Below are 121,896 nucleotides of genomic sequence, written 5' to 3' on the forward strand. Positions count from 1 at the left end.
ATTACATTGTACCCCTGTCTTTCCTAGAAAATTACTGTAATTTAAAATGCTGACATTTTTGTCCCTCTTATAACTCTTCCCACAGAATGAATGAAGAAAACAGATAACAATACGGATACTTATAAATAAGGAATATTTAACCCTTCTTACGAAGTGAAGATGGGAAGCATAGAAAAAAGATACAATGCTCTTGAGCAAAGGATACGTGACCAGAGGTCAGAAATCAACACAGAGGCATTGTTGGTAAGTAGCTGTAGTTTGTTTTAGTTTTTGGAGAATGATCAGTGTTGCCGGTTCCTTAGAGCCGATCAGATCTGTAGCTTCGGAATTGGCCCAATTCTGACCCTGATGGGAATCAGTAAAAATCGCTCCAATTGCCAGTTTGGTGGACCGATTAGATTTTTTGAAGAAATTAGTAAGTCTGTATTTACACAGCAAAAGAGTTGATGATTTTATCAGTTGACCTTTTCCGTAAATCCCTTTGCAGTTAGACCTGAGATGTCGTCAAATGATGTCATGCTGATGTGCACATTGTTTAGCAAAGTTTAGCAGTGAAGAGCGCAGTAATGATGTGCGCACTGCGCATAGGAATGAAGACATCTCGGGCAGGGTTCGATTTAGAAAATAAAATTTACATGCACAACTCTGATTTTTTCCTCAAAATGGGCTGAATAACACAAAATTTTACATGCACAGGCAAAATTCTACATGCACAGAGCTAAAGTTACATGCATTTGTGCATGTAAAACCCCTCTAAATCGAACACTGATCTCGGGTCTAGCCGCAAAGATTTACCGGATTTACTGAAAAGGTCAATTAATTACGCAGCATGAAAGCTTGGAAATTCATGGTACATTTGTCATTAGTTTTATTACCTCCAAATAATGTCATTTAATCAAAATCTATCTAAAACACTAAGCAGGTGAACATTTAAAGTGTTGCCTGGTCTGTTTTTTTTGTCGCTCACAAGTGACGTTAGGCAAATCCATGCCCGTCACCAGTTAAATTTCAACTTTGGTAATCGGATCATCACCTAATTGCCAGTGCCACCATTTAGATACATGTGTGCAGTGGCAGTGTGAAAATGTAAGTGATTGATTACAAGTATACGCTGGCGAGTTACGTAATTAATCGGATTAATTACCATAGCAATAGGTGAAAACAATTTTGAACATACCGCGCTGCACTACAAGCAGGTTACACTCATCACCTGTCTATGTCTGCAGTCATAGATTGAATACAATACTGGTCTTTTCAAAGATACTAATCTTACAGGTGCAAGTGATCAACATGATATGGTTCAATGCAGAGGTACCGCGTGAACGTATCAGTGCAGCGTGGTATATTCAAAAATTGTTTTCACCTATTGCTATGGTAGTTAATCCGATTATTACGTAACTTCGCCAGCGTATTTGATAGGGGTATTCTATTGGGATGCAATTCATCTGAAGGGGTGCTTAGTAATCGTATTTTTAAAAGTCAACCTGAAAATTGTTAATGAATACCAGGCCTAGAAATCCGTGGCAGTGCGGGCGAATCCATTTGGATTCTCGCAAGAGAATTTTGCGAGAATCCCTGATTCGCGCAAATCTACATCCCGCTCCCGCTGCACAATGATTAAAAAATATACTGCCCTCATACAGTTAGGACAGTCTCATTTAGTCATCCAAGATGGCGGTTCTGGCAAAACAAAACAGCGCGCAACCGATGGCCGTTTTTGCTGTTAAAATGCCCTCTCAAATCAGTATTATTATTATACCATAATTCGTCATTTGGGGGGTTCAGTTGCTTATAAAATGAAGTATAAATAGTCAAACCGGGACTCAAACGGGGTACATATGGCCACGCGTTTTGAACTCGCCACCCAAAAATGGTGGTTTTGTTACGCTTTTCCAAATCGAGACTCGTTCAAATTGTTATATCTCTGCTTAAACAAAAGGTATTGTAGTGTGTTTGGTGTCATTTTGTAGCTAAATGAGTGCCCTAACAGACCTCCAAAGGAGAATTGTTTATCAGCTAAGATAGTGGAGGTACAGTTGTTTGAGTTCAGAATGGCCGAGGTGGTTGTTGAGGCGGTGGCGGTTGAGGCGGTGGCGGTATGTGCAAAGTCTATGGGAAATAAAGATTTTGTGTGTGCGCGTTGGCTACAGACATGGTTAAGAGCTCTTTTGAAAGATTATTAATTCTGCTAATTGTTTTTAATAATTTTGAACACTTTATGATTGGCTTAGTCTATAAAATACAACCTTTTACGTACAAAACTACCCGTTTTCATATTAAACACTGTAGTAAGTGAGGCGGATGTCGTCAAAATCTAAAAGTTGCTGTAAATTTTTAATTACTTACCCTATCATAGTCAAAATATACATTTTCTGAGAGGAAATTTGATGAGGAATCTGAGTATGGACTTACTTATTCTGTATGTGTTAGGGGTAAAATGTTTCAGTTCAAAATATGTTGAATTGTAAAAAAAAAAATTACATATTTTGGGACACCCTGTATTCCAAGATTACCAAACAGCTGTGACTTTTTTTCTTCCAAAGTCAGTAGGCTCCCCCTAACCTCTAACCAAATCAATGTTGTTTACTTTCAGTTTATAATTGCAAGTTAGTAATAAGCAATGCATTAAGTGACCCATTTTTTATTTGGAATTTTTTTATTCCACCCTGTATAACTTCAAGGTCACCCTGTACAATGAGTTGAAATGTGTATATTTAAATTGCTTTTGCCTTCAGCTTTCCAAAAATGTATAGGCCTACTTTTGCTAGTTTAGGGTTGATAGTTGTGGAGATATTCTAATTGAAACTTGATTGGTGTCAAAATTCATAATATTTGTGATGTAACGCTAAAGGGTGGCGAGTTCAAAACACACGGCCATATTTTTTCCTTTCTGTACACTGCCAATGCACTATGCGAATCTATATGGATTCGCCCGGTTGATGTTTTACGAAAATCTTTGTGTGAATCGATTCGCGGATTCGCGTTTGATTTCTGAGCCTGAATACAAGCTATACTTAACGTATTAAAGTACATATTGTGGGATAGGCTTTTACGACGGGAATTCATAACAATTAGTATTAAAAGTACATTGTAATGTCAAAGAAGAACAAAATATCAAAGCTACAAATGTGGCGAGATGATTTGGCTGTAATCCAACTTACTTGTACGATTTCCCTGTTATTGGACAAGACAGGCGTAATCAACATTTATGCTGGTGGTCTGGATGTGTGATTGTGCCTTGGGGTAGGGAAAATGAAAGAAAATCATGTTTTTTAATAATGTTACTTAGTTATTTTATATTATTTGACGAAATAAATATCACAAAATGTTATGTTCTTAGCATGAATACTCAACACGGTTCATAGTATGAACAGGGTTCGTTCATAATTTTTCATGACTAAACGATTGTTAACAATGTTTAGTCATGAAAAAATATGAATGAATGAACCCCTAAATCATTTTGTTTCGTTATTTTCAATGTCAGAAAGGGGACCTTTAAAACCATTTTTTTAAAACAGACCTGCAAGTTTGAATTTTAGTTACCTGGGGCCACACAAATTAGGGGAGGATACCAATTTTAATGTCAAATTTATTCTCTTGGAACATTTTGATTCAATACAGAAAGGACACAAAAAGATGTGTCATCTGTAGAGAGATTACTGCATTTATAAATGAACAGGTAGTTGAGGATAGTTGACTACATTCAACATTGTACACTTGGGCACGTAATACGCAGATTTAGGGTTTCTCTACCGGAAGTCAATTTGTGCCGAAATTCCTTCCCACAATGCAATAAGTGTTTTGCATAACAATAGATACAGTTCGGAGGTTAATCAATATTCTTTGTTAAGCAATACGCATATTGCATTGTGGGAAGGAATTTCGGCACAAATTGACTTCTGGTAGAGAAACCCTAAATCCGCATATATTAGAGAACATCGACATGTACAATAAATGAATGTTCTATACTAAAATGCAGAAAACCTTTTACGAGCGCGACTGCCGTGATGTTGCAAATTCGGCGCTAACAACGCGACGGCGCACAGTTCATTCATAAATTTCCACTCGGCAACAACAGATCGCCTCAGCAGCCAATCAGAGACAAGTGCGTGCAACGCAGTAAATACACGATGTATCCTTACAATACGCGCTCGTCTAAGGTTTTCTGCATTTTAGTATACACTATACTATTTTGCAGTAAACCTTTGACGAGCGCGACTACCGTGATGTTACAAATTCGGAGCTAACAATGTGTACGGTGCACAGTTCATTCATAAATTTCCACTCGGTAACAGCAGATTGCCTCAGCCGGGTGCCTCAGCAGCCAATCAAAGACAAGTGCGTCCAACACAGTAAATACACGATGTATGCTTAAAATATGTGCTCGTCAAAGTGCATATGATTATACAGTTGCCCCATTTTAGTTTTGTTTGTTTTGTTGTTGTTGTTTTTTTGGCTTCGCTTCAGGCATACTGTGTACAATGTACATACATACTGCACATGTACAAAATTGCTCACAATGTAAACATATTGATATTAAAAAAGACGGACTGGGTGAAAAGATACATGTGTGTTGCAATTTACAAAATGTATGCAGTCATGATGTGCTGTCCATAATATTCCTTCATTGAAGCATGTCAACAACACAACCAAGCATGTCAACATGGCAATGAGCTGTAGACTGGGCTCATTGTATTGTACAACAGTCACACTCTGATTGCTTTGTCATTGCCTGCTGGGTCATTCACACTAGAAATGATACCATTGATAAGATGTTTCCTGATGATGATCATCATGATGACATCATCAGATGAGATGAAAACAAACTGGACACACAGAGCTAGAATTGTATTACGCAATGTGGGGATCTTGAATCTTAGTGCTTCCAAGGGAATTTGGTGGGAATCATATCTTCTGTTTAGATTTTGAAAATTTACAATTTCATTCTTTTTGATTACATTTTCACAAGAATCTTAGTGATGTTTGATTTGGGAAAAACATTTAAAAGTGTACAGTACATTGTACATTGCAGAATTAATTAACAACACATACTACTCCATATTCCAGAAAAATACAGGCTCACTAATTTTTTGGGATTAAAAAAATATTATCCTGTTTTGCCAAATGAAACATAGCTAAATCCTAATCCTGTAGTTAGTCCTAACTGGCTTTGGATTATATTGTGATTATGCAGGCCTGGAAAAGGGGGAATTTGGGAACTGCATTCCCAGGAAATTTGGTGTTTGGACTTTTGAGGGAAAGTTAAGGTTTGAAACAAATGAAAAAGAATTTTTTAAAGGGAAATTTTGAGTTTATATTCCTGTGAAATTAAATTTTTTCAGCTAGCTGGTGCAGTGGTGAATGATGTGACATCTGACACTTGTTTGACCCATCTGTGTTGCATAATTTATTATTTTTATTATTATTAAATATCATTATTTTTCCTTGTAGTAGAACGCATACCGAAGCGTTACATTGTATCTATATTATGTCAATATGATTACAAAGGGTAATTGACTTTTTGTCTCCTTGCAGTGAAGAAAACCCTGTTCCATAGTTATTGAAGTAATTGTGTGCCTACAAATGCATGCGATCCATTGACATTATTGATTGGTTAACGGACACTAAAAATAATAGAGGCCATGTTTAAATGTGTGTGCACTACTACTGCACTTTTTGTCAAGCAGATTTTGGTGTGTGGTTTTTGCGGAGGTGGGGGGGGGGCATGCAACGGGAATTTTGGTAGGGATGTGCGATGTCAAACTTATGGGAACTGGGTAGGAACTGATTTGGGGGGAGGGAGTGCTAGTTCTTCACAATGTGAATTCTGAATTGCATCAAGGAAAATTTAGTCAGCAATTTTAGGTCTTACCAGGAAATTCCTCCCTTTAATATATACCCAAGTTGCAATCATTCATCTCACATACAAAATAATATCAACAGCAAATTCAAGAGTGAGCACAGCTAGCTCTATGCATCTACAAAACAAAACAAAATATGTATTATTAATATTGTTGTGCCCAGAAAATGGTCACCTGCAGCTAAGTGATGGTTTAAAACTACTCAAGCGACCATCACCTCTGCCATGTAACCTGCTGGTGTTGGGCATCTTGCTCCTACGGACGGACGCAACAGGCAAACTTCATGCATTCCACGTATCATTCTTCCCATTCCAAGTAACTGTTTGAAGCCAATCAGAAAAGAAAATTATCTCTGATAGTTCTTGGGCATCCTATCGGCACATAGATATGGAAAACCATAATTAATTTGAATTCTTTCTTTCTTCATTTTTATGCCATATGACATATGTTGAGATTGCATTTTACAATTTCATTGATTGCAATTCTGACCTCTTTTTACCCTCTCAGCAACTTGTCTAGCTAAAATATTTCATTCATTTGTCACATACTTAGTACTATATTAATTATTACATTATCTTATTTTGTTGAATACCTTGGCGCACATGTGGTCATTGCAGAATGCAGAAACACTTGGAAGTTTGACCCAGTTAGCGCCCTCGCCTAAAGCTCCCCATGGACTTTCAAACTAAATCTGACTAAGCGCCCCCTTTTAGTGCACACATTATTAAAATGAGGTCAAACATCTAAAAAAACTAAAAGAAAACTGTCAGGTACTTCAGGTAGGCCTATAGTGTCCAAAGTTTTGATCCATGTTAGAACTAGCCCCGTTCTCAAACCGCGACACCTCTCGAACAGCGAGCGAAGCGAGCAGCAATCGCAGCGAGCTAAAATCATCATGTACAGGTATCAGAGTACAGCTCAGAAGCCAGTGCTATCCATGTTTCAGAGAGTTTCATAGTTACATTTTTTTTTACAGGGCAAATGCAATGACTTATGTAATTTTATGTAGTGTCCATTTAAAAGTGTCATAATAGTGCCATAGGTGCTAATTAGGTTGAATGTTAAATGTACAGTGTGAAGGTTAAGAACAACATAATGTGTCATTACTGAACATGTTCATGAGGACTGTGAACGTTGTCTTTTTTATGCTGGCAGTGAAGCTGATATGTAAATTAAATTGTAAATTAATGTTGGATAATGGAGGTGATAGAGATCCCGGGATACATACGTACAGACAGTGTTCGTTTTAAGTGGTAATCCGGGCGTCCTGACGGCCAAAATTGCCGTCGGATTACCAGAAATTCACTGCGGTTATCCGGCGGACGTCCCACATATTTTTCACCATTACAGTGTCTGAAACGATGTCCTACGATTCCTCATCAAAATTAATTTAAAACGTAATTATATCTCAGTTTTCCCAATCAGTTTTCCATGATTTTAAAGCTAAAATCGCCAACTAATTGAAAAAGTAATTGTTCGATAAAGTCAATTTAAAATCATTAAGCTTACGCACGGTCGTGTATGGAACATGATAACATCCATCCCGGAAGTCTTCGTATTTCGCTTTCACACCGCCGCATCCCCACATACCTAGTTTGGGCTCGATTATAATTAGTGTGCACTGTGCAGATTTCTTTTGCTCCGTACTCGTACTGTGTCTTTGTGATTGTGTTATTATTTCGTTGACCTTTGGCCTGTTAGAAGGAATCTGTAAATGATACACTACACTGAACATCGCTTCCACTCAATTATGCTTGTTTGGAACTGTGCCTTTGAGGTCGTGACAGTTTGACAGCAAAAACGTTGTTTCAACGTCGCCTCGCACGTGCGTTGAGAAAAAAATGGCGAAGCAAGTTTCAATTCGGAATTTCTTCGTGGGCGGGACCCGTGGCGAAGAAACTAATGCTTCTACTTCTAAATCTAAGAAGAGGGATCTGGATAGAGATTATGATCAGAATAAACGGATGAGAACATTTAAACCTTCGTGGAAGGGATAATATACGGATGACCAAAAATTTTGGCGGATGACCAGATTTCATGGCATGGTCATCCGGCGGATGACCAGATTTTTTTCCTTAAAACGGACACTGCGTACAGATCAGGAAGCAAGACAACATCATGAACAGAGACAAGGGGCAATACAATCTCAGACATGTTTTTGATGATCTTGTAATTGTTGAGAAAAGAATTGGAAACCAACTTCAGCCCTAAACAGATGATTGTCACAACAACAATATAGTGTTGAAAAAAAGAGTCTATTTGTTTTTTACTAAAAATAATCATCGTTATTATTAAAATGATATTTAACAAAAACATACATTTTGCTCAAGTTGGTATTGGTTCCCCCCCCCAAAAAAAAATGTGGCTACTAGATTTTATGTCATAGTAAATATATATAGGGCCTAATCATTTCTAAAATTAATGACTTCAAGTTCATTGTGTATTGTATGCCAGAATAAGCTCACTTAAACTTGACTTTCATAATTTTGATGACCCACACCTTTGGATGTAAAATCTAGAGCATTCCCATTTTGCACTATTGCTGTGAAACCAATATCTGTGTTGAGATCTATTTCAGCACCAATGTAGTCTGCTTGCCCGTCTGCTTGGTTTGATTTTCTAGTTTGCATGTTGTGTCAGAAATCATGCCAAATTGCATAGGAGAGCTAAATTTAGAGTGAATATGGTTTAGGCCTTTCTAGAACACAAGCACTTTATTTTAGTTGCCTGTTAAAATATAAGTTGTTTCGGTTCAAGAACTTCAGTGTACATGTAGTTGGTATATCATGCTACGTCATTTCATGCCTGGTGCTCTCTTCCAATGTACCTGTCATAGATTGTGTGTTGTCCTTCCTCACTGTGACGTGATGACCTCCAGACAATGGGGTCATACCAGGCATGCCACATATGTGTGTCATGAAACCAAAAGGACTATCCCAATGTGTAGGCTAGCAATACATGTACATGTATGATGTGACAATAATGACAATCCAGTTTCATGTTTTGATTTATATACATATAGGCCCTAACTATATGCTTAAAAAATAAAAGAAATAACATTTTTAAATGTAGTGAAACATTGGATTGGAACAATGGTGGTGTTGAATTTATTTTAGGAAAATTGACATCGTTTTGGTGTATTTTTCGCATTCAGCTTGCTAACTTTTGACAACATAGAGTATAAACTCAGTAACTCTTCCAAAATTAAATGAATGATCAAAATAGCCTATTTGTTTCATAAAATAAGTATTTTAAAATTCACTTCCTCACAAAAGAAGTAATTTTTTGGATATATATTAAAGTAAGGACAAATATATAAGACACACACATTTTTCTTTCAGGAACGTGAATTAAAATAGTTCATTCCTCTGACATACAATGTATTTATCAAGAGCTTTACAATCATCTGACAATTATCAATAGGAGGGACCTATTCAAAACCTTTAACAACAATCAAAGTGGGGACAAGATAAACAAAATGTCTTCCTGGAAAGTGAGTAATTTTGATAAACACTTTTTTCTGATAACAAAATTATCAAAATGTTAATTTAATTTTTCAACAAAGTGAAATATAGTAGTAATTCCTGTAGTTAATTCCTCTGTCAAATTAATATCAAGCTAAAGCAACTGACAATTTAGGGATCTGTCCAAAACTTTTTTTATACAATCAAATTAGGGATAAGATGGACAAACTATCTTCCAGGAAAGTGAATAATTCTGATACACCTGTGCCTCAGCATCTAGAAAGTCTTGTAATGTAACATCGTCGTCCGTGGAGAACGATGGGAGCCGTGACCTACATGATTGCATCAATTATTGGTGAATCATAACAGCATGAGGGGACTGGCAGAGTCAGATGACATGATACAAGTCGGATATGATGGATCCACAGCGAATTCCTCAGGAGTTGATTTGCATGTGCAATTTATCTTCATTATAAATCATCATCATGCGGGATGGAGTTGGAAGAAGTTCTGGTTATATTATTTCATCAATTGTACTACCATCATCATTTTATAAAACAAAGTTGCAAAGAAAAAAGCACACAAGAATTTTTGAAAGCATACATGATTCTACAAGGTACATTTAACCCTATTCTATTACCCACAGCTTAATATGCATGTAAAAAAAATATTTACACAAATATTAAGGTCTTATCTTTTGAACAGTTTTGATAATTTATCACTTCTCTATCAACAAAATAACTTTTTTCTTAATATAGTTCTACCATTTACACATCATAAAATGGTTTGAAATGTTGGAAACTTGCATATTTTAACCATTTTTAGCCCAAATTTTGCCCTAAAAATAGCTCAAAAATGTCCATGAACTTTTAAATATAGTCCAAATTAACTCGTATTTCTTTGTGTAGAAACACGGCAGTGTATTTAAGATTGCATGAAAATGCCACATTGATGTACTGAATACACTTCAAAAATATAAATCCAAATATTTTTTTCATAATATTTGGCTATGAGCTCACTAATTATTCATGAGCTAATTTGCATAAAATTAGGGGGGTCACATCATTCTTTTATCTACAATATAAATGTTTGGCATTAAGTTTTTCAGAAGCATCTTGCAAAATGATGAAGATAGCAATTTAAATGGTTCAAATTGGATAAAGCGTTTTTGAGTTACGCCAATTTAAAAGTTCGAAAAATGGCTGTTTTTCAGCATGATTTTGATAAAACGCATGTTTTCGACAATATGGCATGTTTGAAGACTAAAAAATCAAAATTATATGCTTCCTATGTCCGATTTTCACTTAAAGTTGCTGTATAACTGAGTCTTTCAACATAGATATGTCAAGAGGTACATCATTTGCTTCAGTTTTTGAAAAAGATTACTCCAAATATGGACTAAAACACCAAAATCAAGGATCGTCGCACTCTCATTTTAACCCCTTGCAGAATAAAATTGCAGATTTACGACAATCTCAGATTAAAAATATGAATTGTGAATGGCTGCATTTACACTAAGCCAACTCTAACCCTTGGGTTGAAACACAAAAACAACAACAAAAGCTTCATGTGCATCAAAATATTGTGAGAAATTGCCTCCAAAGTGGGAAAAATCAAGGAAATTGCCGCTCAATGTAAAAAAGTGCTACAGAATGAAACAGCAAGACTCAGTACACCGGTCGATCTTACCGTTTCCGATGTTGATTAAGATACTTCTTGCATCGATCCCGAGATGCGGAAAAAACCAATAGTCATTTTGTCCCACATAAATGAATAAATAACAAAAAAACCCCGATCCCCCGAGTGGACTCACCCATCCGGTGACGTCACACACGATAATCATCCCTTATCCTCCTTGGTTTCTAGATGAGATAGACGTGTGGATTTTTCTTTGCCAACGCTAAGTATCATTACGAACCAAAGGACGAGATATACAGTTTGTTTGTTACGCCTGAGGTAAAAACCAACCAGTATAGTACGCTAGGGAGATAGTTTTGACGACATTTTTCGGCTAGAAAAGTGACAAAAACGATCCAAAAACTTAGCTTGTATGAGTGTTTCCGTTCGTATACGGGACACACATTTTTCAAAATGGCCGCCCTTAGGACGCCATTTTATTTTTGTTCTCACGTAAAACAACTATAGCAGACTAGTAAGCTACAATAGATGTTTGTACAGTACTGTGTATACATGTATGGTGAGTGATTATCGCTATGTTTATGGTGTGCTCTATCGTTATATCTTTCAGTACGCGTCTGATGACGAGTTACTGCTAAGAGTTCGTGGGTTTCGAAGGACCAGCCTGACAAATCTATAGCAAAAGGTTTTCAGTTTTTCATCCCTTTGTACATATATTTTTATATCATACCACTACATCTCACGACAGCCACTGTGCGTGTGGGTCTGCTTATTGGGCTTGAGCTTGTGTTCGGGGTAGTGCTATACGCTCCCGATTACTACAATGTCCAGGCCTTGTCAATCATGCCCTTCCCTTGTGGCAGAGTGGGACCAGCATCCACTCTGCTACACCCACAGGGATTGCTCTAAATTTAATAAGTGTGCTTCTTTTTGCATAGGCTTATCGGACATACACTTCGAAGATTTAGAAAGTAGCGCTCGTTTGGGTCTTCGACACAGACAGAAAACGAAGACCAAGAAACAGAAGGCTACAGGTAAGATTGATATGGTAGGTACTAGCGCGGCCGGCAAGGGCCACGCTAAGGTAACCTCTGGGGCTCCGGTCCCGGGCAAGCAGGCGGACCCTCCGGGGACTGCTAGCGAGCCCGAAGGCCTGGCAGCCAGCGAAAGCACTGACAAACCGTCTAAGCTAGTAGCAGGCAGCAGGGCGGTACTTGCCCTAACAGGCGAGTACCAGTCTACCAGTGAGATCTCTAGCGAGTTTCTTGCAGGTGGACACCCGTCTATTGCTGGCGAACGAGCGGGTCTAGCACCCGCGGAAGTAGCCGGCGACGGACAGTATGCCAAGGGTACCCCGGGCTTGCCTGGGCTGAATCCTAGCATACAGCGTGCGAACGGACCTCCGGGCTTGCCTCGGCCGGTCTGTAGCACGCAGCGTGCCAGTGGAACCCCGGGCTTGCCTGGGTTGATCCACGGCACGCAGCACGCCTTTTCGTTCCCCGCAAGGGTCGAACGAAAACGTGCATGGGTTTAGCAGAGACGATACCGGGGCTAACGCCGGGTGTAGTCTTAGCAGAACCAACTGGGGTTGTCACACGGCAGCGTTCCATGGCGGGACCGCCGAGCGATACCTTGGGCCTTGGAATGGCTGCCGGCTGTCCTCCGGGACTGGCTAGCGGCTATACCGGGGTTGGGCTCGCAGTCTCTCACGGGACAGCGACCCAAGTGCAAACGGTGGCAGCTACCGAGACGAGCTACGGCTCGACTTCAGTGGTAGCCACTATGCACGCGCCCATAGCTGCCGTGAGTGGTCCGCCACACACAGCGACCTTGGGCGAGGCTCAAGAGGTTAGGGTAGGTAGTTTGAACAGCCTGGCTGATCAACAACCCACTTATGTCCTCGAGAGCCAGGATGGGAGCCGTGACCTACATGATTGCATCAATTATTGGTGAATCATAACAGCATGAGGGGACTGGCAGAGTCAGATGACATGATACAAGTCGGATATGATGGATCCACAGCGAATTCCTCAGGAGTTGATTTGCATGTGCAATTTATCTTCATTATAAATCATCATCATGCGGGATGGAGTTGGAAGAAGTTCTGGTTATATTATTTCATCAATTGTACTACCATCATCATTTTATAAAACAAAGTTGCAAAGAAAAAGCACACAAGAATTTTTGAAAGCATACATGATTCTACAAGGTACATTTAACCCTATTCTATTACCCACAGCTTAATATGCATGTAAAAAAATATTTACACAAATATTAAGGTCTTATCTTTGAACAGTTTTGATAATTTATCACTTCTCTATCAACAAAATAACTTTTTCTTAATATAGTTCTACCATTTACACATCATAAAATGGTTTGAAATGTTGAAACTTGCATATTTTAACCATTTTTAGCCCAAATTTTGCCCTAAAAATAGCTCAAAAATGTCCATGAACTTTTTAAATATAGTCCAAATTAACTCGTATTTCTTTGTGTAGAAACACGGCAGTGTATTTAAGATTGCATGAAAATGCCACATTGATGTACTGAATACACTTCAAAAATATAAATCCAGATATTTTTTTCATAATATTTGGCTATGAGCTCACTAATTATTCATGAGCTAATTTGCATAAAATTAGGGGGGTCACATCATTCTTTTATCTACAATATAAATGTTTGGCATTAAGTTTATCAGAAGCATCTTGCAAAATGATGAAGATAGCAATTTAAATGGTTCAAATTGGATAAAGCGTTTTTCGAAGTTACGCCAATTTAAAAGTTCGAAAAATGGCTGTTTTTCAGCATGATTTTGATAAAACGCATGTTTTCGACAATATGGCATGTTTGAAGACTAAAAAATCAAAATTATATGCTTCCTATGTCCGATTTTCACTTAAAGTTGCTGTATAACTGAGTCTTTCAACATAGATATGTCAAGAGGTACATCATTTGCTTCAGTTTTTGAAAAAGATTACTCCAAATATGGACTAAAACACCAAAATCAAGGAACGTCGCACTCTCATTTTAACCCCTTGCAGAATAAAATTGCAGATTTACGACAATCTCAGATTAAAAATATGAATTGTGAATGGCTGCATTTACACTAAGCCAACTCTAACCCTTGGGTTGAAACACAAAAACAACAACAAAAGCTTCATGTGCATCAAAATATTGTGAGAAATTGCCTCCAAAGTGGGAAAAATCAAGGAAATTGCCGCTCAATGTAAAAAAAGTGCTACAGAATGAAACAGCAAGACTCAGTACACCGGTCGATCTTACCGTTTCGATGTTGATTAAGATACTTCTTGCATCGATCCCGAGATGCGGAAAAAACCAATAGTCATTTTGTCCCACATAAATGAATAAATAACAAAAAAAACCCGATCCCCCGAGTGGACTCACCCATCCGGTGACGTCACACACGATAATCATCCCTTATCCTCCTTGGTTTCTAGATGAGATAGACGTGTGGATTTTTCTTTGCCAACGCTAAGTATCATTACGAACCAAAGGATTTAGAGATATACAGTTTGTTTGTTACGCCTGAGGTAAAAACCAACCAGTATAATGCACGCTAGGGAGATAGTTTTGACGACATTTTTCGGCTAGAAAAGTGACAAAAACGATCCAAAAACTTAGCTTGTATGAGTGTTTCCGTTCAGTATCACGGGACACACATTTTTTCAAAATGGCCGCCCTTAGGGCGCCATTTTATTTTTGTTCTCACGTAAAACAACTATAGCAGACTAGTAAGCTACAATAGATGTTTGTACAGTACTGTGTATACATGTATGGTGAGTGATTATCGCTATGTTTATGGTGTGCTCTATCGTTATATCTTTCAGTGCACGCGTCTGATGACGAGTTACTGCTAAGAGTTCGTGGGTTTCGAAGGACCAGCCTGACAAATCTATAGCAAAAGGTTTTCAGTTTTTCATCCCTTTGTACATATATTTTTATATCATACCACTACATCTCATGACAGCCACTGTGCGTGTGGGTCTGCTTATTGGGCTTGAGCTTGTGTTCGGGGGTAGTGCTATCGCTCCCGATTACTACAATGTCCAGGCCTTGTCAATCATGCCCTTCCCTTGTGGCAGAGTGGGACCCGCATCCACTCTGCTACACCCACAGGGATTGCTCTAAATTTAATAAGTGTGCTTCTTTTTGCATAGGCTTATCGGACATACACTTGAAGATTTAGAAAGTAGCGCTGTTTGGGTCTTCGACACAGACAGAAAACGAAGACCAAGAAACAGAAGGCTACAGGTAAGATTGATATGGTAGGTACTAGCGCGGCCGGCAAGGGCCACGCTAAGGTAACCTCTGGGGCTCCGGTCCCGGGCAAGCAGGCGGACCCTCCGGGACTGCTAGCGAGCCCGAAGGCCTAGCAGCCAGCGAAAGCACTGACAAACCGTCTAAGCTAGTAGCAGGCAGCAGGGCGGTACTTGCCCTAACAGGCGAGTACCAGTCTACCAGTGAGATCTCTAGCGAGTTTCTTGCAGGTGGACACCCGTCTATTGCTGGCGAACGAGCGGGTCTAGCACCCGCGGAAGTAGCCGGCGACGGACAGTATGCCAAGGGTACCCCGGGCTTGCCTGGGCTGAATCCTAGCATACAGCGTGCGAACGGACCTCCGGGCTTGCCTCGGCCGGTCTGTAGCACGCAGCGTGCCAGTGGAACCCGGGCTTGCCTGGGTTGATCCACGACACGCAGCACGCCTTCGTTCCCGCAAGGGTCGAATGAAAACGCGTGCATGGGTTTAGCAGAGACGATACCGGGGCTAACGCTTGGGTGTAGTCTTAGCAGAACCAACTGGGGTTGTCACACGGCAGCGTTCCATGGCGGGACCGCCGAGTGATGCCCTGGGCCTTGGAATGGCTGCCGGCTGTCCTCCGGGACTGGCTAGCGGCTATACCGGGGTTGGGCTCGCAGTCTCTCACGGGACAGCGACCCAAGGGCAAACGGTGGCAGCTACCGAGGCGAGCTACGGCTCGACTTCAGTGGTAGCCACTATGCACGCGCCCATAGCTGCCGTGAGTGGTCCGCCACACACAGCGACCTTGGGCGAGGCTCAAGAGGTTAGGGTAGGTAGTTTGAACAGCCTGGCTGATCAACAACCCACTTATGTCCTCGAGAGCCAGCAGAGCGTGGGTGATCCATTACAGTCAATGGGTCAATTCGTCGGCTGTATTCCATAGTGGCGTATAGTGATTTTTGGTCATTTTTTTGAAAATTGGCACATATGTCTTTAATGATGTTCTCTTTCATTTTTTTTTTTCTCATTCTGTCATAATTAGCTAATTAATTTGTAATTAATTAATTAAATGTGACGTATAGTTACAAAGTGACATTTTTTTTATTTTTTTGTGGCGTATCGACCATACGCCACTTTTTATACACATTTTATAATTATGAAATATCGGCAAAAATGAAAAACATCGTATGTCATAGTGGCGTGCGCGTATCGGACCTATACGCCACTATGGAATACGATGTTTTTCATTTTGCCGATATTTCATAATTATAAAATGTATAAAAAGTGGCGATGGTCGATACGCCACTATGGAATACTAAAAAGGTTAGGGTTTTGCGTTTTGTTCGTTTTCCATAGTGACGTATAGTTTTATTGTCAGTTTGCCAGCAAAAGTATGTATTTATTTCTTTTGAAAAATATATAACAATAAAATCTATTTAGTTTACTACAGAAATTTCACATCATTTACAAAATATAATGAATGTCTGATTTACACAACTCGATTTTAAATTGGCATTTCTTCAAACCCGATTTTCTCGAAAAGTTGTTTATTCGCGCGCCCACTATACGCCACTATGGAATACGGACGACGAATTACCCTCTTATGATCGATCACTATCTATTCAGCGGAGCATGGCTCCATTGATTGATACTGCCTATTCAGGTAGCGAGGTGACTGATCGGGGGTATACACGCTCAGCTACCCGTGATACTAGGCAAGCTCCTTCTAGCCAAGGGACAGCCAGTATAGCGGGGTACCCATACACACGGCTTGATCCTCTAGCGGGGGCGCTGTGAGGCATGGGTACAGTGGTGCGCAGCCGGGGAGCCCTACCGGGCACCTACGCTACAACCACGCAGGTACCGCAGTACTGTCCTGGTTGCCACAGTCTCTGTGGCAACAGGGGGAGGCGGTGCTGGTACTGCCGTTCCATGGGGTTTCCCTGGTGGCGGATCCTTTCAGGGTCAGCTACCGACAGGGTATGCCCGTGGTACCCGCCGCAGGGTGGTTTCTTCCACGGTCTAGCACCGTGGCAAGCGCCGCCTAGCGATGGGCAAGCAGTACCCAGCTGTTACCCAGGCTGGGCGGCGAGTGGCTAACCCTGATGCAGCTCAGGGTAGGCCGCACACTGCTATGGCTAGGGCGACAGCAGCGAGAGCGTCGCGGATCCCGGGTGCTATGGCTAGCATCTCGGGGTCTGGCGGGAGTACTCCCTCTTCTGCTGGTGTTCAGTTGGCTAGCCACACGGTGGCGACACCTCCTTGTCCACCTTCAGATGCCCGTCGTCAGATCTCTTCCTCATCAGAGAGTGAGTCAGAGTCTGAAGGCGAGGGAAAGGAGTCGGAAGATGAAACCAGTAGCGACTCACAGTCTGATGAGGCTGTGCAGGTAGCTTCAGGTACCCTTCCCCCGCTTCCCCGTGAGGAACTCGCTCGCAATGGTCTGCCTGCGGACACCGCTGAGGTGATGAGCCGTGTGGCCCAAGGTTTGGGCCTGGCTTTCTCTCAGGAGGAGTCCATTCAGGAGGACCAGGGCATCTTCTCAGTAGGATGCCCAGCTAGCGCGTCCTCACAAGGGTCGCCCGCACTTGCATTCCCGGCGGACCTCAAGGGTAGGTTTCGTAGGGCTGTCAGGCTCGCTGGAGCTTCGACGCCGCGTGCTTGCACGCTTCCACTGCGTGTTTCGCAGGAGGACTACTGAAACCTACCTCAGGGTCCCTGACATGGATCCAGAGCGTTGCCAAGCGCCTGCCGCTGGCGGCTAAGGCGCACGGGTCGTTCTCCCCCCAGTGGGAGGAGGAGCTAAAGCTCATCGATAAGCGAGCACGCTCGCTTATCAGAGTCTCTAGCGTCGCTACCACGCTTGCCGAGCACCTCGGTAGGAAGGTAGCGAGCGACCACGGGCAACGTCGAACTCTTCCGCGAGGTTAATCTGTTAGCGGTGCTAACAGCTAACCTCAACGAGAGTTCTATGGGCCTAGCCCATAGGATGTCATCTCGCCGCGGGAGAAGGGGGTTACAGGCTGGAATTTACCAGCCACCCCTCGTGCGCCTGCACGATTCAGAGGTCCACGGTAGTGCCGCCAGACGGCCCCCAGCGTCGGGCACTACTGTCAGAGGTCACTCAGCTTCTCACGAAGCAAGCGATTGTCCCGGTCTACCCCCTTTCACCAAGGGGTTTTGGAGCACATTTTTCTGGCTCCAAAGAAGACCGGCGACTGAGGCCCATTCTGAACCTCAAGCCGTTGAGCGAGTTCATCAGGCCCAAGAGGTTCAGAATGGAGACTCTCGCTTCGGTGCTAGCCTGCCCCATCAAGGGTATGTGGGCGGCATCGCTAGATCTCTCGGACGCATATCTGCATGTTCCGATTGCACCTCAAGATCAGAGGTTTCTACGCTTCAAGGTACAGGGTCAAACTTACCAGTTTCGATGCCTGCCATTCGGCTTGTCCACCTCCCCCAGAGTGTTCACACTCCTGGTCAGGGCGGTGGCAGCGTACCTGAAGCGCAGGGGAGTCAACATGTGTTGCTACCTGGACGATTGGTTCATTTACGGACGCACCCCGCTGGAGACACAGTGTCTCGTGGAGTTAGTAGTCCGTGCGGTGCGGACCTGGGATTTCTGATCAACATCAAGAAATCCAATTTGGTCCCGACGCAGACACGACTATTCTTAGGGGCCCAGATCAACCTCAAGGAGGGATCGCGGCGCCCTCACCCGAGAGGGTGACGAACATGGCGAGGTGTGCCCGACTCTTGGCCGAGTCAGAGGGGCACCCGCTGTGGCATGGATGAAGGTTTTGGGCCTTATGGCCAGTATGGTAGACCTCGTACCGTACTGCCGTTTTCACATGAGGCCTATACAACTACACCTTCTAGCCTTTTACAGGCCCAGTCGTCACCCAATATCCCTCGCGGTTCCGATGTCGGAGATCGCGCGAGAGGAACTCTGGTGGTGGACCCATCAGCCCAATTTGACTCAAGGTGTCAGGTTTCCTGCACGGTGGTGCGTCCACGTAGTGACGACCGGCGCGTCAAAGCTGGGCTGGGGGCCACATCCACGGGACTCGGTCTCGGGCCTATGGTCGGCCACGGAGACGGAGTTCCATATCAACCTTCTCGAACTTTGGGCAGTGGAGAGAACTCTCCAGCATTTCGAGAAGGTGATCGTGAGATCTCATATCGTTGTCCAAACAGACAACACAACCGTGGTGGCCTACCTCAACAGACAAGGGGGCACCAGGTCACCACGGTTGTGCCTGCACGCACTACGCCTGATAGGGTGGTGCAAGGCCAGGCAGATTACGTTGAGAGCGATGCACATAGCGGAGTCACCAACATCCTCGCGGACGATCTGTCACGAGGAAAGGTGTCGGGACCTACAGAATGGTCCCTTGCTCCGCAGGTCGCCCAGACGATCGTCGAGGTGATATACCACCCCTCGATAGATTTGTTCGCATCTCATCGAAATCATCAGCTGCCGGTGTACTGCTCGAGGGTCGCAGACCCACAGGCATTCGCCGTGGGCGCTCTGTCCGTGAGACTGGGGAGGAATGACTGCTTACGCTTTCCCCGATCTCACTGCTCGCAAGGGTAGTGACCAAGATCGGGAGGGAGGATTGCAACGTCATTCTGATAGCACCGTTCTGGCCGAAACACCTGTGGTTTCGACCAATGGTGGATCTACTAGCGGCACCGCCGCGAGTACTCCCCGAGTTATCAAATCTACTCCGGATGCCCGGAGGAGAGGTACCAAGCCTACCACTAGAGCACCTGCAGTTAGCTGCATGGCCCTTATCAGGAGCGTGCGGCGGAGGGAGGCTTTTCATCAGAAGCTGCTTCTCTCATCGCCGGGGTAGACGAGAGTCTACCTTCGTCGTCGATAGTCAGCGTTTGGCTCCCTACTACGCATGGTGCGATGAGAGAAATACATCTCCCACTAGAGCCCCTGTGCCTCTAGTGGCAGATTTTCTGACAGAAAAGTTCAGGTCAGGACTTCAGCAGGCAACGATAGCCAACTACAAGTCAGCCATTCTCTCGATTCATCGGGGATTTGAAGACGGGTCGACTATCAATTCAGATGGGTCTCTAAGTCTTCTTCTCGACGGTATGTTCAACGAGCGCCCGCCGGAAAGGAAGGTGGTCCCTCCATGGGACCTCAACACAGTCTTGGAGTATATTAAGGGTCCCCTTTTGAGCCCCTGTCAAAAGCGACCCCAAATACGTCACTCTTAAGGCGGCCTTTCTTCTGGCGTTGGCTTCGGGACGGCGCTGCTCGGAGTTGCACGCAGTCTCGAAGTCAGCCTCCGTGTTTACTAACAACGGAGCGACGCTGTTTCTTCGCCCGGATTTCCTTGCAAAAAATGAGCGAAGTACATTCCGACACTCGCCCCTCTTCCTACCCAGTATTGGGCAGGGTTCGTCAATAGCCGAAGACAGGTTGTGGTGCCCGGTGAGGGCGCTACAGCACTACCTTGGCCGAACACAAACCTTAAGAGGGGCTCATGACCGCTTATTTATCACCCACGCGGAACCGCACGGTCCAGCCGCTAAGCAGACTCTGGCACGGTGGCTGGTCCAGGTGTTAGTGGACTCGGGGGCGGCAAAAGACGCTCGCCCCAAGGCCCACTCAACCAGATCTATCTCATCATCGTGGCCTACCATAGGGGGGTCCCCATTGAGGAGATTTGTCAGGCTGTGTCCTGGAAGAACCCGTCGTCCTTTTCCACGGTTTACTACAAAAACGTAAGCCAACGACCAGGCGATAAGTTCACCAGGGCAGTTCTTGGGAGATAACATAGTGGTTGGGTATCAGGTGTTTTTCCAGACAGTCAGAATTCCAACATGGTAAGAACCAGTGTTTCTATTCTTAACCACTGCACTTTCAGTTCAGGGGTTTTTGTCTGTTCACGTAGTCTTTCTCTTTCCCGGCCGTGAGGGGGGGAAATAGTTTGACCTCGCGATTACCATGCTACCCACTCCCGATCCTTATCAGATGCTGGCCAATCTTGTACCTCCATCCGTCGGTTACTTGCTAGATCGATCTTTCAGATGTTGATGCAAGAAGTATCTTAATCAACATCGGAAGCGGTAAGATCGACGGTGTACTGAGTCTAGTCCCAAACAAAAATGTTTGGTAGACTCATAACCGTCGCGATCTTACCTTTCGATGTTGATTATCCCGACCCGGCCGCCCCTACAAGTTTGGCGGTAGGGGCTGCCCAAGTCGGATAAGGGATGATTATCGTGTGTGGCGTCACCGATAGGTGAGTCCACTCGGGATCGGGGTTTTTGTTATTTATTCATTTATGTGGGACAAAATGACTATTGGTTTTTCCGCATCTCGGGATCGATGCAAGAAGTATCTTAATCAACATCGGAAAGGTAAGATCGCACCGGTTATGAGTCTACCAAACATTTTTGTTTGGGACTAATTACGGACACCCTCGGAATAAAAATATCAACTTTGTACATCCATATTCAAGGTAAAACAACTCTAGGACTTCAAGTTGGACCACTGCAGTAGATAAAAACAACAAGTTGGTCATAATATGTTGATAACTACACTCCAGAAATGGAAAAATATGAAAACTTCACAAGTAAGGTCAACAATTTCTATGGGAAAATACACAGGAAAATGGCCAAAAAACAAATGTTTCAATATATTGCCATTTTTTAACCCAACATCCTAGAAATTTCTTGTTTACGTCAAAAGAAAGATATTTTTGTGGAGATTCAGGAAAAAGGGTCTCAATTTGATTGCACATGTGGCACACAGTAGGGTAACTCATCATCTACAGTCATCATATCAAAATTTCACCCTTGGACAGCGCTTTCCTATGGGAAAATACACACGTTTCGGGCAAAAAAACATCAAATTTTCAAATTTATCGTAGAAAAAAAACAAGTTGTGCCAAAATAAAGATACATTTCTCATGGTTCAGAAAAAGTAACTTTAAAATTCACTACATCGTTGGCACCGGTTAAAAACTCACTTTCTAAAGGCAATTTCTTAATTTCTTCTGCGGATCCAGACACTGGTCTTTGCTGATAAATAATCTGGTGCTTTCACAGAGCCGCCGTGTAAAATTCAAAAGGTCAATAGACCTAAAAATATTTTTTATAACTACACATATACTAAATAAATATTTGAAAATGTTTAGGTCTCTATGAAGAAAACAATTTGATATTTTTTTTTGCTCAAAACATGCCATTGTTCATTTATGGGTCGTATGCAGACACCTAATGAGCTAATGTGTGACCCCCCTAATAAAATTTACATAATTAATTATTAAAATTGTATTTAAAAGCTTAAAAGTCCAAGCTTGCCAATGGCTCAATTATACCACTTTTGTGGGGCTAATAGAATAAGGTTTTAAAATGTCAACACCTACATGACTACACGTACACGACTACACGTACACGTATGTATGGAGTTTCATAAAAAGTATGTACATGTACATTTTAAACCAGTCTCGACAAGTGCTCAATTTCAAATTAATTAATGAATCTGTAGATAGCTTATGTACAATGAAAGTTGAAATTGAAAATGAGAATTGAATTTATTAAGATTTAAGATACAAGAAAAAAACCTCACAAAATGAATGACCTATTTTTCACTTTTTTGAAAAAGCTAGTTGTCAAGGATGCCACACAGTAACAGAAAGCATTACATTAAATTGAGCAATTCTTTAATTTCTGTAATTAATGCCAGCTGATGTTCTTTCACTCATTATACCATTAATACAGTCAGCTGACAATGTTGTCAACATTCAATTAAATCAATTAGAAAGGAAAAGATGCAGTTGTTGAAAGAGGATGAACTCCTCTTTTAAAACATGTTCTTTAATTCCCCCAAGGTGGAACAACAACCAAACATCACTTGTCCTCAATGTAGAAAAAATCAATTGTCAATGACACCACACTGAGAGCATTTGACGATGCATCGCATCATCGTCATGTTGTACTATAAGTAATGCGAGCAAAGCTGTGTGCTATTATTTCCGAGTAATGTTCGTTCACTCGTATTACAGTGTTGTCATCATTCAATTAGAATGGAACAGATGAAGCTGTTGACAGTGTGGATGAACTTCTAAACATATCCTGACAATAAACCATAAACAAAGTGGAATAAAACAATGTAAATAAACAAACAAGCAAATTATTATATCTTTTCTCTTTGTTGATAAATGTTGATGGCTCCATGCAGAGTGCATCTTATTCATTGAGGGAGTAATTGTTCATTTACACTCTTCCAATGTTGTCTTCATTCAATTTTATCTAAACTCAACCCAGAAAGTATCGAAACGATTATAGATGGTCAGATATATCGGGAACTGAAATATATATATGTGTTGTTAAATCTCCATGACCCCCACTTGTCGCCAAAAACAAACAAGTAAACAAACAACAAAGGTTCAGATTTGTGCTCAACTACAAATATTCTTTACATCTTCACCCATTAAGGTTAAACAAAGTGTTGAAGGGCTTTACCTCCAGAAAAAATATATTATTACCTTATACGTAAGAAAATATGTCTACTTATCATGTGAAATAAAAAAATCCGGAAAAAAATGTGTGAAAATGTGTTTTTAGCCTATTTTTTTAGCTCTATCTTGTCAAGCACTATTATTCGATTTGTTTACAAGCGCCAAGCAACTGTCGTCAAGGAGAGTGATTGACATCTTTATTATTAGAGAAGAATGGAATCTGTATAGTTCATGAATATTCATGTAGTATTTATACAACCTGTATCCCAGCCATTTTTGCTTTATAGCTAGTATCATAATCGTTCATATAAGACGCCCATATGATCCATGGTGTTAAACTGATATTCAGCAACTTTATATCTCTCGATCTTTGCAATCCGAAATATTGAATTTCAACTTTTAGGCACATCTCTAGCAAGATAATTAAATACCTGTCACAAATAGAGGTCTTGAAATGTTACTTGCAACGTTAAAAATGTGAATAGAGAACAAATCGGGTTCAAACATGCTTCAAAAATATAGGTAATTGTCAACGCCTACTACCAGAATAGCCGGAAGAGGGCAGACTTCATAAGGGAGTGTTCATAATATATTTTAGTGGGGTACAAAGAATTTGGAACTTATTTCGGGAAATGTCCTGGGTTTTTGGTTTTGTTTTTTTATTTTATCTTCCTGTTCTGGTGTTTCGGTTGGCACATTTTCATGCACTTCACAGGAGTTTTTTTGTGGCTTCTCTGTAGCTGTCGTGTCTTTTTCCCCACGTACAGGGTATAAATAATAAATGAATAATAATATATGAAAAAAAGAATCTGGAACTTCAACGTCAAAAAACAAAACAAAAACAAGACAAACTGTACCCTGCTAAAAATATCAACCCCTATCCTCTCTGAGAATAAAAATAATAAGACTCCAACCTCACCTGCAAAAAAATATTTTTTCGTTTTCTGTATAATTTGGGATAAGTTCGGGCCTATTTTATTGCGACAATTTTCAAAATCTATAAGGTGAAATTATGTGTCGTGGGGATGTGCGGCAGATTTGGGGTGCATTTTCAGCCATTTAGTTTAGACTCTGTTGTATTTTTAGCCATGATTTTATTGACCCTCAGTGTCATGAAAATTTGGTTTAAGAAGGGTATTTTTCAATAATTTTCTCGAAAAAGTAAAAATTTGCGACTTTTTTCAGTCCAAAAGTTGATACAATTTTGGGTCTGTTTTATTCAAATTTGGTTTAAAATCGTACCGTAGTTTTTCGGAGTCACAGCCTCACATCCTTACCCAACTTGAGAAGGTTCCCCCGGGGTGTATGCAAATTTGCAATTTATAGGCCTACACTCATCATTAGTAAGCCTAAAATCAAAGTGTTAATACCATTAACACTACCATGGCCCGTTTTGTCGTGATGACTGGCTTCCAAAATGTAGGCCTAGGCCTATTTTAAATTATAAATCTGGTCCCGCTTAGAGGTGTGTTTTTACCAGCGGAGGTCTCTCCCTCGGGTTCGTGGATGTGCCACAGTTTTGGGGTAGGCCTACCTTTTCAACGACTATGATGGGTGGGTTTACAGCGAAGACCAACTTTTGGGCGCATTTCGGCAAAAGTGCCCTTAAAAAAGCGTCAAATTAGGCCAAATGTGGGTGACTTTGATCCCCGCGGTACAAATGTTTTGAAGAGACCACGCCGAGGTGTTTTATAAAAAAAAAAAATGGTCGGGCCTGCTAAAAACCTCCCGAATCAAGCATGGGTAGGCATACCAAAATGCCTTGAGACCCCCCCAACCCAGCGCCGGGACCTCCATGACATGATATTCTCCGCGAGTCCACCAGAAAATATACAAATATAACATTTTGATAGGCCTACTAGGCCTATATTTGTCTGTAAACCTTTCTTGTAGTTGTAGGCTACCGCGTATGTCTACCGTGATGACAGTAGCGTAGCTGCCGGGGGGCAATTGCAAAATTGCCTATTTGGGCCCCCCGCCCCTAGTGCAAGGAAAAAAAGAGGGAAAGAGGGTAGGGGGAAGAGGAAAAAAGCATTAAAAAAGAGAGGGTGAGAGGAGGGGCAGAGAGATGGGGAATCCAAACGATATGCAATACAGCTCAATAGGCCTACCATATATTATTTATCAATAAGCCTGGCAAAAATTGTCTATTGGGCCCCCGCCCCCAGTGGGAAAATTTGGTGGATTTGGGCCCCGCCCCATAGGGCCTACAGTCTTGCCCCTCCTGGAAAAAATCCCAGCTACGCCGCTGCGTGATGATGTTGCAAAGTTGCGGAAGTTCATTCATAAATTTCCCATTTCCACTCGACAACAACAGGCCAGCACGCAGCGCCGCAGTACCGTAGCTAATGCTAATCCCGAGCTAATCAGAGACATGTGCGTTTCTCTTTCAACAGAAAATATGTGACCATGTGACTGACACGATGTAGGCCTACGCTTCAAATAATTATGCTCTCGGCGTCGAAAGTATGATAATGGAAAATATTTATAATGAACACTCCCTTATTTAGCCACACCTCTGTTCCTTTCTCGGGTTGCCTGGTATCAGCAAAATCCTACACCTATCGCCTTCCCTTGGTAAAATCCCTGATAAAAACTCGTGATATTGAAATTGAATTTCAGCGCCAGAACTTCCGTCATTCTAGCATCATGGATGGATATGCAGTGGCGCCGCTAGGGGGGCAGTATTTCCCCAATATTTTTTCTTTCCCACTCAGTTTTTAGGCAAAATCCCCAAAATTATGTAATTTTCCACTTTTTGCGGCAATTTAGTGCAATGATTTCCAAGTGCCCCGTCTCAAATTCACTTCCCCCATGCCCCGCTGAAAAAAATTCTGGTTCCGCCACTCACGGTATGGCCATAGCTAGGGGCTTTCCCACCCCACCCCAGTTGCCCTTGGTTATGCTGGACGATGAGAAATTTAGAGCTTGTTCAATTCCACCAATTTTAGAAATTTTAAAGGTATATACAGTGTATATAGCCTATTAAAACGGATCACAGTCAAATAAAATATCGTAGGCCTAATAATTTTACCACTGGCATTTATTGAGCTGCTCACTTCTTGAAAATCCTATGGTTTAATATTGATATTATACAATTGAGCTCCTTGTCAAGCTCATCAGTAGGCGCCTACACATAGGAGAGTGACTAACTGAGCTCCCGCTATTTTCAGAAATGAAGGCCTGGCCTATTAAATGAATAATTAGGATTGAGGCAGCCTTTTGTTTCATTTTACAGAACTTTTTTTTAATCCCCCAAAATTAGTGTTTTTTTTAATGGGGAGTAGGCTTTTAAAACAAAATTCAAATTTGGCAATATTTTCCATTGCTTAACGAATTGATCTGCGTGAAAATGCCTAAACATGTGGCCAGAGCGGGATGAGTGGTATAAAAATCTTAACCGGTGAGAAAGGACGTAGGCCTATGGGGTTGTATGAGGCTGTGGATCACGAAATGCCCCTTTAATGTGTGCTAGGTAAAGTCATTCTTCCTCCTTTCGACTTGCCAAAATTTATTCCCTCCCCGGCCCGACTTGCCAAAAATTGCTTTCTCGAAAGGCTGTGCAATCAGTACCGGTATTAGCCTACTAATTAGGCCTATAAGCCAAAATTTCCAAGCGACTCGCTAAAAATCGCTTGCCTCCCGTCTCGGCCAGCCAAAAATTGCTTGTCCGCACCCCCCTGGACTGCCAAATTTTGTGGCCCCTCCCCTGGCCTGCCAAAATGCCCCCACCCCTTTGCATATGCCTATAGGCCTATGCCAATTTTTTGGGATCCCCAATTTCCATACCCATACCTTAAATGGATTTCTAAATATCTACCTGTTGCAAGCGCAGCAAGCATGAAAATGTGCACATTTTTTTCGCCCTAACTATCCCCCACACACATTTTCCCTCCCATGCACCAGGTTCATTGGCGCTAGATTTTAAGCTATAAAATACCTAAATATTTTAAAATCCAAACTCGGCAACACCGGCGGCAACACCACAAATAGAGCCCGTCGTACATGTCGTGCGTAAACAGCGTGTGTAAAAAAAAAATGAGAGTGCCCCTTTTGTCCAAAAAATTTCGAATTTTGGGCTTGAGCAGCGACAATCAGAGGTAAGAAAAACACAGTATGGCGCAGCTTGAAATATAGAATCACTATATCAATTTTGAAGTTTGTACTTCAAAGCACAAGCAAACGAGGTGAAATGGTTCTAAAAAATATTGATTTCGCTGTATCTTTTTATCGCGAAACTAGACAATTTGACAGCAGCGAGTCGGAAAAATAGCAAATATCTCAATTTTCTGCTATCGAAATAAAAATTTAAATAGCACCTGCATATAGAAGAGGGTTTATAGAAATAATGTAGGTCAGAATTTTGTCTATGAAATCGTGCACGGAATTATTATTACTGGTTACAAAACGACATACAAGTGGAGGCCATTTTACTTCAAATTCGCCAACATGTAAGCTTACTAAAACAAATCGAGACAAGCAATATCAAGAATGAATATGCACATTCTTTTATTGACTTGTTTGTAATGTCGTCGTAGTTCCCAACAAAATCGCCACTTCCACTGAGAAATTATGGCCGTGTTCCCAAAAATCTTGATGCTCGGATATTGAAAAAAAAAATTGAAATGTTTGAAAAGTACATTTCTTTTTTGAGCCAAGTGGAAAATTCAAGCATAATAATAACCCTTACACTTTCAGCTTTTAGACGTAGTTTATGTTTTCTCTCTCGATATTTATTTCCAGAAATAGATAATTTTAAAGGGGGCTACATGCAGTCTCATTCTGGATCGATCATTACAAAGTTTAGTATAACCTTAACATCTATTCATAACCTCATTAATATACGCAGCAAGTGCGATCCAATCACAGATAATAACTTTTAAATACGCGGACGCAAATGCAGGTCATTGAAAAAGTATAATGACCGCGTCTCGTGACGTAGCTAAAAGTACGCTCTACAATGACCGCGTTACGTGAAGTGTTACGCGTTCGAACAATTTACGCGGACGGTGGTTGCCGTATTTGGACATCGCATGATTGCGCGCTAGTGGGATTGGTCGCTAGCGGTATTTCCTTAATGGGCTATTCGATTTTTTACAGGGAAAACGACAGATAAAGTTAAAATTGTGTTCTGTTTTCAAATTAAAAGAAGAAAATGTGACGTAAATTGAATTTAAAAAAAAGTGAAAGGTGATGGTTATGAATGAGATTAATGACTTTGCATCAGTTTTTTTTTCGGGTATTGTGAAATATCTAAACATTGTGCTTTGGACCTCGGAATATCCCTCGGGGCTGTGCCCCTCGGGATATTCCTCGGTTCCAAAGCACAATGTTTAGATATTTCTACAATACCCTCAAAACAACTGATGCGCAGTCATTAACCTCTAAACATTTAGTGAATAAATGATAGGATTTTGTCTTTTGCCTATCCAATATCGTGTCATAATGGATGGGCAAAAGACAAAATCCTATCTTTTATTCTCATTCTTATTCAGTTTTAATGTAATTTTTGCGAGAAAAAATGCATTTTTTCAGTTTTTCAGAAAAAAATAAAGTTACTTTTGTGAGGACATCCCCGTTGTTTTAAATGAACGAAACCATCACGAACATCTAAGCCGCCGAATCGTGTTCTTAGTTCTCGCACGTGTATTACGCTTGAACGCATTATCGCGCGATCATTGAGGAGCAACAAAGCGTGCCGCCGTTGCGTGGCGGCGCTGCAGCCCTGACTAATATCACTATCAACTATTGTGAGATATTATACACCAGAAAACCAATCAAATTACGTGAATTCTTTACAAGACGCACCCATTGAATAAGAATGCATTTTCTATGGGCAGGGAGATCATCAATTGCCCATTCTTAGTCAGTGGGAGTGGTCTAGTTCGTAGACACATTTCTGATTGGACAATCGCATGATTTCGGCTGCCGTCTATCAGGCCGTAGACGCACCCCACGTCATCATGCGTCTTGATAATCGCGTAACATGCGTGTAGGGTGCGCGTATGTATCGCGCTGGATGCGTAGACTAGTGCGGAATCGCTAATGCGCTAGCAATGCCGCAACAGAATACGTGAAGTTGTAAACAAGTTTCGTTCATTTTATAATGAGGGAGTTTTATGACGGTAACTTAGTTTTTGCTTTAAAAATTTGTTTACAGTTATTAAAATAATATTTAACTGACTAAGAATGAGAATAAACGATAGGAATTTTTATTTTGCCTATCCTCTACCTATGATAGATGACAGGCAGGTCCAATATTTTTATCGTAGTTGCGCCGGCATGCACTACTCAAAATATTGGACCTGCCTGTCGCTCTATCACACGGTAGAGGATAGGCAAAATAAAAATTCCTATCGTTATTCTATAAGTAAGTACAGTGTATCACTATCCTTATAAAATAGTGTTGGGACAATGAAGTGAGAATGCACACCATGGAGTTGGTGTGAAAGAGACTTTGTGGTGTGAATTCAAATTACAGTATACCTATCAGATTGCCAATGGGAACAACCCAAAATATTGTCAGATGGTGTCCTATAAATGTAATCCCTCTATGTCTGTAATGAAACTTAACTATTTTCTTTCATAGGACATCATTTGAACATCTTCTGGGTTGTTCCCTTCACCGACCAGTGTAGCGACAACCCTGGTTCCCTTACAGCAAAGATTCATCCTGTATTCATTTCCAGTTGCATGAGACAAGGGACAGGACTTGGGTGACTGTGTATGAATGAGCTAAGGTACAACTCAAGCCCCAATGCTGCCCCAGGACCACCCTCTCCTTTACAGCACACACCAATGTCGTAGGCCTTTAGTCCATGCACTGGAAGTCAGCCCCATGCGCTGGATGTCATAATAAGGTGGTGCGCAGTCTGACATTCATAAATTACGTCAAAAGTTTCCAGGACTTGATTTGTTTTTTGATTCTACAATATTATTTGTTTGCGATGCTAATTTGAAATATTACAATGGAGATGGAAGAGATCATTTTTGTATCATGAAAAGTAAAACGTTTTGCTAAGAAATTGATCATGAATTTTAAAACATATTGCTAGTAATATAAAACAAAGCAGCTGTAGCATCATCTTACTCCAAATAATTTTCTCTGTGGATTGCCAATACAAACAGTTTTGTGTGTATTGCATACCCTATGTTATACCCCAAAAAAGACCAGTGGGCATTGGCAATGGAACATAATGAACTTGATAGATTTTCACTGTAATTCAAGATGGCCAAGAGAACACAGACTTGTTAGCCATCCTGAATACGATAACGACTGGTGTCGAAATACACAATGACGTAAAGGTTTGTTTCCATGATATGTCCTGACACTACACCAGATTCTCAAACATGCTCATCTGTTAGGACACCAGTTCTTGGAGCTGAGATTGTTGAATAGGGGTTTATAACTGTGTAATTGGGATTGAGATCATTTTGGCTTATGAGGAGTGGACTTACGGTTTTATTATGAGAGACTCTGTTGCTCAAGAGTAAGTTTGATTTAGCTAAGTGATATTGATTATTATGTCAACCCCGAGCTACAAATGAGACCATTACCGTCTACTTTTTCACTTTAATTGCTGGCATTTTTGCCATTATCGAGTTGCCTTCGTTTCTTATTATACTAGGGTGTAGTGGTGTTGCATACAATGCACAGATGCACACAATTCTCAATTCCCACACACCCACCCCTACACCCTGTATACACCCTCACCCCACCCCACCCCACCCCTACATAAACACACACACACACCCAGTGTTCGAATTAAGGAAAAATAAATGGTTGTCCCACGGACAACCAGGTTACAATTTCTGGTTGTCCGTCTAAGTCCGTCTAAGTTTATGGTTGTCCGTATGTACAAAGGTCCATTTTGGCTACAGATTTATGGTTGTCCGGCGGACAACCGAATCAGTATTTTTGGTTGTCCAGCCACTTTTTTAGTTGTCCCGGGCAACCGGACAACCAAAATTTCGAACCCTGCACACACCCGTTCAGCACACACACCATCAGTTGATGGTTTCATTTCAAAATCGTTTACCGGTTTTATTGTTGTCATACTTGAAGCTGCATGTAAGAGTTGTAACAAATTGTTATGTAGTGGAATATTTATTAGTGAAGGGAAAACAAACCTACTCCTACGTGCTCATTGAACTAACCAGTAAATTCACATTTATGTATGCACTTTAAAGATGTGTTTTAGTTGTTTTAAAACACATCTTTAAAATCTCCCTTGAATTCCCCCCATGCAATGATGATGTCTTTTCAACCTATATCCCCAGAGGCTATTCCCTCTTCCCCCACAACTTAGTTAGAATTGATGAAATTTCTATCTATAAACAAGTTGCTCATCATTGCCGTGATGCTGTTTTCACTTTTAGCCATTTCATCATCAATGTCTTTCATTATTGTCACCCTACCCCAGCTGTTACTGCATCTAATGCTCCTCCTTCCATCTGGTTATCATCACCATCATCATCATCTTATCATCATCATCAACAATAATATTAGGAATATAAACTTCATTACTATACGCTTCATTACTCAATGCCAGCTGTAAATAGCACACCGATTTCTTCTCTCCACAGATTTCATCATCGACATGTGTACCTCATTGTTATTAAATCAGATAATATGACAGTCTAATATGAACAGAATTAAAAATATCATCATCATCTGACTTTTCACAGCTGTTGGTGCACCTATTGCTCCTCATCTCCCCCGCTATGGTGCATCAGGTCTCGCCAGCATCATAACTGTCATTATCAGCAACAATATTGGAATTTAAGACCATTTAGAATCATTTCCAAAACTCATCTGCAGCTGTCACTGTAACATGTTCATCCTTTCTCCTCCTCTCCCTCCTCCTACTCCTACTTTGCAGTATTTACATTCAAGTCATTCACTGTCATCATCATCAACAACAGCCTTATTTCAAGCTTTTTATAATCCATCTCTTCCAACTGTTGCCAAACTATGTACATTGACTTCTAATTCTCTTCCAATATCATCATTATCTGCATCATCATCATCATCATGAAAGTCAACGTTCTCATCATTGTCTTATTGTCATATTCATCATCATCATCATCATCATCACCATCACTGCCATTATCATCGTCATCATCAATTCATCATTGCCATGGTCATGGTCATCGTCAAACGCTTCATGGTCATCATCATCATCATCATCATTCTCATCATTGTCTCATTGTCATATTTATCGTCATCATTATCATCATCACTACCATCATCATCAATTCATCATCATCACCATCTTCATCATCATTATAAAGGTGATATCATCACAACATCTGAAATTTTTAAAAGACTACAAAAAAGAATGGCACTTGTTTACATTTTGAGAATGTGCACAACGTAAACACGGATGTGGGGTTATCTGATTCAATCGTCTGACAATCATAACAGGCACTGTAATCTGATTGGCCGATAACACGTCAAAAAGCTTGGTCGGCGCATCTGCGTATGTCGCTCATTTAAAACAGGACACTCGCATCAATCTGAGTGTAGTAAAATTGTCTTCCTTCCATCACAACACCTGGTCAATTTGACCTACATTATGTAACAGAGACTGCTTGTTACATAGAGGTCATGTGCTAAGTTCAAGCAGGACACAGAGTTCCAACTGATATCTTGACTCCCTGCAGATACCAAGTTGCAAACATTAAGAGGATTCTCTAATCGGTCATTCTGGTCGGTTTGAGTCTTTGATCATTCCATTCCAGACATGTTTACCCTACAGTCACTAGCTGTAATACCAAAATTTATTTTTTGTTTGATGATGCATGTAAATTATCAAGTCCTACGGTAATGCACTAGTGCTGTATTACCTGATAAATCATGTTTGCAAATTTATGACTGATAGCGGTAAATTTGGATTTGTGGCTAACCATATTAATAAGATTGAGAAGATTTTGTGTACAGTACCAGCACAGTTACAGGTACCAGAACATGTATCAAGAGGTACATGTAGATCATGTAAATTGGAATGCTGAAAAAGAACAGTGGTGGGGATGAAAAAAGTTTTTCATTTACTAGGGCCTACACCACCTACACGTTTTCGCTGCCAAGTATAAATTTCAACCAAGCAAATATACCAAAATAACTAATAATTTAGATGACTGAAGTAGTGCATGTTATTAGTTAGTAATTGTAGTTTTATCAGAAAGGTGGCTTATCACGGTAAGTCGTCTTTTACCCAGTAATTCGGCTCCACTTGGATAGGTTTTGGGTGCCGAATTCGGCATACTTCACTATTTATCATGTGCGCTAGTACTGAAAATGGCATTTCCAGGTGTTTCCAGAGATGCCACTTTTCAGATTTTAGCCTGAATTAAGGTTTTTGGTGTGTTCAAATTCCAGCGGTTTTATTTATTTTCAGCCCATTATGGGGCTTTTTGGCCTGCATTATCACATGCTTTGTTAGGTTTTTTCTCACCATTTTCAGGTTTTTTGAGTGAAACTGAGTGTCATCTGCCTTGCGTACAAATGAACGGGTACATTGGATGCAGTGCAATTTGGACCCACACAAATCAGTTTGGGACCCATAAATTTCAACTAGTGGGATCTGAATGGGTCCAGCATAAAAAAGTGGACCCATTCCAGGTTTATATTTGAGAGCAAACTGTGAACCCTGTTGACAACTAACCTTATGTGGCAAAAAAATAAAAATACATTTTTTGTGGAAATGTTTAAATTCTTCTCAGGACCTGAAAGTGTTCTAAATGTCCAGATGACCATGTAATGGCATGCCATACAATTAGATTTTAGTCCTGTAAAATGCTGATGTTTACTCAAAGTGTATGTTTGAATGAATGTACAAATATCGTATGGGCCACTTGCATAGTCCCAGCTGTGTAATGCTGTTAAGCTTAGTGCGTTTTACGAAGTAATAAATTTCTTCTGTAAACATTAGGAATTCCAATTATTTCATTTGCTCATTCCAAAGTAATTTATGTTTGCATCACCCTCCTATTTCTGACTACTCAATACTCATTTGTTTTGGTACAATTTAAATGGTTTCTGGGAAAAAACAAATGAGTATTTGTATAGCTTCATATTTTGCACAGAACAGAAAATGTGCATTTAAATTTCTGAAGCGGCCTCGTACTTTTTTTGCAACATTTTTAATCCAGCGAAAGACAAATCGTGAATGTGGGTTTCTTACAGTATACATACATACACATACCATATTCATTCCAATAAGCGCCCATGCCCCAATAAGCGCCCACCCAGGGTATTTTCAATTTGCTAAAGGCGGGTACCATCAATGTTGAAGTGACGGGTAGACGTCGATACAGTGAAATAGCTGGAGGACTAGATTTCTACATCAGAAAAGCTACTAGAACATTCTCAGGACCCATTTATAACATACATAAATTTGTCTCTAATAAACGTCCCTAAAAAAAAATTAGGTAAACCAGGTAAAAAATAAGCGCCCACCCAAAATTACTTTAAGTGCCCTGGGCGCTTATTAGAATGAATACGGTATATCTGTCCAAGTTAAGTTTGATTCAGACTCCACATCGCAGCATCGCTGGATATTACAATGCTGTGATGTTTTAAAAGCATGTGGGGTCTGCATCTCCTTTTAAAGTCATTCTGATGACCTGTGACCAATCTCAACCGTGCACAGCTGCGATATCACAGCGCGATGCGATAAAGTTGAACAAAATCCAACTCCATCGCGGACCAAAATTTCCACAACGCAATGAGAATTTTCACCGCAGAGCTCGTAAAGATTTAAGTTTTTGTAGCATCGCATCACGCTGTGATGTGGAGTCTTGAATCGGACTTTACAGGCATGTCTGTTTGTTTGTATGCTTGTTTTGTTCTAAAATATTCGTTAATGACTTCTTCCTAAAATGAGTGATTTTCACTCCGTTTGGAGTGGTTTTCACTCCTTTTAAAAAGGCACTCTTTTGAAAAGCGTGTTTTTTCACTCTTTTACATAAAAAGAATATCTAGTGTGATAAATAAGATGGTTGAAATGGGGCGAAAGCAACAAAAACACATTGATTGGAAAGGCAAAAGGGACCTGTGATACACTAGCCTGTCCTGGAGGCATGCTGGAAGGCAAGCAGAAATTCATCTTCATCTGCATGGCTGTGCTCATCGATTAAATTTGAGTTGTCCAGAGAAGTTATTTGTGTGTGCAGGTGCAGATGATGAGAATGAATTCAGACATGGTGGCTGACATATAAATAGTCTCCTGAAATGAGTAAATTTGGTTTGTTCTTTGTGTTTGGTCAGATGTGATGTACTGGATCTAGGAAAATAAAGTTTAAATTAAAAATCATTAATTTGAGTCCACTTTCATCTGTGAAACGTATTGTTAACAATTTTGCATCTTATACATGTATGTGCATAAAGTTAGTAGGATAATGGATCATGGTAGAACTACACATGTACGTGTAAGAATATTTCAAACAATTTGCTTGTACAAATCAAATTTATTTCAAATCCAAAGCTGTGGTCAACATTTTGCTGAATGAGACATCCCATGTATGAACGAAAGAACTGTTATAGTCTGTATACTAGAGTCCGAAGTTTACCGTTTTCTAAAATCCATTTTCCGTGTTGTAATCCATGTTGTAAAATTTGCAAATCTGTGTCATGAATAAAGCTTAAAATGTATAAACAATGATATTAATGTCACAATAAAGTGTTCAATATCGCGATCAATATGCTCTGATTGGAATATTCTCACGATAATAGGCCGACTATTACGATGTTTGGAGGGATATAGTGGGTTCATGCCTTGGTAATATACCTTTATTTCGGTATATTAAACAGTAATTTTATCATAAAAATTGACATACACAACTCATTATTGTTTTTAACATTTATTTCTCTTATCTTTTAACAATTTTTGTCACATCATACAAAAATGTCATTTGCCGTGTTGTACCTCCGATTCCGTGATTTTCTTCCATTTTCCGTAAAACGGAAAACTTCGGACTCTACTGTATACCTTCTTCAAGTCAATAATTTATGATATTGTTTTTCATTGTATCTCTCAATGTAAAGTAGGTAATGGTGCCTCCAACGGACAAGGTACAAAACACACCAAGGATCAAAGGATGATACAAGAGGATACCTAGAATTTATAAAAACAGAAAGATTAGAGCCAGGTATACCAACTTGGTGTGGGAACAAAGACAAAGACAAGATAAAAACTAATGCAGTATGTAAACCAGAATGGTGTACATGCAGAGGTCTGCAAGAAAAATCCAAAACCACAGGGATGGTAGACAAAGTTAACAAAAAATGCAACCGGAGTTCTAGCAGATAAACTGCTCTTCTTCAGGGACTTGACAACAAAATATAAAAGCAAACAAACGACAACTACATACTGTAACTTTTAAAAACAATTTTGTAAATTTTGTTTCAAGTCAAAAACTGAAGAAGTTCAGCAGAACTCATCTAGCAAAAACGCTCAGAGTAAAATTTGTTAACGTCTTACCATCCCTGTGGTTTTGGATTCACTACTAATGCAGACGTAATAGTGCATGTACACCATTCTGGTTTACATACTGCATTAGTTTTTATCTTGTCTTTGTCTTTGTTCCCCACACCAAGTTGGTATACCTGGCTCGAATCTTTCTCTCTCAATGTAGCGATGAGAAGTATATAAAAGTATACATTTTGAGAAAGGAAATGATGCAAGGTGTCTAAAGTGGCATAACAGATTCCTGCAAAAATTAACGGTTTTTGAGAAAATCTTTCAATTAGATTTTACTTTACTGACTCAAAGAAGGTTTGGACTATAGCACCCTATATAATGTTGAACCGTTACAGTTCCTTGCAGGCTGTATAGACAAACGGCAAACAAATTTATCATTGGCATGTTATGTGTGTAATTACCAGATTTTATATGCACATAGGCATATAAAATTCAACAATGAGACAAAATTGGGAGACATGATTCTCAAGGCATAGGTTTATGTAAATAGTGACTTGATTTCGTGGAAAAATGGTGTTTAGCCAGTTGCATTGATAGCCTGGAGATGTACATATGTATTACAAAGTTGAATAAATAAGAATCAAATGTATCATGTAGCTTGAAATTTTGTTTGTTGTGTTGCATATCTTTAAAACGTGATTTGCAGCACTGATGCGAAGTATAAACTGAGTATACATGTAAATTGCTACATGCAGACCATAATGAAATAGTTATTACTCTAAACTGTTCCCGACATTTCTGTAAGGCAGGCAGGTGCAAGCTAAACACAAAGGTGTGCAAGTCTTGGCTTACTTGCTCTAAATCATAGATGAGTGTGTAGCTCTCCCAGTTCATTTCACAAGTCCTCAATCCTTTCGCTCCAATTAATGTCAAATTTGGAACTAAATGGATAACCTAAATAAAATTGACGTTTTCTGCTGAATTGTTTTTGTGTTCAATACACTGTCTCTTCTAGAGCTGAACTTAATTTTTCAATTGTGACATGAACATGTGTGTTCAACTGACATTGTGTATACATTTATCAAGTTTTCAGCTTTAAATGTTGACATGATGAAATATTGTCGATGAAAAGGGGATATAGATCTTTGTCAGTTATTACTTTGAAATGTTATGAATTTGACAGTAACACTTATCATTTTCTAATTTTCTGAAGTTTTTTTACTGTCTCTTTTTAGAGCTGAGTTTATTTTTTTAATTGTGACATGAACATCATGTGTTCCACCTGACATAGTGTATACATTTTTCAGCTTTAAATGTTGACATTAAATATTGTTGATGAAAAGCGGATATAGGTCTTTGTCAGTTGTTACTTTGAAATGTTAGGAAATTGACAGGAACACTTATCATTTTTTATTTTTCTGAAGTTTATTTTGCAATATGTCACAAATAATGACAGTAAGTGGAAATAGAGAAGTTATAACAAAATCACCTGTCATTGGCTTTATACACATTTTTGAGGTTGTTCCCAAAAACATAACCTCAAATAAAAGCTAATAAAGCCTAGTATTCATATCAGTAATCATCATGAACAGACAGTATTTTGACAAATGTATTAGTATACATCATAGAGCCTATAACTTATAGTACCCGGTATAAGATAGTTCTTGTTTTTAAAAATATTGCAATTATGAGAAAATGATACCAGTAATATGCAAGAGGCTATTTTCTTGAGGGTTTTAGAAAAAGGTCAAAATTTCATAAACTGGGGCTCTACATGTAAGTTGTACTTTTTGTAGACAAAAGGTTTCAAATTAATTGGTCACAACCTGAAATGGTGTTGCAAGTTAATTTGAAGTTGTGAGACTATACTAGGTAGGACCTGTGACACAATTTGGACATGGAGTTGCAAGTGGTTCAACTTTAATGAAACCAGGTCTCAAAAAATGGTGGGAATCCAAGTTGAAGTAGGCTGTGAATTTTATAAAAATATTCCATACTGTGTTATAATAAATAGTGATATTGTACACATACTTCAGGCCTGGGAAAGTAGGGGATTTATTGCTGTAAATTTGGTGTTTGGAGGGAAATTTAAGGTTTGAAAATAAAGAAAGACATCAAATTGAAGGTACATGTAGATCAGGGAAATTTTGAGATTATTTTCCCTGGATTTTTCCCAGCTCTCTTGTACACACATAAAAGATACAATAAAATTAATGTTGAAGTTTGGTAAAAATGTAAATTGTTTTAATTTGAATTGAAATGTATGAAATTTGTTTTGGGCACATTCAAAATGGGGAAAGCTGTATATTTTCATCAGTGGGATTTTAGCTTGTGACAAAGTATTCCTTTACAGAATTTTGGAACACTTGAAAATAAGTCTAGCAATCAAAATGTTCATCACTGCACTGAATGATTTGATTTTTTAAGGCCAATAAATATTGAATGCTATGTGCAGGCTTGCAAACATGTGATTTGATAGCCCAATTAAATGATTTTGAACTACTATTTCGCCCCTTTATCAATGTGAGCAAAAAAAAAATTGAATTTGGACTCTTTTTCATTGAATTTTACCGCAAAAGTAACATCTCGTCTGGCTTCAATCAGGAAGCGTTGAGAGTATTTTCCAGATCCAGATTCTTGAAGTGTTTGAGATCAATTTTTCACAAAAATAATAAAATTTTAGACCAGTTTTGACTTAACTGCCCACCAAAATTGATTTCTGACTAAATTAGATTTTGGTCGATTTTTGCGACCCTGGCTGTGCTGTGACTTGTATCATGTGTATTGAACCTGTAGCTGAACATCACAGTGATAGCCTCTCCCATGCCTCAAAATCTAACCAGCAGAATACATACATACAAACGACGCTTAATATAGCACATTTCCAAAATTGAGCAATGCGCTTTACATGCAACAAAAGTAAATAAAACAGAATAGGCAAGTAGCGATTTTGTATTATTGCACTTTTTCAATTCATTAACCTTTGTACATATAGGACTAAAGTGGTTAGTGGTACATTCATAGTTGGGTAAATAATACAGTGTGGGCCAAAAACAACTTTACCCAATTTCAGAGGGTGGTTGCTCGAATTGTAGAAGAGCTATTCATGATATTGTTACATATTCTAAATGTATATTTTTCTAACAGTATGTGATGAAGAAATGAAAGCAAAAGAAGCAATATTAACAAAATGGTGCTAGTTTTACTTCCGATGGTCAAAAATCACTTTGTCCACACGTAATTCAATGGGATGTGTCCGATTGCTAAGAGTAATGCATGATGCGTATAGGCATACATGTAATTGGTAAACACGTTTGGCCTGTCTTTGAAAAGTCACAATTGTTTTACATGCATGAACGAAATACAATCGATTTAATCCCCATATACTTGTCATGTACTCGAACTTCAATCCTGTCATTGACCAACAATTAGCATAACAATTACACAATTACAAAGGTTTCACCTGGCGCGATTTTTGAATTTTAAATAGGCCTACGTGTATTTTGTGACTGCGTGGCCTATTTCTAGATATGTTTGCAAGGTGTCAAGATGCGGCAATTTACAACGCAAGAGAGGACTTTTATGGCAGAGGTATACATAAGAACAGAAAGCTTTTTAGAAGTACAGCGTCAATTTCGGATTCGTTTCCCGAACGTAAGAGTCCCGCCGAAACCTACCATAACTTTGCATACGAACAACTTCCACAACTTTGGAAGTGTGATGAGTAGATGTAAAGCACGGAGCGGACGTCCAAGAACTGGCAGATCAGCTGCCAATATTGCAGCGGTCCAAAGGGAGCTTGCAGCAAACCCCAGAGTCAGTTCTCGACGCAACAATTTGCCGAACATACCACGTACAACATTCAGGCGAATAGTAAAGCATGACGTCAATTGGCATCCGTACAAGATAACAAAGCGTCATGGACTTCAGCCAGGAGATTCAGGTAGAAGATTGGCATTTTGCAACTGGCTTGTAAATAGGCCCCAGCGCTTCCTTAGAGAAGTTGTGGTCGTGGATGAAGCGAACTTTGGGATGAATGGCACAGTGTCCACACAGAATGTGAGAGAATATGCCCCCAGAGGTAACCCTCCAAGAAACTTTGTGTTTGACATCCCCAATGACCGTCGCAAGTTGACAGTCTTTGCTGCAATAACAGGGAACAATCGTCTCATTGGACCTGTTTTTGCCAACCAAAACATCAACGGCGATCTCTATGTTGACATTATAAACCAGGAAGTTGTACCAGAACTTGTTCGTATATATGGACAGCAACGCAATGGGTCCATTCGGAGAGCCTGGTTTATTCAGGATGGCGCTCCCGCACACAGAAGCATTGCAGTCAGGAATCGGCTTCAGGAATTATTTCCTAACCGTGTTGTTGGACTGGGTCATGCAGTAGAATGGCCTCCTCGTTCACCCGATCTAACCCCGTTGGACTTTTGGCTGTGGGGTGATGTGAAAGCCAGGGTTTATGGCGAGGGACCACCGAGGGACCTTAACCAACTTAGACGTCGAATTGAGACAGCTTTCCGAGAGATCCGACGCACCAGAGTCACACAGCGGGCTGTCATGCATATGGAAGTCCGTGCTAGGAGGTGCATTGCTGCACAGGGAGGGCATGTAGAAGGAAGGAGATAAACAGTAACAAAGAAACTGTTAACTTGTCAAAAACTTAAAAGAAATGAATATTTAACTGAACAAACCACGCAGAACAACAAGATTTAGACTTGAAGATTCAAGAAACGGAAGAAAGACTTATAAGAAACATATATTTGTAAAGATGCATCAAACAATATTTATTTCAGTGCAATAATTTGTTTTTTATTTGCATATATAAACCTTTGTAGTTCAGATATAACTACGTACCGTAAGAGAGCAATGTTTGAAATTCGTGACAAAAGAGCTATTATTTATGTTAATTATATTTAAGTGCAATAACGTCAAACTTTCTTGTAGATAACATTTCGAAATGACAAAAAACGAGGTCTGAGTTTACAATTGTTTTACGCATAATAATAAGAGAATTATTTTTCCAGCATGAAAGCTGCATATCATGACGAAATACTGTTGCTTGACATTTAAATCATTATGTTTGATTTATTTGATTGTGTTATATAAAATTACTGAACAAATGTGTGCGTATACTGAGTGGATCTCATTCTCTAACTCGCTATTACAAGTGATGCGACGTGATAGCCAGTAGGCCTTCGCGTGGACAAAGTCAATTTTGACCCTCTGAATTAAAATTAGCGTCACGTTTTTATTTTAATACATTTTGAATAGTTTTTTCACCAAATACTCTTAAGAAGATGTTTGTTACGAATATGTGAAAGCAATTTGAAGCAGACTTTTTAATTTTGAGATATGAACCTTTTAAATTGGGTAAAGTTGTTTTTGGCCCACACTGTAGTCATTTAGACAGGCATTTTTATACAGCTGTTTATTTGAACTGCAGCAGCATTAATTTGCTTTTAAATTACTAACATTTTGTTTGTTTGCCATCTGTCCATGTCATAGGTACATTTTCATCAATTCAAATGTCATTTCAACATTTTTTTTGAAAGGATTTCTGGATTAGCGCATAGATCCTAATTTCTATGATTAGGCGGAACTGAGTATTGAAAAATAAGTGGCTTAGACACTTGTAAAGGTTTGTTTACGTTGATCACTAGTAATCTATTCTTGTCAGCAAATTTATTTTTGTAGGATTATATTTTTGTTTTGGCATATGAACAAAATTTTATGAAGCAACCTTTTATGCTAGACAGATTTCCCCCTATAAGGTTTAAAAAGAAAAATGTGCCATTAATTCACCATCTTTTTAATCCCCTACTTGCAGTAGATTGGTTGGAAACTTTGAAACTGAAAATAAGTGAAAAGCAAATTTTGTCAAATTTTGTGGTTACTACTAAATAGTATCAGGCATTTGGCATTTAGTATCAGAATGGTAAACAACAAAGTTATGCTGGAGTGATGAGCTGACTGCATATTTTGCATTTATGAGAAATCTTGTCATTTTGTTTATGTGATTAAAGGTACTTTAATGTTAGCTTTAATAAATATTCTGTGTGATATAAAATTAAATGAAAGGTGACATCTGTGGGCTGTTTGTTTTGTTTGTTTTTGTCTTCTATAGAAATGTTGACAACTTTGCTTTGCTCCAGAAATAGGAAAAGGATTATTTTTGTTGATTACAAGGGCTATATTCAACAAATTATGCCAAAAATAGCCCAAGGTTATGGGTCTATTTCCTGGCCAAAATCAAAATTTTAAACAATTTGGTTATGCGACTTATCCCTAGTTTTAATAGGCTAGTGTTTCAGTGTTGGATGTGTCAAACCCGGATGCTGACTTACTCCATGTACCGTATTCATTCCAATAAGCGCCCATGCCCCAATAAGCGCCCACCCAGGGTATTTTCAATTTGCTAAAGGGTACCATTAATGTTGAAGTGACAGATAGACGTCGATACAGTGAAATAGCTGAAAGACTACTAGTCCTGTGTAAACTTGCAATACATTTTCTGCATCATTTGTCTATATAAACGCCCCTTATGAAAAAATTAGGTAAACCAGGTAAAAAATAAGCGCCCATACAAAATGACTTTGTTAAGCGCCCCGGGCGCTTATTGGAATGAATACGGTACCTATTTTTTGCTGTTTTTGCAACCCATCAATAGAGCAATTTTTCACAAAAAAAGCACCAAAATTTGGGCACTATGGTCTTTACTGAAAACCCACCCATTGATATACCAAAATTGCTGAAAAGGTACCTCAAAACCATGACACATCCCGGTAAAACTTCAACCTGGAAGACCCCCCCCCTAACTGAAAAAACCCCATCCCTGGCAAAAACTGGTAGTGGGCTCAGTGGTTGCTTTGCAGTGGGAACTCGCTATTCGAGGACATAGCGATCAGAGCCACTAAGCCAGTTCTACTTTAGGCCTATTCATTCAGTTTTATATGCTGGAAACCAAAATAGACATGTTTATATCTAAAAGGCTGTCCCTCAACCTCATTGTTTTTCCACAATGTGTATCAATACATGGTAAAGAGATTCCAGTTGATGATATTTCTTCATAGTTTTCTTGTTGTGTGAATGCGTGTTACGTGCAAAGATGTACAAATTGCACACCAGCGTGTGTGTCAGAATCAGCATGTGTATATTTTTGTGATCTTCTTCATGTATTGAATTTCATGACAGGCATTAAAATTGTCAGATATCTGGAAACATCTTTTCTGACATGTTGTTTGTCATTTTCTGGATGGAGAAGATTGTTTACAACCTTGATTGTATTCAACCAAAAGACTTTGTCCTTTGGTAGATGTAACCATTGTAATGACTTCTGTGCAGTATTTATTTACCATTTCATGTTCAGGCATTATAATTGCCAACACATCTTTTCTGACATGTTGTTTGTCATTTTCTGGATGAAAAAGATTGTTTACGACTTCTGTCCTTGATTGCATTCAACCAAAAGACTTTGTCCTTTGGTAGATGTAACCATTATGACATCTATGCAATATTTATTTACCAAAAATGAAATTTGGAAAACAAAGTCGTCATAAATAAATAACAGGTGCTTTTCCCGCACGCTTCCCAATTCTTGAATTATGCATTGTTATCCTCGCATTCAATGATAATGAACTGTGAACTAGTAATTATGCCACAAAGTGCTACTGTTATTGTTTCCATAGCAACCCTAATTTGTACTACTTCATTAGATTCACTCCTTGAGCATGCTCGGCCACATGGTCAGAAAACTACACCAGATTGAGTCATACTCGTTGTAATGCAGCAGTCACTACTCCACCCAACAGTGTTCATTCATAAAACCGATATATTGGATTAAATTTCCTCTATTTATTCTACCCTATTAATGCATGGGACTATTGTTGTGGAATGGATGAATTGTATTGGGTTTCCCCAATTAGTTATTCATGGGCTAATTATGAAGTAAGAGATGGATACATGGTGCTATTCCAATTGAAATCCATACACCCCCTATGGACGATATAGCCTTAATCTTCCACGCAGGGAGTGTGAATTTCCAATCTATGGGTGATTCCATTTGAAATCTACACCCCCTGTGTTGGAGATTAAGGCCATGTCTTCCATTGGGGGTGTATGCATTTTAACTGGAAAAGCCTGATTTGTAAATGTCAATTGTGTTATACATTTTGAACTGAAATGATGTTTTGTCTAGTGACGAATAATTAATACACAGCGGTTTAAAGGGCTCTTGATAGATTCACTTTAAAAAAATCAAATGAGAAAACATTGTATTAATCAACAAATCTATCGAGCAGTAACTATCGAACAGATATCTGTCATAATAAAAGTTGGAGACATAATTGTGAATTTTGCATTTTAGGGATCTGATGGCAAAATTTGCACAGTATTTTTTTGCGGGACATGAGAGCACATTAGACACATCAAATTACATTCTGAATACGATGAATGTCCTCTTCATATCAAATCTCATTTTAACTTTCAAGTGTTATTACAAATATATATATTTTGATACAAATTTGTATTTTGAAATACAAATTGAGGCAATATTTTAAATTGATGGTTTAATAATATACATTCACTTTTTTGCATACAAATATTAAAAGCATATAAAACTGATATCTAAGCCGACAGACGTGCAGATCGTGATCACTCATGAATGTTTTACGCATGATTGATGACAGCTCTGTGATGTACATATAACAAATCAAATAATATTCTTCTCTGACAAAAAAAATTGCTTGCATTATAATATAAATGCAGTATTATTAGATGCATTTCGGGTTGTGAAGCAAAAATATTTATTCAGACAGATAATAAAAGTTTATTGTCGGTGAAATACTAGGTGTCACGTGATATTTAAGTGACAAATAATGTTCATGAAAACTTGCTAAATTTTTAATCAGAAAAATTATACTGGTACTGTAAATAATCTCAAATTTCATATTTTTGATTCGTATTTTAATATGATATTTGCACACAATAATTAATGAGGGGAATTTATTCATTTCTTACATCCTCAGTTTTTGTTTATTTTTGATTGTTGGATTGATTGATAGATAATTGATTGATTGATTGATTGATTGATTGATTGATTCATTGATTGATTGATTGATTGATTCATTGATTGATTGATTCATTCATTCATTCATTCATTCATTCATTCAATTCATGCTTTACATTCCTGCAATGATCCTTTCAATCATTCATAGAGGTTGTGCATATGACGTATCATACCGTAAATATGGTGGACTTGTCAAATGCATTCAACAAAAGCGTGATTGCAATCTACCGCGACAGTTCATCTCACACACATAACAAATGCACTACGATCAGATACTTAGTAGGTTGATGACAACATTTGATTGAATGGACTGCACTGCGCCATGATTACGGTGAAGGACACTGGTTCAAATCCTTTGTTTAGAGCCAATTGATAAAAGCATGCAGGGCCTCTATTGATTTGCTTGGTGGTTCGTTTTTTCATTCAATGATTTTCTTTTTGCACTTCTTAAGCCTTCACTTTTAGGCTTCAAGTGATGACAAGGGTTGTTCTGTATCTTGTGATGACTTTTTGGGAGGGGAACTTAAATTTGTCATCTTTTTGATAAAATAATTATAAACTGATTATGTTTGATAGTTGAATCTTTATTGAAGTGAAATAATTATTAATAGATAATCACGATTCTAAAATCTGTGATATTTTGAATGTGATGTACATGCAAAGCAAGCCACTGTATAAATATATATGCACTGTGATCATATTCAATAAGATAACATGCTAACTGTGTGATTTACTGTTTTGTTGTCATTTCCAGGATGGAGTTACAGCCTTGGTGTCTGACTGCAATATACCCGCTGTGAGGAGAAACAAAATGTAGAAAACTTTCTCTGTAGATGTAAGTAATGTGGTGCATGATCAGATTATAGTGTTAAACATCATACTTCAAGTAAAGATGAGCAGGACGCCCCTGACTGGACCGAACCGGGGAGGCTATTTCACTTAATTGTCGGGCCGGTCCCGGTCAGGGAGTGGAGTAAAGGGTCAGGTCAGGTTATTTTTGCTGCCGGTCCTGAGAAGAGGTGCAGTTCCAGAGCAAAACATGTCACTTGGCAGTGTTTAGTTGTTTAATCGTTGAATTAAACAATAATAAATTCAGTTTATTTAATATTATTATAATAAATGAAGGAGGCATCCTACATGTATATGCTTCACCCTTTTAGGTCGTAAGACAATGCGAGACACAATTAATATATATGCGAGAAGTGAAAATAAACAATTGAGGCAAGCCCGAGAAATTGCGATTTTAAAATTAAATTGGCGACAACCACTCATAAACTTTGAAAGTATGACTTTGATAACACTGCAGTAGCCATGCAACCATGTACACAAAATGCATCGCATCCTCGTCCAAGGTTTGGGTGTGTAAATTCAAAAACCTTGGTGTGTATTAAATTTGAGGATTTGTGTACATGCACAACTTATAGGCCATGTGGGCAAAAACTGGGTGTGTATTTGCAAATTTAGGTGTGTAAAACACTCCCTACATGGCTGGTTGCAAGCCCTTGTGGACCTCATCCCACACTGAATCAATTTGTCATGATGGTCTTGATGCGGGTCAGGTCTGCGAAGAGTCCAGAATTTGAGGTTGTGGAGACCACTACATGTAATACTACACAAGTAGGAGAGTGGTTTCAGATTGGATAGGGATTGGAAAGAGCCTGTAAGAATTTTAAGGAAAACCGGAGTACCTGTAGAAAAACTTGTGAGGAATGGTGATGATCGGCAACATCATTTTACATCAACTTGTCATGATGGTCTTGATGCCTGTCAGGTCTTGGAAGAGTCGAGAATTTGGGGTTGTGGAGCACAATTTTATGTAGCTACTACATGTAATACTATACGAGGAGGAGAACAGTTTCAGATTGGATAAAGATATAGTTGGGAAGACCCTGTAAGATTTTTTCAGCAAATTTGACTTCAAGTCTGCACTCCCCTGCCTCGCTTTTGCACAAGACGTTCAACATTACTCGAGTCAAAGCAAAACATGGATTTTATATACCAGAGTTTCTTCATAACAGGTAGGCCTATATTTAGAGTTCCTGCAGACAATGTGATACCACATCGCAGAGTGCAATAACACCAATAATGATGTGGAATAACATAGCCAGTCAACTGTGTGCCTAACAACCCATGAATTTGTGCATCTTGTAATTAATATTGAACTTGTTGTAAGAGTACATTTTGCCAGGTTTGCATTCCGAGCCAAAATAGTCTCAGTCCCAATGACTAAGTTCATCAGCTTCAATTCAACAATCATATCTCGAAATTTGACCTATTGTTATGGAGTATTGAGGTTTTGTATCAAACTCATGCAAAGGTCATTCTATGAATGTAGAAACATATTGGGGTTAAGGAACTGTGGCCTGACAGATGAGCATGTTTGAGACTGCATTGTTGCTACATGTAGGTACTGCATTCAATGTGACAAGCAAATTTGGTAGTTTGGTAGCAAAATTAATTTTCATTGGATTTTTAACAATTTTCTTGCCTGTGTAAAAAGGCTTTCATGTTAGAAGTCGCAAAGATGTACATACCGTAACCATTTTGAAATGAATATTTTCAGGGCATGGTGGTGAATCAGTAAGGCTTTGACTCATATAAATCATGAGGTAACTCAAGGTTGTGAGTTTGAATCCCTGCAGCGTAGACGATATGTACATTTGGGTGCAGTGCTTTACCTCGCTTGCTGCAGTCAACCCAGGTGTAAATGGGGAGCTGTTAGGGATAATTACAAACTTTTGGTTACCAAATTATGTACAATTTGCTCAAAACAATAAGAAGCAAAAGAGTTTGAGCACCTTTCTGCAAAGGATGGATCTACGATTAGCTTAGATGTTAGGGTGTAAACATGTATGTTTTAGGGTTAACAGATAGTATAAAACAATACCTTAATCTTCTACTTAAAGAATTAGAATAAGTCTAGCAGTTTTCATTTATAATTTGTTATTTTGTCTCATTGCAGATGACCATGCAGCGGATGAGATCAAAAAGCATCGTCTCGCCCCCTCTGATTTTGAAATGGTCAAAGTCATCGGAAGAGGGGCCTTTGGAGAAGTACAAGTGGTAGGTGTTTCAATGTAGAGAGGTTATGCAAAGTTCTTTCCTTCCTTCCTTCCTTCCTTCCTTCCTTCCTTCCTTCCTTCCTTCCTTCCTTCCTTCTCCTCCCTCCTCCTCCTCCTCCCTTTCTCTCCTCCTTTCTCTCCCTCCTTTCTCTCCCTCCTTTCTCTCTTTCTTTCCTCCCTCCCTCCTTCCTTCCTCCTCCCTCCCTCCCTCCCTCCTTCCCTCTTTCCTTCCTTCCCTCCCTCCCTCCCTCCCTCCCTTCCTTTATTTTTCTTGTTCTTTCCTTCTATTTTCTTTTCTTTTTTCATTGTCCTGTTTTGTTTCTTTATTTGTAATCTTCCCATCTTTTTTTTGTTTCTACTTTCTCATTCTTTTCTTGTTTACATCCTCATCTGTGTTTCATCTCTCTCTCTCATTACCCCTTTTTTCTTGTAAGGATTTTACTACTCAATTCATCATCCCATATAACAGACTTTCTTGTTTCTGTCTTTCTAAATCCTCCCACGAACCCCCATACGTGCGATGGCATAGTAAAGTGATATTGCCATTAATCAATGTTTCTTATGTTGCCCCTTATCCGTCAAGTGAGATACTCAATTTCATCTCAGCTGCCAATCCATTAGTGAATATTATGCGCCACCAGAAACTTTACAAGCTCCATTTCACAAAGCCATCAATAATAAGATGTAGTTTCCCCTACTCGGGGGCTTGTTTTAGCATCATCACAACATTGTGTACCTCTCGAGGCGATGAATTCATTTTCATGCCAGAAGTGTGAGCCGTGCAAATCTAAAAAAGCAAAACAGAATTTGTAAGCCAGACGTGTTGATGTGTTAGAACATTGCAAATTAGTATGAAAGGTGTGATGTAATGGTGATCAAATTAGTTAAGCTCAGTATTGCTTTCAAAGTATGTGATCTGATCAAGCAAAATCAGTCGGAAGTCGGAAATATTGATTTTCAGATATACGTCAGCCTGCTACGCTAAATGCCCAAGTCATTTTTACATGTTTCTCATTTGCAATTTTGATTTTCTGAGTAATAAACCCATAATTCATCCAATTTCCAGCCGCATTCTTCAATAACTTGTGGAATACATCAAAAGAGATGTATTCCACAAGTTAATGAAAAAAGAGCTGGAAATTGGATGAATTATGGGTTTATTACTCAGAAAATGATTGCAAATGAGAAACATGTAAGAATGACTTAGGCATTTAGCGTAGCAGGCTGACGTATAGCCAAACAAAGGAAATAATTTCTTTTGTTGCCTATTGTTTTTGAAACACTTCAACTGTTCATATCTTTGGAACTCAATATTCAATTTCAATGGGGTTTTCTTCAGAATGTAGCTTTACAAATGATTGGTGCAATCATATAGAAAACTCAAAATAAGATATGTCCGACTTCAGACTGATTTTGCTTGATCACACCACAAATGACTTCTCAAACTCATTAGGATTAGGAAGCATAATTGTTAAAATTGTAATAACACCAAGATATTTCAGATTGTCAAAGGAACTGCAATGCGCCACATTTAGTGCTATCAAGTTGTATAATTAGTAGATCGTTGTTTGAATGCAAGGTTTCAAGTGCTTTGTTGTTATTATGAAATTATATCCTTCTTGCATTCAGTGCCAAAAGTGGGGAAGTGCAATAGCTGCCACGTGTACCTGCCATGTGTAGATGAGTACAATATACTGTGTGTAAATTGCCAAATGTTCACAGGGCAGCTATTGCACTTCCCATTTCTGGCACTGAGCAGTTGATATGGTTACCTTATATAGCTCCCACACTAGAGAATTCACTCCAGAAGGAACTGTAGCAATAATCAATAGTTTTTCAAAAGTTTCTTCATTTCCGAAAGAGAAAATAAACTCTTTAAATTACGATTTGCAAAGAATACAATGTACTTCCAACATTTTAGTGGCCATTGTGCTTGCAAATGTAGCTAATTATAGTCATTAGAGCATCCGCCCATCAAGCAGAAGGTCTGGGGGTCAAGTCCCCGCACAGGCAGGTATATCCATAGTTTTTTTTTGGTTTATCTAACTATGCATGTTGTTATGTTTCCATTGTAATTTTATGTTAAATTGTGCTATTGTGAGATGCGTGGTTCTTCTTTCCCCTGTATGTATATAGCTAATTATAGTTTATTTCAAGGTTCAACTTTCCTTGACCTAAACCAAGATGCAGCTATTTTTGTGTGTCATTATTAACCACTCTGTTTGTTTACAATTACCAGGTGCGGGAGAAGTGCTCAAGGAAAGTGTACGCCATGAAGCTGCTTAGTAAATTTGAGATGATCAAGAGGTCCGACTCAGCTTTCTTCTGGGAAGAGAGGGATATCATGGCACATGCAAATAGTGAATGGATAGTACAGGTATAACATGCTAGTTCACTAAGTTTACTTGCAGGGATATACTGTATTCTTCCTAATTAACACCCCCGGGGCGTTGTATTTTCCAGAGGGGGGCATTACCATAAGCCCACCTTCAGCTATAAGCCCACCCCCATTTTTCAAAATATTCTGGGAACAAGAGTGCACTCTGGTATAAGCCCAGTACTAAATTTTGGCCAAGTTCTTAAATCAAATCAATGGTTTGATCTCATAAAGAACAAATATAAAAAAATATCACTTGATAATTAACATTCCACACTTATAATTTTTAGAAATTGACATAGATGATAGAAATTACTGGTACATTGGGCATATACAAATGGGGGTGATGGTTCTTATTTTTAAATTCAACACTAGCCCTTCCCCGGTTATAAGCCAACCCCCATTTTTGAAGTGAAATCTGCAATCTAGGGGTGGGCTTATACCAGTGGTTACTGTAATTAGAGGTCTTTTTTACTACTCCTATTAAAAACATTGCTAGTACAGGATACAAACAAACAGTGCAGAATATCTACACAGTATACGTTGTCGATAACAATGGCTGCCGCCACATGGATATCGTGAAATTGGGGATCGATTTTCAAAAAATATGGATACCTGTATGGTATTTTGACAACATTTATGGTACAGTTTGGTTGAAAAAATGGTGGAGGTGTTATTACTATTAGAGAGGAGGCTTTAATTAGAGAAAATATGGCATATGCAAATCAACAGATGTGCCCAAGTACATAAATAATTTGAAATCCCACATACAGCAGATAATGAATATGGACTTGTTTAGACCAGCAGTTGACAACCTTGTTTGGAGCGCGACCCCATTGGAAAGTCTGACTACTCCTGACCCCATATCAAAATTGTGTTGCATGTCTCCACTTATTTTTGGGGTAGTCTGGCGATTCCATGTTTCGAGCTTGCAATCCCAAATGGGGTCACGAGTCACTTGTGACCCACTTGTTGAAAACACTAAGTAACAATTAATTGAATGCAGTTATAAGTAAATTAGTGCTTACTGCAGGGCTTGCAAACTGTAGTGCTTTACTGCTCTACAGAATTAAGCACTGTAGTGCTTAAAGGGCTCTTCATCAAAATTCAGATTTTGGCACCTTTTTTAGTGTCATAATGTGCTAACATAGCCTGCTAATGGTTATGCTGAAAGCTGTGTATTAAAGAAACTGATAGTTTCCCTACTTAAGTACAGAAATTAACTTTGTGTATTTGAATGGGGCTGCACTTGTCAATACTGCTGAATTATCCTCTGCTTTTGCCAAAATTTTAGAATTAAGCTACTCTCAAGGAGATTCTCATTGTGTAAAAATTCGAGTGACCGCTAATTTCGAAAATGTGGATCTTGTATGTACACGCCACATACGTGCTTTTCTGCTTTAATACTTGGCGTGCGAAAACTTTAATTAAAATACTTTGCTCCAAGACAGCTCGGTGTTGGTCATACAGGCAATATATCAGCAGCTGAGTAAGCACAATTTAATGGATCCACTGACTATCTATGTCTGGAGTTCACCTGTTTCAACTTATTTGCATGTTGATAGGGATGAACTTGATTTATTCAGGATTTTCATGTTAGACACAAGTATGTATTGGAATGGAAATGAAAGAGATCATATAAAACACAAATTTTATACAATCAAAAGCAGAATTAAAAATACTAGTTTACGTCTGACGTCATCTGTCAATCAAACTCAGGCAGGGTTTGTGTATGAGTGTCGTGATGATTTCCTGTAGCCTTGATACATTCCTTTTAACACGTTATGACCTCCAAAAACCAATATCACCTAAATGTAAGAATCAATATAACACAGGTTGGTTCTTGGGTAATATTGGTTCCTGGCTGTGGGGAAAGGGACCTATCTATAGGATCCACAGCTTGTAAGTTCCCTCTAACACTTTTTGAAATAAATGTAAAAAACATTTTACCAAATGTAAGAATGTAAAAAGTTATGTGTAGCCTCAGTTGCTTTAAACATGTGGGCCAATGTATAGCCTCATACATCATTGCTATCAGTCACAATGGTTCCTTTTGTAAATATTAGGCCGTTTTAAATGTTACACCTGAGTTCATGGGAATCAATTTCCCTTGACAAATACATGGATAGGCCTGGCTTACTGTATTGTTTGAGAGTTGACTCCTATGGACTTGTGCAACTTTTAAAACTGCCTCTTTTTTACATAATGAACCATTATGACTGAACGCAATGATTTGTGATGCTATACATTTATCTAGATGTGTACAACAAACAAATAAGGCTACATACCTTTTTACATTTTAACAAGCGTTAGTGGGAAATTTTAAGCTGTGGCTCCTATAGTTGGGCCAGCTGCCTTGCAGAGTGTAGACCACCTGTATTTAGGTTAGGTATTTTTGAGTGGACTCAAAATCGCATTTCAAAACCTACTTGATTAAGATCCTCTTCCTTTGCAGTAAACCCAAGAAAAGTGCTTCCAACTTAAGCATCTAATTTCTCGTGTTCAGTGCAGAAATTAATTCAGGAAGCCATCGGAGCAATTTCATTACCGAAAGCAAAATAGTTAAATTTACTGTGTGTTGTACAGGGTGTTTCAATAAATGTGGACCTTAGCTTATCAAACTCCAGATCATCCTGTGGGCCTGAGCCTTCTGAGCTTGTTGGATGCAAGTAGTGTTTGAACCTGGCGACATCGCTTATCTGAGCGTATACAAGCGATCAACTTGTCAGCGTTTTCACGTTAGCTTCCTTTCTTTAATGCTTGTGCCATTTGCACTACTTTTTAGTTTGCTAGCACATCCAGCACTTATCATCAGCTCCAATGAGCTAAGTCCCTACCTCCATGATATAAGTGGGCCTAACAAGTATATTGATATGCTAAAAAAGATACAAACAAACAAAAGGAAAAACAACAATAACATCAATCTTGTCTTAGCTGTGTCAATGTTACTTTTGTTCCAAAATGAATTGGGGTTTTAAGGTTATTAATTATTTTAAACTGTTGGGATTTGGTAGTTCACAGCATCTTACGAATGGTAGTGAGCTTTGGCAAAAACTGCATTGCTCAATTCATAGCGAGTGTGTAGAAGAATTAAAATATCACAGATATACTTTTATAGGTGCTGCGGTTCTTGAGTTACGTTGTAAAGAGGGCTGAAACAACAACACTTTTGTAAAACGTACATAACTCATTAACAACAATATATTAAGCAAGTTTGCAAAGTATACGATTTGTAGAATGAACTTTTGCAAAACATCAAGGTGTTATTTTTCAATAATATATTGATCTAGATAATGAAAATCGATTTTTAGGTTACTTCGACCAACAATACCTCGTCTAACCTTAATATCAATACTTTATTTTCAAGAACATTGCTGCTTACATGTACATGCATCAGCCATTCAGCTAAGATGCATGTATTTGATTTATTACATTCATTTATTGTGTGGCGCAATTTAATAGCAACTACAAGATCAATTTGAGTGTAGCTGACTAACTGGGTAAGATAGTGCAAGATAAATGGGAAAAGTATTTGGGACGATTTTTTATAAAGAAATTGGGGTTTGTCTGTGTTGGGGACACCCTGTATAACAATAAATTAGTTAGGAAATCCAATCCAGAAGATTAGATTTACTTGGTGTTTCCTCAAGTGTAGCTTACTACTAACTGTACATATAATTTTAGAAGTGATTTATGGGTCCAGTCCTACAAGGATACCCCAAAAATTACACAAATTTAGTGCTCAACTATTTAAATGGATAAATCCCATGACTGTCTGCTGTCAGATTATATGATAAAATATGTCAAAATAGAAAGCACACTTACTACAGATATAATGTTATTGCAGTTGATGTTATAATTTATAAATTTAGAAAGGTGAGAGACAATGGCACTAAATTGATTGATTTATAAGAGCCTACAATTAATATTGATTTGCATAACCCTGGGAGTTTTCTTATTAAGATATCACGATCTGAAGATTTCCTAATAGACTGTATTCCTTAATTACTGTCTTCTTAATTAAAGCAAATGTGAAAACATGTTTTCAGGAAAGCAAACATAGGATGAAAAGAAATTGAAAATAGATGATATAAATTCATATTGGAGTATGATTGAATAGGATGAAAACAACAATAAGAAGCAAGTGTGAGAATGCGTATTAGGCGACAAAGAAAAAACCCTGTTTTATGGGCCCAACCGAACCAGATTTTGCATTTTGGGAGATTTTATTTTTTAAGTTTTGGTAAAATCAGCCGTCTTTTGGCCAAAACGTATTGATTTTGACTGAAAAGTTTTATAATATGTTTGCAAAAAAAAAGTCAAATTTGTGTCATATTTTTCAAGCTTTCTGCGTTATTTCAGGGTCATTTTAGCCTCCAGAAAGAAGAAAAGACTCAACAACCCTATTTGGCAAGTCCATCTGCATGTAAAATGGTGGATTTTGTTCGTTGCCTTGATACGGAAAAGAAGGACCAACATAATAGTTATATGTGATTGTACCTGTTTATAAAAGCAATAATATGGTTTGGGGTGGGCTATTGCGTTGACTTTGACCTTGCACTTTCTGTCAGGAAATTATAGGCCTACTTGTGGTCCATGCTTGGGTAAACTTGTCCTTGTGGTTACTAGGAAACAGTCTCACCAAAGTCTATGTCCACTCACATAGAGTTCTAACAAAACTGTTTTCTGGTTCTAAAATGTTTCCTTCAATGTGATTGTTTTATAATATTTAAATTTAAAAAAAATTGGTCTTTATTGGTAGATGATGTATCAGGGGTGTAATTTCTGTGGTTTTGTTAACTGAATTCAGGATTTTTGTGCCCTTGATTTCAGAATCTATACAAAGGCATAGGAAAGTACCATTTTCAGTATTTTTATCAGCTATTTCAGGATTTTTCTTGACAAGTGTAATCACACTCCTGTGTAATTTATTCATACACAGCCTCAAGGCTTCTGGAAATGTAAACATAAGGTGACTTCCTTGGATCACTTACCATTGAACCTACTCTTTTAATGAGATGAGCGTAATAATTCCTGTGTGGAGATCAATATCAGGATGTGTCCCCCTAATATAACAAGCGCGCAGACCACTGTTCTTATTCCAATCTCAGAATCTACTAATTAATTTTCACATAGTTTTTAGTTGCTTCAGGGATTGAGTTTGAACAGGCGCTCTACAAATCGCACTTCTGGAAATGTTAAGGCCAGCTTGGTAAGAAATTGCACTCAGACAGGCGATCGTGGGTGTGCGATAGTGTGCAATCGCACTTGTGCACCTTAAAACTCAATCCCTCTTGCTTTACTTGCTTAGTAACATCTGATCCACTCGGGATAAAGTCAGCAATAATATACTTGGATTTATCAATGTAATTATGTTGCCTATAAAGATTAAGCTTTGCAATGTTGAAAACTCCATCAAAATCTATAACATACATCTAGGGCCCGTTTCACAAAGACATGATGAATCTTATACTTGATTTAATAGGGGATTACGTGTGGTAAATCAATCGTAAGTTCCGCTGTAAGGCTTTACTCTGGTTGTGAAGTTATAGCATTTGATTTCAAAATGCCCCCTTCCCTGCTATTTTACCAGTATTTAAAATTCAAAGTTTCCCACTTTAGCCTAAATGCATCAGATCATGTCACGCACGACTGAGATTAGCCCTAACCTAAATGAAACTCACTATAAAAAGCTCACTATGGAAACCACTGTGCATGCATGCATTCCAAGTGATGCCATGACCCAATCAGCTAAAAGTCATGTATACCCACGGAATCGCTGGCCAGCGACCAGCGAAACCTCTGTTGCTACTCGTTGGTGATCTTCTGTGTGGCATGCGAGGGTCTGAGGTTCGAATCCCGGGGTAGTAGTTTGTACCGGTATATCTTCTTTCTTTTCCGGTTCTTCTTTCCTTCCAGTAGCAAAAACCATGGGTTGGATTAAGGTTAGTCTTGTTGGACCTGCTAAAGCACATTGCAAATGAGCTTCAATTTTCAATCACAAAATAAAAGAAAAATGTATAAACCTGGCAAATAGTCTAAAATTGCGAACATTCTTTCAAGTATAACATGTGCATCTGTTACCAAGACTATTTTTAGGTCATACTGTTCATAATAATCAAGTCATCACAAGTATACCTTGAGTATTGGCCGATGAGATACCCAGATGTTAAGTAATGATGCAAGCAATAGCTTAATCAATCATTGGCACTGTGCAATTACCCTAGCTCATGTAAAGTAAGCAGTGGTGGATGAGTGTTAGTGGTGTGTGCAACATGAGAGTACTGGTGTGTGCAAGCTGATAGCAACCTTGGTTAACCAAGGGATTCATTTTCAGTCACGTTTTATAGGCAGTAAAAGGGGATAAATATATAGTTGGTGTGTTTTCAGTTAAAAGGGATATGAATATAGTCGGGGTCAACGGGGTGTGTGGGGGTGTCGTATGTTTCAATCATTACACTCATTATAGGTGGACACACTGGACTGTGGATGTCCACAGTTGTAGACACACAGGGACTGCCGACATACACAGTTGTAGACACACAGGGACTCTGGATGTCCACAGTTGTAGACACACGGACTGGACATCCAATTGTAGACCCATTCCGGAGGGCAGCAGCAGCCTGAAGATTCATTCAGCCTACAGGTCCCCCATTATAGATATAATGTCATGTCCTTTGTGCGGCGGTCAGATTTCTATATAAAAGTCCACAGTTTCAGTATTGAAATGTCACTGTGTGTGTGTCCTCGGTTTGCCTGTGTAAAAACAGGTCAAAATTGTGGGTGAAAACAAGTAGGTGGATGGATATGTGTTTGAAAATACCAGCAAACGAGGATACAAAAAAGAGAAATTTTGTGTGCAACAGTGGATTCACAGGAGCCCTGAATGTCCACAGTTACTGGATAGTGTTACCAGATAAAAACAGTATGTACATGCAATGCATACTGTGCTCAATGTTCAGCAAATAACTGTACAATTATTATAGCAGGTTTAGTAAACAATATATGATGAGAACACCAGTGTGCAATATGATAGGCATGATGAACCAAGTGATGAAAAAGCAGCCTGTTGTTTTGTTCGGTTCATTTTGACGGCAGGTTGTTTGTTTCTTTTGTTCTTCAATCAATATTGAAGTATTTGAAATGTTATCATTTTCACATGGTAGGCAATGGCAATGGCACAATTTCATTTCATTGATGTCTTGGTAATTTGGTAACACCATACAAAATGCAATTCTGCACAGCTCTGTAACATAGCTGAGCTGTTTCAACAGCGATGATCATATTTCTTACATATTTTTGAATTTGCAGAGGCAAAATTTCCCTCCAAATGATATTTCCATCAAATTGACAAAAGATTCTCTGGCTGAAGCTTCCTGGAATCTGCAGGGGCGTCCCTAGACCAATCGGATGGGGGGGGGGGGGGGGGGAGGGGTTTACATCATATCCTGGGAATCTACATTAGTCAGTGGGACTGTTATGGGAATTATATGGACAAATGTAATCTTGTCATCAAATATTTTTTAAATATTGAGTATTGACAATTCTAAATGTGTATGATGAACAAAATTACATTCATACAGTTTATAATGTGCATACATACATTGGGCTATTCCAGTTGAAATTCACACATCCCTACAGAAAACACAACCAAATCTCCCACAGAGGGAGTATAGATTTCAAATGGAATCAGTCCGAATCACCCATTCAGGTAGCCCCATTTAAAATTCACACTCCCTGTGTGGAAGATAAAGGTAATGTCTTCCATAGGGGGTGTATGGATTTCAACTGGAATAGCCCATGTATTGCCAGATGTATGAAAGAAGGTTGTAAGAGCATAATACAGGCATGAGAATTTTCCTTCTTTTAAAAAAATTCTTTTTTTCCCCCAAAATTTCTGTGTTTTTATTTTTTTTGCCCATTTTGAGCATTTTTGCCATAATTTACGTACTTTCTTTTCCATTGAAAAGTATTCTCATGCCTGATATTATGTTTTTTATTTTACAACCTTATTTTATACAACTATTGAAATGTTTTGAGTTCTATCTAAATGTCAACTGATAATATTTTATTTATGTCTCTCTCTCTCTCTCTCTGCAACAGTTACATTATGCCTTCCAAGATGACAAGTATCTATACATGGTTATGGACTACATGCCTGGCGGCGATCTCGTCAATCTAATGAGCAATTATGACGTCCCCGAAAAATGGGCCAAATTTTACACGGCCGAAGTTGTGCTAGCATTGAATGCCATCCACTCCATGGATTTCATTCACAGGTAATTTATCATGGTACCTATAAACAACTGATCAGGAAGATATGAAGAGTCCACGGCAGCTGAAGGGAGTATCCCATCATGCATTGCAGTTTATCTGCTTCCTCCATAGCAAATACCTACAAAACACAAGCAAGAGCTGCTTAAATAATGAGAGTTGTGGATAGTTTCACAATACTTTAGAGATCATATTTTTTCAAACAAAAGTCTAAGCTCTCCTTCTATAAACGAGTAATTGAAAGTTGAAGAGAGGGATTTTGTGTACACTACGAGGGGGTATCAAAAAGTTTTAGAAATCGCTCAGAAGTGAAAGAGCTATATCAATGAAATTTTGTCAGTGTAATCACTGGTCCTTATGTACACTATGGTGCAAAAATGGTCTGTTTACTTATATGTGGGGCTTATGTTATCATCCAGATGGTTGTTTGCCTGTTCCCTTGTTTGTTTGTTTCTTTGTTTGTTTGTCCGGGCGGAAGCAAATTCATTAATCCACTCTCCAGCTTAAACGCTATCACCGATCAACTTCAAACTTGGTACGGAGGTAGGGTATGGTGGCCTCATGTGCTGTATAGTTTTGTGTTGCATTATTTGCATATTTATGAATATTAATGAGCTCATTAGCATATTTTGCCTACATTGTCATTAATCCACTCTGCAGCACAAACGCAATCACCGATCAATTTCAAACTTGGTACGGTGATAGTATATGGTGGCCTCATGTGCTGTATACTTTTGTGTCGCATTAGTTGCATATTTATGAATATTAATGAGCTCATTTGCATATTTTGCCTTCATTTCCATTCTCCACTCTCCAGCTTAAACGCAATCACCAATCAACTTCAAACTTGGTATTGTGATAATATATGGTGGCATCATGTGGTGTATAGTTATGTGGGGGCCACCTTAATTACAAACCGCGTAATTCTAGTTGAACAGGTGGCATTAGATGCCAACAACCTGCTGCTCCAGTTACTGCGCATAAACTGCAAGATTGAGAAAATTGAGGCAAGCAGCATTATTAAGATCCTGCTTTTGAAGGGTTGCAGTGCCTAGAAAATTGATGATGAAATGAAAGTTATCTTCGGTGGTGATTGTGATATGTCTCTGTCCCTTTTTTTTTTTTTTTTTTTTATTTCATCACAGATTTTCTGGGCACTGTAACCCTTAAAATAGAACTTAATCATGCTGCATGCCTCAATTTTCTCCATTTTGCTGGTTATGCGGTTACATAGACAGGTAGTGACATCTAGCTCCTGTAAAAAAAAGTAAACATACTTATGAGACCATTTTTGCACCATAGTGTACATAAGGACCAGTGATGGCACTGACAAAATTTCATTGATATAGCTCTTTCACTTCTGGGCGATTTCTAAAAATTTTTGATACCCCCTCGTATCTACGGCATGTGCAGTTCTAATATGGTACCGCATAGTATGATGGGATACACTTATCAGCTGCTGTGTGAAGAGTCCAGTTGAATATATTGAAAGGCTGCCCTTTGTGTTTTCTGTATAGAAAGTGTTGTTTTATGAAATGAGATAGCTTTGATATAACACAAGGCATCATATGCGTTTAGCGTCGGAACTCTTCAAATTATTGTGAAGATGTGTTTATTTGTGGTATAATCAAGCTGAGAGTAGTATGTCTATGATGTTCAATTTTCATATTTTCAAATTATTAATTTGTTTATTTTAAAGGCTACAATTTGCTTAAAACCATATCAAAATTAGACTTCCAGTTCCTGAAATATGAGAATGGTAATCTTGCTGAAAATTATAAAATTACATTTAGATTTCAAAAGGCAAAGCTTATTTTTGTCATACCTCAAAAATCATGCAAAATGAAAAGTCAGTCATTTTATTAGGTTGCATCGCAATTATAGATATGTGTGAAATGCGAAAATTGTGAGTAATAAATAAGCTGCGACATTTTGTTATGGTTTCAAAGTTGCTCAGTATGGATTGGGATAGTTTCTTGAGATTATTGCTTGATTTATGTAGTAAATGTGTTATTAGATATCTTAGAGAGAATGGTAATATAGCTGGGTTGTTGTTATGGGTTGATAAAGATTTTGTTTAGTTTTATTTCTACTAATTTGAACATTTTCAAAAAACCTGAAAGATTGTATTGAAATAACGTAGCTCATGGAATTACAATAAGTATGATTAAAAGACATCTTGAGTGTATTTCACTTAACTTTAAGCCCTCTTGAACTCAAGTAACTGTTCACAAGTTATGAATACCCTTTTACTAGTAACTTTACAAAGGGTACCTGTAGTAGACCTACCACAGGACCTTTTTTACTATATCTGATATACTGAGAACTGCTAAAAACCCAGTGACAGCTCACAACCCACTAACCGCTAACCCCCAAGACAGTCACTGGCAGCAGTTCTGTGGATATAGCCAGGTTTTATGATATAGCATGGTTTTTGGATCACCACAGTCAAAAGGCCCTATACTAGTAGGGCTAACCTGTAGTAAAACCTTATTACTTGTAAAGGGTATCAACCGTAAATCATTTTAGTGAAATGGATTTAACGTTGTGGTGTAATGGTTGATTTTGAGACCTACAGAATCCTATGTATAATGCAAACAAGACTGATTCTCTGTTAGAGGGATCCACAGAATATTTTGAGGATATTGTCAGAATGGTTTATGTATACATGTAGGGGACACAGGCAAGGGAGTTCCTGTATGTTCATTGTATTAACATTTTACTGTTGTTCTCTTTGTACAGGGATGTGAAACCAGACAATATGTTACTAGATTCCAGTGGGCATTTGAAATTAGCTGACTTTGGAACCTGTATGAGGATGGACAAGGTAATTCAAGGCACAAGGCTTGATTGTGATGAATAGATTATAAGGGAACAAACAAAAATGTTTGACGTCCTATAAATGACAGCCCATGCCTTGGGGATGGGGTCAAAATATCTGATTGTAAAAAACTGGTTGAAATATTGGTCAGAGTTGATTTAAAAGGGCATTTCGTGATCCAAAGCATCATACCCCACTTTTCTTTAAAAAAGTTGAGATTTTTATACCACTGGAAACCTCTGGCTACATAATGTGTATGTACAAAAAATTGCTTGCAGATTGATTCATTTAGCAAAACTATCATGAAATTTGAATTACGTTTTAGTACACCAGAACGAAATTACAACACATTGTCTATGGAGCATGTAATACACATAATCATGCATAACTCGCAAACACAAGATCGGAATCAACTGAAATTTTGGGAATAAGCTTTTTTCGTGGATATCTACTGACAAATGTCATAAAAAGAGGATGTTAGGATCACAAAATACTCTTTTAAGGATTTAATATATATTTGTCACATTTAAGTATTTCCGATATATGAAGTTCGATATAGATGCTCCAGAGTTTCAAAAAGATGCTTCAAAAAGAGTTCAAATCAAGTCAGTATTCTAAAGAGCTGAAGGGCTTGATATGAAGAAAAATATGCATCAGGTTTGATTGGAGTGTCTTGTTTTTTTATGATCCTGTCAATCATTTATAAAGATCTAATCTGTAATTGCAATCCACTTTGATTGTGGCAACAATTTATGACCACTCAGACACCTCCAGACATCTTAAGCAATCTACCCAGTCATAAATTTTGAGGTTTTTGGGTATCTAGGTGAGACAATGTGACACATCTGCTCTATGGGGGCCAAAGGAGGCATTTTTGAAAATTGAGTTACTGTAATTGAATACCTGAGTGGGAGAAGGGCTCAACTCCAATTTTTTAGGCCCTTCTTCCACAAATATTGGGTTAAAGAGGAATTTTGTTCATCCATGAAATCTGCTTTTCACTACAATAAACTTTCTTGCTAACATATTCCATGCTTCTATTTGTGCAATTAATGGATAATTACCAAATTTCTGTAGCTATTTATAACACATCTGCTTACGGAACTGGCACTTGCAGTACATGTATATTAGTGGAAGAAGGGCCCAACTCCAGCTCGTATTAAGACCTGTACCGTTGCCAAGGAAACATTATATATATAATTTTGAATGTATGTTATTTTGTATGTTCATGTATTAAAGGTCCCCTGAAGATGACAACATTCTGCCTATAAAACTTTTCCAAATATTAAGTTTTTTCTTAATATCTCAAAAACAGTTTTGATGGAGTTGGGTCCTTCTTCCACTCAGGTATTCAATTATTACCTTATACAAACAGGCTATCATATATTGAAAACACCAAAGGTCTAGCATACTTGGTTCTTAAGTTTTGTGATGTGTATTTTCTTATGTATTTTATTGTATTTTTACTCCATATTTTTGCCTTTATCTCAATTTCAAATTTGGCCCAAATAGACCAGATATTAGCACATTTAAATGGCCAATTGAGCATCATGAGGTTGACTCTCACTTGACTGGGATAATATTCTTGTATTTTGTAGGATGGTATGGTGAGATCCGACACAGCAGTAGGGACCCCTGACTACATCTCACCCGAGGTGTTGAAATCCCAGGCAGGGGACGGCTACTATGGCAGGGAATGCGATTGGTGGTCAGTTGGTGTCTTCCTCTATGAAATGCTTGTTGGTAAGTGAAATGCAGTCTACCATCCATGATTTCTCTCTCATCCACGACATAGATGAAAATACCTTTGATATTGAAATTTTCCAGTAGGGATAATCCCATTGTGGTTTATTGTTGCTTGTCTTGTGAGTTAAAAAAATGCTTGCTTTAGAATAGGTTCAATACCACCTACTGATTCTGCTTTTCTCAGTCCAGTGTTATTCTTTCTAGATCATTTGTTTTTACTTGTTCATACGAAAGGCAGGGCTTGAAAATATATTAATTTCCGGGTAAGCAAACTAAATTTCCCACAATTTATAGCATGTTTTAATATACAAAAAAAAAAGACACAATTTCCCTCCAATACCAGAATTTCCCAAAATTTCCTGGGAATGAGCTTCCCAAATTCCCCACTTTTTTTAGCCATGATGAAAGGTATCAAATTTATTTTTGCCAATAAAAATTTGCTTGCACACATCCACATTAAAATAGGATATTCCAGTTGAAATCCATACACCCCCTATGGAAGACATGACCTTAATCTTCCACACAGGGTGTGTGAATTTCAAATGGTAGAGAGCTTGCCGATTTCCAAACGCTGTGATCATAGGCCCTTGCATATAATTCAAAATCCTGTCACAAGAGGGTGATTTGAATAGATGCACGGGTGTACGATCACAGTGTTTGGAAATCGCAAGCTCTCTTGTGTTACCTGAATGGGTGACTCCATTTGAAATCTACACCCCCTGTGTGGGAGATTAAGGTTGTGTCTTCTATAGAGGGTGTATGGATTTTAACGGGAATATCCCAATTGTCCCTTGACCATTGGCAATTGACAGTCATAAAAACAGTGGTGTTACCACTGACTGTCCCAATCTGTCCCAGTGCTGTTTAGATATTCACAATCTAAGTACATACATGTACAAGATGTGTGTTGAAAAGCTACCATTTGGAGGAAGTGATCTGATTCTGATATTTACAATTAACAGGCACAATGCTCTATGCATCGTAGAAAGCACCATACATTATGCTTGTAACAAACAAACAAACAAATAAGTAAAATGAAATTGAAATTGATTGGTCACTCAGACATTTTAAAATATCCCAGGGCGAGTTCAGTTCCTAGTGGGCAACTTATGAACCATTCCAACTGGTTCCAACTGGTCCAATGCTAACAGGTAAATTGACCTAACATTATGAATGAACCATGATCCGCAAGTTTACAAAAAGGTGTGAAAGAGGATATCCCTTCATGGCAAATGCGGAGTTTCATTTTAGAGTGTGTTTGTATTTTTAACACAAAATGGTTAGTTGAATTACTTCCCTTGTGTTTATGTGGCAACACAGTGATTCCTGTTCACAATGAAGCATCAGTACAAATAATCAAAAACTGCTATGTCACAAACATATTACTGCAGCACTAGACCACCAAGGCCATTTGGGTTGGTCCATTTCCACACACGTCTGTACCTTGACTGTTACATGAACTATGATAGAAACATAAAAAATAAATAAATAAATTTCGTAATTTATATAGCGCATTTTTCCAGAGGATTCAAAGCGCTGTAATTTCGCTGCGTGGTGAATCATCACAATCAGATCGCATCAACTAGGCTGGTTGCAGCCAAACCTGGCGCAAACCTATCTGCACTTAGATTGTAACATCCACCCATTTTCTACAGCTCCCCAAATTCCATTGGGTGAAGGAAGTTTTTGATAACCAAACAACTAATCACCGATTTTGAAAGCAGGAGGAAACCGGAGATCCCGTATAAAACCTGCGAGAGCGAGCATGGATCGGGATAAACCAAGTGCACATACAGGCCTTGGGCACGGCCGGGACTTGAACCTGGGACCTCAGTGGTGCAAGGCGAGGGAACTACCGCTGCGCCAACTCGCTCTCCCATTTATTAGTTGCGCAATCTTGTCTTTATGCAGAAAATTTCCAACTAAGATTTTCAAACTTATATTATATATTTTTGTGTTTTCTGACCACCGAGGCCATTTGGTTTGGTCCATGTCCACACATGTCTATACCTTGACTGTTGCGTGAACTATGATAGAAATATACAAATAAACGGCTTATTATTCATTTATTAGTTTTGCAATCTTGTCTTTATGCAGAAATTAACTATTACGATATTTTTTAAACGTGTATGAAATCAATTTTATTAGTTTCACATTTCCTCTAAACTCAGTATATTCTATTCTATGACAAATATCAAATTATATGTGATATGATATAATCCAATCAGACCAAAGTTGGCAATAATGAAATTAAAATACGTGTATAGGCAAAAATAAGGAGCAAAAGAAAAAGAAATTGACATGTAAAAATGTCATGGCATTGTAACAAAATATGCCAGGGCCTTCAAAATCAATAAGCCTGTGTTCTGCACAAGTTAGTAATGATTATATCTGACTTTGGTCAGATTTGATCGGATCGAGTCGCATATAAAGAGAGAACGAAAAACAGTAAAAAGGAATTCTTTGTAAATGTACCATGCCATTTAGTTTTCATTTTGTGGAAAAAATAATAATATGTGTTTTCCATTCTGAGACAAAACCAGTATCAGTATAATTATTAAAGTATTTTAAATCAGTAAGGTTATAGATCCATTTGTTATATTTTCTTGTATATTATTTATCCCATCCAGGTGATACCCCTTTCTATGCTGATTCACTGGTGGGTACTTATGGTAAGATTATGGACCACAAAAACTCACTGGAGTTCCCGTCTGATGTTGAAATGTCACCGAGTGCCAAGGACCTCATCTGTCGATTCCTCACAGACAGGCAAGTAAACTTAAAACCATCCTGATCAATAACAATAAAAAAAAAAAGAAAATAAAAGCATTTAAGGTTGGACACTATTTTAAAGTGTTGCAATTTGGTAGTTCACAGCATCTTGCGAATGGTAGTCAGCTTTGGCAAAAATCGCAGTGCTCATTTCATAGCGAGTGTGTAGAAGAATTCAAATATTACAGATATACTTTTGTAGGTCCTGTGGTTCTTGAGTTATGTTGTAGGAGGGCTGAAACACCTGCAACACTTACATAAACATACATAACTCATTAACAACGATAAATCAAGCAAGGTTTGAAAGTATATGTTTTGTAAAATGAACTTTCCAAAACATCAAAGTGTTATTTTTCAATAATATATTGATTTACATAATGAAAATCAACATTTTTTGGCTGCTTCGACCAACAGTACCTTGTCTACCCTTAAAGGACTCCGCAACTAATGTGTTATAAACCATAAATTGATGAACAAGCGCAAAAACAAGTTATAACATTGCTACTGCTTAATCATATTCTTAAGTTTCATCCCAAAGTTAATCATTACAAAACTGTGTTATACTTTTTTACTACAGAGAGACAAGGTTAGGACGTAATGGCATCACAGAAATCATGACACATAAATTCTTCAAGAACAACATGTGGACATTTGACAATATCAGGCAAAGTGAGTATGCTGATGTAAAGGGAGAAAGTCTGGACTGGGCTTCAGCCATAATAGAAGTATAGTTGCTTTATATCCTGCATAACACTAAACACTCAAGACTTTTGTTCTGAAAGTCTCATTCACAGTCATGATCATTCACATTCAAAGAAGCCTTCTTCTCTATCTATTATAAAATGATTTAAGCATACACAAAAAATTGGCCTATTGCCAAGACTTCATTGAGGGATCTGCATCAGTGAAGTGGAGTTGCTACATACTTCGGCTTTTGGGCAGCTTGCGATTTTCCTGGTGCAGTACCACATTGTTTGACCTATATAGAAAGGCTATAATACCAGACCTGCCAAGTGTCCCTCATTTGGGGTTTTCCAAAGTGAAAAAGAGGGATAGTCCTGCTTTCTGAAAATTTCAGTGATGATAAATTTAAATGTAAGTACAACAGCAGCAAATGATGCAAATTTCACTTAAAAATTTTGCTATAGCAGTATAGTCTATTGTGATAAATTTAGACCTGCATAAACCTTCCCTGAATTCTGAAAGTGTGGCACATCTCAAGTCTTTGAATTTGTCGATACTTGGTTTGTGTACATGTACAAGGTTTTGGCCTCCTTCTTTCCGACTTTGGTGGGTTGCTGGTCTGTAATACACCCCAAGAGGACACCCCTGCAGTGTTATTTTACTAAATTGGACAAAACAGTGATCCTCCTTGGTTTCTCTTTGTAAATGCAACCTATACATTGATTCTCATTACCAGCTGTGCCACCTGTTGTACCAGAACTGATGAGCGACACAGACACCAGTAACTTTGACGAGATAGAGCCAGAGGAGAAACCAGATGAAACCTTCCAGATTCCAAAATCATTTGCTGGCAACAATCTCCCATTCATTGGGTTCACCTACAACAAGCAGAACACGTAAGTATGAAGAAGAGTTGTGATGAAAAGGTTTTGTTTTATTTGGTGCCACAGTTACAAATGAAAAGGATATAATAAGCAGTTAAGTAAGAGGCCTTTAAGACCATAAAGCACGTAAAACCATTGGAGATAATATTAAAGCATTATATTAAACATGCTATTTGGTTATACAAAGGAAGCATCAGGCAGTTAAAGAGGCATTTCATGATTCACAGCCTCATCACCCCACTTTCCTAAAAAGGTTTAGATTTTTGTACCATTGGAAACCACTGGCTACATAATGTTTGTGTGCAAAAATGTTTTTGCCAATTCATTTGCTTGGCACAAATATCATCAAATATGTATTCATGTCCATTTAACAAAACAAAATTACTACACAGCCTATGTAATACACATAATCATGCACAACTCGCAAAGTCGGAATCGACCAAAATTTTGGAAATAAGCTGAAACATATCATAATTAAAAAGAGGAAGTTTGAATCACAAAATACTCCTTTAAATAAAAGGCCTTTAAGACCCTGAAGTAAAATTAATTGTACCAATGTAAAGCCACAGTAAACTTTTAACAGAAGTGTCATTTTTGTGCATTTGCCTTTTTCAGGTTGTTCAGCCAAATGCAGAATGGAACCGATGAGGTATGTCTTTGTTATTGTTTACTTACATTTTTATTGCACTTTTAATTAATTCTGCTTCTCTAGTTTAGATTATTCCACAATGAGCAATGCTAAAAAAATGATAAATTCCATAGCATGAATTGTGAAAAAAAAGATAAACTGTTACTTTGTGTAGTTAAAAGTGATAGCACCTACTGATATTTGTTTTAAACCTTACAATTAGAATATATGCCACAGATTGCTGGGCAAATTAAAAATATACCTATAAACCCATTAACAGTTTGTTGCATCAAAAGTAGCTGACATTAATATATCAAGGCTGTGATTTGAACTCCTTGAACCCTTCCTCCAGACTGCGGAAAGCTTTATTTTGTTAATAATGTTCTAACAGTCAAATTTAGGATAGACATTTTTTCATGTTCTCATCTAACATTGGACCAACTTTTAACCCCATGGGCACCGCACAAAGCAGAATCTTGGATAACTATCTAGTTACCACGACTGAACCTGATAGAATCATTTGCTTTATTCCGTGTAGTCACTGGATAGTTGTCCAAGATTATGCTTGCTGCACGGGCACCACTATCGTTCTTATAGTGCTCCCGATTGGTTAATTACATGATACAATCATCTTAGTATCCAAGTAAAATAGAGCTTTTAGAACTCTCTTCTCAATCAGAATCTATTCTTAATCCATTTCAACCCTACTGACTATTATTACTAGACGTCTGATTGGCTCAATACATGATATACCGTATTGTTTGTAATAAACGCCCCGGGGGCGATGCATTTTTCCAAAAGGGGGGCATTTATTGAAGGTGCATTGTCAGTGAAAAAAATTCTGGTTAATATTCCCGATGGTGCTCCTGTAGAAAGGAGGGATTTACGGCTATACTAATATAGTATTATGGCGACGCCCATGGAAAATATCATTTTTGTGGTAAATACATCCGTAAGTGCATCATCAAGCAAGAATCTGGTGAAATTCTACCATAATTAGGCAATGGAATGGATGTTAGAGAAAGTCTTATATAATAGGTTTGTCCATGCAATTTAGCGATCGCGACTGACAAGACTGACATGACTGATGCAGTTTTAAGCTTACTCACACGATATAGCATGGAAATGTTTGCATTTTTGTTAATTTTTCACAGAAAAATTGGAGGGGGCATTTATTACAAACAATACAGTAGTTCTCTTTTTAACCAATCAAAATAGCTCTTGGAGATCGATAGGGTTAATTTCTAGCTAAGAAACCAGCTAGTGGGGTTATGAAAAAGAATTCACTGAAAATGTAACTGATGCCTTAAGTTGAAAACTCAAATCGGAATACACTGTAGGTTGATACTTTCAGTATTATTGGGTCGCGTTATCATCCCTTTTAATCTGCCGGTATTATCATATACAGCGTAACATATTAGGAAATCATTGCGCCAATCAAGGTTATTGCCCATAACATATCAGGAAGTACTTGAATGCCAGGAAGAAAGTCAGGAGGCTCACTTGTATTTATAGGCATTCAGAAATAATAAATGATAAACTTTTCAATGTTTGCAGTGCAGGAAGTATTGCTCAGTGTCTAGGTTGGGGCCAAGGCATCAGTTTATTTAGAGGGTGGTCCTATTTTATCACATAATGTTTCCTACTTTACATGAAGGTCTATCACCTAAACATCCTCACTCCCAAGTTTAATGAGTTAAATAAATAGCTGTAGTGGTTTCGATGTGAGAAGCAAAAAGCTAATCACAAATTGTAAATTGTCAGAAGATATCACACCAAAACTTGAACAGGTTGCAATCGTCTAACAAATATTGAGCTATTGCAGTTGAAATTCATTCACCCCTACAGGGGTGTTGTAGATTACCCACAGGGGGTGTAGATTTCAAATGGAGTCACACATTTAGGTAATCCAATTTGAAATTCACACTCTGGAAGTTCATGTCTTCCATAGGGGGTGTATGGATTTCAACTGGAATAACCCAATTCTTCATGTACAAAGTTGATGTTATCTAATTACACAATTATTAGACTCCGACACCGGACGATCTTACCGTTTCCGATGTTGATTAAGAAGTATCTTGCATCAACATCTGAAAGGTAAGATCGCACCGGTTATGAGTCTACCAAACATTTCTGTTTGGGACTAATATCTATGGAATTACTATTTCCTGAATTTTTAAAGAAATTCTTTTTACTATTTGAACTTTTGTTTTGTTTCATACACATTTTAATATTTCTATTACAATACCTCACAGTATATTGATCATATCAATTAGATCACATAATGTAGTGTACGAGTACCAAGATTTAATGCAGGAAACTAAATTTGTTTTAACATCAGTCATGGAGATTCATCCTTTATTTGTCAGTTACATCATTTCATCACAAAATATTGCTTGCTGTTTTTAAAACAAAGTTCTGCAATTTTAAGCTAGTATGTGTACATTTCAGTTCAGCAGTTTGCTTGTAGAGAAGTGTAGATTTGCCTTCATAATATGTGTCGGTGTGCTTTTATCAGATTATTGCTTTTTGCTGCATTGTTACATACAAGATGCATCGAAGCGAAATGGGTCAATCGCTGGGTCACAATCAATATTACTTCTGACTGATTTGGTCTGTGTGCTGGAATTCACAAAAATATGTAGAAGAAAAATGTCACTGCTTTTCAATCAGTTTTAACTTGACTTACTTGTCACTGTAGACCTATTCATAAGTACTCTAACCTACTCTATTAATACTGTTTAATGGGATATTCCAGTTAAAATCCATTATACCCCTTATGTGAGACATGACCTTAATTTCCCACACACGGGGTATAGAAATGGGAGTCACTCATTCTGTAACCCCATTTGATAGTCGTATTCCATGTGTGGAAGATTAATGTCATGTTTTCCATAGGAGGTGTATATGGATTTTAATTTGTATAGCCCAATGATGCTAGTACTTTGTCTTGTTTATCAGGGATACCAGCTTTCAGGCAATTGCCTGATTTCAGGCTTTTTGTTACTCCAAATTTCCATTCATTTGCCCAAATTTGCACACTTTTTTAGGCTTTTCCTGCAAAGTCACTTCAGGCCACTGCTGTTTTGCAAAATAGTATGTAGTTGATACACACAGTTGTTTGTGACATGTTGAATCTTTGTAAGACTGTCAAAACTAAAACAGGTCATTTTTGTCATGTGTATCTAAAAGGCAGTTCCAATTTGATAGAGCCTGTGTGACTGCATGTCTTTAAGGTCCATGCCTTGATATACAGAACCACACACTGTCAATATATCTCACTTTATAGACCACTGTACTCATTTAGAGTCAACCTGCTAATAAATGTGTAATATATAGCCTTAAAGTATTAAAAGTAACAAGCTTTCAGTGGTATAAAGCATAGTCAGTGGCACTAATTTAAGTACAAGAACTAACATTACAATGGCTCAGCGGTAGAAAGACATATATCCTTTAGCTGCTCTATGGTTGGCTGTGATGTGTCAATTCTCTCACAGATTGTACATTCACTCCTACAGAGTGCACTGAGCTACACTGTGCATTGGGTTATTTCAGTTGAAATCCATACACTCCCTATGGAAAACATGACCTTAATCTCCCACACAGGGGGTGTAGATTAAATGATGTTACTCATGCAGGTAACCCCATTTGAAATTCACACTCCCTGTGTGGAATATTAAGGTCATGTCTTCCATAGGGTGTGTATGCATTTCAACTGAAGAAGCCCATTGAGTCAACTCAAGCATATCCCATGCAATTATACACCCAGCAGCTGATGCAAAAAAAAAATTGTTTGCTTGACCGTCTTAGCAGTCCTGACCTGAGAACATTTTTTTTGGAATTTTTTTTTAATACAATATTCCCCAAAAAGACATGAACTATTTGTTTGAAAATTGAAGATATGAAAGTAATGTTATAAAATACCATTTCATGCATGTTTGCCCCTGTCCAGTCATACCTGGCCGAGGGTTTGATATTTCAAGGAATTAAAAAACATTGTTGAACTTAAAAAGTGAAAGTGATCTATGGACAAGCAAACAATTACCGTATTCGTCCGAGTATAGTCCCACCCCCATTTTTTTTTTTTTTTTTTTTTTTTTTTGGTTTTGGAGTGTCCCTGGACCTAGACCTAGATGCTAGGATCATTCATGGTTGACCTAAAAATATAAAAAAAAAACAAGATGTTTTGTATTTTTAATATGAAAATTGATATTTTGTATTCATGTCATACTCTATTAAGGATATCAAAATGCATTCAAATTTTTTTTTTTTTAGGTCAACCATGAATGATCCTAGCATCTAGGTCTAGGTCCAGGGACACTCCAAAACCGAAAAAAAAAAACTTTTTTTTAATTGAGTATAATCCCACCCCCAATTATGAAAAATTTTCACCTGAAAAACGGGTGGGACTATACTCGGACCAATACGGTAATTTTTTTTTGGGCCCGATGGAGATACATCTTTTTACCACTAAACCATCCATATATTACTTGTGTAGTAGTCATCAGTTTGCAGCTATGGTTACCTTTTGAAGCTAATCTGGTTGCAGTGAACTCTTATTCATCACATCTTAATAGGTTTTTAATAATTATGTTAATACTTACAACACGGAAGCACAGAGAAATCAGTTACAAGTACAACTTAATCTTAATTCATAATATTAATCAACTGTTATTATTCAGTGTTATTTTTAAATCTTATTCTTAACCAACTGACATTTTTTTAGTTGTCTTGATTTGTGTTAATTTCTGATTTTCTTATTTTTCTCTGATGTGATTCTGTGTCACCTCCAATGTACTTTGTGCATGTTTGACCCTGTTGCTGACATTTGACCCTGCTGCTGCACTCATCGCTGCTTCGTATTGAAAAGATTGATAATGTGAGTGTTGCGTGATACAAAAACATGCATGTTATTTGTTTCATTAAGGGATGGGGTATGAACGTTTGGACAGTATTTATTGTGGAACATTAGAGCACATCAGACATATCGAATTGCATTCTGAATACGAAGAATGTCCTTCTGATATCAAATAATTTTGATATTTTTGATATTTAACAGTACTCGAAGTAAACTTTATAAGTCTGATGATTTATACTTGAAGTGTATGTAGGCGGGATGAAAAGCCGACGATCAATTGGAAAATTTTGACCTTTCGTAGTGAACATATGGATTATTTTCCCAAAACACCCGTAAAAATAGGTCGTTTTGGTATAAAATCCATATCTTCAATATGAAAGGTCAAAATTTTCAATTGATCATCGGCTTTTCCTCCCTGCTACATACACTTTAAGAATATATTATTAGATTTATAAAATTTACTTGAGGACTGTTATATATCAAAAATGTGAAAAATATCAAATTTTAATAATTTGTCATAAAATTTGTATTATATCGTGAATTTCAAAAAATGAAAATTATTTGATATCAGAAAGACATTCTACGTATTCAGAATGCAATTCGATATGTCTGATGTGCTCTCATGTCCCACAAAAAATACTGTTGAAACGCTTAAAACGCTCATTCCAGATCCCTTAAAGGGATATAGCCCAAAAGTATACTTTGGTTGTCTGCTGTTTATCATTCTCAAAACATTTGCAAAACATTTTGGCCATGCATACAGCACTTTCCCATTCATAAAACCATAATCATTTCAAAACTTACATGTGCATGGATGTAAATGTTGAATAAGTGCACAGGTACACTGAAGTAGAAAACAAGTATTCAATCCTAAATTGTGAATTCAGTTAGGAGAGAACCATCTCTCCAAACCATCCAAAAGGAACCTCTAATTGTAATTCCTGAACATACAGCTACATATTGATAGTCCGAGGGTCATTAATCTGAAAACCCAATAAAAGAATTCAAAACCGTAATCCTTACCCTAAAATTCCGGTAACCCTAAAATAAGCCCCAATCCTAACTCTAAACCTAACCCTGACTCTAATCTTATCTATGACCCTTAGTTTATCCCAAACACTAACCCTAAATGTAATGGTAACCCTAACCTTAGCCCTAATCCTAATCTAAAATACCATAAACCCTAACTTTAACCATTATTATGTTTTGAAGAATCCAAGTGTGTAAAAATATTGGATCCAAAACATAATAATGATAAATTGATGCTTTTACCCAATATTTATTGGTCTCACTATGAGTTTTAAAATATTGGACTCGACTACGCCTCGTCCCCATATTTTAAAACTCATAGCTCGACTAATAAATATGGTCTCAATCGATCCAATTTTATATCAATGTTGGACTAATGAGCTGTTCCCGAATATGCCTGTAATTTTGGGCATTTGGTTTAATTACCAATAGAAATGTTTTGACATTATAATCTGATTCATCAAACACATTCAATCAAGACCTGTCTTCCATACTGCACACTTGCATGCTACATTGGCAAAGAAAGGCAAAGGACTTGAGAAATGTAATGGTGATTTGAACCTCATAAGCGGAAAAAAGCTTAAACAAACAGGGTAGAAAATAGAATATTCAATAGTCGCCTCCCAGAAGCTTTAGTATTAGTACCTTTAAATAATGGGCTATTCCAGTTGAAATCCATACACCCCCTGTGGATGACATGACATTATTCTTCCACACAGATTGTGTCTTCCATAGGGGGTGATGGATTCAACTGGAATAGTCCAATCAGTGTGAATCTGCATGTGGGTGTATCTTTACACACTAGCCACTGTTTCAATCTTCAGTATGCACAAATATGCACCTTGCAGCACTGTGTTCTGCAGCACCCTTAAAAACAATAAAATATTTTATGCACAGTCAAGTATTTATTTGTCCAATTCATTTTTAATGTACATTTATATGTTGTAAAATAATTATTAAGTTGTAGTTTTGTTGCATTTCATTGGCACTACAAAATGTATTATTTTTCATCAATGGTGAAAGTAATAGGTGTAAAAAAAGTCAGGTTTGTGATATCACATATATCCAAACAGGCCTGCATTTATTCCCGAGATTTAAGGCAGCAATGTGACATTGAGATTAGGTAATCTGCAAAGGTTTTTTTTGTCTTAGAAAAAGCTACTTGATTTGCTGTGATTATGACAATTCAAAACCTTTCTACAAATTTAGAGAAACTTGAGTATAGCAGTCTCCACCTCCACCTCCACCCCTAATCCTAACCCTAATCCTAACCCTGATCTCCTAACTCTAACCCTAATCTGTTAATCCTAACCCTTATCTTAACCTAAAACCTAATCCTAATATCTTAGGATGGGGACAGTTATTCTCAAGTTTTAACCAAAGTGCAGCAGATCTACTCGATTCCAGAAAAATACAGCACTAATTTTTTTGAATTAAAAAAGTTAATCATGTTTTGCCAAATGACATGTGGCTTAATCCGAATTCTTTTATTTGGTTCTAACTGGCAATAAAAATCCAATTTTAATATTTTTGCAATTTGAGGGGAAATGGGTTAAAACATGCAATTTTGAATGTTTTTGTACAATTGTAGTCACAAATTCTAAGACTTGGCACAGGTCTAAGCATTCAATGCCTTGAATATAGGCTAAGAGTTAGCTTATAATATATTATGTCATTTTTTGATAATAGGTTATGAAAAAGATTCTAAAAGAAAATGTGTTTTCCAAACATTACAATGCATAACTTGAAATTAGTCTTTGTGCTTGATTGCCATAGCATACGAAAAACACCCTAAAAATTTCAAAGAATTGACAAAATATTAAAATTTGACATTCATTGACAGTTAAAACTAATTAAATTATTATAATTTAGCTATGTTTCATTTGGCAAAACAAGATTGTATTTTTTTAATTAAAAAAAATGAGTGCTCTATTTTTCTGGAGTAATAAGTAGATGATTTATAAGATGTATAGTATACATCTTATAAATCATCTACTTATACATTGTATACCATCACAATTTCAAGTAATAAAGCACTATTGCAATGTATATATCCCTCATTCCCTAGTTCTCACTGTACATATGTCTATACATGAGTGATTGGCCATTGACGTTTATAAACACATAACCTTTTAAATTTATTACCCATACTAGTAATTTGGTTGTGGTATGTTTGGTATGTCATGTCCCAGGTTATGGCACTATAACATTATACAGCCATAAATTTTAATGCAAGTGCAAGCTAATGGTAGAGTAATTTACAGTTTGCACAAAGGTTTTATGTAATGTTGTTCATTAAACATATGTGTTATTGTACATTTTGTGAATATTTGCATATTTTAATTATTTTGTGTATTTTTCTTCCAATTTTCATTACATTTCCTTTTGCAGTCCGCGGATCCAAAGATGGTAAGCATAAAAATATCAGGTCTGCCTATTTCATGGGGGGATTTATCAAAATCTTGCAACACATATTTTAATGCTATGTTGGTTGATTTTACCACTACATTTTCTATCTTACATGAGGCCCATAAATTTTGAGTTATAATTGCTCCCAGCATTTATATCACTGCTGCTCACAGAACAGTTTGTAATATTGGAATGGTGCATCTAAAGGAAATATATATCTCAGTTTAAGTAACAGTTTAATGGGATTATGAGAAAAACATTTTTATTTAACACCAACATGCATAATTGTGATGGAGGTAAAGTGGGGGATGAGGCTATTGTGAGAGAGGACAGTTAATATTAAAGATGTGTATAGAGAAAAAGGAACATTGATAAATGTATCCTATAAATTTTGGTAAGACATGCATTAAGGGCATTGTCTAAGGGCACAACACGGTAGCACCACCACAGGGGCTTGAACCCACAGTCCTCTGATTATGAGTCGGAGCTAGGTCACGTTATTATGAGAGAGGACAGGTAGGTAAATGAGATATGTATAGAAAAAAAGGAACATTTTTGAAAGACATAGATTTAGAGTATTGTCTAAGGCACAACATGATAGCAACACTGCCAGGGTTCGAACCCACAACCCTCTTTCCTGCTATTTTGAAACCAGCTGTGTAATTCTTTGTTCAATTTTCAGAAAGCAGAAATGGAACAGAAGTTGAAGAAGCTGAAGGAGCAGATTGATGGTGCTAAGCAATCCAAGGATGAGATGGAACACAAGTACAGACATGCCAGCGGCAAGCTGGAGAAACTACAACGGGAATTTGACAGGGAGGTAAGTCTCATGCACTTGGTTATTACATTGTAATTATCTTCAGCTGACTGTGGAGTGGGCAACCACAAGTTGCTTCATTATCATGTCATATTTTAAAACTCATAGCTCGACCAATAAATATGGGCTCAATTGATCCAATTTTATATCAAACTGCTGCTATCTTGGGCCATTGTAACAACTTGATCGGACAGCGGCAAGTTACTCAAGTTGATTTTATGAAGTTGGATCAAATGCTTGCTGATGTTTTGCGTGGACATGGCTCGAAAAAGTGGGGAATTTAGGAAGCTCCTTCCCAGGAAATGTTGGTGTTTGGAGGGAAATGTTGGTGTTTGGAGGGAAATTGTGTCTTTTTTGTATATAAAAACATGCTATAAATTGTGGGAAATTTTGCTTGCTTCCCAGGATAATAACATTTTTTCAAGCCCTTGGCGTGAGTTACCCCATTCAAACTGTCATGCTGCAATGGCAAGCGGCATCACATATCAGTCAATGATAGGTCCATTTGTCAAGCCGCTCAGCGACAACTTAAGCAGCATGACGGTATGAAACTAGCATTAGTAGTGGTAGAGTAATATGAATGTATATTTTTTAATTAATTTTTCCATGGATGAAGTCAAGCACAGTTTGTTGAAATCACGAACACCACAAATTTAGTTGAGATTTCAAATCACAAAATTCTGCGGATTCAGTAATCCAAATATCGTGAAATTATCTGCTTTTGTTTGTTCTCAGGCTGATGAAAAGAAGCGTGCTGAAACCAAGTTGATGAATCAGGAGAAATTATTAGCTCAACAGAAACATGAGCTCAGGGAGGTAAGTACATGCTTATTATAATCTGCTTTTCGGTTGAATAAAGAGGTATGTGAGGTCACACCATTGACTAGAGAGTTGTTTAGAGCTTATGAAACTTATAAAGCTTCCTTAATTTACAATAACCTACGCTGGCTGCAGCATCATTTTTTGTTAGATTGAGATCTGCCATGTTTTTATTTTGGCTAGGTCGTAATAGCACACATAATTTTTACGTAGCCCCCCCCCCCTTTTGTAACAGTATCATTTTTCTTCTAATAGTGTGGTTAGCCCTGTGTAGTACCCGTGTAGGTTATGCATTGCACTGTCCTCACCATGTGTGCTTGCATAGGAATTTGAACTCTATATTTTCTGTTTTCTAACATCTCTTCCGTTTTCTCTGTTATAAGACAAATCGCAAGCTAGAATACGAACAAGAATGCCGTCAGCGCTTTGAGAGGCAGGTCGCCGAGATCCCAACGCTGGAGACGCAGGTGCGAGAGCTGAGGGTGAAAGCTGAGAAGATCTCCTTCCTGGAACGGCAGGTAGATAATCTGAACAAGCAGCTTCAGCACGAGGAGGAATCCTCACAGAGAATCAAGAAGGCATTGTCTGAACAACAGAAGGTGAGAACAATTTTTTTAATGGGTAGACTAGAGTCCGAAGTTTTCTGTTTTACGGAAAATGGAACAGAATCACAGAATCGGAAGTACAACACGGAAAATGACATTTTTGTATGACGTGACAAAATTTGTTAAATGATAAGAGAAATAAATGTTAAAAACAATCTTGAGTTGAAGTACTGCTTAATAATACCGAAATAAAAGTATATTACAAAGGCATGAACCCCCTATCCATCCGAACATCATAACAGTCGGCCTATTATCATGAGAATATTCCAATCAGAGCATATTGATCACGATATTGAACACTTTATTGTGACATTAATATCATTCATAATCATTGTTTATACATTTTAACCTTTATTCATAAAACATGGATTAACTATTTTTTACAAATTTTACAACACGGATTACAATATGGAAAATGGATTTTAGAAAACGGTAAACTTCAGAGTCTAGGCTAGACCTTCCAAGTGGATTTAAGCCACTTACTTGACTTGCAATCTAGTTTCTCACGTCACAACTGCTTAGGTTGGAAGCTCCGGTTGTTATTCCTGTTAGGGAGCCTGACCCCGGTCAAAATGGAAAAGGTGTTTGTGGTGGGACGTAGAAGGGGTGTGGGCAGCCTTTTTGGCCTAATAGCCACCAGTTTCTGAATGATTTGTTGGCTCAAGTGAAATTAGTAGTACTGGTTATGAGAGCGCATGTGCTAAATTGTATGTAACAAAAAAGTATGGATCATTATGAATAAACTCTTCATAGGTTTTAACATTTGCCGCATTTGCTTTTAGATGTTGGAACTGATTATCTTTGCCATTGGGCTATTCCAGTTAAAATCCATATGCCCCCTGTGGAAGACATGACCTTAATCTTCCATACAGGGAGTGTGTTACCTGAATGGGTGACTTTGTTTGAAATCTACAGTTCTACACCCATCTGGGAGTTAAAAGTCCTGCCTTTCACAGGGGGTGTATGGATTTCAAGTGTAATACCCCATTGATTCCACTCTCCGTCTGGTCGTATTCTCACATTTTTGTATGTTTCCACAGAACAACTCTCTAATGGATCAGGAACAGAAGGATTTGAAGGACAAGTACAATCAGCTGATGGAAACCAAGGTGTCATTGGACAGAGAGCTCATCTCATTACAGGAGACTATGGCAGAAGAACGCAATTCTAGGGAAAGGATAGAAATGATGAAGGCTGATGTCGAACGTAAGTTGTAGCATAGGAAGCTAATAGTTGATTTGGAGTACAGATTTTACTGAATGATTCAAACTTGTCAAATGTGATGGATGGAAATGGTGTGATAATTTTGAATTTTGTATTTTGTATGAAACTCCCAGAGTAAGTCACACTGATTATTAACTGGAACACTATAAAGTTTTAATTTAACTTTGTCAGCTGCTTCTTCTTCTTGATACTGTGCAACGCCGCTTATAGTAAATTCTGTTATTGTCCTATGTTTCTCACAAAAGTGCTTATTTATACTCTGATCAGATTGTAATAGACGGGACTCATAACATCGTGGATTGATATAGGATGGCATACACACAGTTGGGCGCAGTACTTACGCGAACTGCACTTTGCATATTGCATGACTGTCGTACGCTTTTGTGAATTTACGCAGGCGTAAGTTGGGACTATATTGATTCGCACGGTAACAAAACTGAATAATTCCCGCCTATTACGAGCTGATCATACTATAGGTCAATTTTGATTTTCCTCTTTTTTTGCAGAACAAAATAACAAATTTATGGAGGATGTGTATAGACTAAAGGAGGCGGAGAGCAAGTCAATAGCAAATCAACAGCAGCTAAAACAACAACTCATATTACTGGAAAAAGTAAGTCAACATATTATACACTCTTTAACTGGCATGAAAGTTCATTTGTGTTTGAAATCAGATAAATAAAGAATTGAACTTTGTTCACAATGCACAAGTTGTTCACCTGAAATTTTCAGTTGTTAAGACAACAACCTTCTTCAGCAGAATGAACCAGTTTGTTGATCAATTTGATCAGGAGAAACAGGGAAATATCTAAGAACATGTTTCCTTGAGCATAGGCGGCCGAGCTGAACCGCGTCTGAGGTATCTCAGCGGCAGCGCATACACATAAGAGTCTCCAGGACATCCTGTTGACCTAGACAAAGTGCATATCTTCAACAGAGAACTACGGTACTTTGAAAGGAATCAAAGAGGCCAATCACATCCGAGCCAACCAACCTTCCTTGAATAAGGATGGGGGTGATGCAATTTATCAAGAGTCTCCGATCCAGTTCTAATGTGACAAGCCAAGAGTCGTCAAATCGAACAATGATCACTCTGACGAAAGAGTCGTCAAATCGAACAATGATCACTCTGCTGAAAAAGGTTGTAGTCTTAACAACCGAAAATTTTAGGTGAGCAACTTATGTGTTGTGAACAAAAGTTAAACTCTTCATTTATAAACACTCTTTACAAAGTATTGTATCAATATACATGTAGTCTCTGTAAATGTTATTAAGCATGGCATACCTTTTTAAATAAATAAATAAATTTCGGCTTTTAGAAAGCGCCTTTTTACCAGATCTCGGAGGATTCAAAGCACTGTAATTTTGCTGCCATGGTGAATCATCATAATCAGATTGCATCAACTAGGCATTGTGCAGCCAGACTTGGCGCAGACCTATCCGCACTTATATTATAACATCCTCCAATTATCTGTGCAGCTCCCCAAATTCCATTTGGTGAAGGTTTTTGATAACCAAACAACTAATCACTGATTTTGAAGCTGGAGGAAACCGGAGATCCCGGAGAAAACCTACGAGAGCGAGTATGGAACGGGATAAACCAAGTGCACATACAGTCCTTGGGAACGGCCGGGGCTTGAACCAGGGACCTAAGTGGTGCAAGGCGAGGGAACAACCGCTGTGCCAACTTGCTCTCCCATATACTCGGATGGCAATTGAATGAACACAATGTGCCATTTAGACATGTGCCATGCGTAATAGCAGTTAGTATTCTGTTTGTATTTTATTCTAATCACACACTAACCCTGTATCAATCCATACCTTTTCTTGACAGACCAAAGCTACTTTAGAATTTGACCTGAGGTCACTGCAACATAAATACGACCAAGCTGAAATCGATCACAAAGCTGCTATGGCTAACATGAGTGCAGAGACGAGCAGTAAAACAAGAAAGCAAGAAGAAGCTAGCATACAAGTACTAGAAGGTAGGGCACAGAATATAGCCACCGGTTTTCATGACACGTGTCATTAACTGATATTGGTAGCAGATTTTTCTGACATAGATTGTTTTTGTTTTTTTAATTAGATTGAGAATTACAGAAAACGATTCAACACCTGCTCATTGAGCTTTAAATTAAAACTTGGTGGCAGCGTCTTAATGCTTCCAACTCCTCCAGGTTAGCCTGCTGGATCTATGATAGTGTGATGGTTTTATTTTGTTGGTTTTCTGTTCATTGTAACATTGAATTTTATTAGCTTTTTGATGTATTCGCGCCAAATTAAAAACGGAAGCAAATCGGACCCCAGCCTACAAGGTGATTTGATGCAACTTGAAAAGGTCTGGAGAATTACAACTTTTAGATAATTATTGAGAATTATTTCTTTGAAGAAAGAAAGAACAGTTTACAACCTTATAAGTGTTACAATTAAACAAGGCTACCAATAAACACCAATTCTGACCGGGACACAACCCTGCTTACAAAAAGGGAAGGGAATGTGCTGATCTCTAGATGGTTGCCCTATCTATTAGGCTACCAGCTCCCACTGATAAACAGTGGTTAAAACTGGGTACTAATGTAGCCCCATCACCTACTTTACTACTATTTTTTCTTTATGATAAAGCAAGGGAATGTACCGGCATATGATTCAAACCCACGACCTTCAGATCTCTAGACGGACGCCCTATCCATTATGCTACCAGCTCCCACTGATAAACGGTGGTTAAAACTGGGTAGTAATGTAGCCCCATCACCTACTTCACTAGTATTATTTCTTTATGATAAAACAAGGGAATGTGCCGGCATGGGATTCGAACCCATAACCTTCAGATCTCTAAACAGACTCCCTATCCTACTCTACTGCTATTATTTCATTATTTCAGGTTTAAAGAAGCAGGTGGATGAGCATAAGACCCTTCAGCGTGATCTCCAGGGGAGAGTCGACAAAGCGGAGAGGGAAAGCAAGGTGCTAGAAGTCGACTTGAAACAGTCGCAACAGCAGGTCAAAGACTTGGAAGAAGCTAAACGCATTGAATCTCGCAAGGTAATGACACTTACGATGATTGCTGTGAACTTTTAGTTACAAGTGGAAAATTAAGGATATTATTAAAACAGACCTGTTCTCCTGTTTGAAACTGCTCAAGTAAGGACCAGATTTATAATTCTTGCCAGGCACAAAAATAAATAAATTTGTATTTCAGAATTGTAGTTATTAGTTCTTGAAACTGGGTAGCAAGAAAGTTGTTGACATTGACACAGAAAGGAACTTCATACAAGTTGTTATCAGCTAACAATTTATGATGTGGATTGGTAAATGGGATAAGTTTATTTTTTTGATATGTTGGATTTGATTTTGACCTTCTAAAATTTCTCCCCAAATCTCTCAGAATGATGAGCTCCAGCTTCAACTGGACCAAGCCAACCAGAAGAAGACTTTTGCATCTACAGATCTGAAGGCTGCTAGCCAACAGATTACCATCATGAAGGTAGAAGAGAAAAGGCTACGCTCAGAGTTGTCAGAGACAAAGGAGAAAATGGACAACCTCAAAGAGCAGCTAGAGAAGACCAAACAGTGAGTAGACTCTGGGATTGTATCTTCATTTTTGTTTCTCTGTAGGAGATCACTTTCTCCTGCCAGTAGAGTAGAAGTTATTATTATTCATTCAACTTTTCCAATTAAGCATGAAGTGTTTCATTTGAATAATAGGCTATTCCAGGTGAAATCCATACACCCCTATGGAAGACATAACCTTAATCTCATACGCAGGGGGTGTAGATTCAAAATGGAGTCATCCATTCAGGTAACCCCATTTGAAATTTTTGCTCTCCCTGTGTGGAATATTAGGGTAATATCTTCCACAGGGGGTGTATGGATGTCAACTTGAATAGCCCAATCTGTTTTTGTTACATATCAAAAATTTTTATTTACCCTAATTATGTTCAACAAAGATACAAATCAGAATTTCATAACATTTGGGATTTGGGGTATTAAGATGTTAAGTTGTGGGTAGGCTCTTGTCAAACTCGGTACTCAATTGTCAAATAAGAGAGAAGGGGTAATCTGTTACGGAGGTCATGAGTGTATTTAGGAGATGATTAGAGTAATAGGGACTATGATCAGTTATATTGTGTTGTTATCTGTGCCTTCTGTATCATAAAGTAGTAGTAATATTTTGGTAATATTTCCTTTTTTCCCCCTCAGAACTGCTGCAATAGCAAACCTGCAGATAAAGGAACTGCAAGAACAGCTTGAATCTGAACAAAACTTCACTGTGAGTATATATATATATATATATTAAACAACTGAGTTGTATAAAAAAAACATGCTTTTTTAGGTCAGGGATTCTCAATAGGTAGACCTTAAGCCAGATCCAGCCCATCGACTTCTTGTGGTTGGCCCTTGAACGACTCTAAAATGTACCACATAGCAAAACAAGGTGTATGTGGCTCTGAAACACAAATCTTTGAAATGATTTTGACCCTCTGTGGCCTGGAAGCAAACATAAACATCATTTTGTGTTGTATTTTTAAAAGTAATGATGATAAGTACTTAAAAGTATACATTTTCAGAAAGGAAATGACACAAGGAATCCAACTAGCACGGCAGATTTCTGCAAAAATGAGCAGTTTTTGAGAAAAGTGTCAAAATTGATTTGTGTTCTAAAGACACTCATATAGAAAGAGTTTTCTTAAATTTTTAAATTTTTTCTTCGTTTTAAAAATATGGGTCAAAAAAGATCAAAATTTGACTTTTTTTCAATTTTGACCAAAATTTGAGATAATTTAAGGTATATTTTCAAAATGAAGAAAAAATTCATAAATTTAAGTTGGAGTCCATTGAGAAGGACCAGAGTTATGTCAGAATTTAAAACAATAATGATTTGCATACTTGCGATAGATTTTATATGTATTAAATGTTTTCAATCCGACAGAAACTGTACAAGAACCAAAACTCCGTCCTCACAGAGCTAGTTGAGGAGAAGGAGCATGAAATAGATGAACTAAATCGCATCCTTGAGGCCTTACAGAATGAGCGTGACTCGTTCTCAACACAGCTGGAGTTGACATTAACCAAAGCAGATTCAGAGCAACTAGCAAGGTAAGTGGTCCAGAGTGCTTCTGTTCAGTCCAGGCAGTGATATCCTTGGTTGCATGCACGTATAAAAAAAAGCTGCCATGTGGCTCATCTAGAAAAGGCCGAGCAGATGACCAATGATAAAAGACCTTGCCACAGTCGGTTCAGGTCAGGGCAATACACTCTCTTGTTGGCAACATTTGCCTAATCCTGTAAAAATGCCCGACCAGCTATCTATAGGGACCCCATTCAACAGGTCACTTGTGCCTGGGTGAAGTTTCATCAGCGTTATCTCCTATAATTCTGCTTGCTAGACTGCACATGAGCACACTGAGTGTTTGGCACTTAGTGTAATGCCAAGAGAGATTTTGCCACCTCTATGTCTTTGTGTATATATGTGACCGTCCACCACGAACGTCACATAAAATGGCTCCTGGTCAAATGTGTACATATGTAACAGTCCACTCTTATTTTCACACTTGCAAGGTTGTGCATTTTTTTAATGAGCAAAATACTAAAAATATATTTGTGTGATATTTTCAATTTGATATTCAGGTCGATTGCAGAAGAGCAATATTCTGATCTGGAGAAAGAGAAGGCAATGAGGGAGTTAGAAATCAAAGAAATGGTGCAACAACATAGGTCTGATCTCAACGATAAGAACAACCAGATTAGTAAGGTAAGAGGGTTTAGTACATGCATGGTTCAAAGAGTAAATCGGGGTATAACCAGATGTCAATAGGTTAGGGTTGTGGGATCTATATGGTTCATATATAATCATAACTTATACTGTAGTGCATTGGGCTATTCGAAATTAAATCCATACACCCCTTATGGAAGACATGGCTTAATCTTCCACACAGAGAGTGCAAATTTTAAATGTGGTTACCAGAATGGGTGACTCCATTTTAAATCTACACCCCATGTGTGGTAAAGTAATGTCTTCCATATGGGGTGTATGAATTTCAACTAGAAGAGCCCATTATATCTACAGATATCCCTTAACCCCCCCCTTAAGTAGTAAAGTGTTTCCCTTAAGTTAAATTAAGGCATACCGTAAGTTTTCCCGCAAATTTATGGAGTTTGTACTTCCCATAAATTCTTCCTATTAATACTACAAATGTCTTTGGTTAGTATCTTATTTTCCTTTTCATACAGAGACAAACTTTTGAAAATGAAGAATCAAAGAACAAAATAATGTTGTGAAGAATTAATTTTGAGCCAGATTATTTGGTATACAGTGATGTAATATCCAGTCAAAGACAAACAGCATTGGGCTATTCCAGGGGACATCCATACTCCCCTATGGAAGATGTGACCTTAATCTTCCACACAGGGGTGTGAATTTCAAATGGAGTTACCTGAATAGGTGACTCCATTTGAAATCTACACCCCCTGTATGGAAGATAAAGATCATGTCTTTTATAGAAGATGTATGGATTCCAACTGGAATAACCCAGTAATGACAGCCGGTTATCTTTAGAAATCAGCAGTTTACTACAAGACCATGTTTTAGCATGAATTTCCTTAGCAAGTGTATCTGAATATGAAATAATTTCTTACTCATAATCATCCCATCGGTTTAAATCATGAACTAAACACAATCTTGACCAAATCGTAATACTACTGACATTGTACATTTACTAACTTTCAAGCATTTTGATTTCTGTTTGCCTTAATGATGTATGCCTGGCATTAGTCTTGGCTCCAAACGTCTTGTGGCTCCTTTGGTCACCTAAACAAACCGCCTGCCAACATGCTCGAGAGGGATATATGATTGGTCGATTATTTGCACCCTGCTTTATGATGGTTGTATTTTTTTATTGTGATATGATTACTTTCAAAGTTCCATTTTTGAACAGAAAAACTTCTAAAATATGTTTTAATTTTTTCAAAAAAAATATATAAATCAGGGCTGCATACAGGCTCTTGGTTAAGTATTCGAGCTGTCAGTAAGATACTTCTGGTTTCCATACATACACATGCGCACCAAAAACAGGGACTCAGAGATGTCTTTGCAGAGCATGTCACCAGATGGTGTGTTTAGGACCAGTGATGCCAACTTTATATGTACAATTGGGCTACTTGTAATCACTTGGCGCTATTTGCCTGAAATTGGGCTGCATTTGCCAGTGTCAGGCCACGGCTGTAATTTGACATATTTTTTGTCTAATGTAGCCTAATTATAAAGGTTTAGAGTCTCTGAAGCTCCAAATTGTAAGAACAATGGGTTTTGTGACCATTTATTGATCAGTCAGTAAACTTTGCAGTGAGTACCGGAAATTTTTATTAAATGCTCGAGTGCTTCTCCGCCCATTGGGGTGATATATATTCTAAATTCGGGTTAAAGCGCTCAAATATCCGGTATTGGGCGCCTTTTGGAATCCTATCAATTTGGGAACTTCGGAGTCATTCACCGCACACCTTGGCATTGCAAAGTTTAGGCAACAGTGTTTAGGACCAACGAATCCCCAGGCTGCTTGGAACCATGACTAGCCTGATATTTCCACTCTTGACTAACTTGATATTATTTTGGCTCTTGCCTTTCCATTTTCCATTTTTCTTTTTTGTTTTGTTTTGCTGTGTGCTTGTCCATGTAGTTGGAAGAGAAACAACGAGAAGTAAGTGAACATTTCTCATGTTTTTATTTCTTACATTTTTTTAGACTAAAAAGATGTTTGAATAAGGCATTTTTTCTCGGCATGTTTTTTAAAACTTATTTCAAACTTGTTATTTATATTAACTAATATTATATTAACATTGCTCTAAAATTGCTACTAAAATTAATAATATCATCAATAGTATTTATTAAAACTGGATTCATTAACATTTCCCTGCAATTAGGCCACCTAAATTAAATAGTTCGTCTCAAAACCCCTGCACACATTAGTACAATCACCCCTAATTAACAGTTGTATTTCCGCTGATTTCGAGTGAATTGAATTTTTGCACTTCTTTTTTCCCCCAAATCCACCACACTTCTTTTCCCCCCAAATCTCACATTTGACATCGACAGACATAAAAATAGCTGTAAAAAGTCGTAAATCTCAATCAAATTCTTCAGCTTGAACACTGTGAAACTATGCGTGCGTATTTGTATGAACAGTTTGCAGCTTTTTATTTCTACAATTTCAAACTCCTTTAGAAATGAAAGGTGGTCTATTCTTGTCCAAAAGCTTATCCCCAAGTTTAAAAAAAATTAAAAAGTAAAACAAAAAGACCAAACAAACTGCATTCCACATTATGTTTTCAACTTCGGAAAGGAGTTGAGACAAACTATTAATTAAAATGGCCAATAGAATGTTCTGAATCATAACATTTTCAATTGTAACTAGTTTAATGCAGGACTAAAACTACTTTTAAAAATAAATTTTAAGATCAGTCCATAATTATACTGGAAAATGTTGACGTTTTCATCTGTAGCTGCATTGTTAATGTGTCGTTCATAGTCTTTAGGTGAAAGTGGATACAAATTTAGCTTGGTTAGTTATAGCATCGTTTGTTTAGCTAACAAGAATCTAGTTGGTAGGGTTGCTTGAGCACTAAACAGGACGTCCTTATAATTTCACTTGAGATGAATGTACCATAGAGACAATGGAAGACCATTTGTGCTGCAGTCTGATTTCACAGTGTAACAGTTCTTGGTTTTCATAGGGAAAACTAGGTCAAGCTTAAAAACAGTTGATTAATTGCTGCTTTCATTTTTTAGACTTTCATGTTTGAAGACAAACTTCAATTAAAAGCTGTCAAATTCAGCAGCCTCTGAAATTATGTATTTTAGAGGAGCGCACAATACCTGAAAATTACTATTAAAAAAATGTTGTACTAATGTGATAAGAAAAACAGCGTCACAAACATTGTATGCTATAGTCCGTTTGGCTTTGTTAAGACATTAGCATCTGCGATCAAAGGCGGTGTATCTGTAGTTTGTGATGCGGAGCAAAGTGACTATGCCTTACAAATACACAGCCTTTGATAGTACACAATCTAATTATCATACGCGGATTCTACTCTCTCGCGGTAACCAAATGGACTATATATTGTTAAAGGTACACTCTCCAAAAAAATAAAAAATCTTTGCAGATTAAGCGCAGCACAGATGGACTTAATATTGGGCTATTCCAGTAATTCTACACCCCCTGTGTTAGAGATTAAGATCAAGGTCTTCCACAGGGGGTGTATGGATTGTAACTGGAATAGCCCATTAGCACAGAACATTCAATAGCAAGCTTTTATTCCTCTATGGTATATATAAGTTGTTGATTTGACTAATATTTGTTGTATAGATTGGTACTATATGATCCCTCTAACTCACTAATCTTTACTTGCCCCTCTGATAATACTCATCTTTTTTTAGTTGGAGGACTCGGTCTTAATAGTAAGTACTTACCTAACCAGTGGTGTCTTCCCATTGGGATATCCCAGTTGAAATCCATACACCCTGTATGGAAGACATAATCTTAATCTCCCAAACAGGAGGTGTAAATTTCAAATGGAGTCACCCATTCAGGTAACCCCATTTGAAATTCACACTCCCTGTGTGGAAGATTAAGATCATGTCTTCCATACAGGGTGTATGGATACCAACGGGAATAGCCCATTTTCCCTATTGCTTCCCATGCCACTTCCTTAATTACCCTTACCTTCCTTAAGTTATCTTTTATCTACCCCAAACTTATCTGTACTGGCCAATGCTTTTCTGTGCGATAGAAATTTAGGCAGATTTATTAGATGCTTTGTCCGCTTCTTGGTGGTTCAATGGAAAGATGTTTTTAGATGTCTTCTACATGTAGTAATGTGTTTTATTGTTAATTATACAGGATTTGTACCACTTTACAGAATAGCACCCCACCCAAAAACATTTTTTTAAAGTGGGGGGAAGGGGAGTATCTAGGTAGTTGTAAAAATCTTACAGATTGCTGAAAATGCAGTTTGTACTCTGGTATATATTGAGGCTTATTCAGGATTATAAATGAACAATTGACGAGCTCAGATGCAAAAACCGATATCTATTTTCCTTAATTTGAGATTAAGGCCTACATGCTAAATATAACCTAATGTAACAAATATTCAAGTGTTGTGCATTAATGCAATCCCAGTTTTTGTTTTCCTTATTAATGTGATTTTCTTTAAATTGTCTTCATTTTCCTGCTTCGGCCGTTAATTCAAGAGCCACAAATTTACCAAGAATTGAAAATGTATTTGACCATTATCATGATTATGGTTTAATCTATAGCTCTTTGCAACAGTGAATAACACAAAACATTTCAGAACTATAAAAATCACGATAAGTTTGTATTGCTAATATATCTTGCAATGCAGTATTTTTTCCCCAAACCCTAAGAGAAAGAAATGTATACACACCAGTTCTCAATAGTGTACCAGTCCTGTATAAAGGAGATTATGTTGTCAGTACTATCTATGTTTCAAATGGTCTTTCTGTTTTTAGTTGATTAGAGAAAATCTATGCTGTAGATTGTTGCTTTATTTGATTCTGCTTGTCTTGTTCTTTGTGCTAGGCTTTCTTGTTTCAGTCTGATGCGAAGGAGCTTGTATTGCACTGTTCCAGTTGAGACCCATACGCCTCCTTATGGAAGACATCCCCTTAATCACAGGGAGTGTGAATTTCAAATGGGATTACCTGAATAGGTGACGCCTTTTGAAAAGTCAAGCTTTCCATAGGGGGATGTATGTATTTCAACTGGAATTGCCAATTTCAATCAGTCTGGTAATATTTATTTTGTAAAAGCAATTTCATCGACAAAATTGTGTGTTTCACATATTACTACAATGGGCACATTCTATCATGTGTTAGATTTAAAACTTGCTGCAACTTCCTTATCTTTGCATATATTTTAAGGAAAACAATATTGGAAATGGCTGTTTATTTTGAAATAAATAAATTTACATATTTCAATATTCACATTATACATGTATGCATGAATATGTATTGACTGAATTCTTAGAGCCATTAATAGAGTTTGATGTTTTGCAGTTATTATAAACGTATTCTATGATCAGCTCGTAATAGGCGAGAATTATTTCGGTTTTTGTTACTGCGCAAAGCAATAAAGCAACAACTTACGCCCACGTAAATTTATAAAAGTGTGTCAGAGTCACGCAATATGCAAAGCACAGTTTGTGTGGTTGTTGCACCCATTCTATATCAATCCATGATGTTATGAGTCCCCCTCCTATTACGAGCTGATCAGAGTATAGCAGCGATTTTTTTCCGAAGTGTTTTCAGCAAAAAATATTCCGCAGCGATAAAACATCTAGTAAACAAAGCCCAGTAGCTCATTATGGCAGGAAATAGAAACAAAAAGGGCAAAATTCTCTCTTCAAACCATCCAACTTTATACTGGCTCTTACAAAGTGACACTTCAACAATGGTAATGATTTTGTATGCACAATTGTATTCTTGTATATTTCATTCCAGTAAGTTAATTTATTAAATACTTCTAAAAACAATAACGGTTCCCTGTCATTTGTTTCTTGTGCTTACAGCTTGAAGACAGTAATAACGAGTTTAACAACAAATTGAAGGTGATGGGCTCAGAAAAGGATGAGATTAATAATAAACTCAAAGAGTTACAGTCAGGTAAGGACACTATTAAACCTCATTATAGGAAAGATTGGTTGAAAATCCAATGAAAAAGTAAAGCATTACTTTAGCTTTCGTCATCAGGGCTGACGGCTTGATCACAAGTGAATTGGTCCACTGCTTTTCCCACAAAACGGCTTGTTGACATTTCCCGGAAGTGATGATGTTTTTGTTTTGAGCAGTGTATCGTATATATGTAAAAAAAAACACCATCAAATATCTAAATAAAAATAACCCTCTAAACCTGGTTTCAGGGGTGTGAATTTTCCGGAATTCCTTAAACCCCCCCCCCCCCAGATTTGTATTAATATAATCAAGTGCTTTCAGGATTTTACTGTGATTTACGACTGACTTTGGATACACTGTGTGTAAATTGCCACTTTTTGACTTCCATCTCATCATTTTAATAAGTGCTCCCAAAAAGTGACTGACTCAGGCACCCAAGGCACTATTTAGGTTGAATGTGGAAAGTTCAGGACTTCTGTGCTAATTAGGTTATTCAATTGGAAATGCAGGCATGGGAACCGTAAATGTCACACTATTCCGTACATATTACCAAGTGTCTTTTCGTTCACATAGTAAGATTGATATTTCTGTATCATTTCAGAATACGACTCCATCTTCAATGATAATGCTAACATTGAGGAGGTGAAGAAGCAGTATGAGAAAAAGCTAGAGACGGAGAAAACACTAAAAATTCAGGTAATGAAGATAACATTTTTCTTTGCTGTACCCTATACAGGTAACAAATTAACTTTTGTATAAAATTAATCAATCCACACCTACACTGCATAAAATATTGTATTTGATCAAAATTTATTCTTTCCCACAAGTAGGCCAATGAAGAAATATTTCATCCTGTGATCAGGATTTGAACCTGGGACCTCTGGGTATCAAGCAGTGCTCTTAACCAACATAGCTATCAATTGTATAAGTATACTGATATATCTACTTCAAGTCACCGGTACTAGCTTTGAAGTTCAGTGTGTTCTGCGTTAGCTTAGCATTACTTGGTGCGTGTACATACTTTTATGTGCGATCAACTGGCCGCATATGTACACGCAAGAAACCACGCTAAGCCAATGCAGCACAAGCTGAACTTCAAAGCTAGTGCCAGTGACTCGTTGTAGATATATGCACTATATAATGGTTCAAGGTTTTGTTTAACCCCGCTTTTCTAAAGACGAGCATCAGGGAGATATTATATTTGTTACATTAAGATGTAATCCCTAGGTACATAACACACAGAGGTCATTGATGGGTTTCTATAACCTCAATGTTTGTGTGTGTGTATATCTAACAAGCAGGTAAATCTGTTTATGCCTTGACTTGACTTGCCTTGACTTGACTTGACTTGACTTGCCTTGACTTGAGGATGAAGTCAAGTCAAGTCAGTTATTCTTGTGTAAACCATGTGGGTGGAATTGCTATGTAATTTTAAGAGATTTTTAAACATTCCACAGATAAGTGTTACTGGGGAAGAAATTTTTGCTCATATACTCCTAAGTGTTGTTCAGAACGGAAAGGAAAATTGGCTCAACTCTTTGGAAAAAAGTACTTATCACCTGATATTAACCCTATCCACCTATTTCAATATTACATTTCAGGCTGTCAACAAACTAGCAGAGATTATGCAACGCAAGGATATGTCAAAAGATGCCAAAAAGCCTAGCTCAAGTGCCTTACGTAAGAAGGAGAAGGAGTTAAGGAAAGCACAACAGGAGCTCAATTTGGAGAGAGAAAAGTATGGACAGATGGCTACTAAATATATGAGGGAAAACACTGAACTGCAAGCGGTAAGGAAATACGATCACTCTCATTTTTGAAGGGCCTTCCGAGATTGCAGAGTGGAATTTTAGTTTCAGCCTTTTCCCCACTGTTTTTTAATATTTTGACAGTGGTTATACACTTCAGCAATAAATATACAATAAATAAATAAATAAATGAAAATTTACCTCATAATGTTCACAGTAACTTAACTTAACTTACTTTATTTATAATGCGCCTTTTCCTGTGGCTACAATGTGCAACAACAGCATCATAAAAAGAACAGCAAACATGATCAAATACAGAAAACAAAGGCAACAATATTATGGAAAAAGATATGTCTTGAGTATAGTCTTGAATGATTCAAGATTAGCAGCATTTCTGATATGAACCGGTAAGGTGTCCCACAAATGTGGAGCTGCCACTGAAAAGGCTCTATCACTAGCACCCTTCTTGGAACGAGGCACAAAGAAGGAAATACTATCTGCCGAGTGGGTCTTCATTGCCCTCTGGGATGATCTTCTCACATTGAGTCAGTTAAGTTATGTACTGGGGAGAGAGTCCATTCAGAGATTTAAACACATAAAGCAGCATCTTGTATACAATTCTCTCACTGACAGGGAGAGGGGTAACATGCTTAAATTTTAGTTTGAGACATATTAAACGTGCACACTTATTTTGCAACTTCTGCAAACGATCTAGATCTTTCTTAGATATACCATTAAGTAACACGTTACAATAATCAAGACGTGATAATCACAGCTCTAACAGTATTATGGCAAGTATCATAATCAATGTATGGGCGAATTCTGTAGATGTTTCTTATCAGACTTACATAATTGAGTTACATGATCAGACATTCACATTTGATGATCGAAAACAACCCCAAGGTTCCGAACAGACATAGACGGAAATATCTCAACACCATCCAGAAGAAGACTGGTTTTTTGGCTCTTAGCGGAGCTAGTGAGCCTTAGTCATTGTAGTCAGTGAGGACTGTATTTTTGCTACACATTTTGGCCACTTGCGTTCTTGCTTTTTATGCTAAGGTTTCTTTTGTTAATGATATTTGGCTTTGAAATTACATTCCAAGGTTTGCTTAGTTATTTAGCAATCGATTGCACTCCTTTAGAAGTGAATTTGGGGTGGGGAAAGTACTTATTTTGAAGTGAGAAAAGTCAAAAGTCGCCATGAGAAACAAGTCATTTCTATCGCTTTGCTTGGTTCCCTGTATGCGCTTAGAGATTATTTTGGTATGAGTAATTTAAGTTGTGAGATCATGGCGGGAATTGACGGATTGCACTATTTTTCTTTGGGAAAGTGACCTTTTATCATGAATTTTTGCGGTGATCTCACATGGATAGAAACGTGATTGGATGATTCCTTTGTCCAGATTGTTTATTGAGTTCTCGGGAGTTTTGTTACCATGGGACAACACTTCAAAATATTTAGAGACCAGCGGCGTAGTAATTTAATTAAATGAACGCTAAATAACCAGGGTTGCCAAAAAATTCAGCCCGAATCGCAGGTCAAATAATCGAAAAGTCGCCCAATTTTTTTTTTTTTTTTTTGTATTCTATGGGGCAGGAAATTGTCCCTTCGAAAATCTTCAAAAGTCGCCTAATTGTTACTAAATCGCGGGTTTGACAACCCTGAAAACAACGCCTCGACAGCGAAGGTCACATCTGGCTATTCATTATCATTGTTTGTCTGGCACGCTTTCTACAGCGTGGGTTGGGAATTCTGAAAATCTGTAAAAATTACAATTTTGCGGATTATAGGGTGGGTTTCTAAAAAGCGTGTGAGCAATATATAATTATAAAGCGTAGGGGTAACGCTACCAATTGAAAAAAAAATATAATAAAGTAATTTGATGATCTGTTGAAAAACATTCATATTTTCTTCATATATCTGGAAAGAAAATGTCAAAAATTAATTTGCTGATGTTTTCAATTCATACGACGTCACCTGTAGAAGAATCGACGCGCCGTGAGTTTTATGAATGAATATAATTTTCAGTCTCTACATCAGTCATTTGGCCCGCTCGCTCACACTAGAAGTGGAGCGATCCGAACCACAGCGGCCGTGTAGAGAGTATAGACTGACGATTCATGTATTCAGGATCTCACAGGTATCTCAGCCTTTTGCCCATTTGCCCATGTGTTACTTTATGATAAACAATCTAAAGTCGTATATTTTCGATGCAGTTGCAGTGATGCAGTTTTGCCAACATTTAATATGTCGCAAATGTTTCAGATGAATAAGAAAATCATGAGTGTTTGATAGATGAGGATAAATTCTGCATCAATTCGGATTCTGAAATGGATTGATGGCGCAGATAATGATAAAATGGACCCGGAAGTGACTGTATGAAACGCCGATGTTCAGTCTTCCTAATTTGATAAAGTAATGCTGTAAACAATCTAAAGTCGTATCTTTTCGAAAGATGATTGCAGTTTTGCCAATATTATGTCGCAAATGTTTCAGATGAATAAGAAAATCATGAGTGTTTGATAGATGAGGATAAATTCTGCATCAATTTGGATTCTGAAATGGATTGATGGCGCAGATAGTGATAAAATGGACCCGGAAGTGACTGTATAAAACGGCGATAGCGACGATGTTCAGTCTTCCGAATTTGATAAAGTAATGCGGTAAGCTTTGGTCACAAACACTGCATCCCTAAGGGTGGGGGTTCAATTTTTGATAAAAGGGTGTCTGTCTAAAAAGTGTGGGGAAATATAAATGGAGGGGTTTGACCCCTGACAAACGTTCAAATTTGTAGCTGCTACAACTGATCATCACTATTATTTAATTCACTAGAATCTGTTTGTTTGTCTGTGTCTGCCTCTTCTCTCAGAGACTAGTGTAGTAGTAGCTCGTTCACGTAGTGATTCCGTTGTCCCACTGGCCTACAAAACTTAGATTGCATGGCGATCGGAGTGTTATCGTCAGAGCACTAGCATAGTAGGGGAAGCATGTTCCTCAAACTTGGTGGGTGGATGCATCTTTAGTACAACAAGTCACACATACAATATTTTCTCAATTCGAATTTTATCCTTTCTGGGTATGACTGATTTTGTTACCGTAAAATTTGTGTCAATTCCGATATCACATAATAGTACCGTACACTATAAATGCAGCACATTTTGTAGGCTCCAATTGCTGATTACATAAATGAGAACAACTGGTAACCAGCGGCACTGTGCAGTACCGGTCTGTTATTCAATTGCGTTGTGTGTGGGTTATGTGTATTTTATGTGTAAAATGCCTATGCTTGGTGATGATCCACCCAAAAACAAAATCATCGTATAGATCCCTGGTACTAGGTGCATCTTGACCCCAGCATAAGTTTGTATTGGTTAGTGGGTCAAGGTCACCTGAGGTCATCCAGGGTCATCTGAGGTCAAATTTGCAAAAACTGTTGTAGGGGCATGAAACCGTGGGTACAGTCAACATTTGGAGTCAAATTTCGGAAGGTCATCCGGGGTCATCTGAGGTCAAATTACTAAAAACTCGTATGGGCATGAAACTTGGTGGGTACAGTCAACATTTAAAGTCAAATTTTGGGAAGATACTAAAATTGTCGTATGGGCATGAAACTAGGTGGGTACAGTCAACATTTGAGTCAAATTTTGGGAAGGTCATTTTGAGGTCATCCGGGGTCACCTGAGGTCAAATTACTAAAACTGTCGTATGGACATGAAACTTGGTGGGTACAGTCAACATTTGGAATCAACATTTTGGGAAGGTCATTTTGGGGTCACCCAGGGGTCATCTGAGGTCATATTACTAAAAACTGTTGTATGAACATGAAACTGGATACAGTCAACATTTGGAGCCAAATTTTGTGGGGTCGCATGTTCCTCGAACTTGGCTTGGTGGGTGCATCTTGACCCCAGGCAGAACAAGTTTGTATTGGTTAGTGGGTCAAGGTCACCTGAGGTCATCCAGGGTCAAACTAGGTGGGTACAGTCAACATTTGGAGTCAAATTTTTGGAAGGTCATTTCAGGGTCAACCGGTGTCACCCAGGGGTCATCTGAGGTAAAATTGCTAAAACTGTTGTATGGGCATTGGTGGGCACGGCCAACATTTGGAGCCTAATTTTGTAGGGTCGCACAGAACAAGTTTGTATTGGATAGTGGGTCACGGTCACCAGAGGTCATCCAGGGGTCATCTGAAGTCAAATTAGCAAAAACTGTCGTATGGGCATGAAACTTGGTGGGTACAGTCAACATTTAGAACCAAATTTTTGGAAGCTCATTTCGGGGTCAGCCAGGGGTCACCTGAGGTCAAATTACTAAAAACTGTCGTATGGGCATGAAACTTGGTGGGTACAGTCAACATTTGAAGTCAAATTTTTAGAAGGTCATTTCGGGGTCATCTGAGGTCACCATTTAGAGCAAAATTTTTGGGAGGTCATTTCGGGTCGTCTGAGGTCAATTTAGATGAATTCTAATAGTTGCCAAGGCTTTCTATAGTTGTTGAAAGCTTCAAATACTAAAAAAGGGGATTTTAAAATTTTGCAGAACAAATTATTCTTGCTGGTTCAGTAGTAATTTGCACAATAATGAATTATTTTCAGATTTTGCAACTAATAGTAATGCGGCAAAAAATAATAATGCGGAGGAGGAAGATTGACCACCGCATCGAGTTTCAAGGACCGTATTGAATATTTGTGGGGAATTTTTTCAAACTGAAGGTTTAAAAAATTGACCGACCTACCAACCTGTTGCGCATTCGACTCCAAGAACAATTGCTTTCCCACAAAAAAAGCGTAGAGCCACAGCGCCATTGGTGCTCTTGTTCCAATCTCTTCTGATGATGCAGAGAAGAAGCGATGAAAAACTCTGTCTTGTCTTGGTTCAACCTGAGTTTGTTCTCAATCATCCAATGCTGAATGTCAGCAAACACACTTAGAAAGTTTAAAAAGGGCACATTGGACATGAACTCAAATTTACTAAAACAACTTGATGTAGCCATTTTGTTTTATATGATGGCTCATAGGTCTGTGAAATGAGCTTCTCCATTTAAAATCCACACTACCCTTGTGGAGGATTTTGGAAATATCTTCCACAGGGGGAGTATGAATTTCAAATGGAATTAGCACATTAACCAACTTGATTTGAAACTCGCCCTCTGTTTGTGGAAGATTCAGGTTTAATCTTTCTCAGAGGGTGTATGAAATTTGAATGGAGTTGCCTAATGTGTTCATTCCATTTGAAATTTATACTCCCCTGTGGAAGATATTTCCAAAATCTTTCACAGGGGTAGTGTGGATTTTAAATGGAATAGCCCAATATGAAAAAGGAATGGTGATTTTAGGTACCAAAAGTTACGTAGGCCCACAAATCGTACTTTGTAATTGTAGCAAGACCTTTGAAAAGATAACGCCTTACTGACTGAATAATTTGTTGATGAAAATGGTTACTGGATCTAAACTTCTTTAATATCTTTATTTGTCTATGTACAGCAATACAATGAAGAATACCAAAAGCGTTGTCAGATACAGAGAGATCTGGACAGTCGAGACAGCGAGCTTGAACAGCTACAATTAAAGAATCGTGCCCTGCAAAAGATATCGGAGACAACCAGCATCAGTAGCATTGGAGAATCTGATGGGGAAGGTACGGAAACCAGCAGTTCATTTATCATTTTTGCTTTTGCAGCCTGCATGTAATAACGTATTAACTTGGGAGGAGGATAGAATATGATTGCCTTTTGTGCTGTATAGTTTGAAGGTCATTTAATATGAAATTGAGGGCTCTAGTACAACCATATAAGGAAGAGAATTTTGTGACATAATTAAAATATTTGCATAGATTGTGGAAAGTTGTGACACTGGCCCTGTCCCCATTTCATGAAACCGGGACACTTTGTGCAATTTTTGTGCTTTTCTGCCCTGCGAGCTAAAGAAAATTCATGATTTTTTCCTGTAGGGTGCTAAAATTGAGATGCCTGTTGAAAATAAAAGGCTAATATGAAAGCGTACCATCTCTTCATTCATAAAAAAATTACGACAATGACTAGTAAAGTGATACAATTTTTAAGATTTTCCCAAAAAAATTTAGCAAAAATCCTCCTACTTTTGCGAAAAATCATTCAATTTTGACTGCAATTGGAGCATATCAAATATATATCCTGATTTATTATATTTCAGGGACTTTACGTCTGGAAGGCTGGCTGGACATTCCAGGGAAGAATCTAAAACGGCATGGCTGGAAGAGACACTTTGTGGAAGTGAGTTCCAAGAAGATTCTCTTCTACGAGAGTGAAGATGACAAGAATAATAAGAAGCCTTATTTGGTGCTGGACATAGAGTAAGTTATGTACATCAAAATTAAAACAACTAATTATAAACCCACCATCTGTAAAACTTGCTTGCATCTTGCTGGATTGGTGGGTAATATGAAAAAAAAAATATTGGTGAAAGAAAAGGTTTGTGATGCATAGTATGATGTTCATGGTCACGTTTTTTTGGATAAAAATGGTCAGATCTGGAATAATTTAACCTTGAATTTGATTAGAATTTATTGGAATTCCTCAGTGGGAGTAATGGACTATATTCCTGTCTCATCTCATGTTGAGAGTAATACTGTGTATGATTACGCAGTATCAGTTTCCAATCGCACGCTAACCTAATCACAATTTGTACTAATTGTTTGTTTGTTTTTGTGTAGTAAATTATTCCATGTACGAGCTGTGACTCCAAGTGATGTGATCAGGGCCGAGGCCAAGGACATTCCAAGGATCTTCCAATTACTGTATGCAGGCGAAGGAGAAAACAGGAAAATAAAAGAACTGCCTCAACTAGAGTCACAGTCTTCTGATGTAAGTCAACATTTAAGTTTATTTCTTTTAAATCGGTTTAACAGCTACTGTAACATTTCAGAGTAATTTTTCTGTGGGATCTTCAAATTGTTACCACTAGAAGTTTATTTTGCTCTTTCCTCTGGTAGAGTTGTGACATCTGGGTGCATTTCACTGGACAAAGCTTAAATCAATTCAGTTCCCTCAATGTGCTGACGTAAATATGCATGCATTTAAGTAGTGAAGATGTTTGAAGTTAACAACTCATCAAACTATCTCTTTCAGTTTATTTGGTTGCGTGAAACACACATTCAATCTAGTTTAAAACAAACTGTGCATTTCTTTCTTTCGTAGGACAAGAGTAGCACAATACAGTACAAGCGCCATGAGTTTGTAGTGGTCCATTTCCATATGCCAACGACGTGTGAGTACTGCAACAAGACCTTGAGTAGCGTCATCAAACCACCACCAGCACTAGAATGCCAATGTAAGTCAACTGCACAACTAATTATTTTTATACCGTTTACTCTCAAAAGTTCTGTATTTGAGTTGTCATAATTATAAGCTTGTTGTAAATAAGATCTGCAATGGACAATTCCATTTAAAATTGACACTACCCTATAGAAGATTTTGGAAATATTTTCTATAGGGGAGCATGAATTTCTAATGAAATTAGCATATTAACCAACGCTATCTGAAACTCACCCTCCCTCTGCAGAAGATTCAGATTGAATCTCAAGAGGATGTATGAAATTCAAATGAAGCTGTCCTGATGAAGTCAGAGCCACATCTGACGAAAACTTGACCAATTTCACACAGTGACCAGTCACTTCGCCTTTTCTGCACCAGTACTGTAGTTTTCACACATTGACCGGCTGCACCGGTAATGTGATATCCGCCGGCGCACCCGAATATAAATCAATTATTGTCAAATGAAGCTGCCCAATGAGTTCATTCCGTTTGAAATTTACACTCCCTTATGTGAAAGATATTTCCAAAATTTACCATAAGGGGTAGTGTGGATTTTAAATGGAATAGCCCAGTGCCTCTGAGTCTTTCTTTTCAGGTTAAATAAATTATGCTATGGTACATGTGACTTTGTCTCAAACCTACATTATTTTGTTTGCATCTTTCCTTTTACAGTATGCCATGTGAAAGTACATAAAGATCATTTTGACAAAAATGAAGAATTTAGTGGTCCGTGTAAAGGTAAGAGTTCAAATTCAGCAAAACAGGTGTAATGTGTATCCTCTGTCTGTATCTTATGCTACAGTCTGCACAGCAAGTAAGGTACCCATTTTGTAACATCACTCTACAGCAAAGTAAGTGCAGATTTTGAAAATCAGTGTAACCACAATGTGCTGTGCACCACTAGGATGTCCTCCTTATTAGAGGTTATCCGTGTTCAATAAGCTGCATATCCTATCAGCGACTGCTATACCTTGTTTAGGACTTGCAAAAGAAGTACCTGCATGTGCAACCATGACTGTTTCAAAATAACCCACCAAAGTCATGCAGGTGACTCTGAGGTCATGCATTGAATTAGTTTGAATGAGGAATATTATGGGAACCAGCGCCTTTTGTTAGAAGTCATACCTGAGTAAAGTGGATAACCTCTATTTGAGATATATCGGTGACAGCGCATGATGCAGAAATCACCAAAAAATGAAACAAAAACTGATGGAAAGCAGCAAGCCTCATTGATTTGTACACATGCATGTCATGATGGCAACCAGTTAGGGCCTACATGTAAATAATAACCTTATTCAGTCAACTGTCGGTATGGCAAATGCAGGCACTGGGGCTTGCTATGCATTTTCACTGGCAGCAAAGTAAGCGTTGCGTGTGTCATAACGGAATGTTTGATCAGATTTATTTGCTATTTCCTCACTACAGTTAACATTGATACCAACACAGCCAAGGACATGCTGCTGAGAGCAATAACAGCTGAGGAACAACAACGTTGGATCTCCAAGCTACACAAGCAAATAACACAACATGGCCCCCTTGGCAAACCCGTCATGCGATCCACATCCACCAACTCACCAAGGTATGGCACTGCTCTGATTATATTTTACTCATGTCATTCTATGATTCAATATTTCGTCGTTGGGCAGGAAAAACCTTCTATGTATCATTAGCCCCTGAACATGTTTAAAACAAAACCTCTTATGTGACCAGTTGGCAGTTTTGTTATAAACATGTATGTTCAGGGGCCAAATCACATACAAGGTTTTTCCTGCGCAACGATGATTTGTGGTATTTATACATATGAAAATGAACTTTTGCTTCTGTGTACATGCAGTAAACGGAAGTTAAAAATGACCAGTAACATTTTACAAGACACTGTTTTTATTTTTAAGTTCTGAATGTAATGGTTAAATTTCTAATTATTTTATTTTATATCCTAAAGATTTCTCTTCCAGTGTAGCTGTGATTTTAAATTGCTGTATTAATTTCTTTCCATGTAGTACAACTCTAACAATGTACTCCATAAAGCAATGAAAAAACCCCAGTTTGTTCTACTGGCAGACAGACATCTTTTCTATGTAGGGTCGGTGGCTCAGGATCCAAGAGGCTAAATAGTCATAGAAAGCTTGAAAAATCTGGGAAATGTATTGAACAAATTTTGAAAAACATTTTCAACAAATATCAGTCCAAACTATCCAATATGGCCAAAAAATTGCTGTTTTTACACACACAAAAAAGAGCAAAATCTGGGTCGGTTGGGCCCGTAGAACTTGGTGGGCTTTTTTTGTCGCCTAATTCTTAGATTTATAACCAGTGACAAAAGATTACTGATGATGTAATCTGTGCCATATGATCAAGCAAAATGAGTCTGTTGTAAGAAAATTTGATTTTTGAGATGCCCAAACTAACTGTTTCTTTTATTCAAATTTTGAGCTGTTTTACTGGAAACTGGAGTTTTTGTAGTCAAATGGACAAAAAAAATTTCAATGTAGTTCATATCATGGTACATGCATTCTGTCAAACCCATGCCAATATGGATGGGACAGTGGACAGCAGCATATTGCATAGCAATGTATAGAAATCTATGTACTTGGTAATATGTATTACACGCTCAATCCTCCCCCCTTCCCATTAAAACTGAAAAAATTAATAACATATTTACTCATGAATGATAAATTTTTAAAGCAACCTCTACATGCCTCCTTTTTTACCCAAGCTAATTTTGCTTGATTTTCTCATAAATGTCGAGGTGATACACATGATTGAACAAAGTACTGAGTTTTTCCACTGTACCTTACTTGCAGACCAGATGTAGAAAATGAAAAGAGGTCTGTAATCGTCCGATCACGTGCAAAGAGCGAATACAATCCTCCTGCTCATGATATTCATTGGTGTTAACAGTAACAGTAAGTCAGTTTATGTGATGTAGACATTGCACATTGAAGCTACCTTCTTTCTCTCATGAAATAGGAGTATTTTGTGAGTGTTCCCATATAGACTTCCCTGTGTAAATTGTAGCACAGATGGTGACTTGAATGAAAAGGTAGACTTCAAAGTGTAAGAGTCCAGTGCAACAAGGCTGTATGGGTTCGGATGGATATATGATGTAAAAATGGATCATATTAAAGCTTGGGAGTTTTGTTATCCATGTGGAGTTGGTCTTAAATGACATTTTAGCTTCTGAAAGTGCATGCAAATCTTTTCAGAAGATATGCCAGTGGGCCATTCCAGTTGAAATCCGTACATGAAAGATGTGACCTTAATCCCCCACACAGGGGGTATAGATTTCAAATGTAGCCACCCATTTGGGCAACCCCATTTGAAATTTACTCTCCCTGTGTGGAAGAATAAGGATATGTCTTCCATATGCCAACAACGTGTGAGTACTGCAACAAGACCCTGAGTAGCATCATCAAACCACCACCAGCACTAGAATGCCACAGGGGGTGTATGTATTTCAACCAGAATAGCCCAGTTTGCAAGCACTGTTTGCTAAGTACTGAATATGTTTTATGAAATCAATAAAATAGTAGCTAAAATGCAGAATGCCATGTAGTAAATTTAATAGTATAACTTTAGAACAAGAATCATTGTTTGCAGAAGAAGTATGTTTTTATATTCAAATAAAAACATACAAAGGTATGAAGACCAAGCTTAACGATGATAATTAAGGATGCAGAGAAAATAATTGTAATCGGTAGACTTGTTGCGTTACATACTTGTTCATACAAAAACCATCAGCCTTGTTGCACACTGTGTGTATATATTTATTTTCACAGCTTCTGCAGACATTCATGGTACAGCTCATCCCATCATATGAACTTGGATCATGAAGCAGTGTTTATGCCTTGCCTACAACCAACTACTTGCTATCTTCCAAGGCCAAGAAAAATTTATTTTTTGTTTGTCCTCTTGCGATAAACCTTAATCTTGAAAATTGGAAAAACATTTTTACTGTACAAAAAATTCTACCTGTCAATAGAGTCTAACGACAAACAAAGAATATTTTTTCTTGGCCTAGACCTCCTAATTGATATTTATGTCAGTAGATGGTTAATCACTTTTCTTTCTCCCATTTTTTTTGTCTTTCTTAATCCCATTCCTCCTCTATTTATCCCATTCTTCCCATAATTCCCATTCTTCCCATATATCCCATCCTTGCAGCTTGCTGGCTTACTACACTTCACTTTTGTCAAATCAAATTGGTCCAGATTGTGCAGTTGATTTTCCACCTTTCTTTATTCATTCATTTTTTTTCTTATTACAGAAAGTTAGCACACACAAGTCTGAATACTACCCCATGTATAGCACACATAATTGTGTGTGGAATGTTATGCATAGAGCACCATAAAACAAGAGCAAAATGTTGTATACATTAGGGGGAAACCATTAAAGACTAAGATGTTGGAAAACTGAAAAAAGTTCACACTAAGTAAATAGGATGTAGACTGTATACCCAATGATTGCAAGTGAGGGTATGCTGTGAAACTATTAGTAACGGTTGCCTTACCAGTGGTCTATACTTTGAATTTGTTTCTAAGCTCACCTGTAATGGGTTTGAGCTCTTCCAAAGATAGCCAGCTGAGAAATAATACTTGTTATAGGATGTAGACTGTATATGTGTTGTCTATTATTGCCTCTTACACAAACCAACAAGATTCTATCACTGGTCTACATACATTTTTTGACAACTCCTGCTAGGCTGTCTCATTTGGTTCATTGGGCTATTCTAGTTGAAATCTACACACCCCCTTTGAAAGACATGATCTTAATTTCCTACAAAAGGGGTGTGAATTTCAAAGGGAGTCACCCATTCAGGTAACTCCATTTGAAATTCCCACTACCTGTATGGAAGATTAAGATCATGTATTCCTTGGGATGTCAACTGGAATCGCCCATTAGAACAAATTCTTCTCGGCAAAGGGTAATTAAAACTTAACATTGTCATGCAGTGCATCCATTTCAATCATAAAATAATTCTTGGGAGTTAATCAAAGGTTTTTTAAAAACAGTTTGATACATCTGCTTGAAAACTTTGGCTTGTTCATTGCTTTGGCATTTGCCCTTTGACATAGCATCAAAAATCCAACATTCTCCTCTTGGAAGAAATCAGCAAGTTAGATAATACATATGTGTGTATGGTATAACTGGGTGTGCATAATTTTCATCGTGAACAGTGGACACACTTATAAATGAACCGTGGACATGCTCGGTAACCGTGGACATGCTCGGTAACCGTGGACAAACAAAAATGGAGGACATCCACAGTTTTTAGGCGTAGTTTCTGGGTGAAATACCTGTCCTTGGTCTCATGTGAAATGTCAAACCAGTGTAAAATATGTGCGTGTCCTCGGCTTTTAGGTGTATAAAATAAGGGGGTATTATAGACGTCTTCGATTTGCGGTGAATACAAGTAGGATGTATATGTGTGTGTACCGGTTTTGTTATTGTTTGTATGGTTAATTTGTTATTTGTATTATTATTTTTTCCGTGCATTCTATTTTGATTTGATTTTCTTTTGTTTTGGGTTTACAGTACCACCACCAATAATGCCCCTCCAACCAGGTAGGTTGGCATGGTTGTTTTGCAAACGATCTCACCATTCGTGTTTAGTCACATACTGTACACTCTGCGAGAACATGTAGTGTAGTACACTTTTACTGAAACTGACTTAGCAGTATCTATCTCAGTGTTAACACATTACAACCTTTTGAAACACAGTACTTTAATGGTGACATGCAGGCATTCTTACACACATTACTTTCTATAAATTCTTATTTTGATTATATACATTCTGGATAGAACTTCTTCACCAACAACTTTGCTTGATATCTATCGCCACATAAAAGCCTCTTTGTGCTTAAATTTCAAAGTTCATTCATCTTTCATACTTGACTAATTCAGTTCTGACCAATACATTTTGTAATATTTGTGAGAGAATCAATCAATTTTAACACATTTATATTATTTGAGAAGTTGGTTTAAATACAAGATTTATTATATACCATTACCAATAGATCTTACTAATTCATTGGAATATTCTATATAGCTTTTCACTTTTCAATGCTTGAGAGCCAGAATACCTTAACTCACAAAGGAATCCATTGTGAGTTAAGGCTTTTAGCTCTCAAACCCTTGATTTCTCTCTTTTCTATGAGGCAAAGAGGAAGTTCCATATTAATTCCCTGCCAGTCATTATGCACAAGAAATTATTGTCTATTGTCATGTTTGCTATTGCCATCTTATACAAAAGCTTCTCTCCACTTAAAATGCATTCAGTGTCATAAGTTCTGTACATTTATACCACCATGTCAAATCAATTCAACTGCATACATACATGAGAATGACGGATACACATCATACACATTTGTTTGTAGCATAGCTACAATGAAAACAGGCTATAAAAGATTATTTACAACTTACTATTGACACCTCCAGGAGGCTCCAGGAAAAATCATAGGTTTAAAACATCTTATGACAGCCTTAAAAAAATTGAAATGGGACGACTCCCTAATCTAGGTTTAAACATTACAGATAGTGAAAAACATAAATTTTGCATGTTTTTAACACAATTTATATAAATTATAACCAAACAGTAAACCTGTTTAGCAGTTATATTATTCTGTATTTAGAGTCTTTACTGTTTGTTTACGCATGGAATTTCAGTTAGAAGGAAAACCTATTGGCTTGTTTTAATTAGTTTTAATTTATTGTTCTTGTTAACCTCTGTGGGTGTTATGTTGGGTGTGGTGTAGGGGTGGGTGTGTATATGGATGTATGGTTGTATGCATGTTTTTGTTTATACCTCACTTGGTTACTAGTTAATGTTCGAAAATTGGTTTGCATTGGGAATAATTTAATCTTAGAATTGAATACAGTTGCCCTTAAGATTATACTAATTAGTAAACTAATTCTGGCATGCAAAAAAGATGATACATACTGATATTAGAAAAGAACTGTTTTACTTATAGGAAGGTGACCTGATATATTTGGAAAATGAAACTCTTTAAAAAGTTACATATAAGGGCCTCTAACATCAAAAACGTATTGAAAGAAAGAGCTGCAGTTCCAAAGATATCATCAAAAAACTGTCAAATTAGTCTCGAACATGGTTTTACCACAGTCAAATATACTGATTTGGAACGCCTGATTTCAATATGTTAATGAGAAAAATATGAGCTTTCACCTAATGCCAAAATTTCAATGGGGTAAAGTGGGGTGTGAGGCTGTCAATCGGGTCACCCACCTTTAATGTCTAGCTTTGATCCAATGTTGTTCAACTTTACTGTGCTGTTGCCAAGCAGATCTATGCCTTTGTCTTCCTCGTTTTGTTGTTATAAGATGTATATAAATGTCAGTATTGAAATGTGTATATTATACCATACCTACTTTGCCGTTTTCAGTCAAATAACCACATACCAGCACGTTTTAGGATGGACGAAAGATGTTAGATAGGGAGACATCAGATTTTCATTTTGAGGTATTGCTCACTGCTGATTTTCAATAGTGTGATGCATAGGTTTCTCTATCTGATATCTTTTTGGTCTGGGCATAAATCAACATTCCGGTGCCTTCTGTATGTTGGCTTAGAAATTGGTTTTATCAAAGATAGAGTGCACAATATTTATGTATCTGCACTTGTATTCAAACATGTTATTCCTGAATATCATGTGATACTTTACTACCTGCTTATTGTTATATATAGCCTATAGATTTGTAGCTCTTGTTATATTTCTATTTAATAGATTTTAACAGGTAGATAACTATGCTAGAGAATAACTGTGTTACATTCAACAATTATAATACCATAATTTCAGAGGATCAGATAGCGACAGCATATCGGTCTACTCCGACACTACCAGCATCTGCCCGATATACGAAGTACCGCCAGGGGATGCAGCCACGGCGACCTGTCAAATGACATATATCTAAAACAAAAACCTAGTCCATGGGACTAGTGTGTTAGAATTTGGGTAGGGGGTAAGTAGGCAGCAAGCAAGATGGATGTAATAGGTGTATGATGTGTCAAGCATCATTATTCAGTAGTGAGTGGTCGTAGGTAAGGTACTGGTGAATCGGTGCACTTTCTTTTAATCAAGGTTCTTTTTGATTATGATCAATGCAAGCATGCGACTGTTAGTTTAGTACATTGGATTGAGATGGAAATGATGTATACAAACCAATAGATTTGACAAAAAAATGAATCTTGCTGCAGCTGGTTGTTATTCAAAAGATATGTATCGTCATGCCAACTGATGATCTGGCAGCAAAAGGGGAATTATGAAGTTTTCGATGTCAAGCTGGAACAGCCTACCTTCAACTTGAACATTGGAAATGGTTTGTATCTCAACACTGAGTTACAGTACATGAATTGAAATAATTCCTCACAGGTGACCTGTGACGATATTACTCTATCACTGGTCAGTGATCAAGTTCTGCCAGAACATCATTTGGCCTGATGATGCATGAGATGGGATCTAATACTGTAGCTAATATAAAAACTCCAAAGGTTATTTTGTAAGTACATAAAAATATGAATTAATAGTCTTCATCAGCTATTTGTAGAAACTTTGGTCTTCCCAAGACATTTGCCTACCTGAAGTCAGAGATGCCAGGTTTTAGCCTGAATTCGGGTTTTTTGTGAGTCCAAATTCCTGTGTTTTTATTGATTTTCAGCCCATTTGGGGACTATTTGGCCTGCATTCACGTGCTTTTTCAGGTTTTTCTCAGCACTTTCAGGTTTTTTGAGTGGTATCACTGACTTCAGAAACCAATATAGATCACAACATATTATGTCTTCCAAGCAAAAAAATACAATTTGTTGTGATCGACACCGATTCTAGTGAAGAAACTTGTCTAGAAGGAAGACAATGTAACAAGAAGTTTTGGTTAATTCATTTATCATTTGAAATAACACCCAAGCTATAATAAGATTGATGTTCCATGGCAATGACATTGGTTTGTATGTAGATATTTCTTTACTTTATCCAATTGCCTTGAAATTAAAGTAGGTGACAATTTGAATGAAAACACTTGGAAGTTTTCTAGTTCACAATAGATTAAATTTTGTAGACATACGACTCCTATAAAATGACCTATTTGCAACCTGACAGTATCCACTAATGATGAATATGTATCTTAGATGTTAGCAAGGATTAATTAGAATTCCCTGATACAAATTAAAATGATTCTATTGTGATACGCTTTGATCAGGCCTTAATAGGTTTCACTCGACTTTTTAAAGATGTCCTGGTATCGGATTATCAAAAACTACATTGGCTCAGCGACACAAAGATATATCCCCATTAGCTGAGCCAAGATATATCCCCATTAGCTGCTGTATATATATATTTGTAATATGCACACAAGTTCACTCATGCATGGCACATGCACTATTATGTATTGCATGTATTGCATTGAGTGAACCCTTACATATTACAGGCAATCGTACACACAGTGAATGGAGATACATCTTTCTGCCGCTGACCAATAAACTGTAATTGAAGACCGAATTATAAAGACTAGTTTGCGTCTGACATCAGGGCAAAGGAGCGGTGTGATTAGTTGCTGACCTGCACAGTACGGCATTTTTTGGTTTGGTTAACAGGACATCATATGCAAACTAGTCTTTTTAATTTGGTCTTCAATTATAGTACTTATTACATAACTATTGATCAGTGTTAGGTTGATAAAAAGAATTAGTTTAAGCTTTCACTATTTTATTATGACTACCTTACAGTCATTACATTATTATTATCAAGGATATTCAATCCTTGTAGTTTCAATATTTCTTAAAAGATGAACAAAAGAGTTTGAATTCTGAATAGGAGTTAGTAAAAGTTGTACCGACTTTCCAGTAGCTCACCTTGCGGCCATGAATGTGAATGATGATGTTCTTGACTGGTATCACCTGCTGCCTATAACCCTAACATTCCATTTAACCTGTACTGAGGCCTTGTTTAGGGGTTGTAACCATGGGGATAGCAGGGGCCATCAGAAAAATAATTTGGGGTATACTTGGGCTATTGTAGTTGAAATCCATACACCCTATGGAAGGCATAGTCTCCCACACAGGGAGTGTAAATTTCAAATGGAGTTTATCTAAATGGGTAACTCAGTTTGAAATGGATGTATCGATTTCAACTGAATCTGCCAGATTTGTTCTCAAACTTGGGACAAATTGTCAGCTTTGCCCCTTTAGATTGACCAGCTGCCTGGCCTCGTTCATTGAAGAAATTGTACTAACCTACCAACAGTATTCCTATCTGCTGGATCTATCTTGTTTCCATAACATTATTAAGCATACAAGCCTTAATCTGTTGAAGCAAAATCTTTTTCTCAGGGTATTTTACTATACAGCATAAATATTTTTGCTTTTACAGTGAAGTTCTGTTGAAAATATGGAACTGAAGTCAATTATAATAAATATATTTAAAATTGTTTAGTAATTTTTGTTCCATTATAAGCAAATATTTGTGGTTTTCCCTCTTTCCCAATCCCAAATTGCATAATGGGTATATCCCCCAATGTTGTATAGGCATGTCTAAACATCCTGACCAATATTAGTTTTGCACTCCATATATATATTCAAGTTTATAAGACTGAAACTATTGGGCCTCAGTACAAACCCAACAGCCACTAACTGATAAGCTGAAAGCATGTGAATAGTACTACCAACAAACACATCATTTCTTTGTCTTGCTTGTTGTATATCAATGTTTATTTGTTTATCTCGAGATAAATTGTGGTATACTGCAATAGGTTCCGTAACCTAGGCTATCTGGAGATATACATTTGAGATAACTCTGCTGTCAAAAATGGGCTACACTCTCAATGGAAGACATCACCTTAATCTCCCACATATGGGGTGTAGATTTCAAGTGGTGTCACCCATTCAGGTAACCCCATTTGAAATTCACACTGCCTGTGTGGAAGATTTAAGTCATGTCTTCCATAGGGGGTGTATGGATTATAACTGGTATAGTCCAGTGCCAGATTGCCATTTAAGTTGGCCATTGGAAGCTCTTGTTGCAGTGGACTGCAATATGTCAACTATTCAAAAGGTTTTTGAAGAATGAATACCTTCTGGTTTGAACTAAGGTTTTCTGGCCTGACCCGTAGTGCTTTCATTTGAATTGAAAGTTAACAAGCAAGCATAGAAATGATGTGTGCAGTAATTTAACCCACTTATTTTTAATCTGGTAGCTTAAGCTAATGTGAATATATGATTTGCTATAGATATTTATTTATTTCTGTTTTGTTGCATCGTACATCGTAATGAATTAATGTCATGTATTAATACTTTTGATGCTGTAATGATATTGAGTTCATTTTATTTGCAGATTTCTATGTTTTATTTTTTGTAGCGGTGTACTGCCAAGTTATTCATTGAACCAGCTGTTGTATTGTTTCAGTGATTTATTAGCATAGTGCTAATTGTAATATGAATATTTGCAGCACGAATTTGTTGAAGAATTGAATGTGATTGTGGTTTCTGTAAGGAGCAATATTGGCAAGTTTTTGTGCTGCTATTGGAATCAATGAGTGCTTAAAGTGTTGGTGGAGCAAGTCAATGCTTTTCATTTGTGAAAGTTTATGAGTATATGCAATTAAGACTACATAGAAGTTTGGTATAGATCATATGTTATACTTAGCACAGGTTTTTGTGTTTAGAGCAGAAGTTTGTCTTGAATTTACTCAATAGATATATTTGAATGCATGTAGAAAGTAGACCGTGAGCCCTGCAATGCAAACTGTCTTAAAGACCATGAAGTTATTTAAAATAAAATCAGATGAGTAAGGGTCAGTGGAATCAAACTGAGTAGACATCATCATTGAAATGAAGAATCTTACTATCACATTTATTATTTTCCTTGGGATTTGATTAAAATGTTTGCATTGTAGGTAATAGGTTTCTTTATTCAAACGGTCTTTAATGTTAATCTGCCTGATCTTAAGCCTGTTCAAAATAACTGCATATCTGCCTGACTACTCGTTTACAAGCCAATGAGTATGAGGTATATGCCAATATACAATTGCAAAATTAATTTATATTTTTTTTGGAATTGTCATCCGAGGTGATGATCACTTTACGTATATCAGACTCATGGGGTTGTCAACATAAGAAGTACTATTTTGAGAAACCTATGATTATAAATAACTCTGAGATTTCAACACTCCCAAACATTGGTACTTCAGATCGATCAGGTTACAAAAGCACGTCCACAGATTCTGGTCATTTTAGGGGTTCACACGTTACTCAATGGCTTGTTGCTAGCGACGAGTCCCTACTTAATAAAGGAATTGTATAAACCAAATATTAATAACTTTAACACATTCATATGGTAGTAAAATATATACTATTTGATATTATAATATTTGATTCCTTTCTGTGTCGTAAAAAATCGGTTACTGTGTTTTGCCTCTGTTTCTGTGAACATTAGATAACAGCTAGCTATCGTCACCTTTACTATGGTAGATGTCATCAAATGACCTATATTTTTCTGTACATTTTGCTTGCTTTGTCATAAATTTCTTTTTCTATTTTCAGTTTTGTACACTGCTTTTTCATCAGTTGTCATTTATTTCCTCCATTTTGTTTTATATATTGGTTTTGTCATGCATGAACTATTCAAATTTCATAAATGAAGATTGTGCTTACGTTTAATGCAGTAGTTATGTGGATGGTAAATTTTACAATAGCCAAATGTTAGTAGCTGGTGCTATGAAATGGAACATCTAGTAGTCTCTTTTAGCTGATCTTAATTATCCTTGGCGGATGATACATTTTTTGGCGTAATCTAGTCAAAAATAGTTGAGGTTTACATATGTGTAAAACACGTTGAACTTGTAAATTAATCCACAGCTCAAATTTATAGTTGAAAATATGGAAAGCCTTCCACAGAATTGTTGGTAATGCAATTTGCTCTCCAAAGTGAACTTGTTGCGATGCAACTGTTAATATGAGGTGCAAAATTGCAGTGCATTCATCTTATTCTGTTGTACTTCATTTTCCTATTAAAAATACTGCAATCCAGCATCAATTATGGAGTGCAAATATGTAACACAAGTTAAACAAGTGAGGCGTGATTACACAGTCCAGTGTGATGGAGTTATGTACTCAATTTACTTACAAAAATTGAATGTTAGCAGGAATTATTACAGGGAAACTAAACTTGCATCAAACCTGGGTGACAATCTTCATTTTGTCAAGTGCATGTTCATTTTGTTCAACAACTACTTCTAATTTGAGATGTCTAAAATTTCTTGTGTTTTAAACTGCCAATCTTTTCTGCTTTGCTTTTTTATCTCCCTGCTTTTTTGAACAGAACCAATTATCCAGCACTAAGACGAGACAGCAGCGGTCTACAAAACCGAGCCACTATTTCCGCCACATCGCTATCAAAGAGGTAGTCATGGCAACTGATGATGATGATAGAGCTAGTAGCATCGTCCTGCCCGGCCTGTCTGCCAGTTTGTTGCAACTAGCATGCAGCAAGTGTTGCATCGTGATAAACTCTTGTGCCGCTTCACTTAAATATCTGCACTTGATGTCACCGCAGAAATGATGCTGTCCAACCCATTTGACTGACTGCAAGATGATCATCATTATCAAAGGCTTGTTTGAAATCAGTCGGGTTGGAACAGCTTATTCTGCTCGTGATGTATGCAAGTGAACAAGGTTGTGACAGGTTTACAGTGGACTTAGAGAAGTTTAAAGTGGACTTGTGATGGATTTAAAGTGGACTTGTGACAGGTTTAAAGTGGACTTGTTCGCATAAATTTTGAAAATGATTGCATAGATGAGATATATACTTGTCTACTACGAAAATAGTGTCTTCAAATTAAATCCAATTTACAAATCAATGTAGTTAGAAATTACAATCATCAAGTCCAAGGCCATCTCTGTCAAAACCTTGCGTCACACACATTCACACAACGCCCACACATGCATCAGTCGCTGATTGGTGCGAGCTCTATCAATCTGTAATCAAGTTGTTTATATCTCATATATGTGTTGTGAACAGACCGCACTACCTGAAAAGATATTCCGGAACCAAGTCCACCGTGGCTGCAGCATCCAGGGTAATAGAAGGCAACAGAGGCTCTACATTACCATTCTGAATATCAAATGCGTGTTATACATCATATTAATCACACACACTTTTGAGTGTTAGTAGTTTAGTTCAGGTATGCAGATTAACGATTTCTTGGTGCACGCTCTCTCTCTCTCGCTCATTATTACAGACTCACATAGTCTTCTGTATATAACCTAGTAGTATTAACAATGCATAAAATGGTACCTATAAAACTGTTGCATTAAAAGAAGTATTAGCTTATCAAATCAACCAATTATCAGAAAATGATACCACTGACATGAGGAAGAATATGTAAATTTCGGTCACAGGTTTAGGAATGAATTATATGTGAGCTTGTGATGGTCCTTTTGTGTGCTAATAGTACTGTCAGTAGCTACATGTAAGCTAAGCAATACATGGTTGAGGGAAAATACAAGTTAAAACATTAATATGTTTTGATGGATCCAAATGTGTGAAAATATTGGATCCAAAACATAATAATGATAACATTGGATGCTTTACGCCCAGTATTTATTGGTCTCGCTATGAGTTTGAAAATATTGGACGAGACATATAGCTCGACCAGTAAATATGGGCTCAATCGATCCAATTTTATATCAAAATAGAAGTCTTGTTAAATGCAGATTAAGTTGTTTTTTATGTGTACAAATCAGCTCATTTTCTCATATTTGCTATTATTGATTCTGCTTTTTGTGTACGATACACCTGTCTGTACCAAGAAATTGTTTTTTTCTGCTGCCTGTAAATGGGAATTTTGATGAATGAAAATAATGTCAATAAGAAGAATAGATGTAGAGCCTCTGTTCATACTCATCCAGTCTTCTGCACTACGCATTGTGGCCTTGACATTGCTATGTGTTGTCGGTAAATGATGCTATTATAACAGATGATTTTAAATATGTACATGTATAAGTTATTATGAATTCATAATTTAAGGTGCCGGAGCTTGATGCTGTCTAATAGAATCAAAAATCTTTTTTGCGCAAGAAGGTTGTTGCATATTGCAAACTGCTCTGTCGCAAGTTGTGTTATTACAAGAACTCAAATGTGTGGCAAGAAGTAAGTAAGTTAAACTTACAGGTATGGACTGACATAATACAGTATTCTAAAGGTTACTTACTTCCATGAACACATTAGAGGCTAGTTTGTGTGAATGTGGAATTGATTCTGAGGAATGTCTTGATACTGAAATCAATTTTGCTATTCTCAATAGAGGTTGTGCGTGAAATTATTGATTGGCTCAAAACAAAAGATTTGAACCGATGTCCTTCACCGTAATCATGGCGCAGTGCAGTACATTCAATCAAATGTTGTCATCAACTTATTTGATCATAGTGCATTTTTGATGTGTCCAGTAGATTGCAAGCATTGTTGAATGCACATGAGTAGTCCGCCATATTTACGGAATGATATATGTCATATGCACAATCTCTATACATTAATACTTACCCGGAGAGAGAAAAACAAATCTTATAATGATTATTTCCATTGTTATGTCACCCTAAGACTATCAATTTCTTGATTTTTTTTACACAATAGCAATTGCAACGATCTTCTTGTATAAATTTAACAAAATTCAAATCAATTTAATAAATCGAGATATCATAAGTCACTGCAAAGGAATGTTGTTTAAAAATTGCTTGTCTAAATAGAACATGCACAAATTATAACATGGACTATTCCAATTAAAATCCACACCCCTTGTGGAAGGTTATGCCATCTTAATTCCAGTTGCACCTTAATGTTCAATCCAGCTGAAAATGTTTGTGGGTTATGTTACATTCCAGTTGAAAACTTAAAATTGATAAAATCCGGTTGAATTTTGCAAAATTTGACAATATTGTTTGGAATTCCAAAATATTCCACACCTTTCTGCTTTTTATGGAAGAAAATGGCTGGATCTAGAATGATTTGGCTGTTAAATTTTGATGGATTTCCAAAATGTTCTCAGGGGTATGGTTTTCAAATGGAATAGCCTAATTATCAGAGCAGAGATTTGAGGGGCCAATATGTTGGACTCAAAGAGAGGAATGTCTACTTTTGAATTTGAGTTCTCTATTTGCAAATGTCATTCACCAAGCAAGGAAGGTCCATCTTACAAATAAATACTGAGACTGATTCATGACAGCTGTGGTATGTACAAGGCTATTTGGCAATTGGGTCCTTGCAGCAAGTACAGGTCACAGGTCAAATTAATTGTTTAATCGAGGTCCAAAATTCTGTTATTATTTTTTCACAATATAGCGGCTTATGCTGTGAACTAACATGGGACTAATATTGGGGTATTGCAGATGAAATACATACACCCCTGTGGAAGACAAAACCTTAATCTTCCACACAGGGAGTGTGAACTTCAAATGGGTTTACCTGAGTGGGCGACTCCAATTTGAAAGTTACACCCCCTGGGTTGGAGATTAAGGTCATATCTTCCATAGGGGTGTATGGATTTCAACTGGAATAGCCCATTGGTTGTAGCATAATATTCATAAATAAGACCGAGTTGGCTTGCTTTGCTATTCAACATACTGCTTAAATTGGTTGGTTAAGGTTGCTTTATAATGTGGAAGCATTAATTTTCGGGCATATCCAGGGAGTGCGGCCCAGGTGCACCTTGAGCGAGCTCTAGGTGGTGGTGTTTGAATGAATAATGATTGATACAAAAGAAGGTCAGGGCGGACTTATCATACAACCCACATCGATGCCTGTTGAGATGTACAAGATGACGCTTCCAATAATGACAAGATAAGCTCCTCTGCAGTGTGGATACCATCTGTTTTAATTTGGCACAAAATGTGTTCCCATTAGCTGCCAGATAAATGATTTGAAGATCTTTAGACTGCTGAACTGTACAAAAGACACAATAGCTATGGATATATGTCTTTGTGCCGCTGAGCCCTGAGGAATATGCATGCAATCTTTCATAGCCAGCTGATGGAGGTGGGTCTTTGTCGTGCTGAGACACAATGGATGGTTAAACTGAGATTCTCTCAAAATATTCGAAGCAGCATTTTGATATCAGCATTTTGAAGCAAGTTGCTGATCCAGTATCGGGTAACTTGTTTAAAGTGGGTTCAAGCTTTAGTGATGCATAAGAGGACAAGTGATAGATGGAAGGGGATGCACTAACAACTTCAATAATGGGGAACCCTGGCTTGAGGTCCTCTCCATTTGTGGGGCTCAAGTGGTGGTAGAATCAAATGGGGGACCCTGGCCAATGGTCTGCCCCATTAAACACACTGGACCTCAGTGGTGGTAGAATCAGCAAGCAATTTTTCATTATTTACGCATACTTGTGTACATCTATGCATCTCAGCAGAGTGGTGTGTGGTATGCTTGGGTTGTGATTCCCACATTTTGGTTATTCCAGTTGAAATCCATACACCCCCGGTTGGGCATATACACCCGTTCAGCATGTACAACTGTTTTGGGGTCTATATACCCGTTTTGCCAGACTGACTGTGTGAGAATCAATTTGATCCCAATCGGAGGATATGTATGAAAATCATTTTGCAAAAAAAGAATCTTTGCAAGAATCATTTTGCAGATTCTCTCAGAATTTTTAACTTTGGCGTTCCTATGCATGGCATGAAGGAGCTGTTGTTATAATAATACTATAGGTAAAATAAGTAATTCTTGACCAAGCTGGAACACTCGGAACGCTAGAGGCTCCACAATAAACACACGCACATAGCATGATACAGTAGAAAGCATGCACGCGCCTATACATTGCGTACACGCTTAGTACGCTACATGGACGCAACAGGTATGTTTGAGCTTGGCCAAGAATTACTTATTTTACCTAATAGGTGCAGGTTACAACATACATGATGTTATTGGATTTAAAAAGTAATATAATATTTACAATTAAACAAAACATTTGGAAAATAATCACCTTTGACATTTGACCTGGTACTTGCTGCAGACATACTATAAATATTTCCATCACAAAATTTAATGTATTCAACAGAAACTCATTCCATAAATTATACAAAAAGTTCAACTCTGGAACTGTCCGCTGGATGAAAGGTTGGATTGATGCTTATCAAAGTTTTTATCGCTGATTTTTGATGTTATTTGCTGCTTACCAAATGAGATATTGTAGATATTATACAAACAAATTTAGATACGGGATATATATATAATATGCTGATGATGGAACCATTTTATCTTTAAAAAGTGGTTCTGATTATAATTTTTATATTAGTATTATTATGCAACCAAGTACTACTACTTTTGGGGGGCTTGCTTGGGCTAGTTGCAACCTGATGATTGAATTCTATCGTTTTCTTGAAATTAAGAAATCTATATAATCTGATCAAATAATTGAAACGGCAGCCTTGGGAATTTTTAGTCAAATGCAGTATCATTGTGACTTGGTTTGAATGGAAGTTTTTAAACTGAAATTTTTGACAAGTCATGGCATTTAATAGTCTTGTAAAGACATTTTGTTTGTTTGTATTACAGATTAATAAATAAACAGATCTATTTCCGTGCTTGTGCCCTTTAAGCGTACTCGAATTCAACTTACGCCGGTACAGCGTTCAGACCTGGCGACATTGCGCGAAGTTTCTTTTGGGTACGCTCGCGTTATTTGCGCTATTTTTGAGTTTGCTTACGCGGTACCTGACTTAGTGTTGATCCCCATGGGCAACATAGGGATAGACAGATCCAATATTTTTTATGTAGAGGATGCTGGTAACTTAATTTTATATAGCAAAAATTAAGTCACTGTCATGACAACTATTCTAAAATGAACGAAACTTATTTGTAACTTCAGTTGCATGTACCGCGATCGTATGAGCACATTACGCACTAGGACTAAATAGTGTGCTACATGCACGCCTCTCGAGAAGCGTATTCCGCAACAACAAAGCCACTTTTGTGTATCGTGTCAGTCATAGAGGACACCCAGGAACCAATCAAATTTAGCGATTACAAACTAAACCACACACATGACGAATTGTTTATAGTTAACCGTTTTTTTCGTTTTTTATGCAAAAAATCACAGTAATCTATCTTTGTTAAAAACTTACCTATTACAAGGAAGACCCTTTGGTATTCAGAAGGGAAGATATGAATTTGAATCGGGTTGCAACTAGTCCATTAATTATGTAGATTAGTGGGCCCATCTTTTGTATTTGATATTCATATTAGTGTGTGTAATTGATGTAAATAATTGAAATAGCGCTAATTAGTAATCTGGCAGTACTTGTAGGTAATGAATGAGGGTGGATCTAAGAGAAGAAATTGGGCTCTTCCCAGTAACCATTGCAACAGGTTACATCAGCTCACCTCAGTAATTTAACTCTCTCCAAGCGGGTGTCGACTGCAGATGACAAATTTCAATTTTTTTTTTCAAACAAATTCAAAAATGTCAGAATGGTGCATTTTCATGACCATATTTGGAATCGGTATGAAAAATGCATTAAAATGAGTACAAACAAGCCTGGTATTGGTTCAGTGGTTCTTAAGATGGCTCTTGAAATATCTCAAAACTTCCGACTTTTCATGTTGAAGCCAATATTGCTAGCATGCAGAGCATTAAATCAAATTGGCCTCATATTCCTTTATACATGGTTCCCTTGAAACATACCTGGGTCGAAATTGAAAAAATTTTCCAAAAAATAAATTTGTGCAAGATCTGGATATTCACTTCTTTAATATTATTATTTTCACCACTGATTCATACATTATATTATGTAGTGGAAATGTGCTATTCCAGTTGAAATCCATAACCCCTTATGGAAGGCATGACGTTAATCTACCACAAAGAGTATATATTTGAAATGGAGTCGCACCCATTCAGGTAATCCCATTTGAAATATACGAATGTGACTTTGAAAGTTCAA

General features: G+C 37.7%; 1 protein-coding gene across 1 annotated transcript; it reads left to right on the forward strand.

Moving 5' to 3' along the window:
• The first annotated feature begins 40,857 nt into the window (after positions 1 to 40,857).
• Positions 40,858 to 121,527, forward strand: LOC140166832 (rho-associated protein kinase 2-like). Its single transcript, XM_072190321.1, is given in 39 exon segments — positions 40,858 to 41,757; positions 46,968 to 47,016; positions 47,019 to 47,048; positions 49,176 to 49,276; positions 51,515 to 51,652; positions 59,756 to 59,931; positions 62,669 to 62,753; positions 64,346 to 64,490; positions 67,124 to 67,266; positions 67,847 to 67,934; positions 68,686 to 68,845; positions 69,449 to 69,492; positions 71,019 to 71,026; positions 77,740 to 77,757; positions 78,440 to 78,577; positions 79,310 to 79,390; positions 79,777 to 79,992; positions 81,039 to 81,204; positions 81,729 to 81,835; positions 83,057 to 83,207; positions 84,104 to 84,264; positions 84,608 to 84,792; positions 85,423 to 85,492; positions 86,153 to 86,319; positions 86,851 to 86,974; positions 88,896 to 88,916; positions 90,653 to 90,673; positions 92,803 to 92,896; positions 93,507 to 93,601; positions 94,507 to 94,695; positions 100,141 to 100,294; positions 100,828 to 100,987; positions 101,348 to 101,498; positions 101,832 to 101,964; positions 102,621 to 102,686; positions 103,374 to 103,527; positions 107,484 to 107,513; positions 109,766 to 109,928; positions 115,277 to 121,527. Coding segments are annotated over 38 exon segments (5,034 nt in total). The 3' UTR covers positions 109,881 to 109,928; positions 115,277 to 121,527.
• The last annotated feature ends 369 nt before the right edge of the window (positions 121,528 to 121,896 follow it).

Source organism: Amphiura filiformis, chromosome 12 (genome assembly GCF_039555335.1).
Source record: "Amphiura filiformis chromosome 12, Afil_fr2py, whole genome shotgun sequence".
Taxonomy (NCBI): domain Eukaryota; kingdom Metazoa; phylum Echinodermata; class Ophiuroidea; order Amphilepidida; family Amphiuridae; genus Amphiura; species Amphiura filiformis.